Consider the following 144,179-nt stretch of genomic DNA (forward strand, 5'->3'; position numbering starts at 1 on the left):
CTATATATATATATATATATATATATATATATATATATATATATATCTGTCTGTCTATCCACGCATGCATGTATGTATGTATGTATCTGTATGTATGTATGTATGTATGTATGTATGTATATGGATGGACGTATGTGTGTGTGTGTGTACACACACACACACACACATACATATATATATACATATATATCTATATACATACATACATATAGAGAGAGAGAGAGAGATGTGTATACATACATATATATCTATATACATACATACATATAGAGAGAAAGAGAGAGATATGTGTATATATATCTATATACATACATGCATACATACACACGCACACACAAAGAGAGAGAGAGAGAGATGTGTGTGTGTGTGTGTGTGTGTGTGTGTGTGCACACATGTGCGTGCATGTTACACACACACACACAGATCCCCCTCAACAACAATGGCAACAAGAGCAATAGAGGTGACACCATCGATATAAACAAAATTTCAACAAAGGTCAAGACGAGGGGAAGAGGACAATGGGAGATGCCATGGTTTCCCTTTTTATAGATCCTCAATCTAAGCTAAGGAGCAAGAGTTATGACCCCTTCCTTGTAGGCCCTCCAAGGATATTCCGCTGATAGAATAGGGTTGGGGCAAGCTATTCAAACCATAGTCCTATAGTAGAATACACTTGGAGGGTCTATTAAGGAGGGGTTATCTCTTTTTCTTTGCTCAACCTAAGGAATTGTAAAGATGATATTTGCTCAAAATTTCATGATCTATCCAATGGTGAAAGAAAAAAAAATGACATTTGAAAGTCATAAAATAAGTCACCATGTGGAAATTATATATGGACATCATATAAATGCATATTTATATCTATCTCTATTGGTCAATATTGCATATGTACTTACATATTCCTTGAAAATTTTAAAACTTTGTGCTCTCCAAAAATAACGAGACTATATATTTTGACCCCTCCCACCTTTTGTCCACTCACCACTCAGGGTTTTCACTCAAAAAATGGAAACCCCCCATGACATCTCACACATGAGTATCAAAAAGTACGCATTGGTGTGATCCAATCAAATGTGCAATTTTCGAATGGGTATGATACTTTTCACATGCCTTAATGTTATTCACTTGAAGCCCCATTCCAAAGTATCATGCCTATCCAATATCATTTGCATGGTTGGGCATGCATATAATTTTCTTGTTGCCCCCACCACCATGTCTCATACTTGAGTTTCAAAAAATATGCATTGGCGTGCTCCTATTGCATGTGCATTTGTTTGATGGATTGAATACTTTGCACATGTACTAATCTTATTAATTTTAATTCCCATGCCCATCCAATACCATTTGCATGGTTGGTCATGCATCAGTATTCTCCCATCGCATGTGCATTTGTTTGATGGTATGATACTTTGCATACACCTTAATCTTATTCAGTTTTAACCCCCATAAATACTCCCATGCAAATAATTTATGAATCCTGTGAATACTCCCATGGAAATAATTTATGAATCCCATGTGAATACTTTATGAGTCCCATGCAAATACTTTATGAATCTCGGAATCCTCCCATGCAAATACTTTATGAATGTGTGTTGATGGGAATATAACAATTGTATGAATTGTATCCCTCTATCACATGTGCCTTTGTCAGATGGGTATGACACTTTGCACATGCCTTATTCTTATTCATTTTAAGGCGTATGCAAAGTATCATGCAAATACTTTATGAATCCCTTGTGAATACTTTATGAATGTGTGTTGATGGGAACATAATAATTGTATGAATATTATCCCTCTCATGTGCTCAAACACTTTATGTCAAATCTTTCTATCCAATTTCTTAATTATATTAAATATCCCATGATAAGAATTTAACAATTGTATCAATCCTTTTCCCAATCACTTTATTCCAAATCTTTCATACCTTACCTTATTCAAAATTTTTCACTTGATTGTATTCTAAATCTTTTGTGACTTACCTTATTCAAAATCTTTCACTTCACATTATTTAAAATATTTGGTACAGTCTTATTTTATTTGAAATGTTTTACTTCATAGTATTGAGAATACTTCATTCTTTCACCCTCCTCGTTGCCTATAATTATGCATTCCTCTCTTATTTCTTTTTTCATATCGTCGCCTCCACCCTTTTGCATGCAGTCTCGCTCTCCCATCAATATTCTCTTCCCCTCATCATTGCTTAAGCTCAAAGTTCTCTTTCATTTATTCTTCCATCGCCCCTTGTCCCAATCCCAACCTTGCATTACGTTTTTTGCATATCAATCATGGAAGAACTTCTTAAAGTCCTCTCTAATGTGGAACAAGCAATAAGCAACAATTTAGATTGGATTGCTAAGAACCAAAAAATTTGAGAGCACCAAAAGAGAGAACATGAACCATTAACACAAGATGAGAGATGAATTTGTGACTTGGAAGCAACAAGAGAAGAGGAGAAAGAAAAGATAAGACAGTGTAGAGTAGAAATAGGAAATTTATATCAAGTAGAGAAGAACTAGTATCATTTCTTGCTGAAATTTTTAGACATAGGGTTCATTATGGGAGATATCCACCTGATGAAGAATGAGTAATAAGAAATAGCCAAAAAGAATTTCTGGAAAGAATCTCCAATTATTTACTGTCTATAGTTGTGAATATGCTGATGGTGAAGACATGCAAAAAGCAGAGGAATCAGTCTTCTTACATAGAGAGTACTTATATGCACGTCTTTGATTTCCTAGTGAGAAAAAGAGGTCACATTAATTATATATGTAAATTTTATATTTATATTTATATTTATGTTTTTATAAATATTTATACACACACACAGAGTATGGATGTATGTGCATATATACTTATACACACTCTAGTCCTCTCTCTCTCTCTCTTTCTCTCCTCTCTCTCTCTCTATCTTTGCGCTGCTCTCATACAAAATTTGTGATTAATAAGTAGATATTTGGTGGAGACTAAGGTACCTTATGATTGTTGTTGTAGCTTGCAAAGGAGATGGTAGTAGAGTTTGTTTCTGAGATGGACATGATATTATGTTCCAACAGGTAAGTAGTTGGATTTGTTACAATTCATGATAGTGATCCGAATTTGGTTTGTCATTTTAGAAGACTTGGCGAAGATAAGGTAGCAATTATTATAATGTTGACCTAAAGTCATAGATGTTATGCCGTATACTACATCCAACAAAGCTTTTATCGCATGGGACAAAGATGAGATTTATCCTGAGGACATATTTAAGTTTGGTACAAAGCACAATAATTTTGCTTTTAGAGTGGGAGATATATTACTAATGAGGTCATTTGCAAACAAGGATGTAGCACAAGGAAAGGTATTTGCTTTTGAACAAGTGGAGGAGTTGTCATTTGCAAAATTTAGAATAATGAAAGTCAATGGTGATGGATTGGATGATAACAAAACCTCCTTGGATGATCCCTACTATGAGGTAGGCAAGGCTATGAGATGGAGCCTGCCACTTCTAGAGATTAGACTTTGGCAAATGGTTTTCAACGACTCAAATAAGGTATATTATAATATACAAGGACAACAATAGCTTGTTCACATGCCAAGTTCTACATGGGTCATCTTCATGTAGAATCTTCTATACTCAACTATATAAGTGATATCGTTCCTTGACATCAAGAAAGAAAAAAGTTCCAGAAGTGATCCCTTGTCTAGTATGGAGGAATTCATGCACATTGAGAAAGGAAATGGTTCCATTGGTGATGGCTTATCATGCATGGATCTTGTTGATGTTGAGAAATTGAAAGGTTCCAGAATAGATGCTTTATTCAATGTAGAAGAATTCATGCACATTAAGAAAGCAAAAGGTTTCAATAGCAATGTCTTATCTCGAATGGATAGTTTAAAGATGCATGCATGTGGAGTGTTAGTGTATGGATTTAAGTTTTTTGCACACATATGGGTTGATTCCTTAGATCCACATAATAGCAATCAAGTTATAACATCCCTGATGCAGGCAATTCATAGTGTGTGTGCAGAGAAAGGACACCTACCATTGATTTTGATGATACAGGTAGATAATTACTGGTGAGAGAATAATATTATCTGTCTTCTCAATTTGCTCAATGCTAATTGATCATAGAATCTTCATTGAGATTGAAGTTGATTCTTATACGTTGGACGTATTGTGAGGATATCAATTAGGTTTTTAGCACTGTCTCAAGAGAGCTAAAAAGATAGGGACTTGCAAAGACAATAGATGAATTGATCACAAGATGTGGGAGGAAAATTGGTGGCCGAAAGGAAAGTACAATATTCTCCAAGCTTGAAAGAATGTACAATTAGAGACGTTTTATTCAACCTTTCCTACAAAAGGGTGGTGATGCTATCACAAGTCATACCAATCCACATTAATTTTGCCTTTTTCTGAAGGATGAAAAACTAATAATGGCAATTCTATTCTATTGATACAAAATGGGAACCTAAAGATCCTTATAGTCTCTTAACTTGCAAAGAAATGCATCCAAAGTGGGCTCTTATACAAGAATCTACCAATAAAACATAGTTAAAAATAGATGGCTTGCAATCATTGATCCAATGGAAAAAAGAAATGATGGTAAAATATTGTTCTTGGCAGGAAACAATATAGTGGTAATTGAAGAATTGATAAAATATCTCAAAAAATTTCAAAAAGGACATGTTGAGAAAGAATGCACTTCATTTTGGTCACATGTTGGGAATGCCTTGCATCCAACTCTAGACTTTGAAAATGAGTTTGAATTGCTACTACTTGCATGTCCATTTTGTGGACCAACTAGAGAAAAGAGAGAGTTTATGCCACAAGTAGATTTAGAAGTCGATTCATTTGCTGCAATTCGACCTTTGGGTGATGACTACGAGAATTTGAATTTCTGGGTTACCAAAGTAGTGGACATGAAGAGGGATGGTCATGGGAGAGCTATGACATTAACAGTGGTGTGGTATGAAACAAAAGGCTATGACATTAATAGTGGTATGGGAGAGCTATGACATTAACAATGGTATGGTATGAAACAACAAGAAAATTTTATTTTTATTTATTTGATTTATTATCAAGTTAGAAAAAAGCAAGATATGATTTATAATTACTTTTTTGGTACCACCTCATTACCACTATGAGTGCAAATTTTTAGTATGAGTAAATAAACTTTTTATATGGAAAGGATAGTGCCACAAATTAAAGTTTTGATTTGGGAAGGATAATTACACAAAGTAAACTTTTCATTTGGTAAGGATTTTTGAACAAAAGAACAAAATCAAAATACAAAAAAATAGTCCAAAATTAATGAATAGAGTGTTTATTAAAAATTACACACACACACACACACACACACACACATTTCTATCGTAACATAGATAGTTTTTCACACACTCATCTCTGCTAGAACACACACTAGTATTCATTCTCACATACTCGTACACATGTATGACATCATCATTCACACACAATCATGCACACACACACATACAAACACACATTCTCCTTCTCACAACACACATACACACACACACACATAGAGTAATGCATAGTTTTTCACACACTCATCTCCATTGGACCACACACTATTATTCATTCTCACATACTCTTACACATGTATGCCATCACTCACACACGATCACACACACACATACACATACAAACACACACACACACACACACACACACACACACACATGAGTGTAGCTTTTTTGTTCTTTATTGAGTCACTTACAAGTCGGAAGTGTTTTAAATGATGGGGAACTAATGCTCACATTGTGATGTGCCTTATATGTTCTATGCAGGCTACCATCACCGTGAATGATGAGGTATCTATTGGATGATCCTACCTGAGGAAAGGTGGCTATCACTAGGATTATTGCATGGATATTTTATATATACCTGCCTTGGATTTGTGTGGATTTGTTTGGATTGTTTTGTTATCAGTTGGCTCCGGGCAAGCTATGGATGTATTAGTGGTTTGATTTTATAATAATTTTTTGAACCCTTGGAGCATCCCTTATTGTAATGGTTTATTTAGGATGGTTTGATCTTTGATGGAAGTTTGAGTTTTGTAATAATTCCCTGAGGACGTTACTTTGGGAGTTTTGTGGACATTGAAAATTCGAAAGTTGAATGACTTATGGAGAGTTTTTACTTGGATAAGATTGGGCTTTCAACTTGATTGTGGCATGGAACATTTGTAAAATTTTACTTTTTTTGGTATGGTTGTTTCTTTAATTTTATGATGACCCGTGAAGGTTCTATAGTTGTGTGACACTTGGCATTGGATATATATGGGAATGTACATCCGTGCGCCTACCTCAAATTCAAAACCGCTCTCTCTTTGTAATCTTTATAATCTCCTTTATATTTACTTGGAGTCATGTAGCTTATGATAATGAAAGTATGCTATATTGATTTTAATGTCTACATCAAAGGTTTCTAGCATTAGATAGTTAGAATTTTGTAATTCTCACTACTATTAAACTGGTTTTTATTGTATTTTAGTATGTTCACTTGGCCAGGATAGTTGGCACTCCGGTTGCAATCATTGGTACTAACTATCATGGTAGGATTTTTTGCTATATGGCAATGAGAATTGATGAACCAATTAAGAAAAATATGTTGAATTATAGGGTTAAAATGATCATATGAGGGACCAGGTGTAACCTCAGAGAGAAGCGGTGGCATGATACTAATTATGGTATATATGCACTAAGAGAATCTTCTTTGACCCTTTCTCATCAGCATTCTCCTTCATGGTCTTGTGCTGGTATGTGGTGAATATTCCTACACTATCCCTACACTTATATAGCAAGCTCTACTTGCAGCCCTTTAGGCTTGAGGTGCCACCTATGTCTAAGGCCCCCATCTTGGTGGAATTCTCGAACTTACCACTATTGCTCTTCCACTATATTGAGACTTTTTGTTAGCCTCTAGGATAGTTTCTAGGACTCTAAGCCAAAAAATTCATTAACCCATGGGGAAATCCACAAGCTTGCATTTGAACAAAGCTTGACTCAAACTTGTTGAGTGAAACTTGCATGATGGATGGGGATGGGTGTGAGATTATTCAAAAGGTGTTCTATAAGAGCATTCCCAATTCATGCTTTCTTTGTGTTTTGGGTGGCCACTTCATTAAGGACATACCATCGCGAGCTAGCCATAAAAATGCTTTGGAGAAGAAGGAAGAAATCCCACCTTAAAAAGCCAAGAAGATAGGGGAAGCCCACGGAGGTGAGGGAAACTCAATGAAAGATATAGAATAGAAAGATAATGGTAGGGCAGTTGAAAATAGTAACACTTTGAGATCCTCAAAGATGAGAATATTGATTCAAGCAATTCAAATGAACAAGTTGAGGATATTGTTCCTGACACTCAAAAGATTTAAGAGCACTTCTCAAAGATGATAAGGCAACTACTAAAAAGGAGGACCTTCCTTTCACAATTATCAAAAATAAGAAGACCTTACAAATAGAGCAAAAGATCCAACAAGCTAGGACCTCTTTGACCTAAAAGATGCCAGTAATTTAGAGACCAAGGAAAAGAGTAAGATGTCTAGGGGCTTTGTAGTCTCTCCTCTCCAAAGACCAATGCAATTTAAGAAGAAGAGGAATAGAAAGATTTAGTCATAATGCATCACATCTCAGGATCTATCTACCTTTCTTGATATTAATGTGTAGGGCTTATTGAATGACCTCAAAGCAGCTTTCCTCAAAAGGTGGTTGAGAAGCATCTAACTTGTTAGCACTCCTAGAGGTTAAGATTGGAAGAGATAAGCATAAGTGGCAGTTAACCTAGATTGATAATAAGAGAAAATGGTATTTAACAGGACAGTGGGGCTTTATTCAATTCTCTTTGCAAGATATGGGCATTGATCCTAGGTTTAGCAAAATCAATAAGGACAAACCTATTCCTCTTTTCCCCTAAAAAGATCCATCAGACAGGGCCGCCCCCAATCTCCTTTGTTGTTTACCATAGGATCTAATGCTTTGGACTATCTTATATAGGATGGATTTGACAAAGAAGTTATCAAGGGAATTCATGTTGAGAATGGCCAAAAGACTATGAGCCTGCAATTCACTAATGACACTTATCTCAATCCTCAAAATGATCCTTTGTAAGTAGAATGCTTTGAGACCTTTTGCCTAGCTTGAAGTTCCAAAATCAAACACACAAAAATTGCTATACATGGAACCAAGAGCCCTCCTCCTAATCTTCAAATTGAAAAGGGGTGCAAAATCCTAAGGGAATGGGATACTTCCCAATTGCTTAGCATTCTTGTGGGCTTTAAGTATTCTAAAAAAGATAGGTGGGACTAGATTGTTTAAAGAATTAGAAGTAAGATTTCCAGATGGCAAGGGTTGCATCCTTCACTCATAAGAAGGAGGTTTTCCCTCAATCACTTCATCCATCCTTGAATTATCTATTTTGTTTTCTCTTGGTTCCCTTCAAAGAAAGGTATTAAGCAGATCAGCTCCCTTTTTATAACTTTTCTCTAGGGAGGTGAAATAGGCCAAAATAAAGTAACCAAGGTGCAATGGAAATTTTGCACAATGCCTCAAGGCATGGGAGGCCTAGGCATAGTGAATATTGAAAAGTCATGGGATAGTAGATCTTAAAATCCTGTCAAGTTTAGATGTAACATCTCCAAAGTAAAACGCATTTGATGTAGACATTGGAAATATTTCCCAAAAGGATCTGCCATTTTTGGTAGAGAATATTGTGTGGCTAAGGACTCTGAATTGTGGAAAGCTATGTGAAAGGCCTAGGATTCACTGAGACCCTTTTTATTATGGAAAGGACTCTTTCAAAAAATGGGTACCTTTGTAGCTAGGAGTTAAGCTAGTTTTCTATAGCTTGGGGAGAATGCCCTTTGGAGGATGCTTCAATTAAAGGTGCAGTAAGACTATATAATAATAATGAAATCAGATGCTGGTATGTTCTTTGGTATAGACCTAGGGGCACTTGGATTGAATACAAGGAACAGATCTTTCAAACTTAATAAGTTTGATTTGATGCTCATTTAGGAAAAAAGACATTGATAGGAAAAAATCAAGGACCCCAATTTCGAACTACTAGTGATAGGAACTAGGTGGAACTGATACTATTGTATATCTTAGGTGATGTTTTGCATGATAGGACTAGCTATTTATTTGCATGAAGATAGGAATTAATTGTTTATTATGGAACTAGTGGAGATAGATAGGCCAGTGGAGGTATGGGAAATAGCATGTCGATAAAGGTATCTCCCAAAAAACATAGTAATCACTATTTTTGCCATAACTTTTTATTCATAAATTTGAGCTCTTTTTTTTATTGCAAATTTGAGATTGATCTAGAGTATGACCACTTATAAGTTAGGGTGTATATTTATAGGAGAATGGGTCAAAATTTTAGAATACAATAGGCAACCTAGTTTATTGTGGAAGTCAAAAAAACTATTGTTTTTTTGTAATGGAGGATGGTTGTAAGTATCTTGGGGTTGGAAGAAGGATGGTGCTCCTACTTTGTGCCAGAATAGATTTTTTCTTATGTATGAGATCCTCCTTTTATTGTTGTTACTATTTGCATAAGAGAAAATTGATAGCATGGGTTGCAGAAGTTATGGTCGTTGTTGCAAGATGTGTTGATAAAGTATATGAGTTGCCAACTCTTTTCTTGTATTCAGCATTTATTTGTCTATTCGAGGCCTATCATAAAGGTTACCCATGGTCCTCTGGTTTCTCTCATCAGGATCTCTCTACTGCTGTGAGGACATATCCTCGGCACTGTGGTGACAAGAGAAGAACTTTAGACGAGGGTGAGAAAGCAAGTTAGGGATGGCATAGTATTTTCCTAGGTTCATGGGACTAACCCATGAAGATGCTATAGGTTTTTAGAAGAGATGGAGTTCACACCTTTAATGAAGGACATAAATACACCAAAGGTGTTGACAAGAGAAGAACTTTAGGTGAGGGTAAAAATGCATGGCATAATATTTTCCTAACCCATGAAGATGCTACCAGGTTTGTAGAAGAGATGGAGTTCACATCTTTAATGAAGGACATAAATACACCAGAGGTGTTGTTATAGATCTTGATTTACTATTTAAAAGGTAAGGCCTAGATGTGGATGCAAAACCATGCGACAATGTTTTGAGAGGTTCGAGACCCCCCATGGTAGCATACATCTAGGGAAGTGAGAGCTGACCCCAATGGAATCTAAAAGGAGCTATGCAATTATCAATAGGCACTGAACAAAGATGTTGACCAATACTTGATTCATTTTTTTGAATTGTGGAACCATTGGAGAATAGCTTTGCATCTAGAGATCCCACCCAAAATCATGAAAAAGGAGAGAGATTTGTTGCAATTCTTAAGTTAGATCTTAGATTGAAAGTGGAAATGGAGAACCCTTTTTGCTTTGATAAGGTAGTACGGTATGCACGAGAGAAGAAATGGAAGATGAAGAGATTGGGACAATTGGGGTTCCTAGAAAGTCCAAAGAATCCACCAAATAGAATTGCAGCTACTCTCATTGTTGCTAGGGAAGAACTAGTACCTTCTCCTACCAAAAGAGATATATCACTCTTTGAAAGAGAACCTCCATGAGATTATTAAAGTAATGAAGAATATGAGCTTGAATACGATGGTTGGTACAAATTGAGGAAGGGAAAGAGGATCTTATTGAGGTAAAGGTGTTGGAGTTCCACAAAAAAAGAATGGGCAACCATCATGGCAATGAGCAAGAGGTCAAGTTATGTATGCTATGAATGTGCAATGTTTTAATTATGGTGAGTGGGGCCACTAAAAGCCCTATTGGACAAGACTCACCATATGGGAGTTTCTCTACCACAACATTTGAACAATAGGGCTAATGACTTTGGTACTACTGGCATACCCTTGAGTGCAAATGATAAAGGGAAAGGTAAGATAGTGAATTTGATTGGGTTGACAAAGGGAAAGGTAAGATAGTGAATTTGATTGGGTTGACAAAGTTCCTGAAGTAATGCTAGTTGCAAAGAGATTTAGAGCTCAAAGAAATGGAGAATAGGCCCTATTTTGAAGAAGAGAAATTAGATGGAAATTAACCTCTAGAGCAAGTAAAGAAAAAGTTGAGAGGCCTAGAAGGTGATACAAAAGTGATGAATTACCTTTGGGGGAAGAATAGGAAGGATACACTTTAGTGAAGGATTTGGCTTAGTGAAAAGTAGATATTGCTTTTCGCTAGATGATGGGTATGTGTAGAGGGAATGGATATGAGCAATCAATTCTAGTAGAAAGTTGCTTCAGAGCCACCTAGGGAGTGATGCTGCCCATTGAAAACTTGCCCGACATATGCCCAGTAATTGAGGCCTAGCAACAACAGTGTGCAGACTTACGAGACACATATATAGAGGGTGGTGCTTATATTTGTGTGTATCACATAGTTATATATCGAGAAGGTAGGGTTAATACTTCAGCTTAGTCTAGGAATCATGCTAAAGCAAAATATTTGGGTATTATAATGGATTTGGATGTGGAAGTCCTCTATGTACATTGCAAATTTACCATGTTATGCCAGAAGTTTTAGGGTCTTATCCATTGATTCTAGGGAGGCCTTGGCTATGAAAAGTAGGTGTTGTTCAGAATTGGGGAAAGGGAGTGATAACCATGCATACCAATATAAGAAAGAAGATGAGTTTTGACATGGTGAGTCACATGGAGTTGAATGAGGATGATGAAGAGGAAGAGACAAAAATTGAGAATGAATATTTCAATGAGAAAGAATCAGAAAGTGTCTTTCATTCTTGGTGAGGAAGACCCCTAAGAAGTTTAGTTAATGGCTATATTTGATGCTAAGGAGGAACGAAGACTAGAAACCATGGAAAATATAATGCAACAAAGGAGTTCCACAACCCAAAAGTGAAAATTGGTGGAGAGGATGGCGAGTACCAATCTTGCTTCACAAGGAAATTATGAATACTTAGGAGGTTTGAAAAATTCCCTAATCTTTTCATCACTTTGTAGGAGAAAATAAGGGAATTTTCTAAGAAACCTTTTAGGATAGCATTGAAAGAGGGTGCAAGGCTAGTGTTTCAAAAGTTGAGAACACTAGGACCCTAAGAAAAGAAAGTGCTCAAGGCAAATGTAGAGAAACTTTTAAAGATTGGTTTTATTTATTTGCCCCATCAGTAGTAGAGAATGTTGTCGGGGAATCCAATGGTAATCGGGTTAAAGAAGGATGGTAGATGGCGAGTATGTGTGGACTACTGTAAGCCAATAAATGTAGCAACTAAGAGGAATCCCTACCCATTACCTTTTCTTCTTGGATAAAGTATGCAGGCCTTGAATAGTACAATATATGTGATGGATATTCAACATATTTTTAGATAGCTATTACACTAGAAGACCAAGAAAATACAACATTTATTACAACTATTTTGTCTAGAGTCATGCCATTGGTGTGACAAATGGTCTGTCCATTTACCCCAACAACATTTCGATGAGGTACTTGCTCTTTTCTTGATCAATTTGTTAAGTTTTTTCTAGATGATATTTTTATTTTCAGTTCAAGGAAGGAGCATTGTGGAAAGTTGGAGTAGGTATTTCAAAGGTTGGACTTAAGAGGGTGGCCACGTAGCTAAACCCAAAGAAATGTTTTATTACTCAGCCTAGAACTCAGCTTCTTGGGCATGTTGCATCAGAGAATGGGATAGAACCTAATCCCGACAAGGTGAAAGCACTATGTTTACTACCCTCTCCTACTTCCACTAAATAGCCCTATACATTCATTCAATGGTGAAATAGATGTCTAGCTTATTCCTTTATTGTCACAATTGCTTTATCCACTTTAGCAGCGGCAGCAGGCAGTCAAGAAGGATCTTCTTCAATGGGATGAAGAGTGTGAGGAGGTGTTTGGAAAATTCAAAGAGACACTTGGAGAGATTTCACAAATTTATGGCTTATTTTATGCCCAAACCATTTGTGGTGTTGACCAGCTACACACTTTTACCCCTATTGCTCAACAACATAATTAGCAATCATGCTTAGCAAGAGGATGCAGACTCATGAGTAAACATGGGATTTGGAGCTTCATTGTGCACTATGGGATTACATGATTGTAGTCAAAGGAAGCACCCAATTCTCTCCTTTCTATCTTATCTATGGAGTTGAACCATTACTTCCTATTGAGGTAGAGGTGCTAGCATTGAAATTCTTAATGAAGATTTCTTTAGGAATCTCCATTGGAATTGCGAAAAATGGATTTGGATTGGATGCAAGCATTGGATCATTATCAAAAGAGCCAAAATCAAAATCAATAGAGAGCTAAACAAGATCAAGAAGAAAGGATCGATAAAGTTGACCTTGTACGTTGTTATAATAGTAAGATTGATAACACTTTCAAGGATAGGTTTTAGGCAAAGTGGGAACGCCCTTTTTGAGTGCAAATAAAGATGATCTCATGGCTCCTACCAGCTCGTGAACTTAGATGACACTCTATAGAAGAATAGAGTTTATGGATACTGGCTTAAGAAATACATCATCTGTCTAATGATCACTACAAGATAGGTGGATGAAAAAGAGGATGAGGGGCATGGTCTACAAACACTATAAAGGAGGAGGAAAACTACACCAACTCACTACATTAGCTTTTTGAGTTTTGTTGGACATGAATGTCTGCAGCTGAGGGGTGGGAAAAAAATTATAGGCAGACTTCGAGGACCCCAATTTCAGACTGCTAGTGATAGGAACTAGGTGGAACTGATACAATTGTATATCTTAGGTCATGTTTTGCATGCTAGGACTAGCTATTTATGTGCATGAAGATGTAAATTTCTTGTTTATTGTGAAACTAATGGTAGATAGGCCAGTGGAGGCGTGGGAAAATGCATGTAACTTAAAAAAACAAGCAAACCTCCCAAAAGAAGTAACAGTCACTATTTTTATTTCTGCATAAATTTTGATCCATAACTCGGATTTCAAAGCTCCTTTATTTTTTTTTGCAAAGCTATTATTAAGCTCTACAACTTTTTAGAGGAAGTCATGATCTAAATTTGCACAAGACAGGGTAGAATATAATAGGCGACCTAGTTTATTGTGGAAGGCATGGGAAGTTGTTGCTTTTAAGCAATGAAGGAAGGTTGTGAGTGTCTTGGGATTGGAAGAAGAGTGGTGCTCCTATTTTGCACTAGAATAGAGTCTTCCTTGTATGTGAGAGTTGCCTTTGATCATTGTTCTTGTTTTCCAAAAGCAAAATTTGATATTGTGGGTTGTAGAAGTTACGATCGTTGGCAAGATGTGTTGATGAAGTATATGAGTTGCCGGCCCTTTTCTAGTGTTTGGTATATGTTTGTGTGCTAGAAGCCGCCTATCATAAAGGTCACCCACGGTCCTTTGGTTTCTCTCAAATGTATGTGGAACTGAGATACATTGGCATGGATGAGTGGTATACTGTAACTTTTATTGAACAAATTCAGATGGTAGGAAGAAATAAGATTTTTCAATTACGTTTATGTGTGGAGCACCAAGAAGATTTAGTAGATCATCTCAAAAGTAAGTGGGATTGAAGGGACTCAATAGGAGTATCGGCAGCCAAATTTGAAAGGATATGGATTAGAACCACCTAAAACATGATTGCTTTGGCTCATTTTACATAAGGTAGTATGGATAAAGTAGTAGCAAGCAGGGCCAAAATCATTGGAGCAAGGGATGGGAGATGTAGTAGATGCCACAAGTTGCAAGAAGACACCTCCTAACTTTCATGAATTGTCCAATCGTTTAGCATTGGAGTTTGATCCGAAGTCAGCTGGTTCCTCTTCCTTTTAATTATGTTACCTTTTGTTGGGAGATATCCCCACCAGAGTCCAAGGGAACTAGATGGCAATAAGAGTTATGCTCTATGGAACATTTGGTTGCAAAGATTTTCTAATTTTTTCAGAGGTGATTATGTGCATGCATGCCATGTCATTCTGACAGGGTGCTATAGTATGGGCCCATGCGTATGGGCCCATGCTAATCATTTGGAAAATGTTGAGCACCAAATTCACAGTTAAAAGTATGTTACCCTGGAAAAGAAACCATATCGACTTGGATGCCCAAACATGGAATCTATTGGCTACATTTTTTAGCTATTAGTTGATCCATTCAATGTAGGAAAAGACAAGGAGCATCTGTAAGATGCTGTGGGGAAAATGGAAAAGTTGTAGGCACTATGGGAAAAATGGGAAAAAGTGGTATTGTCCTAGGACCAAGTTCCCTAATCTCAAAGAAGCAAGCCTTCACCAACAATTAATTGAGGTAACTAGTGTTCTTATGTTATTCATGCCTTTGGGAAGAGAGCTTTACCTCCCATAGGGATATTTGGCAACCGGATTTGAGGGAATCTCTTTGTCAGGGGATAGGGATATTAATACTCCAATCAACTACAAACGGCCTTCTCTTCACAAGTCAACTACTCTGACAGTCTCAGTAAAGTGCTTGCATCTAAGACACAAAAAGGTAAGAGTGTTCCCACTATATATGCCACTCCCATTCTAGCAATACAACCAATCTCTTGTAGAGCTCATCCTAGCACTGTCCCATGAGTCAAAGGAGCATGTAAGCAAAACACACTTATCATCAAAGTTGTTTTACATCAAGATATTGTTGCTCCTATAAAGAGGAAGAAGAGTAGGATTTCTCCCTTCCCATTTTGTTGTATGGGTGCAGAGATACACTTTTGGTAATCACAAAACTTTATGGTCTTCTAATATACACATTTTCCTCAATAAATTCAAAAATGGTTAACGAAAGCAAGAAATAAGTCAATGAGTCCTAGGCCTTGATAAAAAAATATTTCAAGAGCGGCACAAGTGGCACCCAACCACTAGAATACATTTGTTGATTTAGCTAACCGAGAGGCTTTTAGGAGTGGCATTTATCCACTAGAGACCATTTTCTCGCTTAGCCAAGTGGGAGGCCTTTACCATATCATAATACTAGGGTAATTTTCTAATAAAGCATCCATCAGTAAAGTAAAGAGGTTCCCAAATAGGCAATATGTGTGCAAGTCCTATTCATTGATGGGAAATACCTTGGAAAAAGGCCATTTTAGATCAAGGTTTCATTTTACCCTATAATTAAACCAACTACCACTTTCTAGTATAGTACTACCATTTTTAAATAAATAGGCCAACTGTAAAGGGAGACCAGTTAGGCAACATCTATACAAGGCCCTAGGCCTTGATTGGATCAAACTCAAACCTTTGTCATTTAGCTGTTTTTATCCATTTTTACATCCAATCCAACAAACCATGGAAGTTTTTTGCATTTTTTATAGTATTATGGCCATTTTTCAATAAATTAGTCATATAGAGGGCTCATCTGAACACAAACAATCCAAGGCTCTAGGACTTGATTAGATAAAGCTTGGTACAAGCCATTCGACCCATTAACTCATTCCTTCTTAATTCATCTAACAATGGTTCTTTTTGCACTTTCTATAGTATCAAGTTTATTTTCAATTCAACATATGGGAAGCATAGAGGAAAAACTTTGTCACAAAAGTGTTCAAGGACCTAGGAATTAATGGGAATAATCTCCATTCAACCACTAGAATCTGTTTTCCACTCCGATTCCACCAACCATGGTCTTTTTAGGAATCTTCTACATTTAACGCCACTTTTTGTTAATCTACCCCTATGGGTTGGATAAAGAGGGTTTTTTTAGAAAACAAGTGTGCAAGCCCCTAGGACTATATAGGAATGAGCTTGGACATTGGAATTGTATGGATGTATGTATGCATGCATGCATGAATATATGTATGCTATACACACACACACACACACACACACACACAGATATGTACATGTACATGTACATACATATACATATAGGACACACACACATATGTATGTATGTATGCATGTATGTATGTATGTATGTATAAAGAGAGAGGGAGAGAGGGATACATACATACATACACATACACATACACATACACATATACATATACATATGCATACATACATACATATGTATGTATAAAGAGAGAGAGAGAGAGAGATACCTACATACATCCGTACATACACACATACACATATTTATACATACATATGTATGTATGTATGTATGTATACGTACGTATGTACCTATCTGTGTGTGTGTGCGTGCGTGCATGTATGTATGTATGTAGGTCAATATCTTCTCAATCAAGGTCTTGTTGGGATAAGAGGTGCTCTAAATACTCCTCCATAACTGGGATAGTGAGAAGGCTAGGAGTTCCCTCATGACATTACATACCTCCACATGGGAGTGCATACTTTCAGATTGGATATAGCAAAGGAGGAGGTTGTCATTAGAACCCTCTAGCAACTCCTCATATACCACTATGAGGAGTGGAAGTAGATGATGTTGAGAATCCCCTACTCGAAGTCCCCATCAAGATGATCAGGATTCAACCATTAAGGGGATTGAGATCAGGGGGTCATTCCAGACCCTAGCAACAAGGTGATGCTTGTTATGGTGTATGATTTATATGGAAACCATTTAAGAATGTGATACATGCCTTCCAAAAGGCAACCTGTCGAATCCAAAGATTGCATCCTTGATCAATCTAGGGTGGATTGGAAAAAAAGTCATTTAAACATACCCCAAACACTTAAGAAAATCATTCATGTATTGGAGCATAGGAAAGAGCTTCCTAAGAAGCCACTAAATAGCCAAGTAGGTCACGCAATCATAGTGGATGAATGAGGATTAGAAGAAACCTCTTGTGGAGGAGAAAAAAGGTTAGGAGTTCAATAAGCACTAATTGGGCCCAAGCAAGCCTCCCATCTCACTTTTTATGGACAGGATTATTCTACAAGTACTTCATAATATTCTCCTTCCCCACCTAATTTAGAGATGCCATGTTTGTGTGCCTTCACATAATTCAAGAGTGCTTGTGTGTGAATGGAGAATGAAAATTGACCGGCCTTGCATCTTGAATGAGTGCAAATATGCCTATTGGAATTGGATGATCAAACTCTTTCACATGGTAGATGAAGATCAGGTTGAAGATTGCAACAATTCTAAGTGTACATGGATGCAATTAGATGAACCCTTAACCTTTATTGTAAAATTACACCCTTCATATTATAACTTGGGCCTTGTGCAAGAACGAGTGCTATCTTGCAATAAGTGCATTTGGAGAAAGGTTGCATCAGCAGAGGCGACACCAATGATGATGATGTGGAGCCTTGAGAGTAAACATAATTTAGGGATTTTGTGGGAGCGGTGTACAAACAACAACAATAATTGCATTGTACATACTATAATATGTATAAGCATTATATTGTGTGTCATAATAAGCATTAAAACTTTTTGACATTGATAATGAAGTTAAGAATGGTTTACCATCATCGCAGTATTAACATTCTTGTAACCATCATAAGATTGTATCAATGGTAATATTGACTTTATGCATCTAACAATGATATCAATGGAAATCAATAACTCCCCAAAAAGTTCCAAGTGTAAATGTGAGTCGATAAAAACTATCATCGGCATTAACATTCTTATAACCCTCTACATAAGATTATATTAATGGTAATATTGATGTTATCCATCCAACAAGACTACCAAAAGTGATATCAATGGAAAATCAGTAACTCCCCAAAAAGTTCCAAGTGTAAGCATGTGAAAATAAATGTCAATAGACCCCACTTGTTTTTAGTGAGACGAAACCCCTTTACAAAGATTGTGTTGTTCACTTGTAAGGGTTGTTGGGATGTTACCTCAAGCTTAGCCAACAAATTGAGGCCAAGATTATTATAATTACTACCAATTCCCTCGCATGTGTACCTCCCCCTATACAAGTTCCTTTGCATTCTTGACATTGTATTAAGGCTCAACTATTATAAGGAGTGTTGTACACATTCCATTCCCATACTGTGTAAAATTCCTTGAGATCTTAGCATACGGTTCACTTCAATATAGAAGTTTAAATACATAGTTTCTCGCTTATAAGCAATAAGTCAAGGCTTAAATTTATGTCCTTTTTATGGGAGGAAACATGAACAGTAGTACTCTCTTCAAAGTGCTTGAGAATTTTTATTTTTAAGCAAGTAGCATTGTGGAATGAAAACGAATACGAGCTTGTCCTTGAGCCACGTGTCATGATTAATTTCCATTTTAATTTTTTGTTGAAGGGCTAGAGACTATTTACAATGTAACTGCTCTTTTCCTCCTATCTTCTTCGTCATCGTCGTACTATGCTGCTCTCTTCTTCTTCTCCATTTGCGAGCTCACCATCACCATAGCCGCCCCCCTATGAGACACGTTCTAGATGCTTGGCATGGAACTCATTACAAGGTACCACCTTTACCATGAGAGCTTGTCTGCAACTATCAAATTTACGTAGGCAATTGCCAGTTTCTCCAATGCACACTCATCCTCTTTTTTCAAGTTCCCTAGCACTCCTACACTTGCATTGTACCCTTTTGAAACCCAATTCAATGTACCTGAATAAGTTTTTTGTGATCAATCAAACTAGCTTCTTGCAAGGAAAATGGCAAGAATTTCACATATCTAAATGGTAGCATAAATACCAATAAGTGCATCGCCAACAATGTTGCATTTGGAACCATTTTGTTTCTCCCTGGAGTATGATGTTTGTTCAAACTCCGCTATTCAGGAAAAAAGGAAGAGATCTAAGAGATTTGACACAATCTTTGATTGTCAATCAAAGCGATTCTGACTCATTGAAGTGTGGAACTCAACGCATATGCTCCCAGGATCATCTCATATTTGATTGTTAATCAAAGCGATTTTGACTCATTGAAGTGTGGAGCTCAATGCATACACTCCCAGGATCATCTCATATTAAGCATGAGAATTTTTTATGGAATTTTGGCTCATTTGGTTGGCAAACGGTCTCCCTATTGTAATAAAGACGTGTGATATATATTGAAAATTTAGTTATGAGTTACCTGCAAGTTATCACACCTCTTTTAACGAAGAGGTGTGATATGCAAATCTAGCTCTACTGTGTGTTACCTGCGGTGCAAACATAAGAAGCCAATTAGGAGCTACCTTGGCAACGGTTGTACACAATCTGTTGCGAATTCACAAAACCAATGGCCTATTGTCATTTTTTCCCAGGTAAAAGTGGTCCCAACTTATTTTTTTGAAGTTTGAGGCATTTGCGATGCCTCGGTGCTATCATCACCCAAACTTTTCAAAAGGCACCAGAAATGAATTTTCACTATGAGGTGCCCCTTTCAAGGTAAAATGCTTCTTGCCATTTGTCTCTAGTGCTTTGATAGACATAGGAGGTCGAATTTTGTACTACTACTTCACCTCTCTATGACTCCAAAGCCTTTAATTACTCAGAAAATTACTCATAACATACTAGGTGTTTGAGCTAGCTATATGGCCCGAGAGTTGTAGAGACTGCACAGTCACATGAAGAGTCACAATTTGTACCACTACAATTAGCCAACCAAGCATAATTTTTAGTAGGCGTATGCATGTTTCCTCATTTCACCCCCTTCGAATGTAGTCCTCAGTAGTAGAAGCTCCTCATTCGAACCGCCTAATCGACAAGCCACTCATGATACAATCAAGCTCTCCCTCGTCCATGTCTTGCAAAACAGCCTTAGCTACAAGGAATTTCAAGCTCGGTGTTTCTTCAAAAGTGAGGCATTGTAATCTAGCCATTTTTGAACCAAGTAGGTGGTCAAGCAAAGAAAGACTGTGGTAGGGATTGATGGGAACGATTTGGGGAGTCCAAGCATTTGCCTAGTTTGATTCAAATGCAAGTCCTATACAGGTAGTATCTATAACGAAAGCCAACGCAAATGGGGCATAGCCTAGAGGGATCTACCAGCAATTCGACAAGGAGTTTCATCGGATGTTTTCAGCCATTTTTCTCGGTTTTAGAATTTAGTATTGAGAAAGAGGGAAGCCTGATGGCACAATCATTACACTTGAACCATCAGGGAGGCGCTCAATTACAATCAGGTGCATACTCGGACCTCTCTCTTTTTGCATTGCCCTATTCGTGTACTAGAACTGTGTAAATGGCTTGTATCTCTTGTCCTTTGTATTGCATTGCTTTACTGACGTAAATTTAAGCTCTCGGTATTACAAACTATGGTTGTGAATCATGTGTTCTCATATCGTAGGCACCTCTACTGGCATTTCATATTTCATGTAAGATGAGAAAGCATTCATGCAATCATAAACATCATCGTAGCCAAGTCATCTTGGGAAGGTTGTGATGGTTGCCAGCTTTAAGGGGCTCCACGATCCCATCCGTATTGACGGCGGTGGAGCAACTGTCCCTCCCATTACTTTAGCAACAAGCTCAAGGCTAGGGTTCATCTTTGGAACGCCACCTCTAATTTGAGTGAGGGAGAAGCCTTGAGGGGTGAGATTGTGTCCCAAATTAGATCGAATAATGATGTTCAACAAGTATTGCTATCATGCTACTAGAATGTCAGCATTGGGCTAGCTACTGTGCATTTGAGACCAAAAGTAGAAGCAACTCACGTGCAAGACAAAATACTAAAATGCAATCACAAGCTCTTGTACACCAATGCACATGTGCTTCATGAAATCCCAATCTTTCTTCTTCACTCCTAGTTAACATAAATTCTAAGAACTTATGATGCTACCTATCAAGCAGGGATAAGCATCATAAGTTCTTAGAATTTATGTAGCATTCTAAGAACTTATGATAGTGTACGATGAGAGAGTGTACCTTCCAAGAAGGACTAGTCTACCCTGTCGTAGCATCATATGTTAACATAAATTCTAAGAACTTAAGAACCCTGTCAACTGCACTCCCGCCTCTTTCTGAAAAGCAACCATGGTGTTTGCCTTCTTACTTATTGAGTGGAAGAGACTACACCCTTCTTTTGACTTGCTTCTACATTCAACCCTTGTGCATCTTCCCCTTCCTTCATCTTGCAAGTGAATCATATGATTGTGTAAATTAGATATTGTTCATACTTTGGAAGGGCTAAAATCATCATGGGGAAAGGAGGGTCATCTAGGTCAAGTCATTGTGCAGTATCTGCCAACATTACAGGGTCTTCGAGAAGCTGAAAGACTATATGAACACTTTTAAAATATTTTAATCGATGTTGTGAAGAGTGGATTCCAACTAAAAAGCATCTCGAATACATTGCAAGCCATTTATGAGCAAGGAATCAGATGAAGGACCTATAAAATGCAACTAAGAGTAGCAACATTACACAAAGGGGCTACAATTTGAGGAACCATTAGTTCTCACTAAATTTTATTCTTTTCTATGTTAACAATTAAATTGTGACCTCATCTTCCCATCATTCTTGATTGCTCAAAAGGTAAAGTTTTCTTTCATATTGGTTTTTCTTTTAATTGAGTAGATTAGACAATTGCATATACCACAAATGCAAAGTGCTACTTATTCAATGCAAATGCAAAATTCTCTATGATGATGTCAACTGCAAAGTGCTATGTGCCAAATTCATATTGATATATGCTATATGAAAATTGCTATTTGCTAAATGAAAATGTATAAACCCAAGGAAGGGCACGTTCCTTGGTCTAATAATTTTTGGAGAGGAAGTGTGCCAACTCTCCTCCACACAACTGTGTGGTAATGTGCTAAATCTAAAGTACTATGTGCCAAGTTCAAATTGTTATGTGCCAAATGCAAAGTGCTATGTTCCAAGTTCAAATTCCTATGTGCAAAATTTAAATTTCTTTGTACTAAATGCAAATTAAATTGAACCCAAGGAAGGGCACGTTCCTTGGTACTTATAATTTTTGGAGAGGAAATGTGCCAACTCTCCCCCCACACAAATGTGTGGTTATGTGCTAAATGCAAATTCATATTAATATATGCTATATGCAAATTGCTATGTGCTAAATGAAAATGTATATGAAACCCAAGGAAGGGCACGTGCCTTGGTCTTATAGTTTTTGGAGAGTAAGTGTGCCAACTCTCCCCCCACACAACTGTGTGGTAATGTGCTAAATCCAAAGTACTATGTGCCAAGTTCAAATTGTTATGTGCCAAATGCAAAGTGCTATGTGCCAAGTTCAAATTCCTATGTGCAAAATTCAAATTGCTTTGTACTAAATGCAAATTAAATTGAACCCAAGGAAAGGCATGTTCCTTGGTACTTATAATTTTTACAGAGGAAAGTTGCTAATTCTCCCCCCACACAAATGTGTGGTTATGTGCTAAATGCAAATTACTATAAGTTCAATGCAAAGTATATTCAGTTCTCAATGCAAAGTGCTATGTACCAAATTCAAATTGCTATGTGCAAAATTCAAATTTCTTTGTGCTAAATGTAAATTGAAATTAACTCTAAGAAAGGGTGTCCTCCTTGGTCTTATGCTTTTTGCAGAGGAAGTGCACCAACTCTCCCCAACATAAATAAATATGTGGTTACACGCTCAATGCAAAGTACTATGTGCATAATGCAAAGTGCTATGTAGCACATTTAAATTGCTATGTGCAAAATTCAATTTTTCAAAATCAAAACGTGTATTTATGTGCTAGAATTACAAAATTCAATTAAAACATATTCTCTAGCCAATACAACTACTTGCCCGAGTCTAGTTATTTTTTTGTATACAATATGTAATAAGGTTTAAAGGCTTTGCAAAATAAGGGAGTTGGACCTTGAATTCTTCTTTGTTCTCAAGTCTTTAAAATGTGAGCACCATACCATACACAAATGCAAGTTAGAAGATTGGTGATAGTGAATTGATAGCAATTTATCCAACATACTTCATTGCTATATGGGCAATGTACTAATGTACTAGTAATGGCTTGGCCTAATGCATGTCTACACATGCCTAACTATGCCATGGTAGTCAACAATTCCATGCTTGGAATGCATTGTCCTTAGAGGGCAATTTCATAACATAACTTGCAAGTCAAGCATTATTCTAGCCAATTTTTACAAGCCCTCATTTACCTTTACCTAGTCTCTTATTTAATACAAGATGATTAATTGTTTCATAAGGTCTAAAGTTTTAACAAAAAGAAGTAATATATTTCATTCAAAGACCCAAAAAATTGCAATAGAGGTGGGAGAGTAGTCTCAATCCCAAGCCTCTACAACATATCCAAAAAGTTGAGGCGGGATATAAAATCGATCCCAAACCCTCACATCACATCTCCGAAAAGCAAAAAAACAACCCAAATAAAACTACTCAAGCATAGGAAAAACGGGGAAACCCGTTTCTTTTAGGAAAGATGCCTACTTTCCCCAAATAAAACTACTCGAGCATAAACCCGTTTCTTTTAGGGAAGATGCCTACTTTCCAACTCCAACCAAAGCTTGAGACGAGGGGTCCATCTGCTAACTCGAACTATCGAACCTGCTTGGAGGGAACAAGGGGGAAGGGGACGAACCAAACACTCAAAAGGAGCTTCACAGCAAAGCTAGGCAATGATGAAGCTCTCCCCCAAAACCACCCAATGCATCAACAAGAGTGGTGTGCCGCTATTGTCACAACTCAACAAGGGCGGATAGGCTAGAGTGAATGAGCCAACCAGGCCAAGAACACCTCACATTAAGCTACAAGAGAAAGGGGGCTAGGGTAGAAAGGCTTTTTTTTTTTTGTGTGTGGAGGGGGGAGGGGGGGAGGCACCGCCCAAACTCCAAAGAGAAGGTGCAGTGGATCAAGATTAGATATTTGGGTTAGTTTGCCTCTTGTTTAAGAGGATGTTTGATCGTTTTGGAAATCTTGGTAGCTGTGATTCGTTTATCATGTAGATTGAATCCTACAGGGTGAGTTAGATTTGAGCTTACAAAAATAATCATATGTACACATGCAGTAGAGTCCAAAGCAAAACACCTTAAGTGGATCGGTGCCAAAGGCTTCACTTTATCTTTGAAAGAGTTCATCCTCAAGGCAGCAGCCACACGCATGGAGAGTCGAATGGAAGAGAAATCATAGCTTCATGCTCCTTATGTAATTTATCATTTACAAAATAGCATCTCAAATGATGCTCGACAAATACATGACAGAGTGTCAATGTATCTTCTTCTTGTTAATTGCCAATGTGCGTGATTGATGCAAATATGACAGAAAAAGTTTGAGCATGTATTATGGAAACTACAGCTCTTTTTGGGTGGAAAAACATTCCACTTACAAACCCACAAAGTGCAAAGAGAGGCCAAAAATACCTCTCTTGAGGGCACAAGGGGCTTATCCTCTGCCCCTAACATTATAGGCTTATCTTCTGCCCCCATCACATGTCTCTCTCTCTCAAACCCCCCCCCCCAAACAACCATCAAGACGTGGACCAAAGATGCTACAAACTAACCAGACTTGTAAGAAATAAGCAAAGTAACTCCAAAGGACCTCTGCTCTTGCCAATGCCATCAATAATGGAATGGCTACTAACAGTCATCAGATGTCCTTGGCATCAAGCCGCAAAAAATATAACATAGGCACAGGTTGGAAATGAGCTCCATAGCATCTCAGGACAGTTAACGATAATCATCTTCAAGATTTCGGAATCCATTTGAAAGGTCCTCGTACAGCTTTTTGTACTTCCCTACCAATGCAGCCTCCCCCTCCAAAGGGTCTTCAAACTTTTGGGATCTGTAGCATTAATGTACCACACAATGCCAGCATAAATGCCACAGCAATTCAGAAAAAATAGCAATACAGAAATAGAGCTAAGAGAAAGATACTCAAGAAAAGCATACACTAATTTATAGATAAGATCCCCTAAGCGTTGCTTGATTATATTGTAAGTTATTTTTTGACCATCTGCTCCAACTCCTCTCTCGACAGCCTGCATAACATCAATCCCATCCAAATTATTAAAAGACCATAAAACAGCTACCTTTATAAGACAAATGTTAGGGCTGAAATCAGCACTAAGTTGGCCTAAGCTATTTTACATATCTGCAAAACTTTGTGTGTTCGCAGTACAGGCAAAATTACATAGTATCGATCTTTTTTACCTGATTTGCAAGTGTGTTGAAATGTATGATGTTTCGCATCATCCAAACAGATTTATAGAAAGGGCAAATTTTATCATAACTGTGAACAAAACAAGGCTTAGTTAGCTTGTTCACAGACGTGTAACAGAAATTCTCAGAATGTAAGAAAATATCACACAGAGTACACTGGCTAAAACAAAGATATAGTCAAGAAGGCTTACGGAGTAAAAGCATTTTGTGCCAAATAATCCTCACGTAAAAGCTTGGCAACCTCCAGAGTTATCTTATCTGTCTCAGCTAATGCGTCTTTCCCGACAAGCTGCATCCACATCACGGTTTGTATAATGAGAAGCAAGGAATCTACATGTCTTGAAAAATATATGTGCATACATACATATCAACGAAAGTTCCAAGTACATTCCAAGACTCACACATAACAGCATACAAAACACAGCCTTCCTTACTTCACAGTATCGATTCACACATGTAAATGTCCTTATTCATTGCAACCAAACATAGGCACAGGTAAAGATATGTCAAGTCCACTGCATACAACTAAGCTTCTAAGTCGTCCTCCTATCTCAGAAGTTCAGAGGCAGAGGGGGGCTTGTCCATAAGGAAATCAATAAAACTCTTGACAGAAAATAATAAGAGAAAACAATTCGGGGATTTTCACATAAGAAATTTTGTCCATCATAGTATGATGGTGAATCAATATAGTTGTTTCAACTTTTGTACTAAAAAGTTTGATGCCTCCAACTCATTGTACTATAAGGATACTTAAAGAGCTTTGTAAAGGAATAATGCAAAAAGCATTAAATGATGTGTAAAATGATAATAGGTACTCATGTTTCTAGATGTGCAATCATTACTTTTATTGTCCATGAATGTATCTACCAAGGCATAAAGTAGTCCTAATATCTCCCATCTGTATATTAAACCAATTTTCTTGTAGTTTCTCATTGCCTTTTGAGGGTTTTAAGAGTGAATTCACTCACTCACACACACACACGCACACATGTGTGCGTGTGTGTGTGGGGGGTGGGGGCGGCAAGCTTTTCTGGTTGTTTGGAATCTATCCTCAATAGCTGTCTTCTAATACGTAAAGATATTGATGAAATCCTTATTTCAAACTGGGGGTCGCAAATGAACTGTCAAAGAAAAAATGTGTGGTAGCCATCTCAAAAGGCTATTCCAAAGCCTAAATCCATGCACTTCACTGTGCAAACAATGGATATATGCTATACAACCTTCTATTATGCCATAGATGTGGGTCAAATGAATAAAATTATGCTCCATACAATATAAGAAGATGAACATGCTGGCCAACTAAACCATGACAAAGGATAGCACTACAGAGGAGAGCTGATCAGATTACATCATTATAATTTCAATCTACCACATCCATTGTAAAGAGAGACTTTTTCATCACTTATAGCATCCTCAGAATCTGAAAATAATTCGTTGATTGGCAGATGCTCAGCCAGCAAACAACAGCAACTCTTGACAAAAATCTTAAGAGATACCTATATGTCCTCCAGTATGGCAGAAAGAATTAGTATCCCAAATGTTGCATCATAAATACAAACAAGACAACTACATTTCCGTTTCTGAGAACTGTATTTCCAAACTTTCTCCAAAAAATAAATCAGTAGACTCGAAGTCAAAAAAGTGCACCAAGGATCTTAGCAAAGCGAACCTGAAAAGATGCAAGAAATTGGGATTTGTTTCAATTTTTCAAAGGAAAAAACAATGCAAAGCCACAAATCAGAGCCAATTGAGACAGAAATGTGAGGATTATAATGATATAATTCTTCCGTGAGAAGAGAACACTATTGAAATCGTCAACTACATGATGTCCTAGGGGGAAATTGATTGAGCTATAGATTGCATTATACCTGTACAATCTCATTCAAATCATCCTCCCTTTGCAGTACTTCACGTGCCTTAGTTCTTATGCTCACAAAATCTGGATCAAATCGTTCATAAAATGGCTCCAATGCCTGCACCAGGAGGCAAGAAATAATGAACAAGGAAACGACTATTCTAAAAACCAGACAAGAATCAAGAAAGGTCGAATAAGGAAATGGTCTTGGAGAGAGGTTAGGACAACAGATAATTGTTGAGCAGGGGAGTAAATATAAGGACCTTTGAGTATTTCGAGTAAGATATGAGCCAATTGACAGAGGGAAAATGCTTTCGCTGTGCGAGTTTTTTATCCAATCCCCAAAATACCTGCACCATATCAGTAATGACCATGATGCTCTCAAAGAGAATAAAAGAAAAGAAAAAATCCAAGAAAAACCAATTTATTAAAGCAACACTCACTTGCACAATACTGAGAGTGGCTGCAGTGACAGGATCAGAAAAGTCTCCACCTGGAGGGGAAACTGCACCAACAATTGTAACACTACCTGTGCGGTCTGGACTCCCAAGGCACTTCACCTTTCCAGCACGTTCATAGAAAGATGCCAATCGAGCTGCCAAGTAAGCAGGATAGCCACTATCTGCTGGCATTTCAGCCTACATTGAAGACAATGGGAGACGACTTATCATTAGGATATAACATGTATAAAGCATACCAAAATTTTGATCACAGAGCACAATTAAATTCCTTCCCTTCCCACCAAAGTCCTGAGTTCTCTCCGGAGGACGGTGTTTGGGAAATGGTTGCCAGCATCACAGCCTAGAATATCTGGGTAGCACACTGCAGTTAGTGACAGGGTGGAGACTCGGCCGGCAGCCACCCTTGTCAAAGTTTGGCATGATATCACCTACCCCACGATCCAATGGGAGCAAAGCACATAGGGGCTTAGGAAGACTGCCAAAAGGTGGGAGTGTTTCTGCAAGGCATGGCCTGCAGGCATTTTTTTACACTCTCACAGATCTAAGACATTCTTTTGCACTCTCAAAGATCTAGGAATCCGCTGGTTGTGTAGCCCTCTGCCCTTGATTGTTGGCACCTATTTCTAGTGATTTGCTAGGCACTGAGCTCAGATCAAATTGCATAGCAGCCCATTTCGATATGTCAAGCATCCTATGGATTGCCGATCTACATCATTTTCTCCAGTTTTCTTCTTTGCTTTTTCCCCGTTTAGAATAAGGGCATATTTGTTGAGGGTGCTAATGAGTACAAGAGACTAATCTTGGGTAATGACACACTCAATGGAGCTAAGTTTTCACATCTCCCACCCCCTTTCTCGCCCTTTCCCTCTCATTCCCATCCCCACCCTTCCCTTTCCAATTCCCATTTCCTTTCCCTTACCCCTGCCCTTGCGTTTCTCCCCTTCCCCCATTCTTTGTCCTTGTGCAGCAGTTTGAACCTTAGTGTTCACGGGGTAGATAAGGTGACCTCTAGGTCTAGACAAAGGAGCTCAAGTGGAAGCATCCTCGACTCCCACCTCTTATCACATCACTCTTTCACCCAAGGACAATAAGCAGGTGGAGAACACAGGAGCTCAACTGAATGATACATGCGAGCTTCACCTTGGAAGGCAACCAAATCCAAAAAGAGAGGATATATGGACACAGTGTTTGTGATCCAAATGTCCGTGCGAGATACGACCCAAATACTTCTTTAAAACTCTTCCGTCTACCTTAGAGCACATTTGGTTTTCTTCATACCCTGGTACCATGGGTTCACAGTGGATGACATGAAGATACGTCACCAGATTCTGAGGTACCCGGTGACCTTGAGATACCAAGGCATGCCACGGGCTTGCATGCGCATTCTCTAGTGCCAATTTTGGGGATGTCCCCCAAGACAACAACCTCAGTCCTTATGGATGATGAAATGCATCACCAAAGAGGTGAGGATATATGGGCATGGCATCTTTGTGATCCGAATGGCCATCCAAATATGACTCATACACTTCTTCAAAGTTCTTCCATCTACCACGGAACACACTTTGTTATCTTCACTTGGTTATCTTCATACGACGGCTTCACCGTGAATGATGTGGAGACACGTCACCACATCCCAAGATACCAAGTAACCTTGAGATTCCTAGGCATGCCGCTTGGTTATCTTAATAGCCTCGTGAGACGCTTCACCGTGAATGATGTGGAGACACGTCACCACATCCCAAGATACCAGGTAACCTTGAGATTCCTAGGCATGCCACAAGAGGACATTGTCAAGAGTGGCAGCGGAAGATGTAAGCAAACTGAAGCTACAGAATCACACAGAGAATACTAGAGACAACAAGATGTGCCACAAACAGATCTGCTGTAACTTAGCCCATAAACCAGGGCAGCAACTGTAATACAAGGAGTCCTGAACAGGATGAGAAACAGGAGCTGCAGAAGGGGCTGAACTGGAGCAGAGGATCTGGGCACAAGGAGGCTGGAGCCTGAGAGCACGGAGGCTGGAGGAGCCTGGAACGAGGAGCCTGGATGAGCCTGGAGCGAGGAGGCAGAAGCCTGAGGCGAGGAGGCTGGAGCCTAGGAACGAGGAGGCTGAAGGAGCTTGGAGCGAGGAGGCTGAAGGAGCGTGGAGCACGGAGGCTGGATGAGCCTACAGCGAGGAGGCAGGAGAAGCCTGGAGCAAGAAGGCTGGAGGGGCCTGCAACGAGGAGGCAGGAATAACCTGGAGCAAGAAGGCTGGAGGGGCCTGCAACGAGGAGGCAGGAGGAGCCTGGAGCAAGAAGGCTGGAGGGGCCTGCAACGAGGAGGCAGGAGGAGCTGCACCAGAAGATCTGCAGAGGGAGCGTGGGCAGCCAACAGAACAGCTGAAGGGAGGCTCCGGTGAACATGGCCAGGAGCAGGCTGAGACAAGAGCCTTGAGGAGCTGCTGGAAGAAGTGATAGGAAGTGAAGGGAAGGAGGCCCTTTTATAGGGCAGGCCAGGGGGGAAGTCGGCCAGTCTGGCTGGACCGACCAGCCTGGTCGGTCAGGCCAACTGGGCCGACCAGCTGGTCGGCCAGCCTACCCCCTCTGGCCCCCCTTGCTGCATGGGGGCTGGTCGGCTGGCCACTCCTGGAGATGCTGATTCTCAACACCCCCTCTCAGCTCCAGGGTGTGGCACAAGACCCAGAGAGCTGGTATGACGTTGGAGAAGGGGAGGAGAAACAGATTTGGTAAATATGTCGGCGACGTTGTCAGAAGTGGTGCTGAATAGGAGCACAATGGTACCGTCAAGAACCTTGAAATTACCCAACAGAGGGTACGCACAGTGGAAGACTGATAGTAATGCCTAGGAGCTCACACAGTGTGGGTGTGGGGTGTGGAATCACAAACTTTTTTACTTAATGTGCATCACATAGATTAGATGTGTAGACTCATCAATAGACAATGAACTAGCCAGATAGAGAAACCACCAAAATAATATATTTCCGTCCAAAAACTATGGACACAATACAAAATAAATAGATCCAAAGTCCCACCAATGATGTGGTCCTCTGATCTTACCACAAGGTCCTTCTCCTATCTGCCAGTTATCTCTAGACTCGAGCCCGCGTGCTCCACCTAGAGCTTCTGTAGACTTTCTGTCCGGTGTGTTCTTCTCCACCTTACTGCCTGTGAATCAGCCTAGGTGGGCAGCCCCTGCCAAGCTTTGTCTGCAGCACACAGGTCCCTGTTCCACTGCTTCAACCTGCTTGTGAATGGCTGCTCCAGAAGGTATGATGATCTCAGCACCTTGCTGCCCTAGAAGACAGCCAAGGTCCAGCCTCTCCCTAGAGCTAAGTCTGCAGCACCTGTTGCACTCTCTCACCTCCTGTAGATAGGCCCAGAGAGTAGGCTTCCTGCTGCTCCTTTCTGCCCTGGAACTGCTGGCTGCTGGATGTGAAATGAGGCAAGTGCCTCTCCTTTTATAGGCCTAGGGGCCTGTCAAAAAAAACCGACCAGCCAGCTTCATACTGGCCGACCAGTCTGCTGCTGGTCCAGCCCTTTAAGGGCTCACAAAACTAGGTCCCTTTGGCCCACACTTCTAGGGCCTTCAGCCCTCCAATCAAGGCAGGGGCCCAGCCTATATAAGGCATGCCACTGCCCACTGGCAGCTCCATTTGCTGCTCCACCAGGCCCCAGCCATGTGAGCGCCTGTTCACCCTGCTGCTGCTGGTTCTGCCCTCTGCCAGGCTCTTCTCCAGCCACGTGTGCAGCGCCGTACTGACCCGTACTGCTGCTGATGTCATCGTGCCCTGCCAGGTCAGATCTAGGGCTTGCTGTCCCCGCCTTCTGCTCCTTCCACAGGTTCCGTCCTTTGCAGCCATGCTTGTCTCTGTGAGGTGTGAGGTGCTGCCCATGTGGCAGCCCCCTCTCTTTCTTCTCTCTTGGGCACATCCCGCCCTAGGTCTCTCTCCCCCATGCTCTCCTCATTTGGGGGCTTGCAGATGGGGAGGTGACCTTTCCAACAGCCACAGCAACTCATACTTCGATCGGTGTTGCAGAGGGTTCTGGTGAGACAGGCAAGAGATATTCTCTTGATTCAAGAACGCATGTTTTCATCAGCAAACATCAGACGATGGCACCATCTCCTCCCAAGAAGAGGCCTTGAGGTACGATCCCCTACAGTGGATAGAAGCAAAGACATTTGAATCTCAATATCTAGACTCTGGCCCCGGAGGTGTTTGACCAAGGAGAGCTTATCCCAGAGCAAGGTGGATGGGCTTATAGATGGGTGGCTCCAAAGACCAAGATCTTGAACATTTACACCTCAGCTTGTACTATGTAGATAGCATCGCTCCTCTTTCAAAAGGCGGCTTACAGAGAGCCTTATGTCGACCCTTGGATCGTTGGAGGTGAACACTTTAGAGCCCGAGCAAGACAAGCAAGGTGGAGCCTTCTTCCCAACAATGTCCTCGGCGGAGCAAAGCACTTGTTCGCAGTTCATCTTTGCAATTAATGGTCGAAACCCTTGGAGTGAGGCGCAATTCTCCAAACTTCCTCGCAATCTTCACTTCTCCTTTGGTCAACAGCGGCATGATGATCTGCTAGAGCAACTTGATAGATTCTAAGTGGGCAAATGCACAAAGAAGCCACAAGTATTTTGGTAGGGAAGACGATGTCAAATCATTCCTTGATTGTGCTGGGCTTACAACAGGCCTGTCACAAACTCTCAATAGAAGGGGATCCATATTCTCAATGCTTTGCTACAGAAGGAGGAGGTGCATTCAGAGGAGCAGTAAGAGCATGAGGCCCACTCTCTTCATCGGCGTCACTCTCTCTCCTAGAGGGCACTGAGACAAGACTTGGCTTCTATAAAGCGGCTCGGAGAGCAGAACCCAGTCTCGTCTCACAGTGGCTATCAAACAGTTACAAGAGTGCTCGGCTAGACCTTCAAGCCACGGAGATCTATCGAGCCAAGCTCTCTTATCACTCCTCCAAATCATAGTGGATGTAACATGGAAACAGGATGGTCCAGAAACTTTTTCAAACAATTGGCCCTCGCTCAACAGGGATGCAACTTCAACGACCATGGGATGCGAGCGGACAAGACCCACATGAGATCTTATAGAGATAACCACAGACTTCTGTGGGCAGTTGTTTCAGTCCAAGGAGTACCCCCCAAGTCCTTGTATATATGTACCTTTGTAAGACTCGAATATATCCTTGTATCCCGAAAGGCAATCTAGACCCATATTCTGACAATGGCCTTCCCAAGCACAAGTAGATTGATGAAGAGGTTTTGCAAAGGATGGTTTTTCCATACAGATGGATCCAAGGGGCTCAGCCTTGTAAATGCTATGCGCCATTTAAGAGCGTGGGACGGCAAGATGTCAGATGACCACTGAGAGGTGGGCGTGTTTTTGCAAGGCTTGGCCTGCAAGTGTCTTTTTATGTATTCATGGAGGGAGGCATTCACTAGATTTTCGTCCACCCTGGTTGCTTGCCCTTGTTGCAAAGATTCCCTAGGCAAGTGAGCTGAGCTCTCTGGAAACGGGCTGGTTGGACAACCAAAATTTTTCTAGCATTTCTTCCTCGATCAGCAGCCAACAGTTGACTGATTTGTATGGTTGGTCTTTTCAAGCATAAATAGTCTTTTCTCTAGGGGGCGGGGGGAGGAACGGGGGGCCGGGGGGGGGGGGGGGGGGGGGGGGGTGGGGGGGTGTTGAGGGGAGGGAGTGGTTCTTTCTAGTGTTATATCTCCTGCATATCTGTGTTACTGTGGGTTCATTTACATCGTGCTCGTTCTTTTTCCGCTGCGTACAGGAGCTACAGCAAGCACTTGATCTCTAACACACATGCACAAAGTGAGGAGTGTTACCTTACAAGATATGATCCAAAGACACACACACATTGTAGCTAATGAAAGCAGTTTTCTTTGCAACCATCATCCTCCAGCCTCTTTGTCTTTCAATTAAGCCAATGTATCACTATTGTGAGCCCAATTCTACCCATATTTAGTTGTAGCCTGAAGTAAAACCTAGCTATTATCCATGCAGAGCCTTCTTCCCACATGTTTGCAAGACGCCTTGTCTAGAAATGCCCAAACTTCTTTGTTCTAAAATTGTTAAAAACATATTTTCAAAGATAAAACTCATGTTTCTACCTGTTAAAACAAACATAGAGATTCCCTAGGTAAGTGAGCTGGGCTCTCTGGAAACGGGCTGGTTGGACAACCAAAATTTTTCTAGCATTTCTTCCTCGATCAGCAGCCAACAGTTAACTGATTTGTATGGTTGGTCGAAACGGGGGGATGGGAGTTTGAGGGGGGGGAGTGGTTCTTTCTAGTGTTATATCTCCTGCATATCTGTGTTACTGTGGGTTCATTTACATCGTGCTCGTTCTTTTCCGCTGCGTACAGGAGCTACAGCAAGCACTTGATCTCTAACACACATGCACAAAGTGAGCAGTGTTACCTTACAAGACATGATCCAAAGACGCACATTGTAGCTAATGAAAGCAGTCTTCTTTGCAACCATCATCCTCCAGCCTCTTTGTCTTTCAATTAAGCCAATGTATCACTATTGTGAGCCCAATTGTGAGCCCAATTCTACATCGCTGTCTACCCATATTTAGTTGTAGCCTGAAGTAAAACCTAGCACCTATTATCCATGCAGAGCCTTCTTCCCACATGTTTGCAAGAAGCCTTGTCTAAAAATGCCCAACTTCTTTGTTCTAAAATTGTTAAAAACATATTTTCAAAGATAAAACTCATGTTTATACCTGTTAAAACAAACACAGTCTACCCATAAAGGTTTAAATTATCACCGTTAAAATTCTATTTTTACGAAGCCCACCTCCCCGTCGTGCCCTAGCCTCGCACCCTCACTGTTCCTTCTCTGTTCTGCCCAGCCCCGATTTCAGGTGTTTTCTGTTCTGCTTCTCTTCTTCAGGAATCAAATGCGCTCTAGCAAAATTTGTTAAGAGATATACCAGTCTGCCTGATATCTCACGAAGAGCCTCTGCCCAACGTGATGTAGAATCTGCCATCATGCTCACATTATAGCCCATATCCCGGAAATACTCTGCTAAAGTAATACCTGGTTCCAAAAGGCATTCCACCTGTGAGGACAATGATGAACATACAAGAAGGAAAAGAACGAGAAAACTGAAGATATAGTAATATAAAAGATACACTGTTAAATGAATACAGATCATTATTTTAAGGAGTTGTCTAAACACAAGTGCATACAGTTTGCATACATAGCAGCAGGATGACTGGCACCTCACTAGAAGTCCTACACTTTTATCTTATATGTGTTCTGACCAAAGCCTCTACATGCCAAGGTAGACCAATCAAGGACCCCACTAACTCTAGATAGCATTCACTTTTGTCAATGCATTGTGAGATGCATTTCTTTCGATCCCCCCTCCCCTGCTTGTGGTCCTCAACTAGTTTCTTCACTTCCTACCGCACCAAACCTAGATGGTGGAAACCCTCTCTAGCATAGAGATTTGTTAAAAGGTGGAGGAGGTAGCATTTCCACCTGACATGTAGAGGCTTAATTACTTGGCCAAATCTTGCCTGTGTTATTCAATGACCCAGATGGGGATAGAAAGAAAGAATAGAGTTTATTAATAGTCTTTGAAAGACCAAACTGTCTATGAGACTGAAAGAACCTGATACAATGAGCTGAAAGGGTGGAGCCTCTAAGCAGGAATCAACACCCATGATGAATGCAAAAAATCCATAATCATAAAGGTACCAATACACAACGAGATATCTCTGAGCTCATCAAGAAGATGGGGGCTGGTAGCACTGTGATGATCAGCTTGAAGCTAGCGGAGAGGTCAAGCCTAAGAGAGGGTCAGCAATGTATGAGGCTGCATGAGCACTCACTTCCACCTCTCCTTGTTCCAGGCCCCTAGGGTCCTTGAGCCTCCTCCTCCAAACCTCTTTCCTCCTACTCGTGGTCCTCAGCTAGTTTCTCCCCTACTACCACACCAAACTCAAATGGTGGTGATCCTATCTGGCATAGAGCTTTGTCAAAGGGGGAGGTGGTTGGGTTGCTACTACACATATAGAGGCTTTAAGCACTTGGCCAAAGCTTGAACCTATTATTTGGTTGGCCTCCTGCCACATAAGGATGGGAAAAAAAGAGAGACCCAAGCAACTTGATTCCTTGACTCCACACTTGATTCCTTGACCCCACAGCCATTTTGAAACAGGACATTACTACACAGACATGCAAATTCAAGTAGCTAAATCTAGATAATACTGAAAACTGCAGTAATCCAAAAATTGTTGCATAAGATGGTCTAGACCCCTTTTAGGGACACATTTAAATACTGGCATACTCACCTTTAGCTAAAGATTGTGTCAGACTCAAATTCAGATTAAACATGCCTAAAATCATGAATACTCTATCAAAGCCAGCAACAAGGACACAAGCCACACTCAGGAGATGCTCTATTCAAAGCACTCCCTTAGGATCCAGGAACAGCCTGAGCAGCTAAGAGGATAGAACCCAGCAGAAATTCAAGAACAGAACTCAGTCAACAGGCATGCAGATGATTCAAATGGTCAAGTGAACAACTAGGCTGATGCCTAACTGGATGCCCAACAGATCCACCCACTCCATCTCATTAGAAAATCATTGTCTTACATTTGTACAATCCCTACAATCATTTGCCTTTCGCTTCAAAAATAGAGCTTCATTGCAGGAGAGCTCATCCATCTTAGGTTGATAAAAGTAGTGCATCATACAGGTGGGTTTCCCCTTATGTGCTCCTTCTATGCTGTCTTTGAATGCTTTGAAGCAAAGAGTTCTACCAATAGGGGCACTTTGATAATAATTGGTAAGAGTAGTAAAATATTGTTGATAGTCATCTTCAAATGAAGGTATCTCCATCATACTGCTTGTTGTTTTGTAAAGGCGCCACTGAATTCTTGCAGCGTCATTGTTAAAACAAGTTCTTTGTAGGCTCCCATCAATCCACAGTAATGTCTAGCCTAATACAGCCATATATATGTATTTGCAAAAGGAATCATTGTATAAAGTTAATTTGTTGATTCACAGTAGTCAATAGGACCAAGGCTGTAACCCAGGGAGCACATATACATATTTATCGTAAAAAAATGTTCTCTTATTTGTAGCTTGCCCTCGTCTGTCATACTAAACTTCAAAACCTTGGCAACTTGTGAATAAAGGAAATGCGTAACTACACACAGCACTCTATACAGGAATTACGAATTATGGTTCCACACCAATTAATGGACCATGGTCATATCCATCAATGTCTCAGTAGCCAACTTTGTGGCACATCATCCATATGGCAATAGATACAGATCACTTTCTAACGTGCTCCCTCATAATTTTCAAAATGGTGCACTTACACCTCCTGTCTAAAACCTGTAAGCCATTAATTAGGTCCTATCTGAAATCTAAAGAAATAAAGAAAGAAATACAGAGTCACAAAATCAATCAATATGCCAGAACTTCCCTATGCACCATCCATGGCTTGTCACAGGTGGACCTGATATTAGAGTCAAGGGTTTGAACAAGCCAGCAGGTGCCTGATAAGGATTCTCAGAGTACACCTGTGATTACAATACAACACAGACAAGCCGACAAACCTGTGTAAATAGATGCTTCTCGAGCTGCCACAGGCATATTTGAAGTGTTGGCCACCAGAGTAGTACGTTTCATGACAGACTCTTCTCGTCCATCAGGTAGTGTCATTGTCAACTGTGGAAAGTCCATCAGCACCTGGAAAATAAATCTCAGATTAGAAGAGCAAGTTTGCAATAAAGCAAGAGGTGTCTTCAACTATCCCAAAAAAGGACATATGAAGAGACCACACGGTAAACGAATAACAAATACAAATAGAAAAGCATGTCATGGAACCTCAGCCATCTCATTTCCTCGCTCTCCACAGCCCACGTACACAACAGTCTCAGAATTGGAGTACTGCAAAAATATTATTACAACGATGTTACAAAGTGTATAAGATAATCCATGTGAAAAGGTTTTAAAATTACAGTAAGACAACAGGAGTCTTCTTACTTTGAGACACTTTCATTTTCAAGATTAAAGAAAGAGGACCTTTGAAAGAGCTTGACTGATCACCGTCTTGCCACAGCCAAATGCACCAGGGATTGCACAAGTGCCTCCCAGTACTGAGGGGAAGAGTGCATCAAGAACTCTCTGTAGCAGCACAAAAACTTTGAAGATTTCATACAATTATCAGAAAGAAAACAGACATTCATCACTCATCCACCCCCACTAGGATATAAGATAATATGTTCACAAGCTTTTCACAGTTATTATCCATGATGCAACCTACCTGCCCTGTTAGAAGTGGTGTATCTGCAGCCAGCTTACTTGCAACTGGCCTTGGTGTTCTAACTGGCCATGTCTACACAAACAACCAAATGTTTAGATGACAAAGCAACTAGCCAAAAAGATGCATTGTTTCTGAGACAACTCATTTCACTTGAGAAAAATACAAGGTGACATCAAGAAACCAAAAACAATATCTCGCATCCCAAGCTGAGCACTGTTGCTCCCTCAGGAAAGAATCACCTGAAGCATAGTTATCGACTTTCGAATGCCCTGGAACTCCATCTCGAGCACCGTATCCTGAATTACAAATCAGATCCTCCACAGTTCAAAACACTGAAAAGCTTCAAGTGCTAACAAGAGCTCAACTTAAACTAACTGAAGCAATGTCCCCTACAAAAAATAAGGCTGTTTGTGATGTCAGGTGCATGAATGTAAGCTGACTTGATTACACTTTATTCGTATATACTACATAAATGTTACAACCCTGAAATTTGGGTGAAGAGCATTACAAAACCACACAAGGGGTTAAACAGACTTCACAGCGTTATAAGGAACACCAAGATATTATAGCTATTCGCGGACTGGCATGGAGAGTTACTATATACCTTCATAAGACTAGATTACATTCTTACAAATTAAATTTTTTTTTCTAAACAAGCGAACAACCAAATTATGAGTAAAAGAGAAACAGCTTTAAAAACTTAGGGCCCTTTCCCACCTACAGTTAGATTATATTAGTGAGCTCAACATAACCGATTCCATTAAGTTAAAAATAACCTTAACAACGGAATTACATTCCAATTGGTACCGACTATGTTATGCACTAAGGCCTTGAATAAATCTTTCGAGGCTTTTTTTGTACAAAATGATTTATTTCATCAATCCAAAGTCCATTCTTTTAAGTTAAGGTCACAATGGATTCTTCTTTTCAAGGCCTTTTAAACGAGTACCCATATTGTATGGTTCTAAGTTGATCTTCACCATGAAATTTTATTATCAAGAATCTTGCTTAAAAGTGGCATTTGCACTGCTCACCCTTAACCATTAAATTTCTACACTCCATGTTCTTTTTCTTCACAGAAGTCCTTAAAGTACCTTGTTTGGAAGGGTTAGTTTTACAAGCATTTTTAACAAGCCGTTAACAGATTTAAGTTAACTAGACCCTCTAAATGCCAATGGAAATGCACACTTATGTGAACACTCCATTAACAGCCTCAACTATGCTCCCTAATTGATAGGGGGAATACGCACTTAGTAAGCAAAGCTACACTTATGTTCTCACCCGTAGCCAAGCATAAGCTCACATCTGGATATCGAAAGATTCTGAAATCTCTTAGGTAAATCCAGTGCTTCCTAAGTTTCGAAATTCCAACCCAAACAACAAAAACTTTGATAGCAAAAAGGGAAGGAAAGCAAAAAATAAGAAAAAGAAATGTGAGAGAGAGAGAGAGAGAGAGAGAGAGAGAGAGAGAGAGAGAGAGAGAGGAGGGGGGGGGGATCAGGTTAAATATAAAAAACAAAAGAATCACTAATGCTAACACAGATAAACTAACCCACATATAAGAAAACAAATGAAACACGCACGCAAACACAAGCAAACAATTATTATCATTTATTTTTCATTAGTTAGTTATTACTTATTTATTTTAAATCTCAAGATAATAATAAATAATAAAGTAAGAGGGTGGGGAAAAACAAAACTAAACAATTACCTAAGAGCAAATGACCGCCAAAATAGAATAAACCTAAAGCTCCCCACTTTGGATTTTGATTCTACGTTCAAAGATCCTAAACATGCCCAAAACCGAAATTCACGACAACATAGGACAGAGTGTGAAATTTCTTCATTACATTTCTTGTATTAAACGACAAGTCTGACCTACAATACCCTCTGTTCCACTGACCAGGTACTGTCAGCCCTGCCCACTGCCTGGGCTTCTGGCGGGGGCAGCAAGCCCATGTAGGTACTCTTCGGTGGCCCTTTGGGCTGCCCAATATAAACCCTAACAAGGAATATGATCTGTTGTCCATGTGGCAGCCATGTTGCTGCCCATATGGCAGCCTCACCCCTTCCCCCTACAAGTTCAAGTATGCTGGGGTACGGACCCCCTGAGCTCTCCTCATTTGGGGGCTCACAAGTGGGGCATTCACCCTATTGCTCCCACAGTTCATTGGTGCACTAAATGCCTGATATGGAGAATGCTGATCATGTTGCTATTGTGGGCAACTGAAGATGGGAAGTTCTCCAAGAGTATAAGTCATCAGTTGGGAATCAAGGCAAGGGCATTAGTGTGTACTGGTTTAGGTACCTTTGCATCTTCAATTGATATCATTATACTAGGGTTTTGGTAGAGTACGTTCCACAAGCACCCCCTGAGCTCTCCTCATCTGGGGGCTCACAGGTGGGGGACACTAAATGTCCTGATATGGAGAATGTTGATGAGCAGCTTCAGGAGGATCGTGTTGCTATAGTGGGCAACTGAAGATGGGAAGTTCTCCAAGAGTATAAGTCATCAGTTGGGAATCAAGGCAAGGCCATTAGTGTTAGTGCAAGTACTGGTTTAGGTACCTTTGCATCTTCCATTGATATCATTATACTAGGGTTTTGGTAGAGTAGGTTCCACAAGCACGCCATTCTCCGCAGTGGGGGGGGTTGTATCTCCTACCATTCTTGGGATAAGGAAGAGGTAGGCTACCTTGCAGCAATATGGCACCCTAGCAGCAGGAAAGAAGTGGATGATGTGGTTGGCACATTTTTTTACAGTGGGGACATTGCTATGAACCAAGACTATACTCCTCTTTTTTTTTTAAATAGTCAGAACATTTGCAGTTTTCAGTCCCTCTTAACTTCATCGGACAAGGTTCTGAGAACCAGATTTTTTATGGGGAAAATGAAACATAGAGCAGCTGTTTGACTACTGTCAGAGGGGAATGGGAGAGCTATCGTGTGTCCTTGACTGGAGATGGAGTGATACTCATAGCCAAGCTATTTAGGGCATCTCGCATATTGCAAAGGCAAGTCATGCTTCCTGAAAATGCAGCTTCAAAAAAAAAAACCCACTTAAAATGGTTAAACTCATCGTTGGTGTCTCCCCAAACTTTACCAAAGATGCACTTCTCCATTGGCATGCAAAAATATGCTAAAATCTTTTTTTTTTTTTGGGGGGGGGGGGGGAGGAGGGGGGATCAGGTTAAATATCAAAAACAAAAGAAACACTAATGCTAACACAGATAAAGTACCCCACATATAAGAAAACAAATGAAAAAACACGCGTAAACACAAGGAAACAATTATTATCATTTATTTTTCATTAGTTAGTTATTATATATTTATTTTAAATCTCAAGATGCTTAAAATGATTAAACTCATCGCTGGTATCCCACACAGGTAGGAAACCTAGCCTTACCAAAGATGCACATCTCCATTGGCATGCAAAGATATGCTAAATCCATTACGTTTTCAGCAACATTGTGGACATGCATCCACAAACTGAAAACACACATCATCTCATCACAAGCCCTTTAAATGTAATCACTTGCAAAAGAACCTAAAGATATGCTCACAAATTCTGCCTCTTGACTGCTAAGCTTCACAAAATTATTGCTTGGGTACGGAAAACCTAAATTAACAGAAGATGCACTTCTCCATTAGCTTGCTTCTACATACTAGAACTTTTGGAATTTTGTTTTCCTGCCTGTCATTATCCAACTACACATTATCTAGATTCAGAAATGCTTAAAAGAGGAGGATCAAGATGTATAGACTGTAAACCTTGATTGTATATTGACCAGCCGGCGCAATGTAAGTTATTTTCCCCATTGCTCCAGGTGGTACCGCAATGTGATGCTCCATCAGACTATTTTCAATGACTGTCTGTGGCAAGCATTTTGCAATCAGCTAAGGCTGCGTGGAAGTCTTCGTAAATCAATGCTCATCTTCAAAAAAAACTTACAGCGTACAAATCACCACCGGTCAATGCATCCCCGATGGCTGCATTGAAAAGTAGACGTCAAAGATAAGGATATGACCTACACAAAAGCTGACCAGAAAATAACAGCTTAAAAATCCAAGTCATCACCTAATTTCTTTGGTTGAAACTCCCAAGACATATCCTTGTCAAGAGCAGGGACTGCGACTCCCCGTGGAATATAAACATCCCCAGACTTTATGGCAATTGCCTTCAAAGGCCGCTGATAATTATTCAAGCAGCATCGTTGCAAGCATGTGAGTTATTGCATGGGTAAAACATGTGCACCAAACAATCTACAACAGTCAAAACTTGAAGGCAAACTCAGTGGCTGCAGTCCACCACAGACAGCTTTCAATTTCATGACAATCGCTATTACAAACATAATTTCAAAATCACAATTGGAGCTACAGTCCCAGAAACCTGAATGCCATCAAAGATGTTTCCGAGAATTCCCGGTCCAAGCTCCACAGAGAGTGGCTGCATGGAGTCAAGGACTGCTTGATCAATTTTACAGGAGATATTATAAGGCCCCATGACGCAAATTAATCTTAATGCAGAAAGACAGGCAAACATTGCTAAAATGCAGCACCTTATGGGTGCGCAATACAGGATCGTTGACCATCAAGCCTGCTGTCTCCTCATAAACTGACAAAGCGGATAGAAATTAGCCCAGAGCTGTACGTCCGTGCACAAATAACGGCTTTCGCAAAATCTCCTCCTAGCTCTAGTGTTTCTGAGCCTGTTTCACTTACCTTGAATGGTAGCAGAGTCGCCCTCTAATCGGATAATTTCTCCAATTAAGTTGTCATGACCAACTCTTACGAGTTCATACATAGCTGCGCCTCCCATGCCATCAGCCACCACGACTGGTCCAGATACCTGTTCGCCACCCGGAAAATAAGACCATGGCAAGAGGCCGAATGAACGTGCGAGATTGGCAATAAAAGGTCAATCGTGGTCTCTCAGAACGAAGAATGTGGGTGGCCATTGTTGCCAGTCCAAGATCTAAGTGCAACCGCTTCACAGGCAACGATACGAGAGTTCGATTCATTGCGGATGAGATGCAGCGGTCGCTAAACAAAATCTCACGACTAACGGAGAAGATCGTAGATCAAGAAGAAGAGGAGGGAGCTGGGAATACCTTGCGGACGTAACCATATTCGCTTTCGTGCTCGAAATCCTCGAAGGTAGCGAGGCCATCTGCGGAGATGGCAGGCATGGTGGAAGCGATCTGAGCAAGAAAGGCGGGGCTAGGGTTTGCAAAATGGAATTGCGCAAACGAGAAGCACTCCAGTGTCACACGAGCTTCAGCAACGTTCGCCTTTGTAGGAACAAAAGCAACTGTCCTACTTTTGCCACTTGGCATTCACCCCCCTCATCCAAGCTGTCACTCCGTCCACACCAGGGTTCACACGCAGCACTGAGGGCATTCCCACGTCCTCTCGGAACATCGGGAAATGGTTCCACGTTAAGCGTGCAACAAGGGAAAGCGCATTTTGGAGAGATTGGAGCCGGTGAGATGCCTTAATGGGTGAACAGGGTGGTTAACACCTTCGATCACCAAGCCAAGACAGATGATGACAAGTGGGGGATCATGGGTCTTGTGTATACCGGATTTGAGAGCATGATAATTCATTTGAGAGGAATGGATGATATCCTTAATAGGATAGTTGTCGAGCTAAGAACTGGATCCGTTTTCAGGGTTGCTCCTAGACCCATGGTAACAGCTTTTGCTAGTGATATTTGGGGGAATTGCGATTGGAGTTGTGGTGGCTTGGAAAGCATGTCTACACTTTCCTCACCTTCGTCATGATCTCATTGATCCAGAACCCATGCATTTGAGCTACTATCTCAAATGTGCAGCCATATTAACCCAAAAACAAGGTGTCGTGGACAAACAACAAAATGAGAGAAAGAGCTAAAACTACCATATTGGCGCATGTCTCTTGGCAGCACCCATCTGATCTTGTTGTTGTTCAACCTAGGAACTGAGAACTTTGCTTAGTGACGAGGAGATGTTGCATTTACATAGATTGAATGTTTTTGTAGTGGTAAAAATGTCATTTTGTCTGATAGCATCTCCACTAATCGTCGAGTCTAACAAATAAATCGTTAAGGGATTTACGACAGGGCATCATGTGTCTTCATTTCTATTGAATTTTCTCCCTCGGAGCTCATTTGATGGGATATTGAAGGAGTAGTGCTAAGCCTCACACTGGGTTTCCTCTATGAGTGTTGGATTTTAAAGGGCTACTACGTGTTCCTTTTCTATCCAACACCCCATGTTAGTTACTAGTCCTATTGTTAGGAGATCGGTTCCCAAGGGCAAGCTTGATAAATGCCATTCAGCTTTTTTCACTTATTTAGTTATTTTTGGTCATTGGATCAAATAACCACTAAATCATACCATTCCATCATTTTTTTAAAAAGATGAAAAGAACAAAAATCATGGACACAACATCAAGTCCATAAGGACTCAAACCTCCTTGCAAATGACAAGGGTAGTTCTATTATTATTGAGATAATGACGTGCCCAGAGACTAGCACTATTTAGGAACTAAAGCTTAGCACAACAATATATGAATAAGGTATTGTGCACATGATCTCATAAGCTCTCTCTTTAACAACATGAAAGTTACCTTCATGTAAGATTGAACTATGGCCAAGTGAGTGTCGGTCTCCCATCTTGCATCCACCATATTTTATTGGACGCCAAATCCCACATTGCAAGTACACACACATGCACATGCATACACACACATACACAGACACACATATGCACGTGTGTGGAAACGCACACAAACACATGCCCACACACACACGCAACACGTGCGTGTCCACACATTATATAGTTATAACTACATCGAGTGTGGATGGAGAGGCAACATGCTTCCTTCTCCATATGTTTATAAGCTAAGGGAACTTGGAAGTTGTGATTGAGAATGTCGTAGAGAGCTAGAAGAGAGTAGTTTGGTCGTATTTTTCCCATGATGCCTTTGCCTTGCCTTGCCTTCCTACTCGCCATTGATCTTCTCAAATGAATCTCTATTGTGGCGCATTGCCAATATCATTCCAGACATTATTGATGATGAATGCTCACATTGATTCCTAATAACTTGATCTTGCAATTCCCCATTTGTTGCAAAAATTAGATAAACTTCACTAAACACACCAATTCCAATTAGTTTGACCCTCCATGTTCTGTTTAAATAAAAAATAAAACCTACATGCCCAACGCCATAGCTGGACGCAAGGGAAAATTGGAACATGTTGCCTACTATAAACATTGAGAAACACACTTACATGGAATAGCAAAGCATCAACCAGTGCAAATACCTTGACAAGCCTCTCAATCAAAGACATCATTAGATGTTCTTGTTATGTTACAATGACAATCCCATCCCCTAATGCATGATTTGTTGTAGTGAGCAATCTCCTAAGACTAGTTGTCTACAAGTCCTTGCATAAACTTGTGTCTTCCAAGAGCCTTACAAAGGAGCTTTTGATCCTCTACAAAGCTATACACAAGCTCTAAGGGTCCCAAACTCTCTCCAACCCACATAACAATGGCTGAGATCTTGTTGGAGTGACTTACCCCATTGCAAGTGTTGCTCTCTTTGTAGAAGAGGCATCTAGATGTGAGGCTAGTTAATGTAGCAATGGAGATGCAACCTACCGCGATGGAGATGTGATCCGGTTGATTGTGACATACGAGAGTGTCACTAACCCAAAATACCGACAGCAATGGTGAAGGTATGTTGCAGTAGAAATGTAATCTCTGTCGAATGATATGAACCTACCTATCTAGCCCCCATAACTAGAAGCATCATAAGCTCCACACAATTGAAGTCTTCAACTTAATAGATCAAGGGTCTAAAAATAGCCAAGTGGCCTCATGAAATATGAAAAAAGGGAAAATTGGGACATGTTGCCCATTGTAAACATTGAGAAACACCCTTACATTGACTAGCAAAGCATTAACGAGTGCAAATACCTTGACAAGCCTCTCAATCAAATACATAAATAGATGTGTAGGCTTGTTATTCTACAATGACAATCCCATCCCCTAATGCATGATTTGTTGTAGCAAGCAATCTCCTAAGACTAGTCGTCTACAAATCCTTCATAAACTTATGTCTTCCAAGAGCCTTGCAAAGGAGCTCTTGCTCCTCTACAAAGCTATACACAAGCTCTAAGAGTCCCAAACTCCCTCCCAACCACAGAACAATAGCTAAGAATCTTGTTGAATGGCTTACCCCACTTCCATTGTTGCTAATGCTTGTCCGTTCCCCTCCAATCCACCTGCAAGCACTTCCTTCCAATTCCAAAGGGAAAAGCTAAGATAAGGGAATTGGAAAATGGGAACTAAGAGGGGACATGGAATATGGGAGGGGTTGATACTGGGGATGTGAAAAAGGGGAAATGGGAGGGGGAATAGGAGGGGACAAGCAAAAGCAAAATTTTAGAAGAGGCATGGTAGGGGTTTGGGGAGAGAGGGAGTTTAGAAGGATGTGAGGGAATCGAGAAAGTGAAGAGGGGAGGAGGGGAATGGGAAATGGAAGGGGATGAGTGGGAATGGGAAATGGAAGGGGATGAGTGGGGTTGGGGGGAAAGGAAAATGCATAAGGGGATAGGAAGAGACGAGTGGGGATGAGAGAAAAGAAAATGGGAAAGGGCATGGGTGGGGATGAGGGGAAATAGAAGAGGGTACGGAGGGGGATAGGGGAAAGGCAAAATGGGTACTAGGAAAATGGCAAAAAGGGAAATGGGTGAGAGGGTAAGGGGTGGGAGAGGGGATGGTGAGAGAGGGAGCTTAGAAGGGGATGGGGATGAGGGAAAGGAGACAAGAGAGCATGGGCAATTAGGGAAATGAGAGTGAATGGGGGAAGGGTTAAGGGACTTGATGAGGGAAGGGAGAGGGGGATGAGAAAAAGAAAGAGGGGGAATTTAGCTAGGGATGGGAGGGGAAATGAGAGAGGGAGAGATGGAAATTTTCGAAGTATTTTGAGAGAGGGAGAGATAGAAATTTTGAAGGGAGAGGGAGGGAGGGAGAGAGTTCATTTTCTAAAACACAAACCAAGTTTCAAAATTGGAATATGAGAGGGAGGGGGGAAGGGGGGAGAGAGAGAGAGAGAGAGATTTTCTAAAACACAAACCACATTTCAAAATTGGAATATGAGAGGGAGGAATGGAAGGTAATTCCCCTTTGCTATCTTAAGCCCCATGTGAAGGTCAGCCTTGAGGGTAGTCCTTGGCCACTATGCTCACACAGCATGGACATAATACTATTACATCAATCAGGAATTAAGAGTCTATCATTGAGATGCTTATGCATTTGTCATATTTTGGAAAACCATAAACCCAAAGCCTAAACCTCTAGGCCTAGGACCTAGAGCCACTTGTTCAAGATTGATGTGCACTTTGACAAAAGCACTCACTCAAATATGATCTCAAGAACTCAAATCAACTGGTGGAACATCGAGATGGACCAAAAAAGCAACTCTATCACTCAAGAAAGGGAAATCGAGGGAGGAAAGCCTCAATACAAGCTAGAAGTCCACAATGTGCAACAAGCTAGCCAAAGAGAGAGGAGTTTATACACCAAAATGACTCATCTATTACACTAATATCTTGACCTGATTTCTAAACCCTCATTTTGAAGTTAGGGATCATTGGATAGGCTCTTCAAGTGGGTAGGAATCCCCTCCATAAGTTGCCACCATTTATCTCACCAACCCCTAAAATCTAGAAGCCAAAGTTTGGTAAATATATGAAGATCCACGGTGCATCTACAAGATTCCTCTGGTGAGGATGTAGAATAAAAAATAAGATTTTTAAAATCTAAAAGATGTAGTTGGATCTAATGGCAGTATTCTAAGGTAGGTATCCTCTAGTCAAGGTAGGTATGTGCAAAGTCCTACAATTAAGGCTAGCTCCCAAAAAGGGGGAAGTCTGCAATGTTCGGTAGTTAAGCTCAATTGGGGGCATGCACTTAGATGCCACTTTACCAAGTCATGGTCTTGCTGTCATGGAACCAAAATGTCTAATTCAATGGAGGTATGTGATCACATAAAGTGTTACATCAAGCTGAACAAGAGTGACTTCGAACTCAACTAAGAGGATCTGCTATGGGACTCAAGGATTACTACAGATTATCCATGCGAGCAATAAAACCTAGACCCTCTCTACTTGATCCCAATATACCTTTGATAAATCGGGGCCCTAGCAGGTAGTACTACTACACATACCATTTGAGTAGACTAGAGGGTTAAAGAGAAGAGGTTTGGGTCTTGGGACCTAGGGCATGAGGTGAAAGCATCAGTGCTCGAGACTAGTGAGTGTAGTGTACCCCCTATTCCATCGAACCTATATAGCCGGTCTCATCATGAATATTGGGCTAGAGAAGAGCACTCCTAAATATATGCAAGATGTAGTAATATCTACTGGCAACCTATCACAATTGAACTACTCTCTATGTGTGACTACCTTAAATGTGTTGAAGATCATAGCCTTGATTTTACCAACATTGACCTTCAAATCATGTGTTTCACAAAAGGTTTGAAGTACATCCAAATGTTGCTCTAAAGATCCTTAGTGAAAGATGAGAATAAGACCACATTATCTATGTAGAGGAAAATCTACCTAGTGAGCTAGCTAGACAATCCCGCACCTCCTAGCTAGTGCCTTCATGAAAATATCAAGCTCATGAAAAATAGGGTTGGTGACAATGGATGAATCATAGACTTGGTTTTGCCAAGGTTGATGTTCAAATCATGTGTCTCAAAAAAGATATCTAGATGTTGCTAGAGACCCTTAGTGGGGAAGGATCTGTGTAGAGGATAATTTGAACTATGAGACAAGTCCGCACCTCCTAGTAGTCTCTTCATGAAAATCTCAATCTCATCTAGGTAGAGGCCAAACAAGTTTGTTCACAATGGACAACCCTATTGAGTTTGATTGTGCTCTTAAACTTAGTCCCTCTAGACTGCATCTGAACCCACGTGAAACCCTCTCTTAAATTATGTAAACTACCTAGAACTCTTGATTGCATCCTAGATCCTTTAGAAATATTAGATCTAATGAGGCAAGTCCATAGCATTGTGTCAGAGGGAGGGACAAGGTCCTACAAGAGGAAGAAAGAGAAGAGGAAGAGGCAAATGGCAGAGGTTGTTTTGAGATTAGATGTGCAAGGGGCTATAAGAAGAAGAAAGAGGGAAATTTAGGGTAATATGTTGATATTGGATGTGTAGGTCTTCCATTGAGGGTGCCACATTCATGTTGGCACTCCTTAATAGCAGTAACTACACAAAGGCACAACAACATCACCTTGTCTCCTTGATAATCTTGCTATGCTAAAGCATCACGAGAGGAAGGCAGCAACATCTCCCTCCTTGGTTTTGGCCTACCTCTCTTCATGTACTTCCCTCTTGGTGCTCTTGGTATTGCTTCCTTCTCTCTCTCACTGTCTCTCTCTCTCTCTCTCTCTCTCTCTCTCTCTCTCTCTCTAGAGTGGGCCATACAAGATGTGAATGATGTGAGACATCATTATTGTGGACTAGCCTTACATGGAGGCAAATGGCCATTTCTCTCTCTACTTTGAGTGGCCCTCACAAGATGTGAATGATGTGAGATATCATTATTTGGACTAGCCTTACATGGAGGCAAATGGCCATTCCTCACAAGTTGATGTAACATTTGCTAGATACCCAAAGTTTATAAATTGCCCTTATGTGCACAGGGTGTAAGTCTACACAAAAGAGTCAAAAACGGAAATGTCCTCAAATACAAAGATAATTGCAAATAGCCTAATATGGCTCTAAATGAGGTTTGGGATAAAACCCTTGTAGTCATCCTCTTTTAATAAAGTGTGCATTTTGTATCCTAGTGGCTACTCTCTCCTTCTCCCTCACTCTCTTCACACTCTCACCATGGTGTTAGAGTTGGATCTCTCTTACTTGTTGCTATTTTTCAACATTTCTCTTGTTTAGACCTTTCAAGCTCTCTCTTTCAAGAACCTAGCATTTTGTGTAATTTGGATTGAAGGCTTAACATTTGCAACTGGAGTTCCTTCACCCCCACCAACGTCATTATAGAAATTTCCATGGTTTGAGATGCTTGAATTTTCTTGAATTTTTAAGAAATTTATTGTTCAAAAACATCAAACAATGTAGCACTTCTCTTGTTTAGAACTTTTGAGCTCTCTTTTTCACGAACCTAGCATTTTGTGTAATTTGGATTGAAGGCTTAATGTTACCAACTATAGCTCCTTCACCCCCACCAACACCATTATACAAATTTCCATGGTTTGAGATGCTTGAATTTCCTTGAATTCTTAAGAACTTTAATGCTTATAGAAAAAGCATTAAACAATGTATCACTCTCTCCACACGTGCAATGAAGCAGGAGGCTACACACAGCCTCCTCTCTCTCTCTCTCTCTCTCTCTCTCTCTCTCTCTCTCTCTCTCTCTCTCTCTCCATTACATGTTGCCATTTGGAAACTCCAAGTGCCATCTATGGGCCATGTAGTCATGGGTGGAAGGGGAGGCTAGTATCTAGGATGTATTGTAGCAAGGAGACTATGAGATAGTAGCAAAGGGTTTATGAAGCTAGGCTAGTTTCCACTAGAAGCAAACTTGGCTATATAAATATAGAGTTTTCACTTGCTTTCTTTGGCTACTTGGCTAGAGTGACCCCATAGAGAAGAAGAGAGGGGGAGGAGGGGCAAGGGTTGAGCTATCTGAAGGATTCATTTGTACCAAGGATTCATTTGTACATCCTTGGTAAAAAGCTTCATCTTGAATCATCTACAAACAAGAAACAAGCAAAATAGTAGCATGAAGAAATTATTTAAAAGTGTGACCATTTGAGAGAAAAGAGCAAGTTTTTGGGTACAAAAAAGAAGAAAAATTAGGCAAAAGTGGAAAAAATGAAACACTAAATTTCAAAGAAAACACAAATTATATCCTCAAGTTCAAACTATCATCCATATGATAGGCTGATTTGACCCTAACAATCCTAGTGATTAGATTGGTTGCATGCTAAGTTGATCGTGAAGATCATATGTGCATACAAGCTATGTGCAAATTTGATTGCAAGGATCAAATATGTATGCTAGTGCACAACTACATGCACATCAAATGGTCAGATTTAGATTTGGCTACAAATGCAAGCACATCCAATCAAGGGGATAAGATTTGGATGAGAGCTTCCATGTTGATCCAATCCCTAGGATCAAATTCTTTGCTATCACAAGGAAGTTTTATATGTAGATTTCAAAAATTCAAAATAATGAAGTGATTAAATTAGTAATGATCTTACAATCATCTAAAAGGAAACTTTTAATTCCACTTACTTGGGTGGATCTAGGGCCACATTTTCAGATGCATGGGATCCTAGTAGGGTGTCAACGGTGGAGGCAAGGGAGGGATATTCGAGTTGGGAGATGTGAAAAATGAGAGATTAGGTCAAGTTTTTTAATTTTATAGACTAGAATAGGTAGGTCAACACACCCCTAGAGGCCTTCAGTGTCACGCATAGTTAACTCTTCAAGGAGTTGTGGGGATATATCTATCTCTTCATAGGAACCTGCTAACATGCTTGGGGTTGTTTTGGTATCATCATAGTCATATTATGCTCATTGATCAAGGCAATTAGGAAAAAAGACATCACATATTGATTAAAATATACAGTGGTTATGGGAGGAGTCACCATCATTCCTTGACATTCGAACTCAATCTAAATTTAATCTTGTTTTTAATCTAATATGGATGGGGCTGAATTTGAAGTTGAAATATCCATTAGTTCCTTATCTCTTACCAATTTTCTCCTTTGATTGAGACAATCCATGCACAAATTTGGAATGAAAACCTTTGACTTTCAATTCAAAGCTTTAGGCTTTACATGCATGGAAGGCTCCTACCATAGGATTGAGACGATTTGTGCACCTTTGAAATGAAACCCTTTGTCCTTGATTCAAAGCTTTAGGTTTTACATGCACTCAAATCTCCTACCATAGGCCCTCCCTCAATATGGACAATCCATTCGCCTTTGAAATCAAAGCTTTAGTAATTACCTACACTCATGTCATGATCTATGCTTTATCTGCCAAACCTCTACATTTGATGTTTTGCTTAGTTATGTGATCTGCTTCAACTACTATTTGGAAAAAATATTTTGAACACCTATTCTAGTGGTCTTTTTTTTATTTTGAACATCTATTCTAGTAGTGTTTAAGGCTTGTTGACCAATTGACAAGTTTGGAATTCAAATTAGACATTTAAATTTTGGCATCTTGTCCCAAACTTTTCTTGATTGTGATTCAATATACATCATGATTGAACTTCAATCTTTGACATTTTCCCACAACATTGACATTGTCTCACAACATTGAGAATTGATGCATTCAAGCCTGGACTCAAACATGTCCCCATTACATAGCTCTCTTCCACAATTTCCTCACCAAGAGCTCTTGAGTTGAGCCACTCTCAAGGCTAGGTTATTATTCCATTTCGTAAATCCCCTCCATGATCCTCTTTCAAGAATGTCATCTGAAAATGGAGTGTCTCAAACCTGGGGCACCAGCTCCCTTTAGTAAGAAAACCTGTCAAAATCTTGAGTATGAGATGAATTTAACAATATGCCATGAGTATAAATTCTTCAAATTAACATGGTTGTGTTCTACACTAAAATGTCTTTACACCTTGAAATTTGGGTAACACGTGAAAATTTTACATTAATTTAAAAGGAGATGGGTTTCATATTTTAGTGTATTTTCTGTTTTACCCCCCCCATCCAAACCTTGGGCCTCACATATTATAAAATATATGTACAAATCTTAACATCTTGCATATTTTTCACGGTACATACCTTATATTTTGTGGGAGGGGGGGCATGAAATTTTCATATTTTTCCCTTGCATACTTGAAATTTTTAAAGGAAATCCATGCATATTATATATGAACCTTGTCCCCCCATACCGTAGATTTTGGACGAGGGTAGTAACATATTACATATTAAGTTGGTGCCCCAGGGTCTCACATCTCATCCATTTTTTTTGTTTTGATCCAAAGAGCCCTAGTGGCTCACCACCACAATCAAGATACCTGCTTGAGTACACTGTGGCATAAGAGGTATGGCAAGTCAATTTCAAAAGTCTTATATCTCTCAATAAGATGAATGTAGTATAGGGGCTTCCAAAAAAAAGATGCTTGTGGGTCTTGTTGCATGGGCAGGTAAGACAAACAACCCTTCCCAACGTCTTGGTCTCAAAGCACATACATCCTTCAAATCCTACATTCTAATATATGTAGTCATGCTTCTACATAGTCCACCAGGAAGGCTCATCATGATGATTACCAAGACTTATATCTACTTCCTAAAACAAAAGTGCATACACTTAGTACTCCCACACTCTAGAGATAGTAGAGACATGATGGCAGGTATTTCATAATATCCAGTTTCTTAGATCCTTAGTGCTTCGACAATGCACTTGGCAATGAGGCATTGTTACATGTATGAACATAAATCATATATAATACACAGTGTTGTTTCATTTATTATTAAGAATTTTTTTATTAAGTCTGCACCTCTAGATTGATGGCTCTCTATGGTCTATGAATGATAAAGCGATAAATGTTTGTAATTTTAAATTTGTGTGGATATTTGTATATCTGTATTGTGCAAGAGAGAAAGTGTGTGAGAGAGATAGATAGCAATTAGGGCATGCAAGAGACACTGGGTAAGTGAGAGAGAGAGAGAGAGAGAGAGAGAGAGAGTGCAATAAGTGACAAAAATAATGCGCTTGGCCATGAGACAGAGTTAGATATATGAAGAGAGAGAGAGAGAGAGAGAGAGAGAAGTTGAGAGTGCAATAAGCGACACAATTAATGCACCTGGCCATGAGATAGAGTTAGATGTATGAGAGAGAGAGAGAGAGAGAGAGAGCGAGCAGTCAGGGACACAAAGGGAGGAAAAGAGACAGAGGGAGGGGGAGGGACACAAAGGGAGATAGAGAGAGTTAAGATTGCATTTATTCATTTGCACCTCTAAGTTGAGAAAGAGAAAAATACAAAAGTTAATTAAGGTCTATGAGAGACTATGAGATTGAAAAAAAACCCAGATACAACTGATCCAAAGGGTGGATCCGCTATTAAAATACAAAAGGTGTATATGTAAAATCAATGTCCATGACAATGGAGATGGGGACAGAAAGAGGGAGATGGAGAGTGGGATGGAGAGAGAGAGAGGTAGATAATGGGAAGAGAGAGAGAGTTAAGATTGCATTTATTCATTTGCACCTCTAAGTTGAGAACATTTATTCATTTGCACCTCTAAGTTGAGAAAGAGAAAAATAAGAAAGTTAATTAAGGTCTTTGAGAGACTATGAGATTGAAAAAAAACCCAAATACAACTAATCCAAAGGGTGGAGCCACTAACAAAATACAAAAAGTGTATATGTAAAATCAATGTCCATGACACAGATAGCTAAGGGCAACATGGCAACAAGATGATCATCAAGTGTCAGAGAGAGAGAGAGAGAGAGAGAGAGAGAGAGAGAGAGAGAGAGAGAGAGAGAGCAAGGGAGAGAGGAGGAGTAAGAGAGAGAGAGAGAGAGAGAGAAAGAGAGAGAGAGAGAGAGAGAGAGAGAGAGAGAGAGAGAGCAATGAGGGACACAAAGGAAGGGAAAGAAAGAAAGATATATTAATGTCCTTGGAAGACCTTGCAGGTCTATGAGAGAGAGAGAGAGAGAGAGAGAGAGAGAGAGAGGGAGAGAGAGAGAGAGGGAGATAGAGGAGAGGGAGATAGCTAAGAGGGGAGAGAGAGAGAGAGAGAGAGAGAGAGAGAGAGAGAGAGACTTTCCAAAGAAAAAACAATAAATATAAAAATATTGTAATTAAGAGCCTTTTTAAGGGCAATGCCCATTTTTAAAGTACACTTCTAAGATCATTTTCACATTTTCAGTTTCCCACTCTTGAGTAACCTTGCATTCCACAGCCTCCTCTTTTGTCTTCCCGAGCATCCTCCTACACTCATGGCTTCCCCTAGAGAGGCCTTTGACGAGTGGATTTCATCCACTGATTCCCATGCCTCTACAGATCAAGTTTATCCTATCTTCTGCAAGGCATTCCAGCTTGAGTCACACTTGAGAGCTCTCCTTCCTGCTGATAATCCCTCTCTTCAATTTTTTGATAAACTTATCCATGGTGGGCAATCTGTCGCAATTGCTAACTTCCCTCACCAATGGGTTCATTGGATATTTTGAGCTCTTTTGACCAGAGTGCTAACTACAAGAAGACACTAGGTAGGGCCATGGATAATGTTCCTATCCCTCTCCGTGAGTATGCTATTCCCATCTGGGATGATTCATCTTCCTCAATTCATTTAAATGAGAGAGATGCTACCCTTACCATTCTACTTGCGACTAGCAAGTTTGATGAGGATGTTGGCGAGCAGCCCGAGGGTCCTTCATCCACAAGTGGTGGAGCAGGTACATCAACAAGTGGTGGAGGAGATGACCTAAACCTAGACTTGGAGCCTGAGGAGCATACTATTAGCCTAGATGAGGAGCAAGTTGAAAGCGAGGTCATCTTATCGTCATATCTGACTCATGCATATCCATCCTCTGCCTATAATCCAGATGAGGCAGCAACCAAGCCACACCTTGCTTTGGTTGATCCAATCAGGATTGAGGGTGAGGAATACCTTACCCTATTGGAAGTGATGGAAGAAACCAGTCTCCGAGAGGATGAGGTGCTATGTCGGCTCTCGAATGACAGTTTTGATGATGTCATTGACTTTGATGCTCTAGTCAATCCAGCAATCGATGAGATTGCACGCTTTGATGACTCGAGCCTCACCAATTTGGAGGCAATCCAACTAACACAAAAGGCAATCGAGGATGCCGCACTAGAGTAGAACATGTCCGATGAGCAGTTCATGAATTTGTAGAGGGAATTGTTTGGGGAGAGAGATGAAGAAGCTAGCACCTCAAGCCAACATGAAGTTCAAGACCAACCACAAAAGGGAGTCTAGTTGGACACTATAGCTGATGCACTCCACGATGAGGTAGAAAAGATATGTAGCTTTACCAGCTTCATCATGTGATTCAAAATCATTAGTATAATTCTAGGTTCCATTTTAGCAACAAAAATCATTGCTTTTTCTTCAACTAGTAGGGAATAAAAAATAGGGTTTAGGGTTTAGAGTAGAAAACCCAACCAAATTTTATGATTTTAAACCCAAGACATATGCCCCTACCACTCCATTTCTGGAAACAATTAGGGTTATGGTTTTGTACTTTAGGAACAAAATATCAAATTTGGGAGGCCACTGACACCCTAGCAACCATGTGCATCATTTTCAAGCAAAAAAACCCTTGAAAACCCTAGAAAGCTCTGGTAGCATGATGTTAGATTTAGGGTTTTTTAGGGGATTTTTTTGCTTGAAAATGATGCACATGGTTACTAGGGTGTCAATGGCCTCCCAAATTTGATTTAGGGAATAAAAAATAAGTTTGAGGGTTTATGGTACAAAACCCAACCAAATGTTATGATTTTAAACTCAGGACATCTTGCCACTGTCACTTGCCCTGCCACTTGCCCCTACCACTGTGTAAACAATTAGGGTTATGGTTTTTTCACATATGAAAAATAATATCTTTAAAAAATTATATTTGGGGGGCCACTGGCACCCTAGCAACCATGTGCATCAATTTTATGCCAAAAAAACCCTTGCAAGCCCAAAATCTGACATCATGCGACCAAAGCTACAGAAATTGGGCTCTGCTTACACGATGTTGGATTTTGGGCTTACAGGGGTTTTTTTGGCATAAAATTGATGCACATGGTTGCTAGGTTCCCAGTGGTGTGCCAAATATAATTTTTTAAAGATATGATTTTTCATCTGTAAAAACCCTTATTTTTATTAATTCTAAAAATTGGTATTTTATTAATTTAGATAATCTTTGGGTTTTGATGTAATATGTTGGTTGTAGGATATCTTATGGGTTGATGAGTATATTGGATGCAAGGGTGGAACCAGAGGGTCTTCTGGTGGGGGGATGGCATCGATCGGCCACTACATCAATAGAGTGGCTCAACACATTTTGGTGTTCCATCGACAATTATAGCCAGATAGAAAGATGAACATCATGAAGTTCAGGGTCCTCAGTCGGATGGTGAAGATGAGGCCCATCCATCCTATAGCCGATCGTGTTGTTCTGATTAGGTGTACTGTAGCTTTATTTTTGTTCTTGGACACATGATCCGATCCGCTACATAGTATTATAGCTATTGCAAGGCTAGGTGGCGATCCCTAGGCTATAGAGAATGAAATTTTGCAACCCTCTCTACTTCAGCAAGCAAAAAAGGGATCTGAGCCAAGCAGGAAGAAGCGTAGACTAGAGTAGCTTATGCATTCAAGCTTTGATGATCTTTGTGATGCTACTCAATGTAAATAAAGAATACCATTTTCAAATTATTTTCTCTTCCCATTAGAGAACATTGTTTTCTTTTCTATGTTAAGTAAAATTGAGTATTATTTCCTTTTGCATGTTCTATTGTGATTTGATGTTATTATTTCATTTTGTTGTTGTATATGTCATCAAAAAGTCTTTCATAATAAGTAAATTGAGAGTGCATGTAAGTAAAATTAATAGATTGCAAATCCACTAAAAATAAATTTGAGATTGCACATACAAAGACAATTCTAAAAAAGACATTTTATTATATTGATGCTTGTAGGCAGAGTACAAGGTAGATGCCCATAGGTAGAGTACAAGATAGATGCCCATAGGCAGAGTACAAGGTGGAGCATAGAGAATCCCTAAGTGCCCTTGGGCTTCCTAAGACATACAATAAATTGCATGTCTACGGCGGTCACCGTGACCCTTTTCCTATGGATGACAGCTAGCTAGGTGCCATCTATGAGGTCTACTAGGTAGGCCTCAGCTGCATGCTGTATGGCAAGCAAGGCATCTCTAGAAAATGATGCCAGGGAACCTCCACAACTCCGCACCTATAAAACCAGGACGTTGGGCTAAGGTTGAGGTCCTGCATGACCTTGCGTACCACCTTTGCGAAGCTTGACATCGGGATGAGCAGATCGATGGACTTCTGAAACTTTCTGATCTCCCGAAGTGCGACCTCCCTGGCTTGAATCTGTACCGCCTCACTGGACGAGGGCCTCTTTGCCCTTGATGTGGAGGGCATCTTCCTAGATGTTGAGGGCCTCTTTGACCTGCACTTGGAGCTCGGGCACCTCTCCCCCATTGGCATGGACCCTTATTGTCTGTTCTTGCCTTGGTCCTCTACTTTGTCCTTTGTTGTTCCTCTTCCTCACGCTCCTCCTCTGTGCTCTCTGAGTCATCCGTCTCTATAAAAGGATCTTCTTGTGCCTTCCTCTGTCCCTCCTCTTGTGCCTTCCTCTATCCCTCTTGCTCCCTGTCTGGCTTCCGGATTGGTAGTTTCTCCTTTCGATGGGGATCATCAGGGGGAGAGGGGGGGAGACTATCACTCTCTGTCTCTGAGTCTAGAGGTAGGTCTGGCTTTGCCAATCTCTGTGGTGCCATGATTTTGGGCCTGGCCATCGGGGATGGAGAGAGTGTGCAAGAGAAAGGGTGAGGGTGCGAGAGATAGGGTGGAAATGTCAGGGGCAAGTGGGAGGTGGTGTGGGAGTGGAGAGTTCTTTAAACAATGAAATGAAAATGAGGATAAATAGTACCTGATTCTTGGAGCAAGGTTCTTTGAAAGAAAAATGTGATCAAACTTGTCCCTCCCAGTGGTCCCAAATGTGTTCCAAGATTGATCGAGTTGATTTTTCTTGCTTCAAAACAAATTATATGCTCCCAAACATCTCGAAATCTATTTCAAGCAATATTCTGTAGAAAACCATTGATAGTAAGAGTGAAAAAGATTCATTTCTCATGGAATTCAGTGGGGAAGATTGGGGGGTCCTTCAATAGTTAGGATGCATGAAGTTACAAAAAAGTACAGTATTCAGACTCTTGGGAAATGCATGAAGAGAAGTGACGAGATTTTGGCGTGAGAGTCCATCCCATGAGAGGGAGAATAGAGAAAGAGGCTTCCCGCTCAAAAGCCAGCAGGAATTTTGAAAAGAGGACTGGAGCAAAGAAAAATTCAAAATGGTGCTCAAAAATGAGAGGAACAAGAGGAATGAGAGAGAATGAAAGGAGTGTGGTAGTTGGATGGGAGGATTTGGTTTCAGGTCAAATGGTACAAGTTTGGTTGAGAAACTAGGTTTCTCAGTTTGGTTACAGTTAAAAAACGTGATGGGAGAGTTGAGGTAGCAAGTGGGTGCTCCACCTCATTGTTTAAGCCATTGAATAAAGAAATAGAGAAGTCATGCCACTTCCAATATTCTATTGCCCTCCACCAGCCAATATTCTATTGGGTTTTATTCACCTTATTCTTCCATGTCACTAACCCAAGGGCTCCCTTATAGGGCCCTTTTTGAGTCCTAATTTTTTATAATGATTCCCAAGACATTGGACTCATTGATGAAAATTGGGTAGGAAGTGGATGTAGCTTTAGTCTTGGCTCTGCAACTTTGTCATGGCAAAGCAAGAAGTAACCCAATTGTTCACTATTTATATAATATATGATTAGCATCCAACTGGCAAAGAACCCAGACTTGCCAAAGACATTAAAGTGCATTATCACTTCATTCATGAGGAAGTCCTAAGAAAGAGATCAACCAAGTTCACTGTCTGACACAAGTATATCTTCACCAAGGCACTTGGCCTTCTCAACGTCAACTTGGTCTTTTCCCATTGCAACTTAATAGGAGGAAGTGATTGCAAGTTGTACAAAATGTACTCAATGTAAATGCTTCCACTGCACAATCACTGTGCCTAGTACATACTACGTTGGTTTTTTTAAATTTTTCTTTTTCTACATTGATTAATGGTTTCTTTCACTCTTGGATGCTAGCATATGCACCAAGTGAAATCACAAAAACATGTCTTGTACATGCACCTTCTGCTTATGCAGTCCAATAAAGAGGGGGTGCATGAATTGCACTATTCCATAGAGGACTCTAAGGAAATAAGGACAATCTCTAACCCTAACCCTAATGCGTGATGAAAGACGTTTAGTGTACAGTGAACATATCATGTGCACTCCTCTCTCCAATTTCCTCAACAAGAGAGAGTTTAAAATAGCCATAGATAGTGAATGTTGTTTTGCAACTTCAATTACATGTGTGAGAAATATATATGCAAAACTTTAAGAGTTAATAAATCATTGTTACATTTTGATTTTCATTAAATCTAAAAATTAAGACCTTGATTCAAAAAATAATAGGTGCACAAAGGCTGTAGATATTGAAGATTTATCTTATCTACTATTAGTCAATGTTTCCTTTAGATAATTATTGCACACAAAAAATGCTATTCCCATTGGCACTAGCTACGTCGATTATTGTTCAAACTTAGGCAAGTTATGAGCTTCATGGATGACTTATTTGTTACAAAACTTCCAACTTAAAAATCTGAAGTACAAAGATCCAAGTTCTTTTGATGGAGGAATTAATTCTCGTGAAATTATGGCCTTAATTGTAGAGCAGGCAAAATTTCTTGTATTTTCTTAGGTCTTAGTATCAATCGATATTCCTTAGACTTAGGAGTTTATATTCAGCCATATTAGAAATGTTTGTGTTAATGTGAGAAATTCTTATGGTAGTTCTTGTGTTTTTGATAATTTGGAGTTGGGTATGTTAAGGATCCTTGATTGTAGAATCAACATATAAAGTGGGGACATTTAAAGCCAGTCTACTTTTGGTCTTTAAGTTTGTGCTAACGTGGAATGTTATCTAGTCATATGTAGTGTTTTTGGAATTTCGGACTTGGGTATGTTAAGGATCCTTGATTACATAGAATCAAGATCTAAAATGGGGAGGTTTGAATCCAATCTACTTCATAGCTTCTTAGTCTATGCTAGCTTGGAATGTCATTCTACGTTAGTCAGTGCTTGGTTTGGGGGGGGCTAATATCAAAGCAAAACACTACCTAGGACTAGATGACATCCAAAACTAATACACAAAGGCTAAAAGGAAAGTGGACTTTAAACCTACCTAGTTTGAATCTTTATTATATGCTCAAGGATACCCCAATCCCAAATCCCTAATCCCAAAAACATAACTATAACTAGAATAGAGGAGATTTTCTCCAATACTCCCCAAAACCCATGGCCCAATCTTGCATATTATTCTAAAATCTTAGGATCTTACATTTTTCTTAAATGATATGAGTTATGCTTTGTAAGATGGGGGCTTGAAATCTTCATAGGTTCCCCTTGCATATTCAAGATTTTGTAGGAGATTCATGCTTATCCCGTATAGACTTTGTTCCCCCATGCCCTAGATTTTGGGCAAGATTAGTAGCTTGATACGTATATATTGAGTTGGGACTCGTACAAAAAACATAACTACAATGTAGAACATAGTGGAGTTTCTTTGCTACCTTTCATGTTTGAGTTAATGATAGTCAAGGTCAATGTCTAATGATTGAGTACTACTAAGATCTAAGAAATTATAAAAAACTTTTGCTTGCTCCACAATCAAGTTCGCCACTTTCACAAGGATAAACTCCTCCACAGATCTTTGTACATAAAATCTTTATAGTTTGGAAAGTCTGGAACAAATAGGGCATCTAAGAACCTGCTAACCTGACTATTTTTATGAAGACAAATTCAATAGTTGTAGAAACTTAAACTAAGTAAAAAGATAGGAGCTTGCTAAGAATGCAGCATAGTTAGTGCCCATGGGAATACCAATGTTTTATTAAGTCAAAAGATAGGAACTTGCTAAGAATGCAGCATAGTTACTGCCCATGGGAATACCAATTTGTTGGGTCTGAGACTTGTCTGGGAGGGGTGGACATATCATGTGCTGCCTCAACCGGGCCCACTCACTCAGTGTGCATGCATGTTATGAAAGAACTCTTCAGATCTGGAAGAAGCACACTTAGAACTACACCCAAAAGAATATAGAGAGACACAAAACCTGCCAATGATTGTACCAACACCTGCAGCATACTAGGCACCCAAAATGGCCTTGTAAGCTGCCTGCCTGCTGTAGACCCTTCCTCCACCATGCACCTTCCTGTAGGCTTCAGTAGCTTCAAGGATGAGCCAATCTGCTCCTCCTTCAGTACACCTCCTATGGCTCTTCTACTTTGCTGTAAATCTGCCCCTTTGGTATGTGCACCTCAGCATACTGGATGCTTATTGGTAGAGCAGAGGCCCTGAGCTTTAAAGAAAGAGCAAATGCAACCACCAGACTCTCTCTGGGGTAGCAGAGCATGCCTACGTCCTCTTCCTTTGTAGCACTCCTGGGATTTCAGCCATGTATCCTGCCTCCTCGGGTTGAAGCACCAACCTGTGCAACTCTCCACTCGTCTCCCAAATGCAACTCATGAAAAACCTTCTCCACCTCAACATAGGTGCACCCAAGCTGCTCTTTTACACAGCTATTCATCATGCCCAGTTCTGCTTTGGCTGCGTCATCCCACTTTCCAGCTGAAGCATACAAATTTGACAATATTACATAAGGTGCAGCATTCTTTGGATCCAGTTGCATACAACGAATTGCAGCTCTTATGCCACGTTTCACATCACCATGGAATCTGCAGGCACCAAGCATACACAACCATGCCAAAGGAACTTCGAACTGTAAATTACTGATCAAATCTTCTGCCTCCTCCAGGTGTCCTGCTCGACCAAGAAGATCAATCATACACACATAATGATCCTCAGTGTGCGTTATGCCATAATCTCTGTTCATAGAAAAAAATAAAACCTGCCCATCATCAACTCGCCCTGTACAACTGTATGCAGTCAGAATGCATGTGAAAGTGATCTCATCTGGTTCGATGCCTTCCAGCTGCATCTGCTGAAAGAGATGTAAGGCCTCCTTGTCCTGCCCATTTTGAGCATATGCTGCGATCATGGCAGTCCAAGAAACGACATCAGGCTCAGGCATTCTGCTGAATAAACTTATTGCGTCATGCACACTGCCACATTTGCCATACATACTAACAAGGGCATTTGCCACCGTCAGGTCTTGTTCATAGCCACCGTCAACAAGGGTAGAGTGGATTTGATGGCCCTTTTCAAGAGCTGTAAGAGTAACACATGCATCCAGAGCACTAACAAAAGTGACCCTGTCTGGATAGACGCCTTGTGTCTGCATCTCATGCAAAAGTTCCAGAGCCTCGTTGCCATGCCCATTTTGAGCGAATACAGCTATCATAGCAGTCCAAGAGACAACGTCACGCTGAGGCATTCTGAAGAAAACATTCCTTGCATCCCAGAGACCTCCACATTTGCCATACATATCAATGAGAGCATTTCCCACCACCACATCTCCTTCAAATCCAATGCTGGCGATAGCATTATGTATTTCCTGCCCCTGTCCTAGGGTGCCACATGCATCAAGCACACAAACAAAAGTTATCATGTTCGGCTTGATGCCTTCAAGTTGCATCTGCCGAAAGACATCTAGAGCCTCCTTTCCATGTCCATTTTGGGAAAACGCTGCAATCATGGCAGTCCAACTTATGACATCTCGATAAGGCATTCTGGTAAACACGCTCTTTGCATTACAGAGACTCTTGCACTTACCATACATATTGACAAGGGCAGTTCCCACTACAACGTCTAGCTCGTGTCCCGTGTCATAAATGGCGGCATGAATCTCCAACCCCTTTTCCAGGGCTGAAAGGCTAGCGCATGCATTGATAAAGGTGAGAAAGGTGATATTATTTGGCTTAACTCTTTCGTATGGCATTCGACGAAAAAGATCCAGAGCCTCATTGGCACGCCCATTTTGAGCAAACGCTGCCATCATAGCATTCCAAGATACAACATTACGACAAGGCATGCCGCCAAACACGCTGCTTGCACAGTCTGGAAATCCATTCTGCCCATAAGATTTAATCAGGATATTCCAGGAGTACAGATTAGGGTTACGCATCTTATCAAACACGGCTCTAGCATCGTTCAAGGTCCCGCAGTTGCCATACATTTCGATGAGACAGTTCTCTAGAAACGTGTAGCGATCGTATCCAAACTCGTTCATTTGCGCATGCACAAGTCTGCCATCAACCAGCGCCTTGGCTTTGCCACAGCTCTGTAAGAGAGAAGAGCAGGCGATGGGTTCCTGAGGCAATAGAAGCAGACGATGTGGCTCTGCAGCGGAGACAAGAGCCGTGTTTTTTTGCTGCACACGGTGTTGTTCCAAGGAGGGTCGTGCAGCTGAAAAGGCTGCAAGATTGGGCAATTGGTCTTGAAAGATTGTCGAGCGAGCCCAGAACCAAGCTTGACAGTTGCTTCTCCATTTCCACAAGCAGGGAAGGGAGTGCTCGCCGATTCTCAAGCACGCCCTCATACACCCCTCCCTCTCCCTACACTCCCCATGATACGTTTTAACTCAGAGTCGTCCTTAGGCTGGCCAGGTTTACACACCACCACTCTCGGAACTAGCCTCGACACTGACACAAAAGATTTGTCTCTCGCCCATGAAGGCCACGATACCCATTATATGTTTTAAGCCGGAGTCATCCTCTAGGCTCGGTTCACACCACCCGGTCGCTATCTAGTTCAGGACTGCGCACACAAAAGATTTGTCTCTGGCCCATGAAGGATGCCCTCTGGCCACCCCCTTTACACACCACCCAATGAACGCCCAACAATAGTTTTGTAATTTGTGAGATGCTAAACACATAGGTGATTGGGATTTGAAGGGTGTCCATTATTCAGGAGCAAAGCTTGGCTGCCCACACGGAAGGACTTTGCAAGGATAGGATGTAAAGTCCACATAGGATTGGAATATTTGGTTATGGGTGGTGTATTTGTAATGAGATGCCTGCCCCTATTGGTTCAAGTAGTTCCCTAGCGATGGGTGCCTCTTAGTGTGTAAATAGCCTAAGGGCACCACTAGACGTGCGACTTGCATCCGACAAAGGTTGAATAGACGCATTGGTTGGTGAGTTGGGGGCCATAAGGGAAGAGTGTCCGCCCCCTCAGTGGGCTAGTCACCCTTAGCTACACCAATCAGAAGCCTCAAGGGCTTTGACAACCAACAAACTAGGCTACATCAGGAGTGTAGGCCAATTGGTGTGAACACCATACACTCGAGACTCATCCGGCCTTGGTTGCTAGTTTTGCACACGTGAACTGGTTGTATGTGTTCAATTCTGTTGGGAAGAACTTGTCAATGTATGCCATGATCGATCTGTCCCTCGTAGTTGGCCATATGTGTGGGGAGGGTGCAAAAATAAATAGATATGGTTAAGGTAGATTTTTTTACTCGAGCACCCGTCAATTAGAGGGTTAATGAAGTTTTAGGGACGGCCTCACAAATGAGTCGAAAGGGAATATGATACCGCCTCCAGTCCCTAGCTAATAGCACTGGGAGTCCACACTTGAGCAAATACATAAGGTAGGGAAAAGACTTCTCCATGAGATACACAGAAAGCAGGCTCTCAAAATAAACATCCTTTTCAACAACTCTATAATTTAGTCCAGGAATTCTTTATGGGTTATTTATGCACAACAATTGAAAGGAACGTAAATGTTGGAGTTAATTTCTCATTCTCATGTGTAATATAGCACATCCGTTCATAGTACATGTAATGTCTTAAGCAATATTGGAAATTAGCATTTCTTGTGTACCTAGTATATGCAAGTGGAAAACAAAAAGTATGCATGTGTTCTTGAAAAGGGATGAGAACCCATTTGTAGAAGTTATTGTGAAACTATCTATCAATGGGTCCATGCTCATAAGCAATGCACACATCTAAAGTTAATTGCAGGCATAGGTTGGCTAGTAATTTGCTAGAGAAACAAGACATGATGAGAAAAGTGAGCTATCAATATTATCAAGCAAGCTGCAATTAGAAGGGATTTACCCTCTCAATAGTCCATTCAAGTGGACAAGAAGATGATGGCAATGTACTAAGAGGAAGCACTCACCTTTCCATTACAATGCAAGGGATTTTAATTATTGTTTCATTTAGTATTGAATGGATGTATCAAAGAAAGGCATTTGCCATTGTTGGGGTAAAGGGCAGTATGCCCACCCACTTGTACAGTGCCCATGTATACTCATATATATATGATAGAGGAATAAGCTGGAGTAGCTTTTGCTCCACCACTTTTGGTGTCTCCTATCCCTTTGTGTGTGCTCTCCTCTCTCACAACTGGTATCAGAGCCCATGGCGTTCGATCTACGAGGAGCTCGGTGAGAGGAGAACGGGCACTGCTTTGAGAGATCTACTAGGAGCTTTGGAGAGCTTGATTCTCTCATTCACAGAGAGATTTTGGGTAGACATCATCCAAATCTGTTTGCTCTACAATGCAGCTGCAAGAATCACTTTGGGTTATCTTCCAGCGCTCCAGTGCTCTAGCAACCTAGCGTTGGAAGGAGACCGCTGTCCGTTGGTCTTGACGTTGTCTCGTGGGAGCCTATCGTTGGCTGTTGATGCATCCTTTGCAGCAAGTGGCTGGCCGTTGTGTGCTTGTTGGAGGCATTGCTTCGTAGATACTTGCTGGAGATCGTTGACATTGGTGTTTCGCAACTCACGAGTGGATATCTTTGGAAGTTGTCGTATGAGTCTTAGAGGCAGCTTGTGTCTTGGAGCTCGGTCGTAAAAGCACCGTTTAGGCTTGCTGCTGCTGCTAAGGCTGGAGCTTTGAGCGATGCACTCTTGAGGCTGAGCCTTCATTGGAGAGCGTTGTTTGGAGAGGGCTGTAGGGAAGCTCTTTGTAGATGCAGCTACTGCAGATGGCTCGTGAGCCACTGCGAGCTCTTAGATGGAGTAGATAGGAGTCTCTTTCTCTCCATACCCTTCTCCTTCCCGTGAGCAAAGGAAGAGCAGCCCAGTGATAGCAACAACATCCACTTTGGAGAAAAAGAGTGAGTTCTTTGTTTTTAGTCTGGAAATCTGACAGTATTTCAGACAGTAAAAGTGAGCAGAATGCCATTTTCGACAGCAAGTATTTGCAAATCCATAAGGATTTAGGCTCGGTGCCCAACGGAGGAGTCGGAGAACTTTGGAAGGGCTACGTTTTCTCTGTTGACAGCTCGGTCATCCGAGTTTACAGTACAGAGTTATTTACTGTCCAAAATAGGGACAGTTCGTGATCAGTGGTACAGACAGCCATTTTGCAGACTGTATATCTTTTCACCTGTGCAGAATCTGCTGCTGTGTTCAACTAGAGAGTTGTAGATCTTTCAAAACACTACAACTTTGCTGTTGGATGCAAGTTGATCCAATTTTTGGATCAAAAGATATTTCTGTTTAAAGACAGTGACAGCACAAGTACAATGCCATTTTTCTTTTTGCAGATGTCACAAGGGTACAACGGATGCATGATATTGTCGCTTACTTGGATGCACAAATGATATAGTGGTACATGCCATTTGGATGCCATTTTGGTTGTCAATTGACACATTTTGGATGCATCATTCCTCACATGCTGTGAGAGGTCTCAAGGTTGAGCAGAAAATACAGCCTTGGTAACATTTGTGAGGTGTCTTGATGCTGAGTTCAGTGACATTGATAGTCACTTTACATTGATTTGGTTGGGCATTGTACTTGCCATTTTGCTGGTGTTGCAGTTGACATACGGGGTGATCTGCTGGATGTATTTTGACCATTTTTTGGGGCTGTTTTTTTTGCTGGAGCAGATGAGTGCTGTAAAGGGCAGCAAACATACAAGGAAGCTGCTGTTGCTGTTTTTATGACAAAACAGTCACAAAAAGTTGCAGTCTACTGTCTATTTGTGACCAATGTGCAAGAAGCTGTTTTTCAGGTGAGAATATCTGAGAATCCACAGGGATTTTGCTCTTGAGGTCAACTGACAAGTTGTAGATCTTTCTACCAGCTACAACTTTGCTGTTTACAGCATTGGCATCCGGTCTTTCAGTGAAAAGATATCGCTGTTCAAATACAGGGACAACGTGTTATTTTGCCCAAAGTGGCTGTGAGGTATTGTTGTAGGGATTTCTCTTGCACAACAGTGAATTGGGAACTCACAGTAAATTATATAAAGTGATTGGGATCTCACTTCAGTCCAAGGGCATTATTGGCATTTTGGCAAGTCACTTTGGCACATTTGGCAAGTGGTGAATGCTTGATTTTGTTGCCAAACAATTGCGCGCTTGAGGTGATGCATTGGTGATGCAGTAAATGCCATTTCGATGCATTATGGATTTGCATTGGTGGATGCCGCACTGATGTTTATGGATAGTTGAGCTGGGCTCCTATTGCCATTGGTTGAGCAGGCATTGCTCATTTGGTTCAGTGCATTTCTTACTTGGATTGCCAGGCATTGGCATGTTACTAGGCTGCATATATTCTTGTTTATGCCTCTTTATGGCTGAGTGCTTTTGAGCATTGGATCAGCCAATTTATTTGGAGACCTGATTGGTCTGGACAACACTATATTTTTGGTCATTTGGGTTGCCTATTGCACTATACTGCTCTTTGGTTGTGAGCTATTGTGCCACAGATATGGCATTTACAGCTGGTAGTGCCCTCTTTGATATTGAGAGGTTGGATGGATCAAACTTTCAATATTGGAAAGAGCAGATTTATGATGTGTTAGTGCAAAAGAGGCAACATAAGCCCATTCAATGCAAAGGTGTCAAGCCTAATAGCATTAAACAGGGTGATTGGGATGACATGGATGAGCAAGCATGCTCTATCATTCAGTCATCACTCTCGAAGTCAGTCTACTTGTAGGTACAGGATGGTGTACAGGGTGTAGATTGCCATGCATATGAGTTCTATACTCGTATATGCCGAATGTATGACCATGATAGTGTTATGTTACAGCATGATGGGCTGAAATGTACTAATGGGCTGAATTACAGCCTTGATATGCACTCCAAAGGTAGATCAATAGAAACAGGTCATGTTCAAGGGGGAATTCTAAGAGCGAGTCTAGCTCTCGGACTTGTGTTAGATGTTTCTATTGTGGAAAGTATGGCCACATGAAAAAGTACTGCTGGAAATGGCTAAGAAAATGCAAGAAGAAGAGCAAGGTTAAGAATGACAGGAAGAAGGAGAAGAAGCATGTTGAGCTTCAAGGCATGGATGCTAGGGTTTCCACTGACAGTAGCAGTGATGAAGGCATTCTTTTGTCTATGTCTGACACCTCCTTCTTGGCCACTGATGTACCCATTCTTGGTGATTGGATGTTAGATCCATGTGCTTCATGTCATATGACCCCTCATAGGTCATGGTTCAGTGCATATCAGGAATGCATTGTGGAGAGTGGTTTGATGGGCATTGATCATTCTATGGATGTCTATGGTTATGGGGATATCCACCTTGTTATGCCTAGTGGCTCTATTCTTGTTCTACAGAGGGTTAGACATATATCAGGACTTGCTACAAGCAAGATCAGTACTGGACAGTTGGTTGAGGCAGGTTATCATGTCTCTTTGGGTGATCATGCATGGAAGATTGCTAGAGGCAATCTGGTTATGGCTAGGGGATCACGGGTTGGATTCTCTTATGCATTGCATGTATTAGGTGTCCAGGATAAGATGCTTATGATTAGTAAGCAGCCATCAGCTAGTTTTCTTGGGTAATGCTGAAAATCAATCAGGAAAGAAGCTATTGAGCTTGATGACTGATGGTGATGCAGAGTTTACCTCTTCTAGATTTCAGCATCTATGTGATACACTTGGTATCAGGAGGGTGTTGACCACTCCTCATCTTTCTGCTCACGATGCCTTGGCAGAAGGCATAAATCGGATTCTATTGGACAAGATTGGTAGCATGCTACGATATGCAGGTCTTACTGAATGCTATTGGGCTGAGGCATGTAAGACAGCTGCATACTTGCTTAACAGGTCACCCAGGAAATCTCTAAATGGTAGAGTGCCATTTGACTTCTTGACAGGCAAGGCACCATGTTATGAGCATTTACGTGTGTTTGGCTGCGAGGCTTATGCTCATGGTTCCCGATCGAGGAGGTGTATCTTCCTTGGATATAGTGACTATGTTTGGACCAGCCCAGGACTATGGATAGCAGGAGAGTGGTGTTCCACGAGGGTGTAAGTGCACTGATACCTCCGAATTCTATGCAGGGACAGCCCATATCCCTTGGAGTGGGAGGTTTTTCCCACGGTGAGCAGGTTATAAAGTTGGGACAGCCACGATTACTTCTTGATTTTGGTCAGAGACGGTCAGATGTCTCTAGTATTCCACAGGTTTATACTCCTATGGAGATTGTTGATGCATCTTCTATGGACAGTTACAGTTTACTCCCAGGATGCGGAGTGCCTCTTGCAGATGAGGATGAGGCTATGCATGGTGAGGAGGATACCTTGGCTAATGATGCCCGGTATGATCCATTGGCTGGTTATGCCAGGATAGATGTGGTTTCTGCAGTTATTGACTCGGGTCATATTGCGCATGGGCAGGAATCATTGATATGTTTACTTCGTAAGTGCCTCCATGGCCAGAAGCAATCCCCTCGAGCTTGGCTTCATAGGTTTGATACCGTTATGAGAGCTCAGGATGTGATGCGCAGTGAGACAGGTTATGGTCTCAGTATTCAGGAGGTCGCTATCCTTCTGAGGTTACTGCCATATGGTTCCTTATGGACAGGGATGCTTTGCAGTGGGAGCTGCATGGTCTTGATGATGTTTGTCAGATCCTTGGTTGTTTCAGTATGGAGAGGGGGAAGTTACTGGGTACTCCATTGCCTGTATTGGCTCCATACTTGAAACACAGTAGGTTTGACGATCACAGATCAGTTGAGCAGCAAGTTATGGTTGATATGGCAGCCATAGTACTTCATGCATCCATGACTGTGTTGAGACTTGGTTCTCACATGTTTGCCATTGGGGCTACACTTCCAGTTCTTGCTTCCGTTGCAGTGGGAGTTGGTAGCATGATTATGGTAGATTTTGGCAGTAGGGAAGCGGTTGTGGACATCAGGTCCTTATGCTTCCAGGAGTAGCATGCAGGTGATGCAGGTTGGGTAGACCAGCAGAGGTCTATTGTAGGTTATGTGCTTATGGTCACAGGTGGTACAGAGACATTTTCTCTGCACAGTGATAGTTCGAGTGCTATGGACTTAGCACAGGAGCACGTGGTGGTGAGAGTTCACTCTCCGAGTGAGATCTGGCATGAGATCTTGGTTGACAGGCATCTACAGCTTGTCATTTTCTATCCTGCAAACCTGATGTCTGCACATTGTAAAGTGCCGATGGGCATAGGATGACGGTCTGGTCATCTTGTTTTTCAGCCTATGGCTGATTGTATTATATGTGTACTATACTCCCTTAAAGGCACACTGCCTTTAAGTGGGAGGTTGTTGGGGTAAAGGGCAGTGTGCCCACCCACTTGTACAGTGCCCATGTATACTCATATATATATGATAGAGGAATAAGCTGGAGTAGCTTTTGCTCCACCACTTTTGGTGTCTCCTATCCCTTTGTGTGTGCTCTCCTCTCTCACAGCCATATGGTATTGAATGGATATATCCAAAGAAGGAATTTGTACATAAGTTGTGTAGGAAATTGAGTGGCCCCATCTCAAGGGGTCCACTAAGAAATAAGTGAAATAGCATGTACAATCACCAGAAGGGGTTTTCAATTTACAAAAATACCTATGTAAGATCAAGGTATTTATATTGGGCCCTTGAACACATGTGTTTTGTAGAGTTTTTACAGAGTGAGTCCCCCAAGAGTACAATACACAATAGTTATGCCTATCAAGCAAATACCTATGTAAGGTTCGGGTATTTAAATTGGGCCCCAGAATGCATGTATTTTTTATAGAGTGACTCCCCCAAGTGTACAGTACACAAAAGTTGTGCTTATTAAGTAGCCAAAGGTTAGAGACTTCGTCAACATATAATTGTGTTAGGACCCATAGTCAGTCATTAGGCCTTTATTGGCTAAGTACATGTGACCTTGTTGACTCACATATAGGTAACCTTGGGAAGTTGGGAAGACCAAGGTTATGGTCTCCAACACCTCAACAACAATGGTGCATCGACTCAGCTTCACCTATCATGGCGAGCCAGTGGAGATAGTGCAGTCCTACACATATCTGGGAGCATTCTTCACAGAACCCATTTTCAGGATGACCCATTGATGTAAGCCCTCAGTTCCACACAAGATAGTATAGGCAGAGTTTGCTACGACACCTCTCCAGGTTGATGCCATCTTTTAGACAGTGACATTCATACATAGAGTCTGGGGCTTGCGCCTCATTGGAGACGTTCAAGGCTGGCCCTGGAGTCATCCAGACGACTAGCAGAGGGTGGGAAAAATACATGGTATCCATATGGAAAGACTCCCCCCTTTTAGTACAGCATGGATTCGCTTTTGAGTCGATCCCACAAGATGAGAGTACCAGAGGAGGAATATATAATTAGGCCACAATATCTTGAGGACAGAGGAGTCTCATATGCATTGAGGATTGCCATTGGACAGATGCGGGTTTTGTCCCATCAGTTGAGGATTGAGGCGAGGAGAGCTACAGGGATACCCCTAGTGTACATAGCTCTCTCACACACACACACACGCACGTGCGCGCGTGCGCGCACACACGCACATGCACACACACACACACACATGCGCACACACACACACACACACACACACACACACAAATGTCCTTCTTGTTCAGAGAAACTCTCATATTATTGTGCCAAAACAATGTCACTATAGCAATGAACTCCTCACTTAGTCTATCTTTCCTTTCGTGTGTTCTTTGAATGCCCATAGGCTTCTCACATTGGATTCCATTGCTTCCATTAGCTAGAGTCACATTGCTCCTTCTAATTGACAAAAACTTTGATGTTATATGCCCAATACATTTTGTTTTTGTTTCAAAGGAAAACAAGTAGTGAGTGTAGTCATAGGGCATGGAACTCTCAAGGCATTGGTAGAGAATTGCCTCGATGAATCCTCGAGTGTAAGGAAGACATAACCCTAGTAGTCACTTTAATTAATTGATAGTGTTGCTTAGAATGCTCCCACTTGAAAACACATCTCATGTTCTTTTCCTCTGAAAGAAACACTCAAATGTGTGCATCTTTGTCTTTGAGGCTTGTTACTCTATAAAAATGCATCTTCCTAGCATTTTTTCTTCCTCTGCAAATGTGTCTTCCATTGCTGATTTGGATATTGTACCATCTGTATCCTTCCTATTTGACCTCCTCCTTGTACCTTGATTGAGTTTTTCAACTTTCCTATTTGTAGCATGATTGGTTCTTTTGCAATCCATGATGAGCTATAGCGTACGATAATATTCTACCATAAGATGCCTTGTTTTAAATAAACTAAACTAAGAATAGAGACCAGGTAACTTATGAAGAGAGCACACATTCGAGATGAAGATTCCTCTGAATAAACAACCTCCCCAATTGTTGTGCCAAATCCAAATCAAAGTGCACATCATGGCATGGGGTAAGTAATAGGAGCATGCAGAGGGGGAAGGCAAGTCACAAAAGCACAGAGGGGAGTGCACTACAGAATTGAAGTGTGTGCTAGCAGGGGAAAGCAATCAGAGCGTGGAGACTAGGGAATAGGCGAAGAAGGACAAAAGAAGCAGTACTATTTGTAATTCCAGAGCATGAGACATGAAATTTTAAAGCCAACATAGAAGTGTGAAGCTTTGATAAAATAGATGGTCATGGTTTGCCTCCTTCAGCATACACATCACCAAATTGGACTTCGCAATGACCCCCAAACAAGCACTCTGAGGTGTTAAATCCTATAAAAAATAAAGTGGAAAAATCGCATGCTAGCAGGTTTGGATCTACAAATTATGAAAGGCAAACTTCTTTGACATGCTCAATGGGTCTCATTGCAAGGAGTTGCATGGAAAAGAAAGCAATGTGCAATGAAAAATAATGTCCTATGGGTTGACATATTCTATGGACCCCATACAATGCTATGAGGCCTAAAATCTTAGAAAAATCAAAAGGAAAATGGCATGCTAGTGGGTTTGATGCCATAGATTATGAAAGGTAGACTTCTTTAACATGTTGTATAGGCCCCATTGTAAGGAAATGCATGGCAAAGGAAAAAGTGCAAAATGAAAAGTAGTGCTGATTTATTCAAAGACAATTGCACATCTTTAATTGGAAATTTCGTATGATGTTCATTTTAGGGTGAATCAAGCTTTGAATATCACCAAAGATCAATTTTCTAAGACCACCCTGTAGTAGCTCCATATGTGTGTGGAAACAATTTTTCAAATCTTTCTAGTTGCAAACAAAACTAAAAAAAGTTATGGATGCCCTTGAATGTGTAGGTGCAACTCTTGTGCAATGGGAGTGCAACATTGCACACTAACTTAACCATTTTGAATGTTTTCAAGTAGTTGTCTCCTTTAGTTGTTGTGAGAACGATCGAGTAAATGCGCTTTTGAATGAACACTTGTGCTTGCATGTACGTGCACAATGGCCTTTTAATGTTTTGGAATTATTATATCTTATTTTAGTCTAGGATACACATTTCACATGCATAATTAACATTTGCAATGGTTTAAGGATCTCATTCAAGAAGACAATTTTGTTGTAAATTTGTCTAATATTCAAGCTAGAATGTGTACATTAGTTTAGACACCAAGTTTATCAAACTCCATGGAGCACAGGGAGCAATGTATAAGTTATGGATCGAGCAAGCTATCTATGTGTAATATATTTGGCTTTCATTTAATCATGCTTGGGTCCCTTCAATGCTTGGTCACTTGAGCTTAACAATGAGCAGTAACTAGTTGTTTAACACTGATTATTATAGCAAAATTTCCCTCATGATGAAGAGAATTACAAGGCATAGATATTCTTCCTGCATTATGAAGGATACAATCTTTGCATAGGTAATGAACCTGCCTCTTGTACAAGACATATGAGAAAAACTAGCAACTATCTACGAGGTGAAGTCAACTAAATGGTCATGAAATCTGTGGACCTTGGTGAATAGGCTAAAATTGAGGGCATAATTGGCAAGAATGAGAATGAAAGAATTGAACCTAACATAAAACATCTAACAAAGACAAATACTCTTAGGGACAAAATTATAAAATGATTGATAAAGATGAATTTGTGGAGAAGAACTTGATGAGCATACCCATATCATTTGAGAAGATAAAGGTCATAGTAATTGCTAGAGAGAGTATTACACTCATGTACTTTTGTTTTAGGAAGAAGCGAAATGGACTTGATGGAGGGGGGATGGAGGCAATAAAGCATGACCCCTAATGTTAAAGAAAAAAACTCAATGAGCAAACCCAAAAAGTTTTATAGTCACACAATCATGGGCATAATCATCCCCAAGGCCATGGTAGTCAACATTATGCAAATCAACATGACAAGGGAAATCCAAACAAAAGAAGCCAGAAAAGGGACATTGCCAAAGATTGTAGGCCAAATCCGAAAGGGATTCAACAAGGCTTTAAATTAAAAAGCACTATGTAGATGTTGCTAACACAAAGGTTCAATTCAATGAGAGAAACCTAAGACAAGTGGTTGTAGATCACTTTAGGCTATTTGGTAGTAACCGTGAACAATAGTCAAATTCAAAATGAGTTGATTGTGGAGGTAACTCATCTAGAATAATCATCTACAACCATGCTAATGACATGATGGCATGTCTAATTTGGACATTTTGTACATTGATTCAAGAGAATTTGTGCACATGGGATTCAAAAAAGACCTAGAAAAGGTTGGTTCAAAGCAATCAAGTTGTTGCATAACCCTCATATATCTATCTGCTTGATGACAATAAGGAGTCATTGAAAGCATTAGAGATACAGAAGGAAATCTTATTGATTTATCATAGTGAAGTGATATGAGAGTGATATATGTACCAACACTAGCCAATAATTTAATATTAACATCAACAATCACTGACAAGGTATTGTTTGACAATAAGAAATGCATAATGTTCAATTAGTTTAGAATTATTGCAAATGGTGTGAGAGATAATAAACTATACGATTGAGTAGTGGTGCAATTTGGTAGAATGACATGCATAATTGGTGATAGAGAAGAAAATTTATGTGATCTAAGGATCAAACACTTAGATTACCAATCTTTTAGGTCATGGAGAAGGAGAATCTGATTCACAATTTGTGTAGGATCAATAAGCCAAAATTCTGCAGAGGATGTGTATATGGAAAGCATGTCCTACCAAAAGGACTCCAAATATCTTGTCCAGTAGCATATGCCCATACCATCAAGCTATCACCTTTGAAGAAATACCAAGAGACATCAAATGTCGTAGAAATGATCCAACAGCTAGAAACTATTGAAACAAAGAGCTCAAAGAATTTTATGATGCACTTGAACAAATAAGTGATGGTACAAAGGAGATGTATGAAGAACAAGAAAGTTTGGATGTATCTCTAGGCCAGCAACAATCTAAGACATTGAAATTGAGTGAAGAAACACAAAGTTCTCCTTAGAAGAAAAAGGTCGATTAGTTTGCATGAACGTCGAAACCTCAACCTAGATGGTTAGACAAGCGGTGGAAGAAGCAAAAGCCTTTTCCAAGGACAAGCCAAGACATCAATGTCTATGCTATCTTTTTTCAAATGTCAAAGAGCCAAAGAGGCAACTAGCTCAAAACATTGGGATTCAAGCAATGGAGGAAGATATGAATGTATTATGAACAACAAGTCATGGGAGCTTGTGGAACCACCTTCAAGCAAAAGTATTGTTGGTTTTAGATGGGTTCGTTAAAATCAAACTCAAGGAATATGGTACAATATAAGATGAAAAACAATGCTAGTTGCAAAGGTTACTCTTAATACAAAGGAATAGATTTCAATGAAAATTTTGCACTATTGATCAGTATGAATTAGACAATCAGATTACTACCATTACTAGCATGCATTCTAGACTTCTATGTTGAGATAGATGTCAAGGCATCTTTTCTCAATGGATATTTATAAGAAGAGGTTTCCATGCAACAACCATAAAATTTTGAGGTTCATAGAGGGACCCTCATACAGTTTAGCTCAATGAAACTTAGTACATGACAGTCTTGAAATTTGAAGACCTAGCTAAACAGTTTTGAAGGCCTAAAATTTCAAAGTTGGCCTCCAAACGTAGTCCTAACACAAAATTGGAATTCCATGATATTATTTTGAAGTTTTCCTACCCTTTAAGGCATCAAACCCATTTTTCTATTATTACAAAAATCAATTAGCAGTAGGTAGAGGCATCTTTTTTCTATGGTGTTGATCATCAAAGGCAATGCGTAATGAGTTTTTTAATTGATGGAACAAGCAGATCTACTAGCTAGTCTAAATAGGGGTGGCATTTCTTATATCGAAGCGGTGGTTTTGTTTCACAAGCACTAGAACCGCATGGAAAAGCTGAAGCTTCATCCGTTTCAAAAGAGAAAGTGCTTGCAGATAGCTGTGAATTGTCTTCGTGCATGTATGGTTTTGAATCACCAAGTAATACGTCGAACATTTGAAGTGGAGAAGAGCTTTTTTTGCCACCCAAAGCTACGATCAACTAGGATGTTAGAAGCTTTGACAAATAGAAAGGTAGTAGGCAGTCAATTCAACAATGGTCACTTGAAGATGGTTGAACAGCCCACGAGAGATCAGAAGCGCGAAAGTCGAGGCTTGAGGCAAATTTACAATAGTATTTGGTCAACTAACCACTTAATTCAGATTCTTTAAAGTGTACATATGTGGAAGTATATACATAATAAATTTTTTTTGAAGGGGTTTGAGATTTCACTTTGAGTTTTATTTGCAAGCCAAAGTTTATCCTCTAGTTAAAAGTAAAATTTTGATGATTGTGGAATCATAGGTTAGCAAGCCTGAAGGCATTCAGTTGGGCTAGGCGTGCTCAGCTGTGGACACGCACAGCCTGCACCTCTTAACAACATGGATGGCCCGAAACCAATGTGGGTTTTGGGCATCTTCGAGGAACCGGACACCGCAGGTGCCCACAAATCGTGCCAAACTTCACAATCCGCCTGCTTCAACCATAACATTTGGACACCTCAAAGCTGCCAGAAAACAATCGCGAAAATCATCCAAGAACGACGCAGAACAGACTGGGAAATGTTTGACTCGGCCATACATATCTGCCAAACACGGTACCCTTGCCAGCCGAAACGGAGCGCTTGGCTTGGATCATCTGCTGGCCGAAACAACGGATTTTGGCACCTTAACGTCCCTTTTGAAGCGTTGTAGTAAAGCCAAGGCGCTCTCCGATGGTCAACGTGTTCATGCGCACGTTAGGAAATATGGATACGATCGCAGCACATTTATGGGGAATTCTCTTCTGGAAATGTATGGACACTGCGGGAGTGTCAAAGATGCACAAGCTGTGTTTGACAGAATGTGTAAACCCAATTTGTTTTCATGGAATATACTTATAAAAGCTTACGGTCAGAATGGGAGTTTGGAAGGTGCAAGCAGCATATTCGGTAGAATGCCTCATCGTGATGTTGTCTCATGGACAGCCATGATCTCAGTGTATGTTCAAAATGGGCGTGGCAAGGAGGCTCTTGATATCTTTTGCAGAATGCAACTTGAAGGCTTCAAGCCAAATAGAATTACTTTCATATGCGCTCTTGATGCATGCACGAGCCTTTTAGCTCTAGAAGAGGGCCTTGATATCCACACTGCCATTGTTAATAATGGTCACGAGCAAGATGTGGTGATAGGGACCGCCCTTATCAATATGTTTGGCAAGTGCGGGAGCCTGAGCAATGCAAGTAGTGTTTTTTGTGAAATGCCTCATCGGGATGTTGTCAGTTGGAATGCCATGATTGGGATATTTGCACAGAATGGGCTTGGAAAAGAGGCTCTTGACCTCTTCTATCAGATGCAGCTTCAGGGGTTTACACCAAACAAGGTTACTTTTGTCTGCACTCTCGAGGCATGTGTCAACCTTGCAGTCTTAGAAGAGGGGCAGGAGATCCATGCCGCTATTTCTGACAGTGGCTATGAGCGTGATGTGGTGGTGGGGAACACCCTCATAAACATGTATGGCAAGTGCAGGAGTCTTATTGATGCAGTAAGTGTGTTTGACAAAATGCCTCATCATGACATCGTGTCTTGGAATGCAATTATTGGAGCATTTGCTCAGAATGAGCGTGGCAAAGAGGCCCTAGATGTCTTTTGGCAGATGCAGCTCCAAGGAATCAAACCCGATAAAATCACCTTTTTGAGTGCTCTTGAAGCATGCACCAGCATAGCATCGTTAGAAGAGGGCTGGGTGGTCCATGCTGCTATCGTTGAGGCAGGATTGGAGCGAGATGTTGTCATAGGGACTGCACTTATTGACATGTATAGTAGTTGTGGAAGGCTGTGTGATGTAAGGAGAATATTTAGCAGCATGCTTCATCGGGATGCTATTGTCTGGACTGCTGTTATAGCAGGGTTTGTTCAAAATGGAAATGGGAAGGAGGCTCTCAATTTCTTCAAGCAGATGCAGCTTGATGGTGTCAAGCCTGACAAGATTACTTTTGTTTGTGCTCTTGATGCATGTGCCAGCCTAGTAGACCTTGAAGAAGGGCAGGGCCTTCATGCTGCCATTGTTTATGGTGGATTTCAGCAAGATGTCGAAGTCGGGAATGCTCTCATCAATATGTATGGGAAATGTGGTAGTCTGTTCGATGCAAGGAGTGTGTTTTGCAGAATGCCTCATCGTGATGCTTTTTCTTGGACTGCCATGATTGCAGCATTTGCCAAATATGGAGAGGGGGAGGAGTCGTTAGATCTTTATCACTGGATGCAGGTTGAAGGGGTGACTCCCGACAACATCATTTTTGTGTGTGCTCTTGAGGCATGTGCAAGCCTTGCTGCCCTTCAAAAGGGGCAGGAGATCCATGCGTCCATTATCATTGATGCAGGGTGTGAGGGAGATGCATTAGTGGGCAATGCTCTTGTCAATCTCTATGGCAAGTGCGGCTGTGTGGATGATGCAAGAAGGGTATTTTGTGGGATATGCCACCAGGATGTTGTTTCATGGACAACCATGATTGCTGTGCTTGCCCAAAATGGGCATGGCCAGGAGGCATTGGGTCTTTTTTATCGGATGCAGAAAGAAGGAATCAAGCCAGACAAGATCACATTTATCTGTGTTCTGACTGCTTGCAGTCATATTGGACGAGTTGAGGATGGCAAGCATCACTTCGTCTCTATGAATAGAGACCACTGCATTAAGCCTACAGAAGATCATTATATATGCATGGTTGATCTTCTTGGTCGTGCAGGACACTTGGATGAGGCAGAGGACTTGATTACCAACATACCTGTGGAGAAAGCTGCTATGGCATGGCTATGCTTGCTTGGTGCCTGTAGAATTCATTGTGATGTAGATCGAGGAATGTATGCTGCAGATCATTGTTTTAAGCTGGATTCAAAAAATCCTGCACCATACATTATGTTGTCAAATATTTTTGCCTCTGCTGGCAGGTGGGTTGAATCGATACATATAACAGAAGCTTTGAAAACTTATGTGCTCCTCCCTCAAGCTGAACATGATGATGCCATGATTTTGTTGTAGGAGAAGGATCAACATCGCAATTCGCAGATTGAAGGGACACATGCAGCACTGTAAAGGTCGTCAAGCCGCTGATGGAAGAGGCAGGCTAAGTGCCGAATGATGAAGCATGAAAACAAATGCCAATGCCGTGAGAAGTTTGTGATTGCTTTCAGTCTCATCTTTACACATGACATGTTTCTCCAAACCTTGAAGAAACATTCGGTTGACTCCCATTCTGCCACAAGTTTCTCCAAACTTCTCCAATGAACTCACCTTTTTTTGGGGTGATGTTCCTTTCCATCCTCTTGAACATGGAATGTGTTCTTGCGATGACTACTTGGTTGAAGAGACAACTGATTGTATGATTCATACAATCAGTCATATCCAGTAGTCATCGTCCTGAACATGGAGTGTGTTCTCGTGATGACTACTGGTTGAAGAGATGACTGATTGTTGATTCATATACAATAAATACATAGAACACATGGTGCACTCAATACTTTTTTCTTCGCTCTGCATGCATCAAGTAATTTGGGTAAGTTTTATTAGCTAATTGATGTGTACGTGCTGGTTCTTTGAAACTTGGCCTGTGGAAGCTTTTCAAGTCTCACCGATAGGGGCTGGTTGGTGGCATCTGTACTGAAAACGGAAACATAATTTTCACCCTAGTGTTCTAGTGTACAAATATTGATTTTCCTTAGACTGTCAAATTTGCTTCCAAGCTGTGGGAAAGGGGTTGTTATATGGAGAAAAGCAATGCCTTTTGTGTGGTAAACAAGACCTAGTTTTCTGTGGCTTAAGACCATGTGCACATCAGAATAAGGACATTCAAGGAAAAAACAATCAGTGAATATTTGAATCTAGACAGATCCAGATTTGGGCTGTGGGCAGATGGGATATGTTCTATCAAGAGTCGTAACTTGTCCAAGTATGGTCATGTGCACATCAGAATAAGGACATTCAAGGAAAAAACAATCAGTGAATATCTGAATCTAGACACATCCAGATTTGGGCTGTGGGCAGATGGGATGTGTTCTATCAAGAGTCGTAACTTGTCCAAGTATGGTCATGTAGCTTATCAAATCAGTTGGCAAGAGATTATCTACATAAATAAAGCATTTTTAAACATAAATATTGTCAATACTGCATGATCACTAAATTTAAAGCATGTTATGAAGACATCCATACTTCTAACTTACAATGTACATGGAACAAAAGAATAAAAAAATATTAAGTCGGCACTTAAACATATAACTAGTATGTGTGGGCAGCCTATGAGGTTTTTTAACGAATATTTATAGAAAATCTACCTAGGCATTGTGCACGTAGCTGTATTGTTGTAGCTTGTAATTGAATTGGTCCATAGATTCACATTTCATTCACATTCGATTAGTGATCAAACCATAAGTTTTCATACATTCTTTTTCGTGGACCGTGTAACCACGAACTTGTTTAAACCCTACCTTTTAAGTGTTCTTATTGGAGGAACAAGATGTAACGAATAGAACCATGGACACATGTCACACACCTCAGGGTCCAGTATGGTCCAATTCTCCCTTCAAATGTTAGGGGTAGTGGTTTTATCCTCAGATAACGATGGTAAAAGACTTGCACGTTTTGGGAGCTGAAACGCATTTCAAATATGTACGAAATAAGGAAATATTGGGGAACACATCAATAGGTTAAAGGAGCAAGATGCCCAAAAAGTTATCCATCTTTAAATGGATAGTGTTCTTCAGCCTCACAGACAAGATAAAATACTAATTTAAAGACAGATGACACACCCTGTTAACCATAATGATGACCCTATTATGTAGCACATTGCACATCGTACCCAATACATAACTGAGAAGGCCAATATACTATCTTATCATTCAAATGACTAATCTAAGGATATCTTTTTAAGTAAAGCTGTGGAGAAGACAAGCAAGAGCCAAAAGTACTACATATTGATAGAAGCAAAACTCAAGGAAGACTTATATTTCAAGCAAGGGAGTACAAGTGCTTGTGAGCGCGTGGCACAGAAGGGGATCAAAGAGGACACTTTTTAACAAAAGTGAATACTCTCTGGAAGCCAGTGCTAAAGGGAGTGGAGACAAATGTCGTTAGAGTCTTTGAGATAGGTGTAAGAAAATAATACAGTGTATGTGCTCAACAGATAACAGGATCTCGTATGCAAGAGAGAGAAGCTGATAGTATGGAGAATCAAAAATTTGATTACTATAAAACTGATACAATAGATGGCGTTGCCTCCCAGTCGTGCGCTCCTGTGTGAGAAGCTTCGATGGCGTGCTGGAAACAGTAGAGGACGGAGGCCGGATGCTAAGGAATCAGGGTTGCTGTAGCAGTGATGAATATGGGCTTCATGGGCTTGCTCTTATATAGCCACCATTTGTAGTCGGTTAGACCCAATTGGAAGACCGACCCAGTCCACCCAATGGCCGATTGGAGGTTAATTCCGAAATAGGCCACCGACCACACGTTAGAACCATGGCGCAGAATAGAGCCATCCGGGATCATCTGGGACTCCAAACGGGCTCCACAACCCGAGAGTGGGCTGCCCCGAGAAATGCTCCATCTACCCTCAGTGCGGTCAGTCATGGGATGCCTTCCCGCACTTGCATGTAGCCTAGTTGGCAGTGTGCCAACTCTATTTGAAGCCGTCCAGCCATCAGGCCACACATGGCCCCCATCTGGTGTCCAAACCAGAACCTACCGAATAACCGAGCTACTCAAATGCCTTCTCCTCATATGAGAGGCTTACAAGTAGAGTTAGCTGGTTCCCGCGTAGTTACATAAGAGTGGAGCATTGATATCTAACACCCCCCCTCAATGTCCACCTGCAAGTGAACTTACTTTTTCGACCCAATGCCAAGTCGATGAAGATGCCTCTCCAGTAAGTCTCTTCCACGAGCCTTCGTGAAGATGTCCGCAGCATTCTCTGTAGTCGGACAGTATACCAAGTCGATCTCTCCATCCATGATGAGCTCGCATACAAAGTGATATTGAATCTCAATATGTTTTGTGCGAGCGTGGAACACAGGGTTCTTTGCAATTGCCATGCAACTCTGATTGTCACATGATAACTGCATAGGCTTGTTCTACACTGCACCCATGTCCCCTAAAATCCTCCTCAACCATACTACCTCACAAGAAGCAAAACATGCTGATTCATACTCAACCTCAGTAGAAGAAAGAGCAACTATGGGTTGCTTCTTGCTGACCCATAACACAGCTCCAGATCCAAGTGAGAAACAGTAACCTGTCACGGATTGGATCGCCATTCAGAAAGGCGAATTTTACATCCATCTAAAGCACGGGCCAACTTCCTTGTGCTGCTAAAGCCAAAACACTACGAATTATGGTTAGTCGAGCTATGGGAGCAACAGTATCCTGATAATCAAAACCATGTACCTGTGCAAATCCTTTTGGCACGAGTTGAACCTTGTACTTATCCAACATGCCATCGGACTTGTACTTGGTCTTGTACACCCACTTGGTGCCAATTACCTTGCATTTTGGTGGTCTATCCACAAGGTCCCAAGTGTTGTTCTTCATTATGGAGCCATACTTCGGCTACGGATGCGTCAATTTTACGAGCAAAAACCTATGAGCAGGTTTATCCGAGCGTGTTTTTCAAGAGATTTAAAAAATAGTATTTCTTTAGGAAACATGGTATTTTCACTTTTATTTTATATAGACTAGTCACTCATTCATTTTTACATAACATAAATCTTCTTATTCATAGACATTCATTTGTACCCTTGTTATTACCTCAAAAAAGTGTTGAAAAATAATTCCTTTAAGAAACATCCCTCATAATCAATCTCAATGTAATAATATTATACATAAATAATTACTTATTAAACACATTTATATCATATGGCAATATCTTTCTATTGTTTTTATAGTATTAATAACAAGATATTTATGGACATGTTTTTAAAGAAGTTTAAATTACTATAAACAAGTATTAACTTGGGCTTAAATATCACTTTCATAAAATGCATGTAATATTTGATACTATATATGCAAGATTTTCCAAAATATAATCCCATAGATGTGCTCAAATGGGGTTTTCCGATCAATTTGAGTGGTTGAATGACTATATTTGGACATTGGATGTGAAAGTTATGTCACTTTTAAAAGTGCTGTCCAAGGTAGTTTCGCCAGCGAAACTACCTTGGAAGACTACTTCAAAGGGGTTTCGCTGGCGAAACTACCTTTATGGCTTGCTTCAATGAGTTTTCTTTGGAGAAGCCCTTTCATGAAGATTGGTTGAGAGAGATTTTTCAATGTCACCCCCTATTAAGTAAAAGTCATAAGAAGGATCATAAGGAAACTTTCATGGAGAAGTCTACCCTACATGTGGGTTTCTTCAAAAGCCATCCCATTCTGTTCTCACCATTCCCAAAGATTCATGTAAAGATTTGTGTATAAAATAGGTATTGCTATGATACTTTGCATATTTCTAAGTGAAACTATGTTTACTTCTGATCCATTTTTGCCATATTTTTGCATAGTTGGAAGCTTTTTTTTTCCTTCGCTCGGACGCTCGGAAGATTTTGCTCAGAAAATGCTCGTCCCCCTTCGGCTACATAGCCTCCATCCACCTATCATCACCTTGTGCTTCTTCAAGACACTTGGGTTCTTCAGCACGGATCACCTCTGTCATCAAAGCATAGTTGACCGTGTTCCGCGCCCTTCTTTGCTCCTCTAATCTCTTGGACCGGCGGTGTTCGGATGGTTCCTCCTCAATGGCTGGAGGTTCTCTGCCGTCCAAAAGCTGCTTTACCCACTTCGGGAATGGTTGTTGCTGTTGTGGTTCTGCAGGCTCTTCTTCCTCTTCTATATCTTGAATCCTCCCAAGCACCATTGGGGGAGCTCGATCTGCTATTGGTGGTTGTACTGGATGGATATCCTGGTCCTGGTTGTTTGAGAAGGAAGCATCCTCCTCCAATTGGTAACAGGGTTATAGAGACGGTAACCCTTCGCCTCTTCACTGTAGCCCAAGAAAATACATTTCCCGCTCTTCGATTCCCTTCGATTCCCATTTGGTCCTATTAGCATCAGGGACATGCACAAAACAGTCACATCGAAAAACTCTGAAATGTGCAGCTGAAGGTTTCTTACCAGAAAAGGCTTGCAGTGGAGTCATCCCATTCACAGCCTTCGTGTAGCTACAATTTAGAATGTAAACTGCCATGTTACATGCTTCAGCTCAAAAAGTCTTTGGCAAATCTTTCCCTTTCATCATACTCCTGCCCATTTTGCAGATGACATGTATCTTATGCTCTACTACTCCATTTTGCTGTGGTGTATGTGGCAGGGGTTTCTGCCTCTTAATCCCGTGACTTTTGCAGTAACTTTCGAATTCACTTGATGTGAATTCACCTCCTCTGTCTGATCTCAACTTCTTCACCTTCCTCCGCATTTCTTTTTCGACCATTACATGCCATTCTTTGAACTTACTAAAAGCCTCATCTTTAGTCTTCAGGAAGTATATCCATATCCTTCTACTGTAGTCGTCAATCAGCGTCATGAAGTAGTAGGAACCACCCAAAGCTTTCGTCTCCATCTTTCCGCAGAGGTCCGTGTGAATGAGCTCTAGAGGAGCCTTTGCCCTACGGGCCTCTTTAGGAAAGGGTTGCCGATGTTGCTTGCCCATCATGCAAGCTTCACATACATCAGGCAGATCTGTAATTTCTGATAGGTCTGCAATCATTCCACTTTTATGCATCTCCTTTAAAGAACTAAGGTTTAGATTACCAAACCTCTCATGCCACAGCTTAGTGTTGCTCACATCAGCTCGAGCATTGAAAGCTGAGAGTTCATAGATGTTGTTGCGCCGTGTACCTTTACCAATGACCTTCCCTTGAAGATCCAAAATCTATGCACCATTCTTATCGAAGTGAACTTTGAGGTCCCGATCCGTGATCACAGAAACGGACAACAAGTTCCTCTTGATATCTGGCACATAAAGAACATCGGACAACTGTTTTACAACTCCATCTGACTTGAGAGCAATCGTACCTTTTCCTTTTGCTGCACATTTTGCATCATTGCCAACTACTACCAGTATGTAATGCATTCCCTACCGGATGTAGAGACGTATACCAATCCTTCCAACTGGTCATGTGGTGCGATGCACCACTGTCAATAATCCAAGGTTCATCCATAGGTACATGAACTGCCTCCATGCAAATCTCCTCAATTGCTACGAACAGCTCTACTGGTACTGCCTGCATGCTGTTGCTGGACTCTTTCTTTACTCCGTTCTTCTCATCTACAATCTTCTTCTGGCACTCATTCTGCTTATGCCCTGCCTTGTTGCAATAGAAGCACTTGATCTTCTTCTTTCTCTTTTTATCATCAGAAGAAGATGGGTTACGAGAGTCCTACCTTTCTTTGATCCAACCCAAAAAGCCGAATCTTCTCCAATCCTCATCTTTTGATGCATCTCCTCCTCCAGAAGCATTGCGCTGAAATCCTCAAAGTTGAGGGGCAGATTTTTGTTTTGCGTATTCAGCGCTATAACAAGACCGTCGTACTTTGGTGGGAGAATCCGTATATACCTTTGTGCTAGATTCTTGCTGGTGATGGTGATGCCAATCGCAGTCATATGATCGCGTAGATTCTTCACCCTGGTGATGAACTTCTCTGCCATTTCGGACTCAGATAATTTCTCGTTCGCGAATTGAGTCTTCAAATTTTGAATCCGCATCTGATTCGTGGTCTCATACTGATTTTTCAAGACCGCCGTCCATGCCTCCTCCGCTCTGTGACATGTTGAATTAACACCATGACAAAATCACTTACACTGCAGACAATAGAACACAACACATCTACATTTCTTCTTGTCCACGTGAGAATCTCATCCACAGTTGGTACTATCTGTTGTGCTCCATTGGCTGGATTCGGTCTCGGAACCGGCTTCAGGTCCACCCCAGTAGTATCCCAAAGCTCGTATGCACTTAGGATGGTCTTCATCTTGAACTTCCAGAGTGGATAGTTAGTGCCATCCAACTTTCCGCTTTCGCCGAACGGTGGGATTCGCAGTCTTGCAGGCTGGGCCATCTCTCACGATCTACTTGCAAACAGAAACACACTATCAAATCTTCTTGCTAGAGCCCAAGCTCTGATACCGTGTAAGAAAATAATACAACATATGTGCTCAACGAATAATAGGATCTCGTATGCAAGAGAGAAAAGCTGATAGTATGGAGAATCAAAAATTTGATTACTGTAAAACTGATACAATAGATGGTGCTGCCTCCCAGCCGTGCGCTCCTATGTGAGAAGCTTTGATGGCATGCTGGAAACAGTAGAGGGCAAAGGCTGGATGCTAAGGAATCAGGGTTGCTATAGCCTGTGATGAATATGGGCTTCATGAGCTTGCTCTTATATAGCCACCAGTTGTAGTCAATTAGACCCAATTGGGAGACCGACCCAGTCCGCCCAAAACGGCCAATTGGAGGTTGGTCTCAAAATAGGCCACCAACCACATGTTAGAATCATGGCACAGAATAGAGCCATCTGAGATCATCTGGGACTCCAAACGGGCCCCGTAACCTGAGAGTGGGTTGCCTCGGGAAATGCTCCATCTACCCTCAGTGCGGTCAGTCATGGGATGCCTTCCTGCACTTGCATGTAGCCTAGTTGGCAGTGTGCCAACTCTATCTGAAGCCGTCCAGCCATCAAGCCACACATGGCCCCCATCTGGTGTCCAAACCAAGACCTACCGAATAACCGAGCTACTCAAATGCCTTCTCCTCATATGGGGGGCTTATAAGTTAGCTGGTCCCCGCATAGTTACATGAGAGTGGGGAGCATTGATATCTAACAACAGGATCAATTGGCACCACAATCGTGTTAGTGTTACTTCAAAAAAGAATCGAATTATGCAAGGTGAAGACATATGATCAAGTTACTTAGTGATTGCAATATTCGAGAAAATGAATCACGGAACAAATTCACACGAAAAAATTATGTACAATCACTGCAACATGCAAACATATTCAATTGGGGTGTAATTTCACAACTAAAGTATTCACAAGTCATCTCAACGTCTTATTGAGGTTAAGACCACCTTCCCAAGCATATTTCAACAGGGGCCTCACAATTTCCCCATCTGACAATACATCGAACACAATTTCACAAACCTTGCCCTTCAAACTCATTTCCCCTTGATTTTTTTTTGTAAGAGTGCAATGACAGAGGGAGAAGAGTTACAAAAATATCAATTCACAACTCTTCGCCTCCCTTTATGAACCATTGACGATCAGAGGCTAGCAATATATTGTCGGAATAGTTTCAAAGCATGCAATGCGAGTGTACAGGACTTGTGAGAACTTTGCTCCTATCAGTAATTATAGAGAGAATATTGGAGTTCGTGATGTTGAAGGTTTCTTAGAGTTTAACGAGTGTCACTTAGAGCTACCTAGTTTAATGAGTGCCAGCCAAGGTGGCTTCCCATGGATGGGCAAACTTTGGCCTCGACTTGGCACCGAGTTAGGCGCTTAGCACATTGGAACAAATAGGATGGGAATGGGAAAAGGTGGTCCCAAGTGGTCCCATGCATATTTCTATCCTATTCCCATCCCACCATGTGCTAATAAAAAAAGAACTAGGGATATGTTTAGGTGGAAGAGGACACATGGCATCCTTTCATGTGTTTAAGAGGTAGGGAGCACATGGGGACAAGGATACATGTCATCCTTGCATGTTTTTGAATCCCTAAAAATGGGGAACCCATTCTGGCTACCAAGGTCTAGAGGCCATGGTCCAAGATGGGAGACAAAGTGGCTACTCCTATTCTAAATCCATCCTAGACCACTTGGTGTAGGATGGGAGTAATGATGACAAAAAGATTCCCATCCTAAACCCATGCTAGCCTCATTAGGATTCATGCATTGGAGTCAGGTGGGAAGTGTGTAAAGCATTCACCGCTCACTATTTTGTTTATTTGTTGTTATTGGCTTAAATGCTTGGTCATGGTGGGCACCTGCTCGGTGTGTAAAGGCCCTCAGATTCAACTGTGCATTCTCTCACCTCGTTCTTGGATAGCTAAAGAGCATGTTTGATCACATAAATATTGCTACACAAATAAGTGTTCACCATCGATTGCTCAACATGCGGTTCTAGATTTCTTAGACTATTGGCAAGCAGCATTACATGATATGATCAGGGCTAGTTTCCAACTCCACCTCTTTAACAAGTTACGATGATCATGTTGTCCCTACCAACATCATGGAGGGCCTTCATCACCCAAATGTGGTTTGGCTATCATTATAGTGCCTACTTTCATAAGCAAGATCCTACAAGAGATTCCATGAGAAAGTAAAGTGGTCTTTTGGATGTTGTCTAGACAAATGACTATAGTGACATTCTTCTTTATTTTAAATAATAATCATAATAATAATAAAAATCAGACTCTCCTATGGAGTCCACATCAAGGCAATCCTCTCCAACAACTATTACTTGTTTTTTAATCTACAGAATTTCTTAATTATTTTCATTTAAATTTTAATGTTTCCAGCCCCTTTTTCTTCTTACATCATTTACTCCTATGTCCTATGATCTCTAAATTCCCCTTTATTTCTCATTATTTTCTAGTTATATTATAAATGTTTTTAGGATCTTAAGGGTATGTTCAAAGTTCTTAAGTAAAGCAATAGCAAGGAAGGAAATACAAGAATTACCTATCTTCCCAAAGACACAATCACATCGTTCTAACAATTGGTTGGTTTTATGGTCCATGTAAGTGGACCCTGACCATGGATCCTGGGCTACTTGATGGATTTGACACTTATAACTCCTAATTTATGTTGTTAATCTATTATGTGATTGAATCGATTGTATGGTTCATTTATCGATGCGATTATTAAATCTAAACACACACATTTTTCATGTGGTATTAATTAGAATCCCATAAAAGAGCTCTTATCAAAATCTTGTTGATTCACACACACACACACACACACACACACATGCATGCATGCATGTGCACACACACACACACACACACACACACATCCATACAATGCACCCATACACACACGCATACACATACACATATACATACAATGTAAACTTTGTTTAAGGATTTCTCAACCTTGTTTGAGCCTAGTTGACCGTGATTGGCTTTCTTTGTTTATACAATACTTGTTCTTCTTGGCACAATTGATTTTTGGTAGATGGGATGTATGTGTTCATTAAATTTAAAAATGTCTAATCACTATGACGAGGATGATTAGGGGCAAGAAGTAATGGCATAAGACACAACAAAAAGTTAAACAATATTGGCCTAGTGCATTTTTGGTCCAAACGATGACACTGTCTAACCCAAATGCACACACGCATTTCACATTAGGGACAAGAGGCGTTTTTGAAAATTATTTTTGGATAAACACCAACAAGCAGCAAGGATAAGAAAAGAAGAATAAAACAACATAGATTATGCTTTTACTTTATTTCATAAGAATGGTGCTTGTGCTTTTCCAACTAATTTAGGTAGGATATCTATACTTTTGGAGGAAACATTTCTATTGATTTGTTACTAAAGAAAAAGAAATATTCTTAAATAAAGAAAGGTGACAATTTTCCTTTTTGGAATGAAAGAAGATCAACCGCTTCTTTGTTTCTTACGAAATGTATATCAGTGCGAAGCCATTGTGGCCACTGATTACTTTACAAAATGGGCTGAACCTAAAGCAGTTAGAAAGGCAAATGCTGGAAGCATAGTAAGATTCTTATACGAAAACGTGATCACCCGATTTGGATACCCCATTGAAATTATGTCACGGATAGAGGCACACATTTTGTCAATGAGATAATCTAAGAACACTTGACCGGCTTTATGGTAATCCATAGAAAAAGCACACCCTACTACCCCCAAGGGAATGGACAGGCTCCTTTATGTACTTTGGCATTGTATAACAGGACCAAGTCAACTTCTTTGATGTCTTTAGCTTTAAGATTTCTGCCAAACCATGCCTTTCTTCTGCATTTTTTTGTTGTTATGGCATTGTAGGCGACTAGTCTTGTCTATGTATGCTTCTCTGACTGATAGAGTCTTTCTTTTAAGGATTCATGGTCTCCCATGCATTCCTATACTACTATGCGTAGGCTTGGTATTACGAATTCTAGTGGGACCACAGCTTCAAGGCCGTATACCAATTGAAAAGGTGTGTTCCTTGTACTGACCTTGAGTGTGGTTCTGTATGCCCCTAAGGATGCATTTAGTTTCTCTGCCCAATTAAAACGTTGTGGTTCTACTACCTTGGTGAGGAGGGTTGGGTATGTATAGCCACCATTAATTGGTGGTATGCATGATACAACCTTCTACAAGCATGTACTAGAGTAACAAAAAAGATAGCCAACTTAACTTGGCTATGGATTCCTACAATGCAAAGACTTAGACTAGGACTATGCCATTATTTAGGACTCTGGTAAGTACAAAAACACAGAGTACATACATCTTCAAAGACTCAAGACCCCAAGCCTAAAGAAGACAAGGAGATGCTTGCTATAAACCATCATTATGGGTCTGAGTGAGCAGACAACATCATTAAGAACCAGAGATAGAATGAGGTGACTAATGCATTCCCATTAAAACTTTAGTCATAGTCATCATATGTACCATACATGAAAGGCATTCAAACTGCAAGCAAAAGGTTCAGATGCTATTATGATGCTTGTGGACAAGCATACATTCAATGATCAATCACAAAAAAACTCAGGACCCCTTGGTGGTTGACTTCCCTCAAGCCTGGCAAGTGCCTGCCTCTTAAGCGAAGATCTTTTATTGCCAAGTATAGTAACAATCTTTGACTTGGCCCATTTATCTGTGAACTGGCGATTGGGGGGGTTAGGATACCTAGAGCAAACAGCAGGAGCAAACAGCAGCGAGGGTCTCATCAGCCAACCTCTTTGGCTGGTCTTTGAAGTGGATAAAGCAACCTCTGTAATTGTTAGCAATTACAGAGTGCATGAAGGCCATGATGTCCTTCCCCCGCGCATCGATCAAGATGCCTCCTGTCTGAGTGATGTCATAGAATATCGTACCATCACCCTGAGGCACGTCTAAATCATCTGAATCATCATCGTCCCCACCACCACCCCTCCCAAAGCACTGTGCCATGCATCCCCCACCACCGCTCTCCCTGCTACTACGCCTGCTACCGTGTCGTGTCGAGCTCGTACGCTGGCCACTCGTAGCTGGAGACTGCACGGGACTATGCTGACCACTCGTAGCTGGAGAACCGAGTCTCGACGGCACAGGAGTACGTTGACGGCTCTACGAGACAGAAGGACCTCCTGACGGCATGGGGGAAGGGGCATAAGACGGCTGTGCTGACTCCACTGGGGTGATCTTAGGCGGTGTGGGGTGGTTTGGAGTCTGTAGTGCCGACTCCTGGGGAGTGTTTAAAGTACCCGTCATATACTTGTATAACTCTGCAGGACTAGGAGGGTGCCCTAAAGGTTATATAAGTCCTTCCAAATAGAATCCCGGGGATCAGGTGAGCTGGAAGCACTTCCTAGCCACATGTTGAACTGAAAAAAAGAAAAAAATCTATTACTGATGAGCTGAGAAGAAAGGGGAAGGGAAGAGAGGCTTACTGTCGGAGCGCGTCTATAGGCGCGTCTATTTTTGCGTCTAATAGCGCGTCTATATACGCGTCTGTCTGTGTCTGCAAACAGGCTAGACGCCATTTAGACGCGCCTATAGACGCGGTTTTAGACGCGCTCTGAGACACGCCTATAGACGCGCTCCGACAGACGGAATTTCTAAAATGTAGAAAAGGACATTGCGCCCGACACACAAACGTGACACTGATACCCAGATCATGCATTTCTTGGATACGAGAGTACAAATCTAAAGAGAGCAAACTTCCAAAAAAGATCAACTGCAAAAAGACTTACCTTGGATAGAGGTATAGAAGGTTCTTCTTCTTTTTCAAAGTTGCTTGTCCTCCTTGTTCGTCCTCCTCTCCTTTAAGCTTGGAAGTAAGTGTGGGTGCCTTCCTCTTAAGTGTAAGCTTGGAAGTAAGTATGGGAGCCTTCCCCTTAAGCATCGAAACTGTGGATCTGCTAATAAGGAAGGAAGCAAGCCACGTGAAGTATAAGTAATGTGAAGAAAAGCAAAGCGAGCATGCTAAAAGCAGGTTTAAAAGCCACGTCTATAATCGCGTCTAATAGCACATCTATAGGCGCGTCTATGTACACAAAGTAGACGCGCTTTTAGACGCACTGTAGATGTGCTTTTAGATGCACCTTTAGATGCGCCACAGAGTTTAAAATTAAACATTTAAAGAAGAGCAAATTTGGTGGGTTGTTTGTTTGTAGGATGTCTTCATCTTCAACAAGTAGCTCCAGTGAGGATGAATCCCTCCGTATCCACCATCACGAAATGTGGTTGGAGCAAAAAATCAAATGTCTGTGTGATCAATGTCGAGGAAACATGTATCGTGCACGCAGGATTACACTCAATCATATCTCAAAGTATGGAGAATGGGATGTGACCATAAACAGGGTAAGGGTTTGTAAGTTAAGGTTGATTGAGATACCTATGGGTGTTCATATGTTTGAGTTATGATCCCGTTTTAATTTGATACAGGATGCAGTGCCACACCTGCATATGTTGCCCTATGCTCGCCGTGAGAAGGCAAAGCATCGGCGATATGAGGTGGGATCTTCAGGATGGACCATTACGGATGCATGGAGTGATGGTGATAGTAGCTCTCCGCCATTGCCTCATGAAGCCGTGGAGGAGGAGGTGTTTGATGATATGGTGCGGGATTTATATGTCCATCAAGGGAGGGATGATAGAATGGAGCAGGATGATCTTTTTACTGTAGCATCGACTCCACTGTTTGAGGGGTGCACATTCTCTGTTCTACGTGCCTCCCTTGAGTTACTAAACTTGCAAACCATCTATGGATGGAGCAGTGCAAGTTTGAATGCATTACTCAAGTAAGCTTTAAAGTCTATTTTGCAAACATGGTGAATTATGCTAGTGGGTCAATTACTCGAATGCTTTTCCTCATTTATGGTCTTCACGTGCAAGCTATTGTGTAAAATGCTTCCAAGGGATAATAAACTACCGACCTCAAGAGATATGGCAAGGCAACATGTGACCTCTCTTGGAGGATTAGATTACAAGCACATCCATGCATGTGTCAACGATTGCGTTTTGTTTCGTGGACTACATAAGGATGCAAGAGAGTGTCCTACTTGTGGAGAGGCAAGATATAGAGCAGATCTCAAAACCTTGGACGTGCCTCGTAAGGTTCTGCGACATTTTCCCATAATCCCTCGCATCCAACATATGTTCAAGTGCAAATCTATTGCAGAGCTCATGTCATGGCATTCCTCCCATCGATCAACCGGCAAGTGGAGAACTCCCGCGGACTCTCCTACGTGGAAGCATATTGAAGACACATGGCCAAGCTTCAAGGAAGAACCTAGGAGCTTGAGACTTGGATTGGGTATGGACGGTGTGAACCCATTTGGTCTCAAAAGCACGTCTTACAGTGTATGGCCAGTGATATTGGTGAATTACAATCTTCCACCCTCTATGGCTATTAAGAAAGGACATGTTATGCTGTCCCTTCTAATTCCAGGGAAACATAAAGTCAAAATGTTTATTTGGAGCCTTTGATTGACGAGCTAGAGATACTTTGGAGAGGTATCGAGGTGCATGATGTGAGCAGGCCTCCCTCGTCACGAGACTTCAACTACAAAGCAGTCTTGATGTGTATGATGCATGACTTCCTAGGCTATGGCGAGTGTTTAGGTAAGCATTGCACTTCTAATCATGAATAGGCAAAGGATGTGGCACCCTAAACCCACCTTCAACTCTTAATTGCGTCTATTGTTCAGGTCTCACTACATCGGGTTACCATGCATGTCCTGTACGTGGTCCTTCGCTAGTTGCCTCACGAGCAGATGCATTGAATAAGGTCATCTATGAGAATCACCATCGATTTCTCCCACCTGATCATCCTAGATATGTTGCCCCTTGGAATGAAGTCCTCCCACAATCACTCACCGCGGGAGATTGGATGAGAATTTGGGACGGTTCCACGACTCCTCCACCACTTGGCATGAGCCGGTAAGGGTTTGTAACTATTGGCTGGAAGTAAAGATTGGCTATATTGGCTGGAAGTAAAGATTGCCCGCTAACACTTTATTTTGTTTAGATACTCCATCTTTTATCGTTTACCATATTGGTCCCACCACAAGATCAATGACCTGCTTGATCCCATGCATATCTTCAAGAATGTGGCATCTACCATTTGGGAGCATTTGAATGGGACACGAGATTCCGCAGGCATAAGGGAGGATCTACGTACCACAGGGAGGATGCGTGAAGCTGTTGGTAAACTGAAAGGAAAGAGTAGAGTGGACACAAACTCAGAATACTTGCATTATGGAATGAAGAAGAGTGAGGTCCTTAAGTAGGCACCTCATACATGCTCACTGACATCACTGATGACTTCAGATTTCCACAATCATCTCCTCAATCTGCTCCTAGATTCTCTCAATCATCCTATGTGGCTTTCCACCACCTAACTGTGCTTGTGGGAACCTAACTGTGCCTCTAGCACTCACACATAGAAACCAAGGTGTGCCTGAGGCATACACCTTGAGATATCCCATCAAACCCCCCCTCAAGGGAATGCCTCAGGCTATGTCAAGGATACATCTAGTCTCATAGTTTCTCATGCCATCTCATGGTGGTCAAGGATAAATCTATGGCTAGGTTCTCATGCTAGCAAGGGTTCCCATGGGTGTAAGGTAAACAAAAAGGGATACAAAAAGACCTTCCAATGGTTATCTCCCCTGCATGTACATGGACACAATGTCTGCAGGAGGTACCATGGAGCAAAACATACACATGGCCTACATCATAAGGTGACCAGAGGTGTTTACAAAACACACAAAACACAAGAGTTTATTTCATTCATTTTGGAGGACTATCCAGGCTGAGTACCTTGACATAAAAAGAGAGATCTGGAGCATACATAGAGATGATTTAAATTGCATAATCTTCAAAGGATGCCTCATCTTGTGGAGGCTCATTAACTGAAAGTAGATTTGCATTTTCTGTCTTTGCTTTGGCTCTGCAAAACTTCTCATGATGGTTGTTCTTGCCACAGTGTTTGCATGGATTGATTTTGAAGCAGTCCTTTGAAAGGTGATTTGTCTTTCCACAGTGATTGCAAGGGGTAAACTTGCCCTTCTGGATTTTTACAGCATAAACAGTGTTATTGCCTTTCCTGAGCTCCATATGCCTTTCTTCTTCTTGGAGAGCAGAGATAATACCTTCAAGATTAGGATTAGGAAGATTTTTCAAAGTGGTAACTATATGATCATAATCTTTAGGCATACTCTTAAGTAACACTGCCATAGCATCATCTGGAGTAATAGGAGAGTTGATAGAAGCTAGTTGGGTCATAAGACTCCGCATGTAGTTGACATGAGCTGCCAAAGTAGTGCCACTAACCATCTTCAATTCAAAGAAAGAGAATTAAAGTGATAATTTAGAGATGTGAGAGCTAGCACTAAAAATCATGTCAAGCTTCTGCCAAGCTTCTGAAGGAGACTCTAAGTCAGAGATGTGATGAATATAATCATCTCCTAAAGCAAGAGCAATGATACCATATGCTTTCTCCTCTCTAGCGGGATCCCTTGTCGGGTGTGTCAGAGTTGAGGTTTCTCCAGCATTGGAGGCTGTAGAAGAAGCAGTTGAAGTCTGTTTGACAAGTCCCCAGAGGTTTTCCCTCATCAATTTGCAAATTTCACCTTCATCTGCCATGTGCGGAATCCCTTTCCATTGAACTTATCTATATTCAATAGGGTAGCCATGAGAGGGTCTAACCCAGATATTGGGCAGTGTCTTTCTCTCTTACAAGGCTAAAAACAATTGAAAGGCTTCCAAATATAAGCACTTGATGTAGCAAAGACTAGTGACCAATATTCAATCAATGATGCTTTTTCTTACATGTTTCATAGAGGTGGCTTAAAATGAAAACTTTCCAATCAAAACCAGGTATAGCAATTCAAAGCACAACTGAAGCCACACTTGTACTGATGTTATTGAAAGTTTCAAAAAACCAGAAATGCTAGAATAGCATCTTATGTAGCATCATCTTCAAAAACTTGTCAAAACTATCAAAACCAAAAGACTGAACTTGGAGGGCTTGTATCTTACTCTTCAGAGCAAAGGAAAAGGGGGTTTCTGAGGCAAAAGAGAGCTGATATACCATAGAAGGTCCTTTGAGAAGAAAAGGCGCAAAAACACGTTAGGGCGCCATAGCTTGCCCCTTCAAAGTCGACTGGTTTTTCACTGATTTCTCCTTGAATATGCAGCCATTGCTGCTCAAATGTCAACAGCAGCTTGCCCTGAGTATCATCCAACACAAGCTGAAAGGAATTTGCAGATAGACAGGTACACAGGAGGAATTGCGCGGATTTTTGTCGATCAGTGTAAGTGTTGGCATTTCACGTATAGTCGCAATTTCCCAGAAAGCTTGTAGCTGGAAGTTTGCCCATACTAGAGGAGTTTGCAGCTCAGAGGGTTTGGGCAATGGTCGTTTGTAGGCAGAGAACCAAGCTCTCAAAGATTTTGGGAAGAAGGAGGAAAATGGAGAAGAAGAAGATGATGATGTGGCAGAAATGGATCAAGGGGGATCAAATGGCTCTGATACCATGTTGGTAAACTGAAAGGAAAGAGTAGAGTGGACACAAACTCAGAATACTTGCATTATGGAATGAAGAAGAGTGAGGTCCTTAAGTAGGCACCTCATACATGCTCACTGACATCACTGATGACTTCAGAGCTCCACAATCATCTCCTCAATCTGCTCCTAGATTCTCTCAATCATCCTATGTGGCTTTCCACCACCTAACTGTGCTTGTGGGCACCTAACTGTGCCTCTAGCACTCACACATAGAAACCAAGGTGTGCCTGAGGCATACACCTTGAGATATCCCATCAGAAGCTTGGCCTCAAGAGAGACCAAATGGGCGTGTTTTTTTACCTCGTGCACCGTGGATGTTATCAAAGCTAGAGATGGCGACGGTGAAGTGCGCTATTACTACAATTCGTACTCCCACTGGATGCATGAGGTGTTTGAAGGGAGCCTTTACAAAGAGCAAGAAAAGAGGTGTAGTGCAATTATATGGCTTGAAATCTCATGATTGGCACAAGATGCTCCAAGTAAGTATTTTATGTGCATAATATCTTTTTCCTTTCAAATTTGTGAGTGAATAGTTATAAGCAACTAATCAACCACCTCCTCGTGGGTTCACTGTCATACTACCTACTAGCATTTCACGTAGTGCATTGAAGGACGTGAAAGATTGTATTTACAAGATGGGCGAGCTTGTGAGGTACTTTACATGATACAAAATATGATGCGTATCAATGCTCCATGCAAGTTTGAATGCATATTGCTAATATGCTGTACTTTTTTATTTCTAGGTATGTGAGCTCAAAGGAAATAGATCCCACCACGCTTGAGAATGTTCGAGTTATGTCAGTGGAGGTGTTTTGTTTAGTGGAGGAGACATTTCCACGTTCTATTCTCACAAGCCAACTACATCTTATAGTGCATTTGGTGGATGAGATTGCTATATGCGGTACTATACGTGCACGATGGTTGTTCTTCCTCGAGCGCTTCATGAAGACCTTGAAGGGCTTCGTGAGACAAAATGCAAGACCCGAAGGTAGCATGGCTGAGGGTTGGTTGGTACAAGAGTCACTTGTATATATTTCTGAGTTTCTTGTTGATGTGGATAGCTCTCTCCCACGACTATGGAGAGATGATGAAGACCTAAGGATGACCTCTATTGTGCCTCAAGGAAAAGGATGCAACAAAGTAATAGACACGGAGTTGCATAATAGTATCAACCTCTTTTGCGTGCTTAATAGTTATGTGATGAAAAGATGGGTGACAAGATACGAGGATGCAAAGGCAAGAAGACAAGAAGAAAGGGCCCTCTTTCGTACACACCATGGATCTCGTGTGCCATACCCTCAGTATCTAAGAGCACTTCCAAAGGATATTCATGTGGATTGGCTACTTGATAAAATGGAGAAAGCAGAGAAAGACGAGGGGATGCATATCACAATGGAAGAATGGGAGTATGCTAGGGGATGCATGAGCAAGGTCGGTATATATAATCTTATGCATAAGTTAGGAGCTTTCAATAATTTAGATTGCTTATTTAATTGATATTTTCTTGGTGAAGTGCACTATGTTCAATGCTATATGGTGTGAGGGCAAGCATTTTCGAACACAACGGATTGATGATAAGAGAAACACACAAGACTGCGGCGTCATTGCTAGCTTTGAGGGAGCCAATGGAGCCATGGATGATTATTGTGGCATAATCCAAGATATTATTATGCTTGACTTTCGACGCTTCTTTGTGTATGTTTTGGATGTAAAGTGGTTTAAGGATGTGGTGGAAAGAGGCCCTAATGCAACAATCAAACGCCATGCAAGTGGCTTTGTAACTATTGACTCCACAAAGTTTTGGCAAAGTAGGAAGGACACACTAGTACTACCGCAACAATGTGAACAGGTACTGTGCACACATATAAAAATACTCGCTTTTAAATATTTGATGCAAGAAAAATAACATGATTGTATGTGTGTTTGAATTAGGTTGTCTATCAACCAATGGTGGATAATAATAGATGGTGGCATGTCATACCTATTATGCCACGTTCCAAAGTGATGTATAGTACATTTACTAATATGGAGGGTATGGAGGATGATCATGGCCATGGACGTGATGATGACCGTGATACGAGAGAGGAGGACGATCATGAGATAGGAGATATAGATATTGAGGCCATTACCCGTGAGGACGAGCCTACCATTCGTGATGCTGATTTCGATGAGCACATGAGTGGCACAAGTAGTAGTGGGTTGAATGTATTTGTAGATCTAAACACTTGTTTGGATTTTAAAGTAGATAGTTTGTAAAGGGTTGATCTCATTGAGGATGAGATTGAACCGTAGCCCCATAATTGATATTGGCAAAACTATTTTACATATTGTCTCATTCTCCTCATCTCACTTAATTCTTGTATATGTGGGCTTGCAAAAAATTATGTGCTTTTGTAATCATGGGCAATGTTTGGAAAGCAATGATGTACACCAAAATCTCACTTTCTGTATTCTCTGGTTTGTGTCTATCTACGCGTCTAAATGCGCATATGATTCTCAGTGTAAATGCGCAAATAAACGCGCTAATACACGCGCAAATAGACGCGCTGATAAACGCGATGTTAGACGGGCCCGTATTTTCTCAATTTAGACGCGCAAGTAGACGTGTTAATACACACGCAAATAGACGAGCTGTTAGACGCACCCGTAATTCCTCTACTAAAGCAACGCCTACAGACGCGTCCGCTATTTTGCGCGTCTACCAAGCGCGTCTATAGTTGCTTTGTGTTGTTGTGATATAAGAGTTTCATAAATCCCTATGGTTGAAATTAAGAAACGTAGTTGTAGTGCACACCCTAAACGAGCCCTAAAATCTAGTCTCTTTCACTCAAGCCTCCATCCACAAGGAGCAAAAGAACTCTCAATCCTTTTTTTGAAAGAACTCACAAACCCAAGAAAACAAGTTGAAGCTACTTCGGGGGGCCTACCTTGGAATGTTTTTTTAGTTTGGCGTGGGTGGATGCCTACATTTGTATTGTCGTGTAAACCAATGAATGGTCTGACCAGTATATGTAGTTTGTCCCGCTCTTTATTTCTTCACTATTTGCATTTGTCCATATTTGGTCAATTGTCGTACCGTATATTGTTGTTGTCGATGTTATTAGTTGCTTCATCCCATGTTTTTGGAATACTGACCTGAGTGCCATTGCAAGCCTTGTGTCTAAGTTGTAGTCGATGTTGAAGTCTCCTACAATGTAGGTATTCGTGAGGTTTGGAATATTATCGATCATTTTTTCTAGCGTCTGTGAGAATTTGTGACTTCATCCTGGGTGATTTGTATGTGTTGATGGCTGCCAGTTTCTTGTTTGTTGATGTCTAGAAAATTGTGAGGGGGGTTTCACAACCTTGCGCAAATTGGCTTGATTGTTGTAGGAGGTGCATGCCATTTTTGAAATCTGTGGATAGACCGAGCCCTGTCGATGTCGCGATAGTGTTGAATTCTAGTGTGTTGAGTGCCTCATGGTTATTTGTGTGGGTTTCCTGGAAGCATAAGATTGTTGCCGCTTGTAGGCTTTCTCTTTCCATAATGTCTCGTTTATGAAGTTTGAATGAGCGTGTGTTTAGGCTTTGCAGTGTTATTTTGTTTGTGGTGTCTTGGCTATTGTCGGCTTGGTCAAATGACCAGCTGCTTTCAGTTTGAAGCCTTTTAATTTCTTTGAGTACCATCTTGTCTCTTTTTATGTGCTTCATTTCAAGCCTTGAGCCGAAGTATAAGTTGTCGGGGCTCCAAACTCTTGCCATTGCTGTGTAGACTAGACTGTGTGTTTTGACTCCAGCGGGGTCAAAGACTACCGCATCCAAGGTGAGCCCTTGTGAACGGTGCATTGTCCTGCCTGCAGCAGCCTGTATGGGAAATTGTTTTCTTGTGATTGTGTTCATGTGGTTGTTGCCCACTTGAAATTCACATGTGATTCGTAGGATAGGTGTCCATTTGGTGTTTGTGTCTGTGGTGTGCAATTTCTTATTTTCGTAGCGCGCTTTTGCCCCTGCTTTGGGATCATTGAATTCTATCCATACGTGTGAAGGTTTGCATTGCGTTACGGAGCCTCTAAAAATCCCGTCTGCCCCATTGACGATGACATCGTCGATGTCTTAATTGCCGTAGCATATTTCTATAATCATTCAAGGCTTCAGATGTACTTCTCGCTGCAGGCTGCATGTTTTCCTGGGTCTTCTGGGATTTGAATGGTTTTGCTGCATGCCAAGTGCCTGATATCCACCGATGGTAGGATGTGTCGTTGATATGGAAGGGTTCAAATATCGTTATGTTATGTTGGTTCTTTGTGTTGTGTGTGTAAAATAAGTGTGGTATGCTATTCTTGTTTGGTGGGATTTTGTGGTGTGCATTGTTCAAGAAGTTTGTCTTGTAGGTTTTGTGTCCTTGTTCTAATTCTATTGAGCATTTGTAAGAACAGCTTGTCCTGGCGCATGGGTTATTCTAATTGGTAGTATTCAACGTACGACCTCCAGACTGATCCGACCATTACCGTTGTCGAGGAATGTTTGGAGAAGATCCAGGCGTCTTTCACCGGGCTTGCCTAGCATAAGTCTCCACAGAGGAGCAGGCCAACGCCTCCGAAGGGTTTTTCCTGGTTGCTCTTGATTTCTTGCATTTGCATGTCTGCTGCGAGAAATGTGTTTATGCCGACCAGGGATATTTTATCTATGAGAATAGCCTCGACGTTCTGGTATTGCGTTGACAAGTCTTGCAGCTTCTTTGCGGAGAGACTAGTGTAAGAGCTCGTAAGCAGGGGCAGGTGGAGTGCCGCATGTAGCGTGCTTCCATTTATGCCTCGGGCTACTTTCCCTGTGTATGCTAGCAGTAACACCTTCGGAAGGAAGGTGTCCGCGATGTGTTTCTATGTGAGAGGTGTCTGTGCAAGCCTTCTGCTATCATGGTTGCAAAGTATGTTTTTCCAGAGCCTACGTTTCTCGATATGAAAATGATGATCTGGTCCTCCTTTTTAATTCTTTTTTTCAACATGATGTCATCAAAGAGCATACGCTGGTTGGAGTTCAACTTCCTCAAGTTCTCGTTATATGCTTCGTTGGACATGTAGTCTATTTTGTCATGTCTCATTGGCGGGAAGTTGTCCAATTTTGGATGGTAATGCATATCGTTGGGCTAAGTCACAATTTTCTGTTGAAGCCAAAGGGTGTTCTCCGGTTGTGTTCGACAAGTAGCTGGTAGCATTGCTTGTTGTTGCAGTATTATATGAGGTGCACACTTGAAATTGTGTTTGTGTGGAGTCGATGATGTCTTTGTTTTTTGTGTACATCTCATTCCATGTTTGGATGGTTTCGTCAAGCTTGTGTTTGTTGGAGTGGAATGGTGCATACAACAAGCACAGCTCCCTGTAGTGGTTCTCGGTGTCCTTCACTTTGTTGTAGTTATTGAAGCGTATTATTCATTTTTTTCCCCTTTCTTTGGCGTGCCCTTGTCTCACAGTGTAAGAGCTTGTGAACGTTACTAGTGACAGGTGATGCAAGCTTTCATGCCTTTTCAAATACTTACTAACAATGTCTTCAAAGAAGATGTCAGTGCTTTCTGGATGCATTGCCTCCAATTGAGCCCGTCTTTTTAGAAGCAGTGTCCTCTCAACTGGTGTGGTAGTGTTTATGTACATGAAGTCCCTCATAGTGCTTGTTAGCGGCAGCGAGAGGCATAGGTGGACTACCTGCTGTGCACTGATGTGTTGGGTATTTAGTATTGCATTCCTGACTTTTCGAACACGCTCAACTGTTGAGTTTTGTTGGAGGCTCTGGATGATTGCGTTCTTGACTGCATTGTTTGTCTCCTTATCAACTTTTGTAATGTAAGATGTGCAATACGATGTTGCACCATGAGGGTTTAGCACGTACTGTATGTCGATGTTGGCTTGTCATAGTTTGCTCATTGCCGAGTTGAAAGCATTCGTAGTGCAATACAGTGACAAGCAATGTAGTTTATTTAAGTTGATTCCTTGCTGGATGTCCAGCTTCTAAAAACATTAAGCCAATTCCTTTTGAATGCAATGTTACTAGTATGTGTGCTGGAGTAGTGCAACATGTTTAAAGTTTACAAGATGTGGTCAGAATAGTATTGTACTCGAAATGTGAATGTGCAAGCGGTATACAGCACGTAAGCATCTTGACAGTGTCGTGAGCAAAGCAAGTAAATGATTTGCAATACACTATTGCATGTTGCAACGTTGCACCAAGGACATCTAACTACACAATTGAAGTTCTTGATAGCTGAAATCTTTAGTGAATAGTTCAAACACCATACAATGACTACGTAATCACTTAAGGAAAAAGAATGAGTTGAGCATTGAAGTTGGTCTAGTATGATGATAATGTATTGCTATAATAAACATACTTTATAAGTTCGCCAAGATATTTCATTGGAGACACTACAAAAGAATACAAGGAAAAGCTGCACGCTTTCTGATGATGTATTGCTATAATAAACATACTTTATAAGTTCGCCAAGATATTTCATTGGAGACACTACAAAAGAATACAAGGAAAAGCTGCACGCTTTCTGATGTGACGACATGCGTATCTTGGCTGGTGTGAACTAATGGTACGTAACATCGGAGTCGCCTTCATCCTCCAAGATTGGTGGTCTAACGTAACACTTAATCTCACAATTGAGCCTAAGGTTGTTTCGTTCTCACGTGCTATATTGGGAACTGGAAAATGGGTTTTGAATAAGAACATTTCCATGTATAGCAGCAAAGGCAATCCTAAGGCATAGATAAAAATCCACTCACCTTCGGCGCACGCCTGCTTTGCAGCTGCTATGAAAGCTATTTTCAAATTCTTATTGCAATTCTTTCGCACGCCCGCGCCCTTGGATGGAGTCAGGTCCAACGGGAAGCTCTTTGTAGATTGACCAGCGGGCAGATGCATTTTCCGGATGCGGAGAGAACTCCTTATTCAGCAAGAGCTCGTATAGCTTCCCTCATTGGAGGTGGAAGCCCTTCTACCAGCAAGGACTAAAGTTATGAAAAAAAAAAGAGCGAAAGACTAACCCTGAACACGTAGCCATATAAATGGTCTATGCGCGACTGTACGTTCAGTCGGATTGAACATTTCAACCATACCAACCCTGCTCCCATCTCCTCTTTCTTGGGTACCAGTGTCTGTCATAATGTCTACAACGGAGAGAGGACATTTTCGGTACATCCACTTGCAAAAGAAGAAGGCCTTCACATAAACAAATAATTCATGAAAGAAATGCAGGGAATAGAGCAAGCCTTAATGTACAAGCCGCGGTGTGTATCGATTTCGATGCTTCTTGTGCACTAGATGCAGTCTTCCCATTGATTTGCTGCTCCACTCTGGAAGCGCTTTTTGCCGAATGACCTTGCTGATGGCGCGATTCAGGTACAGAACTTTGTACTTCGCACTGCTCCCGAACTTCTGCGGTGGAGAGAAACAGAGACAACTATAAGTCAGGTATAGGCTGTTAGAAGCTACCTGGATGATTGCTGCCGTCATCGCTGGCCGATTTATTAACCAGTTTGATAAATAAACAGGCGTAAGAAGAACTCTACGAGCAGCAGCTGGAAGTTTTCGATCAATAAACAAATTATTGTCAGAGGGTCCTCCCAGTGCCTCAACGTCAAGTATGTGAGGCTTTGCGCAACGAAGGTCGAATTTACTGTTAAAATGTGGACGATTGGCTACATTTTTGACAACAAAGGAACTTGAGTAGCAAGTTGCAATCGCGTCGCTTTTGGATTTTGGTTTTGTGAGTCTGGCATCTCTTCTATGCAAGCCTGGACGTGATGGCCGACAGGAGTCCATGAGCTCCATGAGTTCCGTGAGTAAGAGATAAGCCACGGTGCTGAGAATCATTGCGTGAGGCAGAAGGGCATCGGGGGTCCTGTAGCAAGACCACGGGCTGGCTTTAGGTGCTTCTGACGAGATAGCTAGTACGTGAAGAGAGCACCTATGGGAGCGCCAGACAGATCCGGTTGGAAGGAGGTGGTTGGGGCTCCTCTGTTGGCTGAACTTGCAAGGAGCTCACTGCAGATCAAGCGGAATTGTCCCCACGAGGAATTCACGCCAAAAAGCGAAATTCTCCCAAATTGGGAGCTGAAGCTTGGATTATTGGATGAAAACACGGGTTCTGCTCGTACAGCAGCGCAGGGAGAGTCGCGGAAAAAATAGATGGGCGACAGGGTGGTGCAACGAGGAAATGGTTGCTTAGGCATCAAGTGAGCATATGACTCCTCAGAGGCCGAGGGGAGAAGCCTTTCGCCAAGCGGGTGCTAGTCCCCGGATGCTAGCTGCAGAGACCTTAGTTGTAGGGATCTCCAGAGATGGCGAGTTGCGTCACGGGAGCTAAGCTCACCTCAGTGTTAAGGATTCCGATAGTAGCTTGAGGACAGTTGGCTGTATCGAATTCGGTGATTGTTGTTGTTTATGGAGAACACTTTCCTTGTCGCAGCAGAGCCTATAGGCAAGAGATGCCTGGATTCTGTGAAATTAAAGCATGAGCTCACTATCAACAACAGTCTACGACCAAAGGGAGGAGCGTGAGAGTGAGGAAGGCAGAAACGTTTCACCTCGATGATCCGACACTGCTTTGGCTTTGGAAAGATTCCCACATTCCGCCATGCTCATCATTCCTGCCAAAATCAGCAGTAAAAGCTCGTGAAAAAGAAATTGCAATTTAGAATGGAAGTTTGAAACGAAAGTAGAAACACACCGCACCTCGTTCAAAGTCGCCACTACTGGTGTCCATCGAGTCTCCGAATATTTCATAATCATCTTCATAAACTTTGTTCTCTGCTTGCGACATGATTGTTCTTCACCAAGTCTTACGAAAAGGAAGAAAGAAACTCAACGCGAAGAGACCACAAAACGGAGGCAACAACACGTATCCGATAACAGCTATACACACCAAACAAATGCTTCTCGTTTGGGGTGTGATCCTCCATTACCAAATTCGTATGTCTGGAAAGAGCGCACCAGAACTTGGTGGAACTCTGCGGAAAGAGCCCACCAGAAGCAATCTATACCAATCCTAAGTTTTCGTAAATTTGTAGCCTACGTGCAGCTAACTTTTCGTAAATTCTTACCGACGCTAAGTTTTCGTTTGAAGGCACTTCGAGGCAGCTCCTTCTCTTCCACACACTTTTTTTTTTTGGTGGGAAGAAATCTTTTCTTGCTGACTCGAAGTACTTAGTTGAGTACTAGTTACAGCAATAAAGTGTCAGAAACGAAGTAAAGTGTCAGCTCTTTATACAAGATGAGAGAGCTTCAAAGGACGAGCGTATGAGGAAGAAGAGCGTAAAATCCAATCCTCTAGCCGATTCTGAAGTTCCAAACGAGGTACTGGCAAGTACGGTTGAAGCATTGCTGAAATCCTATGCCATAAAGGACGATAATGAGCTCCCAAGCCGTATTTGCTAGCAGCCATAGAAAAGGATAAAATTGTGCCATCATCCTGAAGTACATCCGCCACAGATGAAATGCCTTTGAAGGAGATAAAATAAGAACGTTTGGGTTCTTGTATGGCCAAAGGAGGGTAGAATACTTTAGACCAAAAAATATTCTCAGCCCTCAAAGAGTTTCACGACAGAGAATCCCTGCCATGCCATTCCAAGTGGGATAAGATATGTTTCCAATCAAGAAGCAGACGACAGACATTAAAAGGGGAGCCTCTGATCTTGCCTTGGATAGAGCCAAATAAAAAATCCCACTAAGTAGGTTGCCAATGCCCAAAGGCAGAGGTATGAATATGTAATAAGAGAGAGCTGCATAAACTGTATCATCATTTTCCCTCTGTGAGCAAGTAAATGCATTTGAATATTGAGAATGTTCAAACCCCCGTGCATCTTTGGAGAACAGAAACGATGCATAGAGAGTAATCTGAGACTTTTCTTGCCATTTTTTGAACACCAGAAAATTTCCATGATAGCTGACATAAAGAAAACTTGATCTGCCTTAGTGAACATAGTGAGAGGCAGATAAAATTGTATGTATGCTATCAAAATGGAGTAAATGTCGTAGAGAAACCATAATTTCCACATTTACAAAAGCCTACACTCTTTCTGTGAGTTTGCACTTCTCACCATGAGTGTACGTGACAATTGACTCTTTGTACCTCCACAATCTTCTCTTGTTCTTGATTCAATTCACGCACTTATGAGAGTTGCATAGTAGAGAGACTCACCTCACCACGATACATCCACCATATTTTGGACTTCATTTACTTGACATAACATCTGACCAGCCTACCAGATACGCCACTGTGGCTGCAATGCCTCCATTAAGGAGCACTATCACCACCGAGCTAAAATATTTTTGGCCAGAAATCTTGGCCTTTGCGATTCCTAAAACGATGAGCGCCAAAGCTGTGACGGCACAAGCTACTCCAAACTTGAGCTGATCGTTGGAAGTGAAAGGATTAAGTATGACATATGCCAGCAGGGGTGTGCTGCCAAACCCGATGAAGGAGACGAAGGTCGCCCGGACTGTCGGATGGATCTGGAGAAATCATCCCCTGCTCCATGACCATTTTCTCGTTCACTAAGAGGTCCTTGTACTTGGAAAAGCTCTCGACAACCTGCATAACAAAGGTAAAACTTTTTGTAGAGATTATCATCGTCCATGAAATTGTATTGAGCCGGAGAAGGACCGAGTCAGAGAGAGAGAGAGAGAGAGATTACAGCAAGCGCGTCCTGCTCATCCATGCCATGGGATTTGTAAGTGGAAACTAAATCAAGCATCTGAGAATGAGGATCATTAGGAACTTTCCAGTCTGTCACTCTTTGATGACTCACGGCTAAGTCTCTCTCTGTGCTGCTTGAAACGTAATCGGAGAAGCCCATGGAGATACCATCCGCCAAAAGATTGGAAAACCCCAAAACGAGCACAGCCCCTACTCTTCCATGAATCGATACGATTCAAGAAACGATTCCAACAAGAGAACTCTGCATACTTTATGTCCGGAAAAATCGCAACGATCGAGCACCCAACCTGACGACAGGTTTCCTCCAGAAATAGACGATACCAGCGCAAAACTTGTGACAATAGCATCAAGCCACCATAAACTATGCTCTTAACATACTCGCCACCACTGGTTGGAATGTTTTCTTCGCTGCGGCAAATAGCATCGGGATTACAAGAATGCATATGATGATCGATTTTACTCTTTGGCATTTCCGTTGCTAGTAATGACGATCAACCATAGGAAAATCAAGCATCTCTATTTCTGGCACGACGAGCAAGAGTCCGCTATAACATACTGTGACCTGCTGCAATGGCTTAGACGAACTGTTGATTCTCCTTTCTTCAGCATTTCCTTTTCGTGATTTCGTGGATACGATTGTTTCCATTGCTCAATCGTTATGGGTTTCATCGTTCCTTATGGACCCAAACTTTTCATCATCGTGGGCATCGTCATCGTTGCATTCCAAGAGGTTTGGCGATCCATATTTTAGCTACTTAATGATCTTTCTAACAAAAATCACATCGGATCAGAGTCTACTCGATGGTTTTCTACGATTAAGCTTTACCTTGATGAGCATGCATCCATTTTTTTTGTTAAGCAGGCGTGAAGATCTTTATGGTTTTCAAAAGTTCACATGCATGCAAGATGGTATGGTTGCATGCAATCTACTCATCATTATAGTTGCTTAGAAGCGATGTACCATTCATTAGCCCGCCTCTATGTATTCGGTTATAGCTTGTGGTTGATCCATGTGTGCCTCCTTTGCCTCCTTCTCATCCTATCTTCTCTCAAACTTGAATTTAGATTTCATACACAATAAGACAAAGCAACTATAGATGCGTTTGATAGACGTGTAAAATAGCGGGCGCGTCTATAGGCACTGCTAGAATAGCGAAAATGTGGGCGCGTCTACACTGTGAATTAGACGTGGATTTAGATGCAAAACAGAGAATACAGAAAGTGAAATTCTGGTGCAGGCTGATAAATGTACATCAGTGATTTCCTAACATTGCCCATGATTACCAAAGCACGTAATTTTAACAAAAATATCAATGCTTTTTGGCAAACTCACATATACAAAAATAAAGTGAGGTGAGGAGAATGAGACAATATGTAAAATAGTTTTGCCAATATCAATGATGGGCTACACTTCAATCTCATCCTCAATGAGATCAACCCTTGCCAGACTATCTACTTCAAAATCCAAACTAGTGTTGAGATCTACAAATACATTCAACCCACTACTACTTGTGCTACTCATGTGCTCATCAAAATCAGCATCACCAATGGTAGGCTTGTCCCCACGTTGTAAATGGCCTCAATATCTGTATCTCCTATCTCATGATCATCCTCCTCTCTTGTATCACGGTCATCATCACCTCCATGGCCATGATCATCCTCCATATACTCCATATTAGTAAATGTACTATACATCACTTTGGAACGTGGCGTAATAGGTATGACATGCCACCACCTATTATTATCCACCATTGGTTGATAGATAATCTAATTCAAACACAAATACAATCATGTTATGTTCCTTGCATCGAAGGTATCAAATATTTAAAAGTGAGTATTTTTATATGTGTGTACAATACCTGTTCACATTGTTACGGTACTTTACTAAAACTTTATGGAGTCAATAGTTACAAAGCTACTTGCATGGCGTTTGATTGTTGCATTAGGGCCTCTTTCTACCACGTCCTTAAACCACTTTACATCTAAAACATACACAAAGAAGCGTTGAAAGTTAAGCTTAATAATATCTTGGATTATGCCACAATAATCTCCATGGCTCCATCGGCTCCCTCAAAGCTAGCAATGATGCTGCAATCTTATGTGTTTCTCTTATCGTTAATCCATTGTGTTTGAAAATGCTTGCCCTCACACCATATAGCATTGAACATAGTACAGTACACCAAGACAAAACCAATTAAATAAGCAATCTAAATTGTTGAAAGCTCCTAACTTATGCATAACATTCTATATACCGACCTTGCTCATGCATCCCCTAGCATACTCCTATTCTTCCATTGTGATATGCATCCCCTCGTCTCTCTCTTCTCTCTCTATTTTGTCAAGTCACCAATCCACATGAATATCCTTTGGAAGTGCTCTTAGATGCTGAGGATATAGCACACGAGATCTGTGGTGTGTACGAAAGAGGGCCCTTTCTCCTTGTCTTCTTGCTTTTGATCCCTGTATCTTGTCACCCATCTTTTCATCACATCACTATTAAGCATGCAATAGAGGTTGATATTATTAAGTAACTCCGTGTCTATTACTTTGCTGCATCCTTTCCCTTGAGGCATAATAGAGGTCATCCTTAGGTCTTCATCATCTCTCCATAGTCGTGGGAGAGAGCTATCCACATCAACAAGAAACTCAGAAATATATACAAGTGACTCTTGTACCAACCAACCTTCAGCCATGCTACCTTTGGGTCTTGCATTTTGTCTCACAAAACCTGTCAAGGTCTTCATGAAGCGCTCGAGGAAGAACAACCATCGTGCATGTATAGTACCGCATATAGTAATCTCATCCACCAAATGCACTATGAGATGTAGTTGGCTTGTGAGAATAGAACATGGAAATGTCTCCTCCACTAAACAAACCACCTCCACTGACATAACTTGAGCATTCTCAAGCATGGTGGGATCTATTTCCTTTGAGCTCACATGCCTAGAAAGGAAAAAGAACGCAATATTAGCAATATGAATACCTTGCATCCTATAAAGTACCTCACAAGCTCGCCCATCTTATAAATACAATATCCACATTTTGTATCCTGTAAAGTACCTCACAAGCTCGCCCATCTTGTAAATATAATCCTTCACGTCCTTCGATGCACTGCGAGAAATGCTAGTAGGTAGTATGAACTGAACACACAAGGAATGGTTGATTAGTTGCTTCTAATTCACTCACAAATTTGGAAGGAAAAACATTTTATGCACATAAAATACTTGCTTGGAGCATCTTGTGCCAATCATGAGATTTCAAGTCATATAATTGCTCTACACCTCTTTTCTTGCTCTTTGTGAAGACCCCCTTCAAACACCTCATGCATCCAATAGGAGTACGAACTGTAGTGATAGCTCGCTTCACCGCTACCATCTCTAGCTTTGATAACGTCCATGGTGCACGAGGTAAAAAGACATGCCCATTCGGCCTCTCTTGTGGCCAAGTTTCATGCATCCTTCCTATGGTGCGTAGATCCTTCCTTATGCCTACGGAATCTCGTGTCCCATTCAAATGTTCCCAAATGGTAGATGCCACATTCTTGAAGATATGCATGGGATCAAGCAGGTGATTGATGGGACCAATATGGTAAACGATAAAAGATGGAGTATCTAAACAAAAGCTGGTGTTAGCGGGAAATCTTTATTTCCAGCCAATATAGCACACAATAGTTACAAACCCTTATCGGCTCATGCCAAGTGGTGGAGTCATCATGGATCCGTCCCAAATTCTCATCCAATCTCCCGCAGTGAGTGACTGTGGGGGGACTTCATTCCATGGGGTGACATATCTAGGATGATTAGGTGGGAGAAATTGATGGTGATTCTCAAAGATGACCTTATTCAATGCGTCTGCCTATGAGGCAACTAGCAAAGGACCACAAACAGGACATGCATAGTAACCCAATGTAGTGAGACCTAAACAATAGATGCAATTAAGAGTTCAAGGTGGGTTTAGGGTGCCACATCGATTGCCTACTCATAATTAAAAGTGCAATGCTTACTTGAACATTCGCCATAGCCTGGGAAGTCATGCATCGTCCACATCAAGACTACTTTGCAGTTGAAGTCTTGTGACGAGGGAGGCCTGCTCACATCATGCACCTCGATACCTCTCCAAAGTATCTCTAGCTCGTCAATCAAAGGCTCCAAATAAACATCAGGATTTTTGACTTTATGTTTTTGTGGAATTAGAAGGGATAACATAACATGTCCTTTCTTAATCGCCATAGAGGGTGAAAGATAGTAATTTACCAATATCAGTGGCCATACACTGTAAGAGGTGCTTTTGAGACCAAATGGGTTCACACTGTCCATACCCAATCTAAGTCTCAAGCTCCTAGGTTCTTCCTTGAAGCTTGGCCATGTGTCTTCAATATGCTTCCACGCAGGAGTGTCTGCGGGAGTTCTCCACTTACCGTCGGTTGATCAATGGGAGCAATGCCATGACATGAGCTCTGCAATGGATTTGCACTTGAACATATGTTGGATGCGAGGGATTATGGGAAAATGTTGCAGAGCCTTACGAGGCACATCCAAAGTTTTGAGATCTACTCTACATCTTGCCTCTCCACAAGTAGGACACTCTCTTGTATCCTTATGTTTTCCACGAAATAGGACACAATCATTGACGCATGCATGGATGCGCTTGTAATATAATCCTCCAAGAGAGGTCACATGTTGCCTTGCCATATCTTTTGAGGTCGGTAATTTATTCTCCCTTGGAAGCATTTTACACAATAGCTTGCATGTGAAGACTATAAATGAGAAAAAGCATTCGAGTAATTGACCCACTAGCATAATTCAGCATGTTTGCAAAATAGAGTTTAAAGCTTACTTGAGTAATGCATTCAAACTTGCACTGCTCGATCCATAGAAAAGGCACCTATAGATGCGTACACAGACGCGTTTCCTTAATTAAAAAAAAAACTTATGGGTGCGTCTATTTGTGCATCTATTGGCATGTCTACAGACCCACGTCTAAAGGTGTGTCTATATAACAGACAGACGCACATGTAGACACAAAAATAGACACCCTGCTAGAAATAAAAAAAAAAACAAACAGACGCATATATAGATGCGCCTACAGATGTGCAAATAGATGCCCTGCTAGAAATTTAAAAAAAATAGAGAGACGCGTACATAAATGCATTTATAGATGCGCTTATACACACACTATAGAATATTTTTTGTTAATAAAAGTAGAATTTTGTGTGGTTGAACAGAATGCTGTGTATGCTATGTAGTTACAAGAATCCCATTTTCACATTGTGCAATTTAATTCTTACAGCCAATCGCATTTTAATTAGCACGATTGCAAGCACGTCTATAGCCGACGATTAGAATTCCGAATAAAACATTACAACTCCAAAATGTTTAGTTCACAAGGCATTAATTGATAGAATGTTGCACAAGGAAATTGCAAGCCAAAAAAATAAAAGGAGTGTATATTAATTCATAGCTCAAAAAGTGCTTGTATGTACATATAGCACGAAGCCAAGCCACGTCCTATGGCTTCAAGTATAAAAAATAAGAGGAGTGTATATACAAGAGAGGCACGAAGCCAAGCCAGTGGCTTCAAGTACAAAAAAGAGTAGCTAGCACTACTTCTACGACTAATCTAAGTTCTCTATGTCCTCACTCCCTTCTTCGCCCCCTACTTCGCCCCCTACTTCGCCCCCTACTTCCTCATCTTCTCCCTCCTGATCAGCCGCAAGGTCCTGTAAACGAGGAACAACATGTATCAATGTATGAAAAATCAAATCTTTACTTACAATATTGACATTATTTAATTACTTTCAAATACCTAGGGGGGTGCTCCAATAGCTCGGATATACTGCACCTCAATAATCAACCCTTCATCATAGAACTGCCTCCATATATCTTCTCTACAATGGGGGCGATGGTAGGCTGTCTCGACAAGAGAAGGGTACCTGCCCATGATATCAAGCTGCAAGATGACAATTTACGGAGGGGTTAGTACAAAGAAACAACCTCCTAATAAACTACATAAACAATATAATTTGAGATTGATACTTACAAATTGAGCCTCCCATGATTCAACACCCCCTGCTCCAAAATGCATGCTTCCATATTTCTCCATTTGGATCCTTCCTATCTCCACGTGCTATAGATTGGAGTCCGCCTGCCTTCGTTGCCTTCATTGCTTTCTTCCACTCATGCTTGTGAGCGGTGCGGGGCTGGCCCCTTGGTGGTTGACCTCCCTCAATCCTGGCAATCTCGGCTAGTAGTGCCTGTCTCTTAAGCGAAGATCTTTTATTGCTAAGTATCGTAACAATCTTTGACTTGGCCCATTTATTTGTGAACTGAACATTGAAGGGATTGGGATACCTAGAGCGAATAGCAGCGAGGGTCTCATCAGCCAACTTTTCTGGATGGTCTTTGTAGTGAATAAAGCAATCTTTGTAGTTGTTAGCAATTATAGAGTGCATGAAGGCCATGATGTCCTTCCCTCATGCATCCATCAAGATGCCTCCTGTGTGAGTGATGTCATAGTAAATCGTACCATAACCCTCTGACACGTCTACATCATCTGAATCATCCCCATCCCCACCACTACCCGCCCCAAAGTAGTTTGCCATGCATCCCCCACCGCTCTCCCTGCTACTACGCCTGCTACCCTATCGTGTTGAGCTAGTACGTTGGCCGCTCGTAGCTGGAGAAGCGACTCTCGACTACATGGGAGTACCCTGGCCACTCATAGCTAGAAAAGCGACTCTCGATGGCACATGAGTACACCGACGGCTCTGTGAGGCAGAAGGACCTCCTGACCGCAGGGGGAGAGAAGGGGCTCGGCTCTGTAGCTGGCTGGGCTGTCTTAGTCTTCGTTGGTGTGGGATTAGGGTGGTTTGGAGTCTGTACTGCCGACTCCTGGGGGGTGTTTGTAGTACCCGTCATGTATGTGTATAACTCCGCAGGAGTGGGAGGGTGCCCCAAAATGTTATATAACTCCCAAACGATGGCATTCCAAAGATTAGGTCAGGTTGAAGATCCTAGCCACTTGATGAACTGAAGAAAAGAAAAGAAGAAAATTACCATCGAGCATGCCCTTGTCACGAGATGCAAAAGAAAAAATAGAGTGACAGCCTGACATTGAGTAAGCATTTACAGACTCCAGCAATCTTTGAATAAGAGTGACAGAAGTCTGTATCTGCTTGCTCAATGTCAAGCTATTGAAGCTTCACATGGGAAAGGAGAGGAAGGAAAGAGAGGAAAAGAGAGGAGAAATAAGAAAGGAGATAAGAGAGGAAAGAGAGGAGGGACAGAGAGAAAAAGAGAGAAGGAAAGAGATGAGAAAAGAGACTAAAAGAGAGAAAGAGAGGAGATAAGAGAGAAAAAGAGAGACGAAAAGAGAAGGAAAGAGAGGATAAAAGAGAGACAAGGTGAAGGAAAGAGGGGATAAAATAGAGGAAAATAAAGAGAAGGAAAGAGAGGAGAAAAGAGAGAAAAAGAGAGGAGAAAAAAAGAGAGAAAAAGAGAGGAGATAAGAGAGGAAAATTACCACAAAAAGAGAAGGAAAGAGAGGATAAAAGAGAGAAGGAAAAAGAGATACAAGGTGAAGGAAAGGGGATAAAAGAGAGGAAAATAGAGAGAAGGAAAGAGAGGAGAAAAGAGACGAAAATAGAGGAAAAGAGAGGAGAGAAAAAGAGAGAAAAAGAGAGGAGATAAGAGAGGAAAGAGAGGACAAAAGAGAGAAGGGAAAGAGAGAAGAAAAGAGATGAGAAAAGAGACGAAAAGAGAAGGAAAGAGAGGAGCTAAAAGAGAAAAAGAGAGGAAAAGAGAGGAGAAAAAAGAAAGGAGATAAGAGAGAAAAAGAGAGGAGAAAAGAGAAGGAAAGAGAGGAGAAAGCTGGAGAGAAAAAGAGAACGCAATCCCTTATTTTCTCACGAATGCAATCCCTTTCTTCAATCATGCTTTCCCTTTCCATCATTCATGCAATCCCTTTCTTCAATCATGCAATCCCTTTCCATCATTCATGCAATCCCTTTCTTCATTCATGCAATCACTTATTTCCATCATTCAATATGCACTCCTTTTCTTGGAAGTGGAAGTGGAAGGGGAAGGGGAAGGGGAAGGGAAAGAGAAGGAAAAGAAAGGGGAAAGAGAAGGAAAACACAACAAAGACTATCGGAGCGTGTCTATAAACGTGTCTAACAGTGCGTCTATAGGTGCAGCTGTCTCTTTTTCCAAAAGACAGACGTGTCTATAGACACGCTGTTAAACGCACTCCGACAGATGCCTTTTTCTAAGAAATTGAAAAGGACATGTGTTCGACCACACTAGTATAAAAAACATCCGTTTGACCTGCATACGACAAAGGACGAATCCAAAGAGAGCAACTTCCAAAGAAGATCAACCGTCAAGAGACTTACCTTGATAGAGGTATGGAAGCTTCTTGTCCTTCTTCAAAGTTTTTTCTCTTTCTTCTCTTCCTTGTTCACCCTCTGCTTCTCTTTCTTCTTGTCCTTGTTCACCCTCTTCTCTTGTGTGCTTGGGGATGATTGTGTAAGCCTAGAGATGAGTGTGGGTGCTTGGAGATAAGTGTGGATGCTTGGAGCTATGTCTGTTAATAAAAAAGCAAGCCACGGGATGTTAAAAGTATGTAAAGAAAAGCAAGCACGCTAAAAGTAGGTCCGAAAATCAGCTCGTAGTCTGCGTGTCTAAAAGCACGTCTACTTGTGTGTCTATTAACATGTCTAAAGTAAGTTTTAGATGCGCCTATAGATGCGCTCCATAGTACAGACGCGGTGTTAGATGCGGTTTTAGACGCTCCACAGAGTTGACATTTACAACTCATCCAAGAGCAAAATTTTTGGGTTGTTTATATGTAGGATGTCTTCATCTCCAACAAGTAGCTCTAGTGAGAACGAATCCCTCCGTATCCACCATCGCAAAATGTGGTTGGAGAAAAAAATCAAATGTATGTGTGATCGATGTCGAGGAAACATGTATCGTGCACACAGAATTACACTCAATCACATCTCAAAGTATGGAGAATGAGATGCAAAGATAATGTCATGGCATTCCTCTCATCGATCAACTAATGGCAAGTGGAGAACTCCCGCAGACACTCCTATGTCGAAGCATATTGACTACCTTTTCCAACACTATATTTGTTAAGGGCAGGGGATAGTGATCCCTGATTGTGGCGGCATTCACATTCTTTAAGTTAACACACATTCTTAGCTTCTTGTTGCATTTAGGCATGATGATGATGGGTGAAACCCAATCAGGGTGCTCGATCTCATATATGAATCCAACATCTAAGAGTTTTCCCAATTCGTCATAAACCATGGAGCCATATTTTGGATTTGTTTGATAAGGTCCACATACCTTAGGGTGGGCACCTTCCCTAATAGGTATCGTGTGTACTGCCACTTCTGGTGAAATACCTTTCATTTCCTTGTATGACCATGCTAGGTAGTCTTGGTATTCCATTAGGAGTGCTTTGAGCTTTGTTTCATCTTCTTGTGTAAGTTGTTTTCCAATGAATACCAATTTTTCTTCCTCCCCTTGATGGGCGATATTTATTGTGCGAGTTTGTCCAATGCTATCGGTTTCTTGAACTAAAGATTCTCTTAGTGGCTACCAGATGTTAGAGGAGGAATTCTTGGATTTGCAGAGATGATTGTTCATGGACAAGGATGAAGAAGCTGGCACCTTGACTCGAGAAGAAGTGCAAGACTAACCATATAAGGGATTCCAATTGGACACTATGGCTGATACCCAATGCGATGAGACAAAAAAGGTATGTATCTTTGAACCCTTAGGGTTTAGGGCTTATTTTCATCATTTGATTCATATTATTTATATACTTTAATAGGGAATTAAAACTAGGGTTTAGGGTTTAGCATAGCAAAACTCAACACCTCACAAATAGCAAAACCCAACAATACTAGTAGGTACTTTAATTTGTGGGGTTGGCTTGGACTATGATTGTCCAAAACCAACTCAGTGGTTTTAATAAGACAAAACTATATTTTGCAACCAAAATAATTGCTGACCAACCCGGTGGTTGAAATTATTTTCTTTCCTAATAGGTAAATTAGTTTACTTTACTAGTAGTTAAATTAGTTTACTTTAATTTTTGGGAAATTTTTTGTGTAGGAAATAGACTTTACTTGTTTTTTAGATTAACTTAGCTACCATTAAACCCCATAAGGATACAACTTGTTTGCCAAACCATATTTATGAATGACATGAGAAAGACACAATTTTTAGTTGAGAGATTATCACTTTTGGAGAATGCTTTTCACCTTTAGTTTGAATGAATCTACAAAGTTGACCTTTAAAATTATCCTCCTGTGAAAGAGATAATCTCTCAAATGCATTGCTATCTCAATCTTGGCTTAGGAAATACAGTTTCCTTGGTTTCAAGAACTAGTGTGGTGGTTGTACAAGGATATACATATGTGGCATGCCACTAGACATATGCAGTATGTCTACATGGCCCATGCCCCTAAAGGGGACCCTCAAGGGCCATATCGTCATGAAAGGGAATGCCAATCAATTATGTAGTTGCATAAGGAGTATACATATGTGGCATGAACAAAGGTAAATACATTTTCTTTAGTTTATGTCAAACCACATATATATGTTTCATGCAACCACATATGTATATCCTAACTATGGCCATATATGTATATCCTTGTGCATCCTTGCATCATATATCCTAATGCACAAAGATGCAGCATAGAGAAAGCATGAAGGAAAACTTTTAACTTTGTGCAACCACCGCACTAAAATAGGACCAATGTAGTGGTTGCAAGGAAATACATTTTCCTTGGTTTAGGCTTACCTGCAACTCGCGCTCAAAAAGAACTAGTGCGGTGGTTGCACAAGGAAATACATTTAGGATTAACTTTTATCTAGCTTTCTTAAACTCAATGCGAAATATATGATCAGTTGTGGGACTCAAACGCAGGTCTCAAGCCAAACACGTAAATACATTTTCTTTGGTTTAATTAGGAATAGCTATAGCCACCTCCAAGAACCAATGCATTGGTCACACCAAGATAATGTCAGTGTGATGGTCGTGAATCTAGATCAGTGTAGGAGAGCTACAGATAAATGACAGGTGGCAAGATGTGGGTAAATGATAGGACAAATTGTGGATAGTCTAATGCATAAATATGCAGAATAGAGACTACCCAAAGAGCAGAACTATTCCTATGGTAACATGTGTTGAGCTTTGCAGTGTTTAGAACAACAACTTTTGGATAGATTGCATCTCATTATTTTTCTAGTAACTCAATCATTATATCAGGAAAAGTTTTGGCTAGAGCATGAGTCCATCAAAAATTCAAAATATCGCCCACCAATGCATCACATTGCGGCTCTGGAATCACCCCTAAAATAGTTCTATGATTGGCTACACTCGATTGTGCATTGACCCTAGTTTGCATGAAGACAATAGTAACCAAGTAGTAATGTCCACATCATGAAGGCAATACTCATGGATGCTTACCTCACATCTTGAAAATACAAGCTCATAATTGTTGGAGAGAAAACAAGAAAAGATACATATTTGGTTTGTTCTCTACAGGTCCTCTACATTGGTTGCTTTGAAAATATTTGAAGAAGTGAAAATGGATTTTCTTCTTGTCAACCACACATATGAAGACATAAATCCAATATTTAGCGTTATATCTAGAGAGTATGTTTTGACTCTTAAGGACATTTTAGCTTAAATTGAAAAGATATTAGTGGCTCTTGAAAGAAGAATAAGAGTGGCTATCTCAGAGAGAATGGCAGATTGGAGAATGTTCATAGAGACACATTTGAAACAAGGAGATGCACTAGTAACTCACACAAATCCTTCCTTATTACTTCAGATTTTCCATGGATAATAACACTACAATGATGTAAAGAAAGTATAATCACTAGATGGAGATGATTTGTTAGCTATATGGTTTATTAAAAAAAATAACATTATTCGATGAACCTAGATTTGTTCTCAAAACACACAAAGGACTCGGCATAGATGAAATGAAAGGCTTGCAAGCCTTCATTTCTTGTGTTAGACATATGATGCAAAAATACCTAGAAAGCCAATAAAATAATGGAGTCTTAATTAATTCAAATGAATCTATTGTTGAATATAAAAAATTTAACAAGAAAATCTACCAAGCACAGAATACTCAGATTTATTAGGCACAAAGAGATAAGTTAAGAGGATTTGAATTTGTTAGAAATATTATAACTAATGATATAATAGAAGCTGAGAATGCCTTTTACCTCACAAATTTTGTGGTAGGAAGGATGATAATTCCTTACTACAGTTTGTAGCATGTGACAAAATCCAAGAAGGGCTTTTTGTTGCCATTTGGGCAGCTCATTTGGAATCATATTTGGATGAACAAGGTGGCTGATTTGTGTTACAAAGGTTTCTCAGATAGCAAGGGATGAAATGGGAACCCCTAGTATGTTCACAACTTAGTGGTATGAACCAAAACCTAGAAAACAAGCAGTGGATTAACTTTATGAGCATTTCTTGCAAAAGAAATGTGAATGGGTTCCAAATAAGAAGAACTTGACTGAAGTGGAAGTGACTAGCATTGTTCATTTTGAAATTTGAGGACTTGAAGTCTAAAATAGAACCATTGGTATGATGTGGAAAACGTATCATGATCGCTGAAAGAAGCCACACACATATTAAATATCATTTAAATAGACTTGATCCATGTCAAAATGCAGTAATAGAGTCTGATGACTTTGGAAAAAATCAAAACCATAAGAGAAGGTATCCTATGCATCATTTTCAACAAGCGGCATACCTTTACATCATGACCCTTGAGAGCAAACACACACATATTAAATAGACTTGATCCATGTCAAAATGCGATAAAAGATTCTGATGACAAAAAATCAAAAGCATAAGAAAAGATATCATATGCATCATTTTCAATAAAAGAGATACCTTTACACCATTTCTATGTTGATATCAACAACTCTTGATTATCATATTTATGCCATTAAATTTGTTTACTCCTCAATTGATAATTAATTAGTAAATAGTTAAGGAATTAATCATTTACTAAGTAGTTAGTCATAGAAATTAATGAATATTCTATTAGAAAAGTAATTAGTAATTAATCAAGAAATTAATTAGGTCCCCTCTCCTCAACATATGGTGCATGCCACATGTTCCTCCCTCCCAACATATGGCACACACCACATGTTGATGGCACCTTTCACTTTTTTACATTAAAACTTTCAGCATTAATATTAGATATAGTAATGTTTGTAGTCAAGGCTATTGAGAATTAATATAGTTTTATTAGAATATAGTAATGTTTCTAGTCAAGGCTATCGAAAAAAAGACCAATGAGTTCATTTTTTATTTCAAATGTTCAAAATAATATACTTAGAAAATACTTTTCCTTACCCTCACATTCTCTTTCCTACCCACACCTCTATTTTTGTTTCTATAAGCAATACTTGTGTGGAGGTGAATATGTGGTGCTACAAAAACACCCATTTTTGAGTGTACTAGGTGAATATGACGTGTTGGTGATTGTTTTGGAAAAAAAGTTAAAAATAAGGGAAAAAGTCCACACTTTTTGAATACTATGTTAAAAAGATAAACAACATATAAGTAGCAATGACAAATAGTGTAAGGCACTCGTTATCAAGTTTCAAAATTTGGGATATTATTACGATTCACAATGAGTATCTCTCATTCAAGTTGTACGTAAAGCAATGTGGATGCCACATTGTTCTTGCAAACAACTTCATATCGGAGTATACATCTAACAACAATGAATACATTTTGGTACCATCTGCCATATCCCAAGGACCACATAAAGTATTATTCCATTCACCAACCAGCACACCGACATATACTTCAATTATTCTAAAGGTTACTTCTCGAGATGCTGTTCTTAATGGACATACCTACCACATAGGGAAAGAAATTTAATTACTGACATGTACTTGAAATCTTTTAAAGGTTACCTTTGGAGATGGTGTCTTTAATGAACATATCTACCAACGTAGCCAAAAAAATTATACTAGAAACTATTTAGCAATCTTATGCCATGCTTAAAATTTATATCTTATTAAAGTCTAACCAAAGAACCTTTATCCAAAATTCTTTGAAGATTTTGTAGTAAAATGTTATACACAAGAATCTTGAAGAGTTTTTCTTTTTTTGAAAAACTTGGAAGATTTCTACTTAATCGATTCAAGTAGGCTTCCCATAATGAAGTTCAACCTGAGTGCTCTTTTTCTGCTCGAGCAGTTTCAATTGCTGAACGAGTGGACGCGAGCACTATTCGATTGCTTAAGGTGTTGCACTGAAAAGAATCCTGGACTAGACGCAGCGCACTTGCAAAAGTAAGCAAGAGTACAATTTCTTTGGCTTATCATTTGCGGCCGTCATCATCTTCCATCTTCCTAGGCGTGCAGATAACGTCTCCCGCTTTGTGCGTTGCAGCTTGCTTTTGTGCAGTTAATCGTTGGTGGTGGCTTCGTCCTACGACCAGCTACAAATTGTTCGTTTCTTCCGTCTCACTCCCAGCTCCGGTCTAGCCACAATGCCTCAAATCGTCGTCCTCCTCCTCCTAATTTGTAGCTTTACGAGCCCCTTCGAGGCCACGCAGGGTGGAATACCCAGAAAAACTCATATGCATTTCTACGTGCACGATATCGTGTCTCGGCCCGGAGCAACTGCTGTGCCCGTAGCCGCTGCCTTTGGGAATTTCTCCAAGCTTGGATTCGGAACTATGTTTGTGATCGACGACCTGCTCACTCGAGGGCCGGCTCCAAATTCGAGGACGGTGGGAAGGGCACAAGGAATGTACACATGGAACTCAATCCAAGGATATAGCCTGATGCTCCTGGTCACTTGCGTTTTCCACAGCGCAAGATACAATGGAAGCAGCATTAGCATGCAGGGAGTAGAGCAGATTAACCTGCCTGTAAGAGAAGTCGCAGTGGTGGGCGGAACCGGACACTTCAGAAATGCACAAGGATACGCGCTTGTTGAGACGCATTCTATAAAAGGCCTTTCTGCTGTCGTCAAGGTCAATGTCACCATATTACATTGAGCTTTTGCTAGGCATGTGCCTTAGTGAAGGTTGTGGTTTGTAGATGGGAAAAATAAAATCATTGTTATTATTTATGCTCTCTTACGTCTTAATTTTGTGTTGGTGCACTTGTAAAGCATTGATGATATTTTGTGGTTGGTGCACTTGTAGAGCATTGATGATTTGGGATCCACTTGTATGACTTTGGGGCCATTTTTACTCCTCTTTGCACACTCTTAATCTCCTTCTTTCTTTTCCTCCAATTTTATGCTCTCTGTAGGCATTTCACTCACACATAAGCACGCCTAATGAATGATAAATATATCATTCACCTTGTTTAATATGTTCTTCGCATATTCATTTTGAATTTCCCTGCATCAATTGAGGCTGTTTCATAATCAATGTCAGAGCATCTTTCTCAACCCAAGCTTTTGATGACACATTTTTTACAACTATGGCTCCTTAAACTAGATGTGATCTTTTAAAAATAAAAATAAAATAAATATTTAGTAAACAACCAAATTTATTAATTAGGGGGGGTCGACCCCTTAAAAGAGAAAGGACCCATTTAAAAAAATTGGCCAAAACAAGGGGGCTAGCTGTCCTAGCCTATGCTACAGAAAGCAAGTGTCACCTATTCAAAAGGTGGATTCCTATATCTTTAAGAGCTTGACTTACTATAGAATCTTGATTATAAATCAACCAGCTAAAATCCCTTAAGTATAACTTAACACTCGCTAAGACGGTAGAGACTCTCAATCCAACATGAACTGTGGATGTTGAAAGACCAACCTGTTCTAGGCTTCCCAAGTAGCTAGGAACACTACTGCTCTTAAGAATGGCCACGCAGCTACATGCATGGACGGCAACTTGCACGGGTCAGCTCCTAATAGGAGAGTATGCCATCTTGGGCCAAGCGCGAATATATGCATCAACCTTGTGACCTTCGACCACACTTCACACGTGAATGTACAACTTCAGAACAGGTGTTGTACAAACTCCACGGCTTTCTTGCATAGTGAGCAACATAGATTCACCTGAAGTTTTTTGGCTAATTTTACTCTAACCTGAAGCCAATGGTTAATGTCTTTCCAGAGTAAGAATTTGGCTTTCCTAAAAGGGCGGCCTTTCTGGATCTCCTTGAATCTTTCACCCCAGCATGCCAGATTGTGTCTAAGGTTCCACTTGGTATTTAGTTCACCCCGACGCCATGAGGTATTTGTAGATATGGCCCACATATAGCTTTCAAATCGGGGTTTTTCCCAATACCATTGGTTGGATTTCCAATCTCACGCTATTACCATGTTAGAGGGCCAGGACTCTGAGGTCCTATTAATAACCACTTGAACTAAGTATTCCTCACCCTCCGTCATGGAGAATGGGACTTGAAGTGTTTCTATTAGGATCTAGTCCACCACCTGTGCGTCCCATGCATCTGCCTACAATCTCAGCCCCTTCCAATAGAGGCTCTTGGCCCTTCGTTAGTCATGGAGGGCAAAGGGTTTGCCTGCTCTTCTTGGTGCCTTACTCCACCATATTGATTCATGGAGGTTGGCATCCCCTTTCGCCCTTTTGAGGAGAATTGTTCGACACAAACTTTCCAAGCTAGTGACCACATCCAAACCAATGATCTTGATAGAGTAATCTGAACAAAGCCTATCATACCAAGTTAATCCCGACCACGACCCATCACCCTTACTTTTGGATTTTTTAATGAAAAATTTAGTAATTGTGGACCATGGGGCACGCCCTTCAAAGAGACGAGGGAGCCAAGTCTTGCCTATCAACAAAATATTCCTCACCTTGCAGTCTGGCGGCAAACACAAACCACCTTGAAGTTTGGGATCTTCATCAGGTCCCAGGGGACATAATGCATCTCTCTTCTTCTACTCTCCTCCACCCACAATAATCCTCTAAAAATTCTCTCCACCTCCACCATTGAGATTTAGAAAAATGCCAAATGGAGGCAACATATGCAATTGGCGTAGAGAGGATATAATTCATGATCTACAACCTTGCATTTCAACCCAATGTAACTCCATTCCATCTCCTAAGCTTAGCTTTTAGCTTGTCTAGGAACCACTTGAAGTGTTGTCTCATAGACACGTCCAATAGGGCACCTAAGTATCACACTACTTGGCCTCTCAGAATCTACTTGAGCTCCATGTTTGGCAGCCGCTTGGGTGGCACATTGCACTAGTCCAAAGAAGAAAGGTTTTTGGCCAACTACATTTCGATGCGGATGCAACATAAAAAACTTTTATTACCTGAAGAGATGGCCCACACAGTCTGGGTCCTCTTTGTCCTCGCCAATTGTTCACGTTTTAGCATCATAAGGAGCGGCACAGTCACTAGTGCAAATAGGGAGGGGGCCAATGGACATCCCTTAGTGCATAAACTTGCGAAGCTCGAACTTGCAAACAACCCCACCATTGAGACATAGCACCGCACTTGCATTCCCAAACAGGCAAGAGACCTTTCTGACAAAACCTTGACCAAATCCTAGCCTCGAAAGGACATCCTCGATGTATCGTAAGCCTTGTTGAGATGAATCTCGAAGATAAGAATTTTTTGCCTTGATGTTGTTGCATAATTGATGGATGTTAGAAAGATTACTTATAGGCCCCACCTAGGAATCCTAAAGGATAACATAACAAAACATAGCATAGCTATAACCTAACATAACATAAGTGCCTAGCATAAGCATCACATAACTTCATTTACACACAAAATAAACATGTATATGCAACAAAGAGATCCTTTCTTAGCTCGTATTGGTATGAACACATGAAAATGATAAACACATAGAACACATGGAAGTATAAACATATTTCCTTGATTTGGAAAGAATATTTCTAAAATTTTCAGCATGCATCATGCACTAGCATAGAAAAACATGCACCAGTCTTCTTCCACCCAAGAAAATGGTACCTATTGGGCACGATAATTTTCATAGGAATTAAACTCATCTAGGATAAGGTTTGTGCAAATTATCGTGACCATTGGCTACAATTTAATGGGTAGGAAAGCATATTTTCAAATTTTCACCATGCATTTGGAATAGAAAAAGATGATTCGGTGTGCTTCCACCTATGTAAATGGTACCTAATGGGCATGATACTTTTCATGGGCCTTAGATTCACCTCTTTCAAGAATTGTGCAAAGTATCATGCCCATCGCGTACCATTTAGATGGATAGGAAAGCATATTTCCCAAAATTTCACCATAAACCATAGAAAAACATGCATCGATGTGCTTCCATGCATGCAATGGTACCCAATGGGCATGATACTTTGCATGGTCCTTAAAAGGTGATAAATAATAAATGTAACAATGAGATAGACCCCCACCGCCCTATCCAAGCTCAACCTATATAGATGCTAGGAGAAGACAATTGTGCCGAAACCAAGAAAGAACGAAGCTAAAAAGAGACGAGACTTACCTTTTGCTGGAAGAAAACTTGAAGAGTAGAAATGTCGACCCACTCTCATCACATACTCTGCCAAGAACCCTCCTCTAAGCTCTACTGAACTATCCAAAAGCACTGTAGTAACAAGCAGTACCACTTTGGAAACAAACCAAAGCTCTCCTTTAAGGAAAATCCAAAAAACCATTTGGAAGCCTTAGTCCCCGTACCAAGCTTACTAGTGAAAGAACTGACTCAAAGTTCACAACTAATACGTAAGCACCAACCCAACCCTAAGCATTGATAGTGGATAAAACATGTCTGACCCTCGGAGAAGCACGTAGGCATAGACATGAGAAAGATAATCATGAGCACTAAGAGCTAGTAGCCAGTAAGCCAACTACCAGACGAGAGGAGCTTCAGCAAAAGGGAGGGTTGAAACATAGAAGAAGCTGTGCAAACCTCAGCATTCCCAAAACATGCATTTATAATAATGATCCCCTTTGCATTCCCAAAACATGACAAAGTATCTTGAAGTGGCATTACAAGCTTCAATGTAGTGCCACAACATACCGAACAAGAGCATCTCATTGTGTGCTTGCCCAAGCTATTGCAGCCTTGTGAGAATGAGCAACAGGTTCAACTAATCACTGGCATACATCCTCATCATGTGGTCCATCAAAGAAATCTTCATCTTATGGCACATCCCCAACTGCGGCCAATAGCATATTGTGCAAAATGCAACATGCCACTATACTCGTCGCTCCGGCTTGGGCTTCAGGTTTAGGAACTTCTTATTGAGGTACTGCCACTGGCCTTTCAAAGATTATAATGTACATTTACATCCAATAACAGGTTATATAAAAATTATCAACTTATATTGAGCAAAAATTAAACAGAGGATCTTACATTTATAAAAACTCGGCAATTGCTGAGAGCCTTAAACAAAAGATTATAGGTAGTGGCCATAACCATTTAAATGCAAATATGAAAGTTAACAATAGTGCATACTGAGAGCGTCAAATTGAACAAAAAGAGATTACATAAATGCCTTAGAGGCCAAAACATTACATCCAGTGAGCCAAAAGATTGTTGAGAGCCTAGAAGATTACAACTAGCCATTGCTGAGAGCCTCCTCTAAGCAAGAGGGAATTTGTACAACTTACTTTTCCGCTAGTCTAGCTTGTTGCATTAAAAAATTTTAGGGAGCCAAAGGAGGATACAATGGAGAGGCCAAAGACCATGCACATTGCCAGGACTCAAATTATTCCCCCCCTAACAAGTCGAGAGTCCTCTGCTCTGAAAATATTGAGGGCTTCGTCGACATCTAGGGGAAACCCATACAACATAGCCATAAAGAGGTCCTCTGTGTGAATGTTATCTAAGGTGATGACATTCAGATGTATGGGGAGTCACTTGTGGGAACGAAGGGTCTCCACTAGTGCTAGCATTTCTACTCTAGGTGAGTGCAACAAAATGACCTTATATGAGAAGGCATATATTATTGGGATCACAGAGCATCGAGGGGGGGTGGTACTAGGCATGTTGAAGATGAGTGGGAGAGTAGAAGATGAGCAGGGGAGCAGCATAGGGGATTCACTAGTAGTAATAAGGAGACGTCACCTATGTGCAATAAATATATGAAAATTCCCCTTATCTACCCCCTATTTATGGGACCTTACCTTATAAAATGTACCTTCCTTCCCTTATATAACCCCCCTCCCATACACTCACGTGGTACCATACGATAAACCCTAGTGGACCCCCTGAGGGGAGCAGATGTAGTGATGAGAGTTGGAGGAGGGAGCGTGGAGCAAAGTAGACTAGGGGCAAAAAAGAGCTAGAGGAGGGGTGTGGAGCAAAGTAGCAGAGCATGGGCGGATCTGAGCAACGTAGTAAAATGCCAAATGCCACGGATCTTATATATATTATAAAGTTCGAGCCATCGCGATGGCTAGAGCTCGGGGTTCCATCCATATTAATTGCAGGCCACCATGGTGGAATCCCCCAGATGGGCTAGTAATCATGAAGAAGACACCATGTGGTGCCACTTCGGTGACTGGTAATTAACTACCAACCTGATGGAATCTTAGCCACGATAAACATGGCTGATGAGAGCCACCACCACCAGGCAGTAATTCTCATTACCATTTATAATCACTCATTACCATGTCTAATCACTCATTACCATGCACTCTAGTTCTCTACTGAGCATGCGAGCCCAGTGACTAGTAATTTTTACTGCACTTGTAGTGATCATGCATGCAAAACTGCGGTGGTGGGTGAGTGGTGGCATGGTGGAATCGTAGTCACGATAGACGTGGCTGATGACAGCCACCACCATCAGGTAGTAATTCACACAAAAGTAAATCATGAAGCCTAATCACCTCTAATCCCTCATTATCATAATTTACTGCACTCGTAGTAATCATGCATGCAAGACCGCTGGTGGTAACTAGAAGCTGAGTAATTGTGGGCCACTACGGTGGATGGTAATTGACTGATAGCCCGATGAATCTTAGCCGCCACCACAGATGTGGATGGGAATCTTAGATGCCACCACCCCTAATCATTCATTATCATCATGCAAGCCAGTACTGCTGCTTTGAATTATTCAAAATTCAGGCCAACCACCATGGTGGCTCTCAGCTTGACAGTAGTTGGGCTACAACCACCACGGTGGCTCTCACCTTCCTTGACAGTAGTCGGGCTACAAACACCGTGGTGGCTCTCACCTTAACAGTGTAGTCGGGCTACAAACTGCTATTCCATTCCCTTAACCATTTCCTCTTCTATCCCTCTCGAACATTTTGTTCTCTCTTGCAATCTCAAGCCTCCACCATTCCATTTCCTTCACTGCTTCATCTTCTATTCCTCTCGACCATTTCTTTCTTCCTTGCACTCTTCCTACAACTTCTATCCCCTCTCGCAATGGAACGTGCATAGTCTGAGAGCTCCTCACACAATCTTTCCTCCCCCTTGGCAGCATAGTGTGAGAGCCCCTCCTCCCCTGATCTTGAGATTGTGACATATGGGAGCTCCTCTCTCGCTATTCAAAAGCCCAATTTGAATGCTCTCCAAAACTTCACCAAGATGGTGCAAGAGGTGAATGTGGAGGAGGGGAAACTAGTCTGTCAAGGTCAGAGGATTACCATCAATGAAAGCGTGATTGAAAAGGCTCTAGGAATTTCTAGAGGCAGTTCGCAAGCACACTTTTTCGAGAAGTAGTGGAAGAGACAGGATATTCTAGACATGTACCCCAACGCTCAGATTAGTAAAGATGGTGGAGTCAAGATTTTGAGCTTGCCAACAGACCTCCAAGATGTGCTGAAGAAGACCATTCACTTCTTTCCTAATATGAGAACCTGCAAGTTCTGGTAGGTTCAAGCAGTAGTAAAGCAACTGAAAGGACGTGATGTATCTTTCTTAATGACAATCTCCAAGAGTGTGTTAACCAACTTGAAGAATTACGTAGATGGCAAATCCCAAGTGTCATCTCAGTCTGTTGGAGTTGCAATGCACCTGATGGCATCTACCCTCAAAGGGATTTTTGAGCAATACGAGAAGTAGATGTCTAAGAAGGTGACGTTTCTACAAGAGAAAGCCACTTATACAGCAAAGGCATTGCAACTTTAGAAAAGTATCAGGGGAGGTGTAGAAGCCAAGGTAGAGGAGGCACAAGCGAGGGCCTTATAGGAACAAGAGCAAGTTGAGGCCGCTACAAAATTGGTCGACATGGAAAGGAATAGAAGAGAAGAAGTAGAGAAGCACATGAAGGAGCTTCGAGATAGGCTCGAAGAAGTGAGAAATGATGGGGATATGGCAGACAAGGAGCTAGAAAAGATCCGAAAGGACCTTGAAGATCTGAGAGCAAAAAAGGAGGGTCTTCACAATTGGCTCTGCAGCATGCAGAATACATTGAACATTGAAAAAGACCAAATGATGGAGGAGTTGAAAGGGAGAATGCAGAAACCATAAAGGTGATGCAGGAACTGGGAGAGAGATTGAAGGCCAGAAAGGATGGGGCAGAGAGCATTCAGGGTGGAGAAGACAATGAGGTAGCTCCCTAGGCGAGGAAGGATGTAGAGAGAAGCCACGGTGGAGCAAGTTCGAGCCACCATGGTGGAGCTAGTTCCACCCACCGCAGTGGAGCAATTTGCAACAGCCACGGCGAGGGTTGTTTTTCAAAACATTGTTGGAAGTCCAAAGAGCAAGTTATAAGACCCTGTAAGAAGATCAGGATAGATGTTTTCACGAGCTTGCAGTGGCTTTTGACAGTTATGAAAAGCAATCCATCATCTTGTAAGATTTCCAAACTAGAGTGGAAGTCTTGGAAATCACCCATTTAGATTTTTCCTAGCAATTTATGCAGCTTCAACAGATGCTGAGGGAATTAGATGAAGTTGTTGCACAAAGTGAGCAAAAAGTGGAGGAGATGAAGGAGAACATCCTGAGCCTTAGGATGAGGGAGGAAGGAATGAAGAAGCAACTTCGTCATATACAAAGCAAGACTATGGTATTGACGACCGCAATAGTTAAATCAGATGCCTATCCTACTATGCAGTAGGGTCCGAAATGCATGGTTTGCCATACCCCCATCATAGATGACTGCTGTATCAGATGGCCTGCATGCTACCACCTTGTGCATATTTTTTGCTTTGGAGTGTTTGTGCATACAAAATCGCTATGTAGAGAATGCCGTTTGCCATTGCCCAGCTGATGGACAGATAAAATGTGCCTGCTTGCTACAGCTATCTACGACGAGAAAGTAGGTGCTACAACTCAATTTGCCATTTGGGCAAAAGATCTTAAAGACAATAAGCTCAAATTGAAGAACACCAAGACCGAACTTGACTGTGAGGAAAAGGAGCCTGAAGGGAGGAACCAACCCCCTTCAAGAAAGGAGCAAGAAGGGCCGAGCTGCAACTAGGAAGCTTAAATCAAGGAAAGAGGAAGCGGCATGAAGGGAAGTGTGGGCCCCTGCAGGAAGGAACCAGCCCCATTCGGGAAAGGAGCAAGGAGGGCCGAGCTTGCAATTAGGTAGCTCAACACGGAGTCCTTGAGATGTAATCTGAAGTAAAGGAGTCATTGAGATTGTAATCTATGTAATTTATGTGTAATCTATTGAATTGTTAATCTTCTCTAGAGTTTACTTGGGCAATGTTTTCTTAACCAAGTGACTAGATAGTGTCCTTTGATCCACACCAGCACGGTGATAATAATGAGACAAAAGATTTCGATTTGACAAGTAATGTGAGACCAAAGATTTCGATTAGATCAATAATGTGAGACTGAAAGATTTTGATTAGTGAACTATTGTACCATGAAAGATTTTGATTGAATGACTAATGTGAGATGAAAGATTTAGATTAGACAACTAACATGAGATTGAAGAATGAGAAGGTCAGACTCAATGAACTCTCTCCCTTATTAAGTGCAATGTAGACACAACTAAGAGCCCATTACAGAATCTAGTGCCAAAACTCTGTACACCGATCCAAACTTTGTACATTGATCCACCTACATCGAATCTACGGCATACACAAAAGAATTTGGAATGCTTTTGTTCTATCTTAAAAATGATGTTGGATGAAATCCTCACAGAAATAGACCCGAAGAAGGAGGAAAATAGCTACAAGGAGGACATGCTTCAGTGGTGGGTTTATTACTTGGAGTCGGCACAGACGGTGAATATTAATTTCCTTGGCTATTGTTTTTCCTGCTCATTTAAGGTACTTGTCAAGATCATGATGTAGGTTTCTTTTGGTAGGACATGATAGAGATGCAAAGATGTATAGACCGCAAAGACTAGGTTGAAGAGGTTCGCCAGCAAAAGGAGGAGTTACTATGGGCATATAAATCAAAAGAGTCAAGCAAGCAGAGTGTAATCTGAGTGTGTGAAGAGGTCTGCCATTGTGTAGCTGATTGGCCTCAAGAGCTGGGAGATGGGAGATTGTTGCTATAGAGAGGTTCATAAGATTGTTGGGAGTCTGGAATTTCCTTGAAAAAGCAAAATGTCGTTGTGTTTTGAAACAATAAAAATCTTGCAGACATTTATTGAACTTGTGGATATTCTCACAGTGCTCATAATACCTAATTGTGTATCGACTTGCTTCCATGTTAGTACTCAAATGTTTTAAGTGGCTCGGTGGTTTAAATTTGATGGTTAACTATACCCAGTCTAAAGGGCACTAGCACTGTGCAACAAATTTTAGGATAGCACGACAATAGTGTAGGGATAGCATGGTAGTACTGTAGGATAAGTTATTGCTAGCGTGGTGGTTGGTTGCAGTAGAATATGAACAGCCACTAGCGTGGTGGTTTGCTTCTATTATTACAAGATGAATAAATTCGTTATGGGAAACCAGCGCAGTGGTTGTTGGGATATATACTAAAAGCAAGCATGGGATGAAATATGACGGTTAATGAAACGATAAACAGTCTAAAGGGCACTGTTTTAGTATAGCATTGTGCAAAAAATTTTAGGATAGCATGGTAGTAGTGTAGGGATAGCACTATAGTAGTGCAAGATAAGTTATCGCCAACACGGTGGTTAGTTTGCACTAGGATATGAACAACTTACAAGATGAATGGATTTGTAGGATGTGTGGATTCATTATGGGAAACCAGCGGAGTGGTTGTTGGGATATACTAAAAACAAGCATGGGTTTTACCATTTGGGATTTACAAAAATAATTTAATAAAACCAACACGATGGTTGTTTGGGATATACTAAAAAGAAGCAATCTCAATACAAATTCCATTTTGTAGAACAAGTGGACATATTGTTTCCCTGCAATGAGACTAAATACATTTTCTTAGTACTATCTCAGTCGTCCTTGTCCACCACTCCAAGACACCCCAAGATGTGCTCATGTGTGCCTAAATCCAATTTGAAGACACTCTTGCCCTTCTTTCATTGTGGCACAGGTTGCATCTGGAACTTAATACCTCTTACTAGATGAGAGCACACACATGTTTGTGGACTCTTATGTAGTAGTTCGTAATTGTGGCCTTTCTTGGATGTTTTTTTGTACCAAAAAGCTCTGACTACTACATCGCACTTCTCATAGGTTGTTCCCCAATTATCCTTAAATATTTCCTCAACCTTGTACTTAGGTTTTGTGCACTATAACAGAAAGTATGGGTCATCTTCCTCGTTCTCCCTAGAATCTATGACAACTGCAAAGTTATCCCCCTCTTCTAGATAGTCATTGAGGTCCATGGCTATACCCAAAGAAATTCCACATCATGTCTAGACCGCTGGTCAAGGATTTGAACGCCTTGAGATGAAGTAGAATCCACGTGCTGATTTAAATTGAGAGGCAGCACCATCTGACCACACCCAATGTTGTTTAATATTTTCTACATGGGGATTTTCCTTTTTCAGCCATTCCCAATGCAGTAGAAAAGCATGCTGCACAAATAGGGTGTCATGTTCCCTATCATCTGAAATGTAAAAATGGTAAGTGCATTGCACTGACCTGAACACTTATGAGTTAGCAAGCAGATTGGAGGCGTGGAAGAATCAAGCAAATGATTGTACATGATATGCACAAGAATTGTTATCTGCTTGCTATACCCGTGAGCACTTTGTATCTCATCTTGTTCTTGAAAAGAATAATTTTTTGCAAAATCTATGACAGATACAATAGTGTCATTGGGAAAATTGGCAAGGCACATCCTGAACTACTTATCCTGCCAGCTGTTCGTGAAATTGTGAAGCACATATTTTGGGATGAATTAAACCATATGAGGATATCCTCATCCATGGGCCTAGATAACCTACCCATAAAGTGCACATCGAAGAGATCACCACCCTCGATGTCTATATGGGCATTGTAATGGGCATTGTACTCGGGTGGAGAGCATCTATGTGAAGATTACATAGATTTGTTTTCCTAGCATGGGTGACTAGCATGAGCAAGATTGTGCACTTGTTGATGCTCCCTCCAGAGTTTGCACAACATGTAATAAAACAGATTAGCAACTCATCTATATGAACACTTTGATATACATAATGGCTCAACTTTAAAAATAGTTTTCTAAGGGCTATCTGGATGAGCATTCTCTCACTGAGGAAACTAAAAGGTAAAGAAAGAGGTTAGGTCATCTAGATGATACAACCTACCTTAACTAGAGTATCACATGGATTTATATGAGTAGGGAATGTGCTTTAATAGGACATATCAATTGAATGAAAGCAATGATACTTAAGCAAATGATTGTTACTTTCTAATTGAAGCACAACAACTAAACCAGATACCAAATAGAAATAAGGTTTGATCCCTTACTCTATTTGAAGTCGACCATGAATGATGATGATGCTATCCCTCCAACTTGAAACCACCTCCAAGAAACTAGCATTCTTCTTTTTGTGTGAGAGGATCTTCTAGCCATCGTAAGCCCTTCTCTCAATGTGAGAGGGTACTAGAGAGAACCACAACTTGTGCAAAGTGAACTGACTAGAGACTTTGGATCTCTCTTCCTACGTTTAGCCCCACCCTCTATTGTTTATGTCTCTCCTTCCCCCTCTCCCTTATATTTAGTGTGCTCCTCTATCCCTCTGCTCAATCCCTCCTCTCTCACTATCTCCCTCTCCCTCTCCCTCTCCCTCTCTCCCTTTGCTCAACTCCCTCTCTCTTACTATTTGCCTCTCCCTCCTAGTGATGCCTGCCCCTATCAAGGAGAGTGGAAGAAAGGGAGAGCAAGCAGTGAGAGAGCGTACCGAGCAAACGATCATGAGAAAGAAATGCAAGGCAAGCTAGAAGGAGCATTGGGAAACCTGCTCTGTTAAAGGTCGGTATGGGAAAAAACATTCTCTATTAAAGATCGGTATAGAAAAGCATCTCAAAGTTGGTATATACCGACCTTTACACTTCTATCAAAGGTCTATATATACCAACCATTACACTTCTGTCATTGGTCGATATATACCCTTATGAGTTGGTATATACTAACCATTAACACTTTTGTCAAATGTCGGTATATACTAACCTTTTTAATCCCGTCGTACGTACCGACAATTAGCACACCAAGCATGCTAAACTTCGGTGCTTAATCACCGGAACATGGTCCATGTTTGTAGTGATTGCTTGCTTGTGCCTCGCTTGTGCGCATTTGAGTTGGAGTGCATTTTGGCCTCCAACTGAGGCAAGGCCTTGCCCTACCACTCACAATAGAGGTCACCACCCTTGACGTCTATATGCGCATTATACTTGGGTGGAGAGCATCTACAGGAAGATTACGTAGATTTCTTTTCTTAGCATGGGTGACTAGCATGAGCAAGACTGTGCACTTGTTGATGCTCCTTGTGGAGTTTGCATACCATATAATAAAATAGATTAGCAACTCATCCATATAAACACTTCGGTATGCATAATGGCTCAACTTTAAAAATAGTTTTCTAAGGGCTATCTGGATGAGCACTCTCTCACTGAGGAAACTAAAAGGTAAAGAAAGAGGTTAGGTCATCTACATGATACAACCTGCCGCAACTAGAGTATCACACGGATTTATGTGAGTAGGGAATGTGCTTTAATAGGGCATATCAACTGAATGAAAGTAATGACACTTAAGCAAATGATTGTTACTTTCTAATTGAAGCACAACAACTAAACTAGATACCAAATAGAAATAAGGCTTGATCCCTTACTCTATTCGAAGTCGACCACGAATGATGATGATGCTATCCCTTCAACTTGAAACCACCTCCAAGAAACTAGCGTTCTTTGACTTTTCGTGTGAGAGGATCTTCTAGCCATCATAAGCCCTTCTCCCAATGTGAGAGGGTAATAGAGAGAACCACAACTTGTGCAAAGTGAAGTGAGTAGAGACTTTGGATCTCTCTTGCTACGTTCATCCCTAGCCTCTCTTGTTTATGTCTCTCCTTCCCCCTCTCCCTTATATTTAGTTTGCTCTTCTATCCCTCTGCTCAATCCCTCCTCTCTCACTATCTCCCTCTCCCTCCCCCTCTCTCCCTTTGCTCAACCCCCTCTCTCTTACTATTTGCCTCTCCTTCCTAGTGATGCCTGCCCCTGTCAAGGAGAGTGGAAGAAAGGGAGAGCAAGGAGTGAGAGAGCATACTGAGGGAACGATCACGAGGAAGAAATGCAAGGCGGGTTAGTTCAAGTGTCCCATGACTTAGTTTAATTGTGAAGGGGGAAGGCAACTAACTAATAGAGGGGACGGTTCCATTGCGCCTACAAATAAAAAAAAACACCTCACCTCTTCCCCCCCGTATACGTCACTACCAATGCCAAAGATACGTATAAATGTATAAAGAACGATCCTCTCTCAGCTCTAGTTTAAGGACCCACCTGCCTCAATAGGAATAATAAACGCGTCTATTGAAGCTTAGGTTGAGGAAAATGCTGTGACATTTAAGATTCAAACGTCCCAATTGATGAGGGGAAATCCAGAAAGAAGCTGCGAATAATATATGAGAAAAGATTGTACACTTAACTTGTATTGATTGGGGGGAAAGAAATTGGCTGAAGAAGCATCAATCTTTATGTTTATGCAGAGCTTGGGTACATTGAGTGATAATTTGGTGCGACGACCATCGCTGGCTTCAGCTCTCGAGTGAAGACGGCGACCAAAAGCTCAATGTAAAATGGTGACGTTGACCTTGAGAACAGCTGAAAAGCCTTTTATAGAATGCGTCTGAACAAGCGCGTATCCTTGTGCATGTCTGAAGTGTCCAGTTCCGCCCACTACTGCGACTTCTCTTACAGGCAAATTAATTTGATCTATTCCCTGTATGCTGATGCTGCTTTCATTGTATCTTGCGCCGTGGAAAACGCAAGTGAATAGGAGCACCAGGCTATATCCTTGGAGTGAGTTCAATGTGTACATGCCTTGCGCCCTTCCCACCGTCCTCGAAGTCGGAACCGGCCCTCGAGTGAGCAGGTCGTCGATCACAAACACAGTTCCGAACCTAAGCTTGGAGAAATTACTAGAGGCAGCGGCTACGGGCACAGCAGTTGTTCCAGGGCCAGACACGATATCGTGCATGTAGAAATGCATATCAGTTCGTCTGGGTATTCCACTGTGCTTGGCCTCAAAGCTGGAACTCGGAAAGCTACAAATTAGGAAGAGGAGGAGGACGATGTGAGGCATTGTGGCTAGACGGGAGGTGGAATTGAGAGGCAAGACGAAGAATTTGTAGCTGGTTGTAGGACGACGCCACTACCAACGATTAACTGCAAAAAAGCAAGCTGCAACGTACAAAGGGGGAGACGTTATCTGCACGCCTGGGGCTTCCGGAAGATGGAAGATGATGACGGCCGCATATGAAACTCAGCGTTGCGTCTATGCAAAGCCAAAAGAAATTAAATCGTCCATGGAAAGCCAAAGAAATTGTAAGTCTGCTTACTTTTTGCAAGTGCGCTGTACATTTTCAACTTGAAAAGTTAACCTCCAACACCTTTAGCAGTCGAAAAGTCCTCGAGTCTCACTAAGAAAAGTGCTCGAGTCCAGCTTGAGCACAAAGAGAGCACCCAGGTAAAAGTTAACCTCCAACACCTTTAGAAGTCGAAAAGTCCTTGAGTCTCACTTAGAAAAGTGCTCGAGTCCAGCTTGAACACAAAGAGAGCACCCAGGTACAAATCATGTTGAACTTCATTATGGGAAGCCTAACTGAAATGATTAAGCACAATTTAGTTCTCAAAGATTGCTGTGCATGATTCGGTCCAGCTTTAAACATCTTCCTACAAAAACCTCAAATAATGTTGAATAAAGTTTCTTTGGTTAGACTTTCATAAGATATTATTTTTACACATGGCATAAGATTGCTAAATAATTTAATATTTGGTGCAAGCAACATCTTCAGGAGCAACCTATCACAATTCAAACATACATAGGTTTCAAATAATGATGATTCTCAAACATACATGATGATTCTCACCTCTCTTTTTCCCTTTTCTTTCTCTTTTTCCCTCTTTCAATCATGTCAATAATATAACATAATCATAATTACATTAATGCATCACGATTATCGATACACTAATCCTAGAGCTTAGAATACCTGTAAGGCATTGAGAAAGCTTAGAATCCTATAGCCTAACATTGAGCAAGCATTTACAGACTCCTGCATTCTTTGAATTAGAGTGACACAAGTCTGTATCTGCTTGCTCAATGGTAGGCTATTGAAGCTTCATGTGGGGAAAAAGAGAGAAGGAAAGAGAGGAGAAAAGAGAAGAAAAGAGAGGAGTAAAATGAGAGAAAAAGAGAGGAGAAAAAGGAGAAAAGAGAGGAGAAGAAAGACAGAAAAAGAGAGGAGATAAGAGAGAAAAAGAGAGAAAGTGAAAAGAGAAAAAGTGGGGATAAAAGAGAGAAAAAGAGAGGAAAATAGAGGAAAAGAGAGGAGAAAAAAGAGAGAAAACGAGAGGAGATAAGAGAGAAAAAGAGAGGAGAAAAGAGACGAAAAGAAAGGATAAAAGAGAGAAGGATAAAAGAGAGTCACAATTCAAAAATACATAGGCTTCAAATAATGATGATTCTCAAAACAAACAACATCCAAATAATGAGTCAAATTAATGCAAGAGCTAACCTCATTAAGGCCGAGACACTTGTATCCGACCACCCATACTTTGATTGCAGATTCAAAATTGAGAGACAAGCCCATAGTTTAGACATCCTAGCACCCTTGTACAACTGTGTTCATTGCAACTCTCGCATATTGACCTCAGACTCTGACATCATGTGTACATGTGATGCAGTGTCCCTAAAAATAGAATCCATCATGTCCACCATACCCTCGTCATCATCTGACACATCCGCGAGACTATAGTCTTGCTCAAAGTGTGAAGGTATATGCACACCCTCGCCACTCTCCTCATCCTATCTCAAGATTTCGTGTAAATATAAGACTTGTCTCAAGGTTTTGTGTCATAATGGTATCCAATATTAATCACAAACTCAAATAGCATTGACTTACTGATGATCCATCACCACGTGCAACACCAACATTGGGTACTGGTTCGGGCTCCTCCCCATACATCCGCAAGTGGCACATGACAATATGACATTGATGTTGTACTTCTCACTTGCAATGAGTGCAATGACAATACAACCTCTCCATAAGCCACTATGCGCTCCTGGGCATTGGCGCATCATCTGATGAGCTTCCACTCGTTCCTTCCATCTATACACTTCAAAAATCACAACATGAGCTACAAGGAAATCAATTAAGATCCAAAAAATAGCCACCCATGAGCTCCTTTTCTCTTATCTAACAATAAGTGCCCTGAACCATCGCTATATAGCAATGCTTTGCCTTGTTCCGTTTGCTATATAGCGACGCTTTTTGGATATAAACGTCACTATATAGTGACTGACCAGCGTCGCTATATAGCAATGCTGGGGGGTTGAAGCCAATACCCCACGCGATGCCATCTTTCACATCTCTATTGCATGAAAAGCAAAAATCTCTCCTCCTACCTTATATTCGACGACCTCGCTTTCCTCCTCTCTATTCCCCACTCCTCACCCCTACCTAGTCCCTCTCCGAACACTTGCGCTCCCTCTCCACCCTTCTCCCTCTGTGCTTATGTGAAAGGAAGTTTTTCAAGAAGGTGGGTCTCTTTAAGCAATGTAGGTTTATTTTTTATGAGATTTCGTTTTGTGAGTGTTGAAGCATGTTTCTCCTTGTATTGCTAAAACTATGTGCTATCCTCCTCTTTCTCCTTATTTGTAGGCTTATGCTTTCTCCTTGTTTATAGGCTTCTCCAAACTCATCCAATCCCTTTGAAAAGTTGCTTCTCTAAAATCCTCCTTCCTCTAACTAGTTATTTGAAAAAATGGTATGTTTTCTCTTTTTTGTAGGGCCAATCCACGAAACATGGTTCAGGAACTTTTTCAGGTAAGAAAGTGCTTCCTCTTTTTCCTTTTTATTATTTTTGTTATTTGCATTGGCCTGCAGCTAATGCCTTAAGTGCTAGCTGCAGTGATGGGCGTAGGAACCCTCTCTTTCCCTCTCTTCTCTTATTCCCTCTTGTTCCCCTCTTTTACTCTTTTCCTCCCTCTTTCCCCCCCTCTTTCCCTCATATGCTCATGCATAAGCATAAGCATAAGCATAATCTCTCTCTCTCTTTTTCTCTTATGCATATGTTTTTCCTTCTCTTATGCTTATGCTCTTTTCCTTTCTTCTTTTTCCCTTCTTTCAATCTCTTTTCCCCTCTTCCTTCTCTTATTTTCCACTCTCTCTTTTCCTCTCTTTTTCTCCTCTTTTCATAAGCATATGTATTTGCCTATGTTTATGCTTTCTCTCTTTTTCTCTTATGCTTATATGCTCATGCATAAGCATAAGCATATGCTTTCTTTCTTTTTCTCTTATGCTTATGCTCTTTTTCCCTCTTCCTTCTCTTATACTTATGCTCTTTTCCTCTCTTCTTTTTCCTCTCTTTCAATCTCTTTTCCCCTCTTCCTTCTCTTATGCTTATGCTCTTTTCCCCTCTTTCAATCTCTTTCACCCTCTTTCAATCTCTTTTTCCCCTCTTCCTTCTCTTATGATTATGCTCTTTTCCCCTCTTTCAATCTCTTTTCCCCTCTTTCAATCTCTTTTTCCCCTCTTTCAATCTCTTTCCCCCTCTTCCTTCTCTTATGCTTATGCTCTTTTCCCATCTTCATTTTCCCCTCTTTCAATCTCTTTTCACCTCTTCCTTCTCTTCTTTTCCTCTCTTCTTTTTCCCCTCTTTCAATCTCTTTTTCCTCTCTTTCAAACATATACTTTCTCTCTTTTTCTCTTATGCATATGTTTTTTCTTCTCTTATGCTTATGCTTATGCATGAGCATATGTCTCCTTCTCCTTCTCCTTTCCTTCTCTTCTTTTTACCTCTCTTTTTCTCTTCTTTTCATAAGCATATGCCTATGCTTATGATTATGCTTATGCATGAGCATATGCTCATATGCTTATGCATAAGCATATGCTTTCTCTCTTTTTCTCTTATGCATATGCTTTCTCTCTTTTTTCTCTTATGCATATTTGGTTCTTTTTCCCTCTTTCAATCTCTTTTTCCCTTTTCTTTCTCTTCTTCCTTCTCACAGACACAGAGACGAGATGTGCATTTTGCATAGGAAGAAAGATGCGGTTTATGAGCAGGAGGCACTGGGAGCAATGATCGATTGGGCTAAGGTGGCTGCTCACATGGTATAAGTTTACTCCTACTTGTAATCTCACTTTTTAAATTATTTTATTCTTTAAGTTTCAACTTAATTTCCAATTAATATGGTTTCACTCTTAAAATCAAAGCTCGAACGTCCCATCAGCAAAGGTGAGCGGTGATGATGAGGGATTTGGCTTACACGGCTTCGACGAGGGCTAGGGATCTCAGGCGCAACTCACGAGGGCTAGGGACCATGCACAGCTCACGAGGGCTAGGGATCAAGCCAGCGCAACGAGGATGAAGACGAGGATGATGATTCGGATGAGTAGTAGTAGTAGTAGTAGTTTACATATACTTCGCCATGTATATGCTTTTGTATATCGGCTCGTTTGAGCATTTTGTATCACTCTTTTTGAAAGGGTAATTTTGTAACGAACAATGTTGTATATCTTCGACATGTATATGCCTCTGTCACTCGGTTCATTTGAGCGATTTTGTATCACACTTTCCACAAGGAAAATTTTGTAACAAAAAACATTCTTTTGTAATTACTAAATAAAAAACATTAGTGGGGAAAAATAGGACTTGCTGTGGCCCTATTTAGTCCCAAGAAGTTTATATAGTGACGTTTATTAGTATTGCTATATAGCGACTGTTCTTTTTCGATGCTTATAGTGACGTAAATATCGACCTTTGTGCCTATAAAAAAAAAATTTTTTAGTGTAAAAAAGGTCGGTATTTTTGTCAGAAAAGGACCTATGCCTTGTAGTGCATAACTCACCCCAATATGAAAGCTCATGAAAGATAGATAGCCATTCCATACCAAGAGGAAGCTCCTCATTGTTAGCTCTCAAATCTCAAATCTAATCACTTGCCTTCCAAAACAAACCAGTGGTGGGTCAAGTTGACCTTCACATGCATGATGATCAAGCGGAAGATATTGAGCATGACCTTCATAAACCATCTTCCTCATATGTTTGGCGTGTTGTGCATTCAAACTAGGGACACAAATAGGACAAGCATGGTACCCTTGTGTTTTAAGTACTACATCTATGCATGCACAAATAGGTCATTAGACATGAATAGATCACACCACAATAAAGCATAAAGGTATCAATAGGCATGCACAAGCACATACCTGC

General features: G+C 41.0%; 5 protein-coding genes and 1 pseudogene across 5 annotated transcripts; 2 read left to right on the forward strand and 4 right to left on the reverse strand.

The window, feature by feature from the left end:
• Positions 1-24,955: 24,955 nt before the first annotated feature.
• VHA-A (vacuolar ATP synthase subunit A) lies at positions 24,956-43,831 on the reverse strand. Its single transcript, XM_087382303.1, has 20 exons — positions 43,663-43,831; positions 43,274-43,400; positions 43,111-43,166; positions 42,942-42,998; positions 42,630-42,741; positions 42,504-42,541; positions 42,323-42,424; positions 38,791-38,847; positions 38,552-38,623; positions 38,311-38,412; positions 38,113-38,175; positions 37,842-37,974; positions 35,198-35,304; positions 28,209-28,403; positions 28,029-28,115; positions 27,779-27,883; positions 26,102-26,199; positions 25,902-25,980; positions 25,641-25,729; positions 24,956-25,533 (listed from the first exon to the last, which is right to left on the reverse strand). The coding sequence occupies exons 1-20, from the start codon at positions 43,738-43,740 to the stop codon at positions 25,419-25,421; spliced, it is 1,872 nt and encodes a 623-aa protein (XP_087238429.1). The 5' UTR covers positions 43,741-43,831; the 3' UTR covers positions 24,956-25,418.
• Positions 43,832-62,877: 19,046 nt separating this feature from the next.
• On the reverse strand, positions 62,878-64,926 carry LOC147895658 (pentatricopeptide repeat-containing protein At2g13600-like). Its single transcript, XM_087382801.1, has one exon. The coding sequence runs from the start codon at positions 64,924-64,926 to the stop codon at positions 62,878-62,880; it is 2,049 nt and encodes a 682-aa protein (XP_087238927.1).
• A 13,430-nt stretch (positions 64,927-78,356) lies between these two features.
• Positions 78,357-81,059, forward strand: LOC147895659 (pentatricopeptide repeat-containing protein At2g13600-like). Its single transcript, XM_087382802.1, has one exon. It carries the CDS (start codon positions 78,429-78,431, stop codon positions 81,057-81,059), a length of 2,631 nt encoding a protein of 876 aa, XP_087238928.1. The 5' UTR covers positions 78,357-78,428.
• Positions 81,060-108,988: 27,929 nt separating this feature from the next.
• LOC147895660 (uncharacterized) lies at positions 108,989-110,144 on the reverse strand. Its single transcript, XM_087382803.1, is given in 6 exon segments — positions 108,989-109,256; positions 109,258-109,349; positions 109,453-109,664; positions 109,763-109,825; positions 109,828-109,883; positions 110,032-110,144. Coding segments are annotated over 6 exon segments (804 nt in total).
• A 13,888-nt stretch (positions 110,145-124,032) lies between these two features.
• On the forward strand, positions 124,033-124,545 carry LOC147895661 (dirigent protein 2-like). Its single transcript, XM_087382804.1, has one exon. It carries the CDS (start codon positions 124,033-124,035, stop codon positions 124,543-124,545), a length of 513 nt encoding a protein of 170 aa, XP_087238930.1.
• Positions 124,546-138,426: 13,881 nt separating this feature from the next.
• On the reverse strand, positions 138,427-139,262 carry LOC147895662 (dirigent protein 2 pseudogene; annotated as a pseudogene).
• Between the last annotated feature and the right edge of the window lie 4,917 nt (positions 139,263-144,179).

Source organism: Dipteris shenzhenensis, chromosome 12 (assembly GCF_047967505.1).
Source record: "Dipteris shenzhenensis isolate YYH24624 ecotype China chromosome 12, Dip_SZ_1.0, whole genome shotgun sequence".
NCBI lineage: Eukaryota > Viridiplantae > Streptophyta > Polypodiopsida > Gleicheniales > Dipteridaceae > Dipteris > Dipteris shenzhenensis.

Bases quoted from the DNA above. Each gene is read 5' to 3' on its own strand.
- VHA-A (XM_087382303.1), bottom strand. From the start codon at position 43,740: ATGCCTGCCATCTCCGCAGATGGCCTCGCTACCTTCGAGGATTTCGAG. The intron at 38,848-42,322 runs GTTTACAGTCTA...TTTGTAATTCAG, and splicing joins CTGGTCAATATACAATCAAG to GATACGGTGCTCGAGATGGA. The intron at 38,413-38,551 runs GTAGGTTGCATC...GTGCTGCTACAG, and splicing joins CACCACTTCTAACAGGGCAG to AGAGTTCTTGATGCACTCTT.
- LOC147895658 (XM_087382801.1), bottom strand. From the start codon at position 64,926: ATGAGGGCGTGCTTGAGAATCGGCGAGCACTCCCTTCCCTGCTTGTGG.
- LOC147895659 (XM_087382802.1), top strand. From the start codon at position 78,429: ATGGCCCGAAACCAATGTGGGTTTTGGGCATCTTCGAGGAACCGGACA.
- LOC147895661 (XM_087382804.1), top strand. From the start codon at position 124,033: ATGCCTCAAATCGTCGTCCTCCTCCTCCTAATTTGTAGCTTTACGAGC.